The sequence below is a fragment of the Mesocricetus auratus genome, unplaced genomic scaffold (assembly GCF_017639785.1).
Source record: "Mesocricetus auratus isolate SY011 unplaced genomic scaffold, BCM_Maur_2.0 Super-Scaffold_100040, whole genome shotgun sequence".
Taxonomy (NCBI): domain Eukaryota; kingdom Metazoa; phylum Chordata; class Mammalia; order Rodentia; family Cricetidae; genus Mesocricetus; species Mesocricetus auratus.
Window position 1 is genome coordinate 6,001,497 of NW_024429217.1, and position 144,179 is coordinate 6,145,675.

General features: G+C 42.6%; 1 protein-coding gene and 4 long non-coding RNA genes across 7 annotated transcripts; 3 read left to right on the plus strand and 2 right to left on the minus strand.

Moving 5' to 3' along the window:
- The first annotated feature begins 8,227 nt into the window (after positions 1 to 8,227).
- Positions 8,228 to 98,072, plus strand: Trpc6 (transient receptor potential cation channel subfamily C member 6). 2 transcript variants are annotated; one of them, XM_005077323.4, is made up of 13 exons: positions 8,228 to 8,741; positions 62,165 to 62,939; positions 70,715 to 70,897; positions 73,529 to 73,693; positions 75,665 to 75,881; positions 81,789 to 82,022; positions 84,880 to 85,144; positions 86,536 to 86,731; positions 87,685 to 87,888; positions 89,454 to 89,528; positions 95,394 to 95,474; positions 96,927 to 97,002; positions 97,748 to 98,072. In XM_005077323.4, exons 1-13 carry the CDS (start codon positions 8,575 to 8,577, stop codon positions 97,897 to 97,899), a joined length of 2,790 nt encoding a protein of 929 aa, XP_005077380.2. In that variant the 5' UTR covers positions 8,228 to 8,574; the 3' UTR covers positions 97,900 to 98,072. The 2 variants fall into 2 exon arrangements, with proteins under 2 accessions (XP_005077380.2, XP_040590685.1); XM_040734751.1 differs by lacking the exon at positions 8,228 to 8,741 and adding an exon at positions 56,787 to 56,905.
- Positions 8,999 to 22,712, plus strand: LOC121135642. Its single transcript, XR_005872742.1, has 3 exons — positions 8,999 to 9,149; positions 11,139 to 11,325; positions 22,431 to 22,712. It is a non-coding gene; the product is annotated as an uncharacterized LOC121135642 (long non-coding RNA).
- On the minus strand, positions 53,633 to 56,815 carry LOC121135643. The gene is made up of 2 exons (XR_005872743.1): positions 56,682 to 56,815; positions 53,633 to 54,623 (listed from the first exon to the last, which is right to left on the minus strand). It is a non-coding gene; the product is annotated as an uncharacterized LOC121135643 (long non-coding RNA).
- An 11,579-nt stretch (positions 98,073 to 109,651) lies between the features above and the next one.
- On the minus strand, positions 109,652 to 112,013 carry LOC110342261. Its single transcript, XR_002384291.2, has 2 exons — positions 111,661 to 112,013; positions 109,652 to 109,848 (listed from the first exon to the last, which is right to left on the minus strand). It is a non-coding gene; the product is annotated as an uncharacterized LOC110342261 (long non-coding RNA).
- Positions 112,014 to 112,278: 265 nt separating this feature from the next.
- On the plus strand, positions 112,279 to 114,887 carry LOC110342256. Of its 2 annotated transcripts, none has more exons than XR_002384288.2 (5): positions 112,279 to 112,414; positions 112,680 to 112,848; positions 113,138 to 113,264; positions 113,571 to 113,637; positions 114,388 to 114,887. It is a non-coding gene; the product is annotated as an uncharacterized LOC110342256 (long non-coding RNA). The 2 variants fall into 2 exon arrangements; XR_002384289.2 differs by lacking the exon at positions 114,388 to 114,887 and adding an exon at positions 114,018 to 114,296.
- The last annotated feature ends 29,292 nt before the right edge of the window (positions 114,888 to 144,179 follow it).

The window sequence follows — 144,179 nt, forward strand, 5'->3', positions numbered from 1 at the left end:
GTACCTCCCACTTCCTCTTCTAAGACTTTCAGTGTGACTGGATTGATGTTGAGGTCTTTGATCCATTTAGACTTAAGTTTTGTGCATGGTGATAAATATGGATCTATCTGCAGTCTTCTACATGCTAATATCCAGTTATGCCAGCACCATTTGTTGAAGATGCTATCTTTTTTCCATTGTATAGTTTTAGCTTCTTTGTCGAAAATCAGCTGTTCATAGGTTTGTGGATTAATCTCAGAGTATTGAGTTCAATTCCATTGGTCTGCCTGTCTATTTTTATGCCAATACAAAAGTTGTTTTCAGGACTACAGCTCTATAATAGAGCTTGAAGTCAGGGATGGTGATGCCTCCAGATGTTGCTGTGTTGAGTAAGGCTGTTTTGGCTATCTGGGTCTTTTGTTTTGCCATATAATGTTGAGAATTGTTCTTTCAAGGTCTGTGAAGAATTGTGCTGGAATTTTTATGGGGATTGCGTTGAGTCTGTAGATTGCTTTTGGCAGGATTGGCATTTTTATTACATTGATCCTACCTATCCAAGAGCATGGCAGATCTTTCCATTTTCTGGTGTCTTCCTTAATTTCTTTCTTTAAAGACTCAAAGTCTTTGCAATACAGGTCTTGGTTCAGGCAAAATTACTAGTGGATGCTAAAACTAGAGGGAAAAATTTATATGTGGGGCATAGACTCAAAGTATCTTCTCATAAACTGCTTATCAGTCACAAAGATTGATGCCTTCAGAGTGCTCCATTTTAATCAAGTGACCAATGTAAATGCTACTAAACAGAGACAAACTGATATCCTGTGCTTTCTGACATGAGTTCTGTGATATCTCTATTTAGAATGCAAAACCTCAACCTAATGATGAAATATCAAACAAACTCAACTAAAGGGAAATACAACACAGTTGACTAGACCTTTCAAACCTTTCAAAAACACCAATGTTGCACTGAAATAAGATAGGAATCTCCCAGATCAAAGAGTCATGGAAGCTAAAGGCAATTTATGACATGGGTTGTCCTGGACCAAAGGTTAAGGTAATTGATAAGGACACTGTTAGAACATTTTGCAAAATAGGACTTGTATGTGCAGATGAGATAATACAGTATGCTGGCTTTGGTAGCTATACCTGATTATTACTTTTTAAAACTTTAATTTGTTTATTTTATTTATGCATGTGTTCTGTCTGCATGCATGTATGCGCACCACATGTGTGTCTGGTGTGCAAAGAGTTGAGAAGAGGCTGTAGAATCTCCTGAACTGGAATGGCAGACAGCTATGAACCTCCATGTGGGTGCTGGGAACCAAACTCAGATCCCCTAGAAGAGCAGCAAGTGCTCCTGATGTCAATCTATCTCCCCAGCCCAGTACTTCACTGTTCTTGTTTATTATAAAATGGGTTGGAAAATATTTACATATTTTTGTAGTGACGTAATATATAGTATTTGTGGTATACAATATAAGCAATTCGGAAGTGTAGATGAACAGTGTGAGTTACTTTTATCTTCTTGACATTTCTCTGCATTTTTCTTTGAAACTGTTTCAGAATGGAAATCGGGGAAAGAAATAACACATCAAACACCTCCTGGCCTGTCACAGCAGGGGGTCCTTTGAGAACCTGCCCACTTCTCAAAGACAGATCTACTTGTGATTTTTTTGATGAACTCATCCTAGTTGTATTTGAAACTAGAATAGCATAGTCGTCAAATTTAGGCATTTCAGGGTTGAAAGGCCGCTGCTCATCTTACTTAGCATGATGATGTCTTGTTCTACTCCTCTATCTGCAGACAATATAGCTTTGTTCTCCTTAAGGGCTAGCATCTCGGCCACTATGCCATCGCTGTAAAGAGAAACAATAATCAAGGCAACTTGCAAAAGAAATCACTTTATTTGGGGATCATGGCTCCACAGTGTTGTAGATTCTATGAACATCATGAAAGTAGGCAAGCAGACATGATAATGAAACAGTAACTGAGTGCTGATATGATGAGGCACTAACCGAGAGAGAGAGAGAGAGAGAGAGAGAGAGAGAGAGAGAGAGAGAGAGAGAGAGAGAGAGAGAGAACCAACTAGAATCTGGAATGGTGTGGGCTTTTAACAACCCCCCCCACATACACATCTCCTTCCAATAAGGCCACACCTCCTTGTCTTTCCCAAATATTTCTACCAATTAGGGAGCAAACATTCAAATATATGGTGTCCATTCTCATTCAAATCAACACAGCTAGATATATACATATTTATAAATACCACATTTCAAAAGTCCATTCATCCATAGGGGGTACTTAATTGATTTCATGACTTGGCTGGTGTAAAGAGTGCCACAATGCCGGGCGGTGGTGGCGCACGCCTTTAATCCTAGCACTCGGGAGGCAGAGGCAGGCGGATCTCTGTGAGTTCGAGGCCAGGCTGGACCGACAGCCTCCAAAACAATACAGAGAAACCCTGTCTCATAAAACAAAACAAAAAAAAAAGAGTGCCACAATGAACTGGGTGTGGATGAATCTCTAATGTATATGACTTTTGAGGCACCCAGGAGTTGTTATGGCTGGACTGAGTAGTAATTAAATTTTTAGTTTTTGAGAGACTTTCTTATTGATTTCCATGAATTAGCTTACATTGCCACTAACAGTGTATTGGGTTTTGGGGGGTCCCTTCCCCCTTTTCAACAACTGATGCTTGTTTTCTTGATGACAGTCTTTGCCCCTGCAATTTAACTGGACTTCAGTGTAATTCTGCTTTGTGTTTCCCTGATGGCTTAGGAAGTTACATGTTTTCCTTATGTACCTGTTGGCCATTGGCATTTCTGCATTTCAAAATTGTTCAGTTCAATTGCCTGTTCTTAATTGCATTAGTTGTTCTTTTGATGTTTATATTTCTGAGATTTTTATGTAGATGAATACTTGGAAAAGATTTTCTCATTCTGTAGACTGTCTCTTTGCCAATTATTACTATCATTTTTTTTGCTATTGGAGTCTATCCAGAAAGACATGTGCCTATATTGTGAAATATTTCTTTTATATTTTTCACTGTAGTTTCAGGTCTTACATTAAAGCCTTTGATCCCCTTTGAGATCAAATAGATTTTTTATGCAAATACTCTATTAACAACTTTTAGATAATTACTGTTACATTGGCACCTTCTATATCTGGGTTCTGTAATCAGAAATTAGTCTTTCATATACTGTTTGTATTTGGACTTATAAGAGCCTAAAATAATACGTAAGCATAACTATGTATGTTATTCTCTGATATCATGTAGGATAAGACACATTAAGAAAATAGTATACCATATATTAAATCAAACACAGAAGTAAAAAGATTGATCTATCATCTAACTATCCATCTATTTATCATCTATCTATCTATCTATCTAGCTGTCAGTCTGTTTTGGTATCTACCTCAACAATTGCTCAAATAATATAACATTGTACTTTGTTCCATATTTCAACTTGAAATATGACTTCTGTGTTATTGTATGTATATTAAGTCCAGGAGCTGGAGAGGACAGAAGAAGGCGATACTCTGGAGTTACAGTGATTGTGAGCTGACCCATGTAGGTTCTGGGAACCAACCTGGGATCCTCTGGAAGAGCAGCAAGCACTCTCCACCCCTAAGCCATCTCCCCACCCCTGTAATAACAATTTTTGCAACATTAGTCAAACAATGCAGATATGTTGTCAGAGGCAACGTAACACATTTATTCTCAAGGTGTAGCTCACATTCACCCTCATGTTTCAGAATTTACAACCTAAGTGCGCTAGATAAAGATACATGCTTGAGTGACAATGTCTAATTCTGATTACAACCTAAGTGTGCTAGATAAAGATACATGCTTGAGTGACAATGTCTAACTCTGATTACAACCTAAGTGCGCTAGATAAAGATACATGCTTGAGTGACAATGTCTAACTCTGAGGCCTGCATGTTCCTCTCTCATCAAACAATTTTTAATCTTGAAAGCTGTTTCTACTCCTGCCTTCCTTCTTCCAGATGTGCTCGGTATTCCACATGTGATTCAGAAGTGCATGGTGGGAAAGCCATCGTCTCTTGTTCTGTACTAGATTAACCAGGAAGCACTACTACATACATGACTATAGAACACAGGACATTAGAGACAGAGTTGCCTCAGTAATTACATCTCACAGATTAACATTGCGTGGCGCAGAGACATCCGTCAAATGGTATCTGATGGCACCCAGCTTAGTGAGGCTTAGTCATTTGCCGTGGTGTGCAGCTGTACTCCCAGAACGAAAGTGACTGTGGCAGGAATATTGTGAATTTGAAGCCTTTCTGAGCTGTCTAAATCCCCACCCCCACAAAAAGAGCAAATAAATTTAGGTTCTTGTAGTTTCTATCTGCTTGTCTGTGTCAGACTTTGTGTTGATGGAATGAAGTACTCAGACTAGTAAGGGGGAAGAAAGTTTTGCTTCCATCCATAGTGTTATTGGTTTCAATCCACTTGTCGTGGCTTATTCTGTTGTTTCCATTCCTATAATAAGGCAGAGCATCATGGTCATGAAAGCATGTGGCAGGGTTCGCTTATTTAATGGCACACCAAAAGACCAGGCAGACCAGAATGTGACTGGAAAACATATGACTATCCAAAGACTGACCTACTTCCTCCAACCCAGATTCTTTGACTTTTCACTTTCCCAATAATGCAAGCAGTTTGCATGCACTGAGGAATTAACCTGCTGAACAGGTCAGGGACTCTAGAATGCAGTCATGTTCCCCAAAGCTGACCACAAAGATGCCAACATATGAGCCTGTGGGGACATTTCATACCCAAACATCACATGGTCTTCTACTTCCTCGTATAAAACTTCAGAACCCTTGACTCATTGATATACCCCTCTCCTACCACAGAAAATTGCTTTTATTGGTCTAGTGCTGACTATACTTCAAATAAGAGGGGCAAATGATGTCTTGTTCTACCGATGACAGAAAGTCACAGTACAAGTGTAATAACTTTGCTCTGTGGAAGGTTGTCGTGTGAATGGAAACCAGTGTTGAGACAGGACGCAAACAGCTCAAGGACCGCAACAACAGAACACATTCCTTGGGAATTCTTTCAAAGCAAAACCTGACACTGCAACAACCAACAGGAATTCTCCAGCTTCATTTCAACTTACAGAATCTGAGTTGAGTAGAATATGTTTGAATGTTACATCAACAACTCCATTGTTTCCCATATAGGGGTTCCAATGAGATCACCTGGACATTGTTTAAATGAAACATTTATTTATTAATTTATTTCAGTTTCAAAGCTGTTGAGTACTTACAGATAACAGTGATCACTGTGTTGCTTAATTTTTGTCAATTGACCCAAGCTAGAGTCCCTTGGGCAGAAGAAACCTCAGGAGAAGAATTTTCTCCATCGGTAAGCATGTTTTTTTGGGGGGCATTTTCTTAATCAATGACCAATGTGGGAGAGCCCAGTCCACTGTGGGTGGTACCATTCCTGGGCAGGCAGTCCCAGGCTGTAGGAGAAACCAAGCTGAGCAAGCCATGCACACACACACACACACACACACACACACACGCATGCACACACACGAGCACATGCACACAGACACACATGCACACACATGTGACGCACATGCACACGCACATGCACACACTCACACTTGCACGCAACACACACACACTTACACACATGCATGCACACACACATGCTCACACGCACATGCACACGCACACACACACGTGCATGCTTCAGGTCCCTGCTAGAGCTCCCACCTGAGTTCCCTCAGAGACGGACTGACATGGAAACGTAAGTCAAGTTCTCCCCTCCCCAAGTTTCTTCTGATCACAACGTATATTACAGCAACAGAACGGACGAGAGTGTCCACAAACCAAGAAACTTCAGGTAGAATCTCTTTGCTGGGTATAATAGCCATGAAGCAGGAACATTTAAATCATGGTCTCCCATATTAACGGGAAGCAGCGTTAAGTTAGTTTCTCAGGGTAGACAAGGCCTTGGTGGGTCAGAACCTTCCATTTCCTTCATCCCCACCGTCCACCTGCTCATTGCGCCCCGTGGTGAGTAGGTCAGCTTTCTGTCACTGTAACAAAAATGCCAGTCTGTGCTTTGCTCCTTGTTTCTCAGCCTGCAGTGAAGAAAAGGCTGCTTGCTTCATGGCGGCCATGAAGAAGGAGCAGAGCAGGGAGACAAAGGAGGCGTGTCCCAGATACACCCTCAATGGCATGCCTCCCACACATCACTTCTTCCAACTTCCCTCCACCTGAAGTTTCCAGTACCTACCAGTTACCCTCTCAAATCACAAGTCCATCCGTGGACACACACACACACACACACATACACACACACACACACACATACACACAACCAGGCCAGAGACTCTTGAACCAATTGTATCCCACCTCTGAACACTGCATTGATTATCAAGCTTTGAAAAATGTCTATTTTATTTGTGTGTGTGTATTTTGTATACATGAATATATTTGTGCAGTGCCCACAGAAGGCAGAAGGCATTGAATCCCCTGGATCTAGAGTTAGAGGCAGTTATGAGCTGCCTAATGTGGTGCTGGGAACTGAACCCTGGTCCTCCAGAAGAGCATTATGTGTCCTTAACCCCTGAGTCATGTCTCCTACTCCAGGTACCAAGACCTCTAGCATGTGAGCCTTCTATGGAGTGACATCTTATATCATAAGGCAAACACAAAGCTAGGTCCTCAGGATCCGTTCCTTTTCTCTATCCCCCTTAGGGTTTGGCAAAGTCATCTTTTTAAATTTATAACCTCTTTGGGCCCCTCCGCCTTTCAACGTGATTGACATTGCTGTGTTCCCAGCACTCATTTCTTTGTCTACTTGTTTCTGGGACACAGAACTCTTTCTTCAACCCAGGTGCAATGCACATCTGCTGTTTCCATGGCTAGCTCCTTGCCATCTGTGTCTCAAATCAATTAACAGCTTCAATGTGTTATATATACATACACATTGAGGCAGAGTCTGACTCTATAGCCCAGGCTGGCTTGGAACTCATATATAGTCAAGGATAGACTTCAACCCTTTCCAATCTTCTCCCTTAGGCTTCCAAACACAGGCTTTAGAGGGTAAGCAGCACACTGCTTTTTTGACTGCCCTATTTCCTTCATGAGAATACTGTAGCGACACACAGGTGCTTTAACTGTCTGTTTGGCTCTGAATCCTGAAACAATGGTTATTACGACACACAGGTGCTTTAACTGTCTGTTTGGCTCTGAATCCTGAAACAATGGTTATTACACACTTGTTCTTCATTTAGTACTGATGAATAAATGGATTCTTAATTGACTTCTCTTAAATGAACTACTAAATATACTGGTGTGTGTGTGTGTGTGTGTGTGTGTGTGTGTGTGTGTGTGTGTGTGTAAGTAGGGTTCAGGCACAGGGAGGCTCTGAATGCCCATGTGGAGGTCAGAGGCCAATAAAGTTGTCTTTCTCTGGGAACTCTCCACTGGGCATTTTGAGGCACAACTAAGCCTGGGGCATGTTGTTTTGCTAGATTAGCTGTCCAGCCAGCCTCAGGGAGCCTTTTCTTTCCCGACAGCGTTGGAGTTAGAGATGTCCTTCACTAAGTCACAACGGAGAATTCTGGAGACCCCAATTCATGCCCCCATATGTTTGCAATGAGCACTTAAACTGCTGACAGAATTTCTATCCGTTCCTGTTGAGGTTATAGCTTGTCAAATGTATGCCAATTAATCAGATTTTGCAAGTCTTAAAATAGTTCGGATGTGGGAGAAAACACACCAGGCATTCGAATGATGGAGGGAGGATTTTCCCTAAAGCAAGCAGGCATCGTGGGGAAGTGCCCATTTTGTTGTTTGTTTGCTCAGGAAGTGAGGACTCAGAGGGTTGGTTCTTCATTTCAAAGTGAAGTCCAAATACTTCGCGGAGCTTGGGAACAGGAAAGCAGACATCCCAAAAAACGAAGGCGATGTGGAAGAAGGAGAGGATCCTGTCTTCTGAGTATTACTTAAAAGAAACTTCCTAGAAAGCCCTTCCTCGGCGTTACTTAATGAACCTACTTTGGGAGCAGTTAGCCCTCCCAACCCCAAATAAAGAGCGTGCCTGGCTCCGCCTAGTTTAGGTTAATTCTGGCTCTGCAAGCTGTGGCTTCTAGACAGGGGTCCGCGCGTTTCTGGGCGGTCCTTTCGATCCCTTTAAAGGTGGGGATCATGACGGAGGATGTGGGGGGAGAAGGCGGGAGGCGAGGGCTGGGGAGTTGCGGTTGACATAGTAACTCTTCAGCTGCTCTCCCTAGCGGCTGCCTCCGAGGCCCCGCCTGTGCGCTCTGCCTGGGAGCCCGGGCCGCCTGTCCGCTCGGTCCAGATGCTCTCAGGTCAAGGTTCCCTGGGCTGTTGCCCCCCAACCCCCTAAGTAGTTACTGCCACCCCGGCAGGCAGGGAAGCCACTGGCAAAGCCCAGCCAGCCAGGCGTCTGCATCCCTTCCCTCATCTTCCCCTCCAGGGCATCGCTTTGCTCTGGGCCAGTTCGGTGCCAGACGAGGCCCCTTCTCCCCAGGTTCCCAACTGCGGGAGCAGGGTGCAGGCCGGCCGGACACTGTGCCATGAGCCAGAGCCCCGGGTTCGCGGCCCGGAGGGGTGGCTCTCCGCTGTCTGCCCCTGGAGCCTGCACGCGGCGCAACGAGAGCCAGGACTATCTGCTGATGGACGAGCTGGGAGACGACAGCTGCCCGCAGCTCCCGCTGCCGCCTTATGGCTACTACCCCAGCTTGTAAGTGCGGGCACGGGCGGCATGGGCCGCAGGAGTGGGTTCCGCGCGCGCGTGTCCCACCAGCGATGTCTCTCCAGACATCCAGACAGCCAGGGGCGCCTGCGCGCGCGTGTGGGACTGGGCTGGCTGCTGCTGAGCACTCAAGGAGTGCGCTCACCCTCAGGATGAGCCTGCGAGGGGGTTCCCTGCTCCACCAAGTGTGGTGGGGTGCCAGGCCACCACAGGGGACCTGATGTCTTGTCATCACAGGAGACTCTTTGTTTGGTCAGTTTATACAGCCCCTGCCACCCTGCAGCGGTGTTCAACAGGCACGATCTGAACTCAGAATGGGTTCCAGTTCTCGCTCCAGGGATTCTGTCTGTGTGGCAGAGATCTGAACTCTCTCGGGGTCTTTGAAGGCACTTTGGGGTAGGAACCGCATACAAGTCTCTCCAGCTCAGTTCTTGTCCTCCAGTCTTGGGCAGGGATTCTTAGAGAGAAAGCAAGTGCGGACGTTCTGAGGCCAGACCTGTCCAGTACACCCTGGCCAGCCTCCTTCTCACGCTGGAGCTGAGATTAAGACTGGGAAAAAGACCCATTCAGGGGTTTGTACCCGTGGCAGGACCCTGGTGAGCCCGTTAGGGGACAGAAAAATAGGGATCAGCTTCTTTTACTAGTGGCCCCTTAATAACCAGGAGCCCTTATTTAAAAGCAACAATCAACAGCCTCCCTCCCAATTCCAGGCTGGTGACAGTGGTGGTGGGGAGGGACAGACAGCAGACAATAGAATGGTAAAACAAAGTCTCCATTCCTCTCTTGTCTTGTGCCCCTCCCCCCGCAGCGCTGTGACCACATGTGCAGCCAGCAGATAGTGTTTCTGGCTCTTTGCACCTTTGCTTAATCTTTGCCTGACTGAGTGCCCAGGTTTCCTGGCCTGTCACAGCCATCTCAGACTGTTTCCCAGGAAAGCCTTTCTCAGTCGGGTGGCCCCTTCTAGTGGAGAAGGGGTTCTAGCCCTTCCTGGGGGCTGGTAGACCCTCACCACAGACACTGGCTTTGGGGCAGTGACCAGGGCTGGATGAGTCAAAGCCTTCTGTCATTTACTTTCACGGTGAGAGCTCAGCCCCAGGAAATGGGGCATCTACATTTTTCTCCAGTATGATGACAAAAGTAGGCAGTGGTTCATTCACCTGAGCTATGCAAGCCAAAAGCATCTATGAAAACCTACCCTCTTTTCATTTCTGAAGTATTATGATATAATTCAGGCAACGTAAAATTCACCTCTCAAGTTGTACAGTACAGCATTGCACATGTAATAGTCGTATTTTGCAGCCACGGTCAATAGCTAATTTCAGGACATTTTTGTCAATATTGTATTTGCTGTCCGATTATAAATCTCCCTCTCTCTCTCCCCCTGCCCTTTCCCTACCCTCTCCCTTCCTCTGTGTGTACAGGGGTGGTATGTTGCTGTGTGCTTGTGTGTGTGTGTCTGTGTGTATGTGTGCACATGTGTGCGTGCGCACACTTTCCCATAGTTGGTACCTGGAGACCAGAGATGGACCTATGGCTTGCTCTCCATATCACTTTTTTGGGGGCAGGGTCCGTCACTGACTTTTTCCTTAGCCTGGCAGACATACTCCACTGAACGGAGTTTTACCTGGGTGCTGAGGCTTCTCAGACTTGTACAGTATTCCCCACTGAGCCATCTCCCAGTCTGGGAAGTTCCATCTCCTAAGACAGACAGACTTCTCACAGTTTGGTGGGCATATGACCGCCCAGAGGTTTTGCTAAGACTACAGTTCCTCAAGTCTTAGGCGAAACTGAAAAGTCTGCATTTCTAAGTCTCTGGTGATGCTATATTTGCTTGTTTACAGAGTACACACTAAAAGCAAGAAGATGCATGCCAAGATAACAAAGTTATAGAAAGTGCTGCCATTCTGAACATAGCTGTTCGCAAATTTGCTTTGAAGCCGGGTTAGGTGGTACACGTCTATGATCTTAGTTACTTCAAGGCTTCAAGTTTGAAGCCAGTCTGGGCAGCATAGGAAGATGCTGTTTCTCACTAAGTTCTAATGCTATTTAGTAACATTACCTGTTGGTTAAATTAAGTGATATGATAACTATATGCATCTTCAAAAAATTAGATGGTCTCATTAACTAAACATTTTTATTTTACAATCTCTATTTTAATTGATTTCTTTGTTTTAAGGGAAAGTGATTTGCTTTATATTTTATGGTTCTATTATCATCAGTGAGATTAAATAAAGTAAGAATTCCAAGTTGCTCAGACACTTTTCCAATGTGGTTTATTGTGCAAATCATGAAGTTCTTTAAATTGCCATTATATAGTAATTTATATGCAATTATATATTTAGCTAGAAATATGCTATTTAGATCAAAAGTTCTTTTCTTCTTCAGTTAGAAATCCCAATGAGGACAGGCAAAAGGCAGGATGCAGGGAAACATGGCAACTGGCTTCCGTTGATGACAACACCACTTGTTGAGTCACTCTGGGATGGACCACGCGCCAGAATTAAAGCTGACCTCCTGCAAGGCTACTATTTCCCAAAGACTTCGGGGTTATTTTCATCCAGTGTGTTCTCTGGTAAAGTTTTTAAATTTTACAGTTGTATAAAATGATGTAGGAGGAAATGCCAAGAGAAATGACCTCCCTTTGGTACAGAGTACAAATGATCACCTCATGAACTTGTGACGGGAGTGATTTTTTGTTTCCTTTTCCAGAGTGTAATGGGCAATGGTGTAATTGTGGCAGTCCCTGGTATGGTACAGGATGGGTATTTTCTCAAATCTCTGAGATTCCCCCTGGAAGTCCAGAGTTTTGTTAAGTGGCCGTTTCTGTGATATAAATTCACCCACTCTCACTAAGAAATTCTCTTTAAAAACTCTTCTTTAAAAGAATGTTTTTACATGGATTGTGGGAAATTATCTCATGGAAGTGAGATAATTATCTCAATCTCAGGTCTTGGTAAGTGTAAGTGTGGATATTTTAAGGTAATTCCTTTAGAAAGATTCACAATTTTATGTTTGTCTAACTTTCAATTAGAAAGCATATGCTATATTCTATTATAATCAATTTTGAATGATGGATAACAAGACAGTCCCATACCCTGCCAAACCCTGGGAATTCCTTTATTTACAGAATGTCTCTAGTCTGTGACTCTGAGCATGAGGGAGACTCTCAGACATGTACACACATTTTAAAGGTTTCCAAAGACATAGAGATTGGTTGATTTAGTTCCATTGATCATTGAGTAATAAACTATTGAATTGTTACTTATTACTATTCAGATTGTGAATAAGGGCATGGTTTGACAAACTAAAGCTACAGGCAACCTGACTAAGTGAGTCTAAAGCAACAGCAAAAACTTATGGTAGCACAGGGTAGGGAGGCTCAGTGAGTAAGGGCACTTGTCTCCAAGTTTGATGCCAGGATCCATGCTGTGTGTGTGTGTGGGGGGGGTGAAATGACTCAGAAAGATGTCCTCTGACTTCTGTATGTGTGATGTGGAGTACATGAACCCCCAAGAAATAAATGTAAAATTACCCTGTGGTAGGCAGCACAATAATACATTTTCAAATATCTGAAAAACATTACTAATGTGGTGGCTGGGGAATAGCTCCATGGTAAGATGCTCACCACCATGCCCAAGGTCCTGGATTTGTTCAAAAGTACCATGAGAGAAAGCAATAATACTGCTTAAATTGCTGAAAAATGAGAAGTGATTGCTATGAGTCAGGAACAAAGATGCTAGAGAGAATATAATGTGGGAAAAGTCTCACGTGCAAATGAGGCAGGGAACTAGAGTTGAGAAATATCTTGAACGAAACCAGAACTTGTCATAACACTGAGAAGTTAGGCTAAAAATGATGGCCACCAGCACAGAGCTGGGGCAATGCCAGGGAGAAGACAAGGCTCCCTAGGAATTTCAACTGAAGGCCTTACATGCCATGTGAGCTCTTACTTTTTGTATGCCAAGCTGACTCAGAGATCCTCAAGCCTTGGGCTCTTAATACAGCAAAACACTAAAGAATAAAGAAAGAAGCTTCCTGTTCATGTTGACTAGTCAGGAGATTCATCCAAGATCAAGCCTGCTAAAAATAGACTCACTGCAGCCAGTGACCAAGCACACAGGAAATAGTTAACTGGGAGAGAGTGAGCTAACAGCAGAATTCACTAAGCAGCAAACATGATGGCAGCCTGAGGTCCTTAGGAACTTAGAGTAGCAGCTTCATTAGGGGGAAGGTGTAAAATGGTATGTATAAAATGTCACAGTGAAAACCTTACGGAAAGAGAGAGGGAAAACCTTAAGGAAAGAGAGAGGGAAAACCTTACGGAAAGAGAGAGGCTCAAAAGAAGGGGGCAGGGGGTAAATGTGGTCGGAGACAGGGACAGGGACAGGACATTTACAAAACAGCCACAGACAGAACATGCAAAAAGGAAAGCAATGCAGTTACATTTTTAAAAGTTTTTAAAATAACAATTGTTGATTCATTTTGTGTATGCATATACACAAAATATACATATGGATATACCCATAAAAGAAAACAATGCAATTCTATTTCAGAAGTTAGTTACAATTTTTTTGTGAGTGTGTATATATGTGTGTGTATGTGTATATGTGTGTGTGAGTGTGTATGTGTGTGAGTGTATGTGTGTGAGTATGTATGTGTGTGTCAGTGTGTGTATGTATGTGAGTGCGTATGTGTGAGTGTGTGTGCATATGTGAGTGTGTGTATGTGTGAGTGTATATGTGTGTATATGTGTGCGTGTGTGTATGTGTGAGTGTGTATGTGTATGTGTGAATGAGTGTGTATGAGTGAGTGTGAATGTGTATTGTGAGTGTGTATGTGTGTGAATGAGTATGTGAGTGTGTGTATGTGAGTGTGTATGAATGAGTGTGAGTGTGTATGTGTGAGTATGTATGTGTGTATGTGTGTGTGAGTGAGTATGTGAGTGTGTGTATGAGTGAGTGTGAGTGTGTATGTGAGTGTGTTTGTATGAGTGTGTATGTGTATGTGTGAGTGTGTATGTGAGTGTATATGAGTGAGTGTGAGTGTGTATATGTGAGTGTGTGTGTGTGTGTGAGTGTGTATGGGGGTGGTCACAGGACAATTCCTTGGAGTGAGTTCTTACCTTCCACCATGTGGATCCCAGGGCTTGGACTCAAATTGTCAGGCTTGACAGCAGCTGCCTTAACCCACAGACCTACATTACTGCTCTTCCCAACCCCAATACTGTAACACTTGATGAAAAAATACTAAGTGGAAGGAATATAATGCAGATTGTCCATAACATAACTGATGCTAATATTCAAAATTTAGAGACACAACAGGCAGATATCTGTGATTTTGAGGACAGCCAGGACTACAGCCTGACTTTGAAAAAACAAACAAACAAGCAAACAAAAAAACAAAAAAGGAAAAAATTCAGAGACACAAATAAATAGGTAAAATAGAGATTTATTTTATGCATGTCAGTGTTTTGCCTGCATGTATGTCTGTGGGAGAGTGTTGGATCCCCTGGAACTGGGTTATAGACAGTTGTGACTTGCCACATGGGTGCTGGGAAGTGAGTCTGGGTGCTTGAGAAAAACATCTGGTTACTCAACCACTGAGCCGTGTCTCCAAACCCCTAAGTAGACTTTATTAGGACTCATAGAACAAGAGGGTAGGTGTTCCATCAGAAGAAAATAACAAGAACAAGGAAGGAACCACCAATATTCCAATACATAATGGGCAATGGTTTCCGGAGATGTCAAAATGGTCATGAAGTACAATATTAGCAAGGACACAAAGCAGACAAATAAAACTGTCCTTTCTATTGCAAAATGCCCATGACAGACAAAAGGAAATTAAACTTAAAAGCTAATGAAAATACTTGAAGTGAGTTTAAATTTTAAAATATTTACAATGGAAATTCTCCCACAATGTGTTTTGATTCCTAGGTGATGTGTGGCTTGTGAGAATCATGTTTTTGTTTTTGTTTTTTTCCACATAAAAGATATCATTTGCACTCCACTTGTGAACACAACATTTCATGCAGTTAGTGTTCAACGCTGACAGAATCTTTTAGAACATAATTATGTACAAAATATTTTTAAAGGGGTAACATCACTGATTCTCAACTTTAGGAAAAATCCCAAGAGATTCTGTGGTGTGTATGTGTGGGTGGTGTGTGTGTGTGTGTGTGGTATGTGTGTGTGGTGTGTGTGTGTGGTGTGTGTGGTGTGTGTGTGGTGTGGGTGGTGTGTGGGTGGTGTATGTGTGGGTGGTGTGTGTGTGCTGTGTGTGCTGTGTGTGTGGTGTGTGTGGTGTATGTGTGGTGGGTGTGGTGTGTGTGTATTATATGTGTGGTGTGTGTGTGGCATATGTGTCGTGAATGTGTGGTGTGTGTGGGGTATGTGTGGTGTATGCTGTGTGTGTTATGTGTGTGTTACGTGTGTGGTGTGTGTGTGTGGGGAGTGTATGTGTGGGTAGTGTATGCGTGGTGCCTGAGTGTGACTGCAGATTCACACGTGGTCCCTGTACCTGACTGCAGACTTGTCAAGGGTGCATGTGGAGGACAGAGCAGGGCCCTGAGTGTCTTTTTCTTACTGACTCTCACAGGCTGCTCTCTGACTCATATGCTTGTCTTTTAGTCAGCTGGCTAGTTAGTGAGCTCTTGGGATCAGCCTGTCTTCACCTCCTGATGTTGAGCTTACAGGTTCATGCAATCATACCTGGTTTGGTTTTTTTTTCCTTGGGTTCTGGGGATCTGAATTCAGAGCCTCATATTTGAAGAATAAGCACTATACTCACTGAGCCATCTCTGTAACCCCCAAAGAGATATTTACTTATATTTTCTATCTCCTATTAGGGAGAAAAATATAGGTAGTGTTTGAATTCAGTGAGAATCCTAATATCTGTTAAATCTTTTGAAATGACATCAGTAACACTAGAGTCAAATCCTGAACTTAAAAGCAGGCAAATTTAGATTATCTATCCATGAAAAATATAATTTCTTTTTTATTTCTGAGAGAGTTTTACTGGGTTGTCCAGGCTAACACTGAACTCACAATGTAGAGTAGGTTGAAATCTCTTCTTCGACCTGCTGAGTTCTGAAATTACAGTTGTGTACCACCATATCTGGCTGAAAAATATAATTCTTGAAGAAAAAACCCTAATGGAACAATTAAAAATGCAGTTTGTATTTAACCTGATAATACCCCAAATACAGATATAAAAATATTGATGAATATCAACCACTGTTTAATGGTGAAAGTATACTTTCGAAGCTGCGTCTCAAGGGAAAGCTGGTGTGGAAATCACTGCTGGTTTTGGTTTGCCAGACTCATTTAGAATCTCCACGCCCCAGCCATTACAGTACAGGTTGTCTCACTTTTGACCTCATCATAACAGACACACTTGTTTCAAAACTTCCCATTGCTTGAAGAAATCAGTAACCACTGGGAGACCTGATTGTTGTGAAACATGTCTTTGCGGTGCCAACACTGTGGGATGAATGATCCTCGGATGTGCTTAAAGGTTCACACTCATTCTGTTTAGAGTGTCGCTTACTTCTAAGAAGACAGTGCATCATTTTTCTCCACACAGATAACTTCCCTGAGTCATTAGAAGTAACTTCTCAGGGCAATTTCTTTTAGACACTAAAAATCATAAAAAGTTCATTTTTTTCTTCTGTTTCCTTAAGATGCTAGATATAATTGGATCCAGTGAGTTAAATTAACTCTTGTGATCACTCTTTGTTTAGCAGTGTTCTGTGGTTTCAGTGTAAGGCAGTATCTTCATCTATTCACCATATCTCAATTAAACTCTGGCTTGGCATGCTTCTCAAGACTCAATCCATTGCAGTCGGTCAAATCACATTCTTACACAAACAAGTGTCCCGGCTCTCCCGTACCTCATGATTGTGACACAACTGCCCTCTAATTTAGCTAACTGAGGCTCCAGGAAGGGGAGAAAAGATACTGAGAAGAATTATACACCATACAACATGTTTCTCTTCCTACAGACAGCTAATCCAAAATATTTACATACATCTGAGGATCTAACATTTTTGGGATACCTACTCTGTAGTAAGTATTTTTCTAGTTGTACAAATGCTTGTTTTATGAATAACGATGTCAAAATTTACAGATGTTAAGCCACTAGGAGGAAGTTACAAGGCTGTTAGGTTTTTATACAAACCCAACCCAGTACATCTCAAAAAGTACATCTGGACCACACGAGCAGAAGGGCTGGCAGCATCCTCTACCCTCTCAGCACCACACATAATCATCCTTGTACACATGTATGGGGCTCAACATACTATTATCCCTCCATTCTGCATCTTCCCTGGTGCCATAGATTTGGAGAGCCACATGCTGGCTCTGATACACTGAGCCAAGATCCCTGTGCTAGGCTTGTTATAACCAAGTCATACCAAGGTGAGAAGAAAAGACAGACAGAAGGGAAAGTGCCAGAAATCTGGACAGCACCGGACATCTTTGATTCTGCTTTCTCTTTCTATCGAGGTGTTCCTCATCTTTGAAGGTTAGGGCCAACCTGGATACTCCCATCCTTTAATGGATTTATGAATCTATCTAGTCATCTCTGTTGGCAAGATATGATCATGTCTAGTAAGGAGAATTTATTGTGGACTTTTTTTATGCTTCAGAGGTACTAAGTCATTCAAACTGAACAAAAGATGTGAGGTGTGAGCATTCAAAATTCTTATTTTACTGATAAGGAAAAAATACACAGATAAGAGGTTGATGGACGTGCCCAACATTACACAGCTTTCAGCTGGCAGAATGGGAACCTACTGGCCTCAAACTCACAGAGATCTGCCTGCCTCTGCATCCTGAGTGCTGGGATTAAAGGCAATGTTAGCATTCTTAAAACAGAAATTTGCTTTGTCTCTGGGCTGTGTGAGAACTCTTGTGCTTATATAGTGCTGAGGGAATACCTTCTCCAGGATCTGTTGCATTCGGGCTGGTCACTACTCCAAGATGAAAAAGTCTTTAATTTATCTCAATTGTTGTTTAAATTCTTTAGAATCATCAGGCAGTGTCTGTTACATAGGTTTTCTGTCCCGGCAGGTCCCACTACCTTTCTCTGCCCCAAAGAAGCACACAGACACTAAGCCATGTCTATTAATCCATGTATTTCCACGTGTTCTTGGCTTACGGGGAAATGCTGGAGTTGCAACTCCTTTGCCTGCTACATGATGACTGCTCAGTGTCTCTCCAGAGAAGAGAGCGATTTTCTGTCTGTTCCTGCTTATATCCCGATTCTGCCTAGCTACGTCACTTCCTACCCATCTGTACAGACCTCCAGACCTCAGTGGTTAGCTAATGTCAGTTTCTGCCCAGCTAAGTCACTTCCTGGGATCACATGATGACTCCTCTCTGCCTACACTTCCCAGAATCCTCCTTGTCTCCTAGTCCTATCTATCTTCCTGCCTGGCCAATCAGTGTTTTATTCATCAACCAGTAAGACAAACATATACACAGAAGAACATTCCCCGTCAACTGTCTTTGAAAGCCAGGACTACCACATCTCACTAACTCTCAACAGCTGCAATTTGTAGCCTTCCCTTCTATTTCATATATTTAAAAAAACAGTATATTAGATTTTTATTTCATATCTGCCAAAATGGCTTTTATACCTAAATTTATATGAATATGTCCTATTTATAATTTAGGAACACATGAAAAGAGTATACACATAAAATAATTTGTTACAGGATCATCAACACTTTACATCCAAAAGGTGACTCTCTTGAGTCCCATTTCAATTAAGAATCTTCCCTGGTGTACAAATGGATTCTGGGAGCCCACTCCCCATATAGGAAAACTTTCTCAGCCTAGACACATGGGGGAGGGCCTAGGCCCTGCCTCAAATGATGTGACAGACTTTGATGATCCCCCATGGAGGGCCTCACCCTTTCTATGGAGCAGAAGAGGGATGGGATGAGGGTTGGTGGGGGGCATGGGAGGATGGGAGGGAGAGGGAACTGGGATTGATATGTAAAATGTGATTGTTTCTAATTTAAAAAAAGAATCTTCAATGCCGTTGTTTTCCATACAGTGCTGCTCTAAATGAGAACAGAACATGGGTGTAAAACCATTTTAAGATGTACTTATTATTATTTTGTGTGTATATGTGCATGTACACACATACACACACACACACACACACACGCCAATGGAGACAGTGACAAGGTGTAGGATACCCCCTGCAGCTGGAGTTGCAGGCTGTTGGGAGCTGCTTGATGTGGCCACTGGGAACCAAACTGCAGTCCTCTATAAGAGCAGCAAGTACTCTTAAACACTGAGCCATCTCCCCAGCCCTAGAATAGGTTTTTTTTTATAAAGAATTCAAATAATGCAATTGATTGGTGCTACGCAATTAAACTGACTTCATAATTATGTGTTTCCAGAGTGCTGCTTAAGGAACCGGATTTACTGATGTTCCTTACGGACTCTCTACAGTCCCTGACACACACACACACACACACACACACACACACACACACACACACATGCACACACTTATTTATTATTTATGTCTGAAAAAGAATGCTTCACACTGTGTCTAGGATTTATTTCTGAACTACTGTCACCCACGCTGAACCTCTGGAGGCTATTGCCTTTAATGCCCGTGCATGCACTAGTGATTAAAAATATGCCATGGCAACGACTGACAGCCGACAGAGCCATAGCAAGAAGGCTTACAATATGCAGCTCTAGGGGTGCTAAACTAGGAGAAACAAGGAGCTCGTGCCTGGGAGAAGCCAGCTCTCTCAGCAGGCATCTGCTATCTGTAGACTCCAAGGAACATCCCCTCCACATTTGTGTGTCCAATGATATTGCCACCGTTTGGGTCTTGTTTATGTAGCCATTTCTAGGAGAGGCAGTTTCACAGCAAACTTCTTGGTAGTATGGCTCTCATAATCCCTTTGCCTGCTCTTCCATGATGGTCCCTGGACCACAGATGCAGGGGCCGTGACACAGATGCATCCATTGGGGTTGGACCGAGTTCAGGACCGAGTTCAGTAAGCAGCAGTCTGGACCTTGCGATCTGTTGGTCTTCGATTATGTCCAGCTGTGGCTTTTTTGTAATGGTCTCCACTTGCCATAAAGAGAGACTTCTTTGATGAGGGGTGAGAGCTACACTTGCCTGTGGGTGTGAAGAAAAGGATTCGAACGTAGTAAGGAATTATGCCTATCTAGCAAAATAGTGATCCTCCCTAAGGCCCATCACTGCACTTACTCCAGGAAGCTGACTAGCTTTCCAGTTCCAGGCATAACTTCCCTCCTGTTGAGTGGGTCTGAAGACCGGGATATGTGAGAGCTACTTTTGGCAGCTTTATGCATGTCCTGCCATACTGGTCACTGTGATTACAGGTGTTGCAGCTGAATGGAACTGGCCCCCTCCTTTAGCAGCTTGCAAAGTGTTTTTAGTACTGTGGAAGCTGGGCTGCAGGAAGGAGGCTTTCAGGTTAGAGTTTGTTCAAATCATGCAAGCCCTGTGACCTAAGTGTGTGGTCTTCAGCAATAGGGGCTTACCTCAGCCTCTGGGAACAAACCAAGGGCTATGTCAATAGTCTGTACTATTCCGAGTCCCCTGACCAGCCATTTGAAAGGAGATTTCTCATGCCTGTTGCTGGGGTTTTTGTTAGTCTGTGGTTCAATTGGGGACCATTGCCATAAGTGCATGTAGATAAATACATGTTTATACGTATTATGTATAATTTCTACTAAACCCAAAATGCTATGATTCCTTGAAACCTTATCAAATATTGATATTATTTGCTCCATTTCCTGCCTTCTCCTGCTGACTTCTCTCCTGTCCAGGAGCCTCTCTGCACTCTTCCATTTTCCATTTCATATCATCTGTATCTTGCTATTTTCCCCCCAAGATTCCCACCCTGCCCTCGCCCTGCCCTGTGGTTGCTTTATACTTTCCTGGTCTCTCCATGTTGCATGTGCATATCTAAAGATCTGGAAGTAGGGACTACAGATGAGAGAGAACATGTGGCATTTACCCGTGTCTGGGTTACTTGCTTAATATGATCTTTACTAGGTCCATCCATTCACCTGCAAATTTCATTATGTCACTTGTTTTTTGCAGCAGTATAATATTCCATTGTGTGTATGTACCTCAATACCACCATCCACTCATTGGGCCCTTTTAATGATTCTTCAGGGCAGTGGCCAGCTTTGAACCTGTATATAGCAACACAGCCTCAGCAGGATGGTTGAGTATATTTGTGCATTTATGTGTGTACGTGTGCATGTAACCGATAATCAAGATGAAGGAGGCTATCAGCTTGAGAGCTGTGGTACATAGGACGGGTGGGAGGGAGGGTACCCAGAAAGGATAGGATGGAGGAAAGGGGGAAAATAATGTAATTTTATTTTAATTAAAATGTATTTAAAGAGAAAAATTAGAAGAAATATATATATCTTGGAACTAATGCAATGTGATGACCCGTGTGTTAGAGGTATAAGGAGGAATGTTAAGATCACAGGGGAATACCTTCTTTTAGAGTCTGTACTAAATTTAAGGAGCTTGCACTTTGTATTTCTAGCTGACCTTAGAATATTGTTGGCTCTTTGCGTTATTTACATGAACTTCTTTGAACCTCACAGGAAACTCAGTTGGAAGCTTGTGGGAAGTGGGCATGTGATTTCCAAGTGTGGGGAGGAAGAGAAATTCAGAATAGTAAAAAATTTAGCTAGTCTTACTGCTTTTTGCACACAGTTTATTATCTCACATGTTTTTCTTTAAGGCTTCACAAAAATGACACACTTAAAATTTAAAATTTAAACTTAGATTTATTTGTTTTATTTTATGCACAGTGTTTTACTTGCATGTATGTATGTGTACCTCATGCATTCCTGGTACCTGTGGAGGTCAGAAGAGGGTGTCGGATCCCTTGGAACTGGACTTATAGATTGTTGTGAACCACATGTGGGTGCTGGAAATTGCACTCAGGTCCTCTGCAAGAGCAACAAGCGCTCCTAACCAATTGTTTTGACATGATTTACTATAATTAACAACGGTAACAGAAATAACTATAGCTGGCATTCTGCATATCTTATGTGCCTGGTACAGTTCTAAGCACTTTACATACATGAACTTATTCAATGCTCCAGCACCTCTCAAAGGGATTTATCACCACCTGCATTTTGAGATGAAGCCCTGATGCGTGTGGAAATTAAGAAACGTGTTAGAGATTCCAATTACAGACCTAATGCTGATCTTGGGCAGGGAGTATCTAACTGTTAAGACTGCTTTGATCAAAACCGCATATATTTGATCAATACTAGCTTATTCACTGTTTAATGATTGTTGGAAATGTGTCTTTTGAAAAGGTGGGTGAGAGACTTCTGCTGCCCTGGTTAAAGGCATCTCAGTTTGAGCTGAGACATTTGCTGCGTGAGAGACCTTTGTGCATTAGACGACATTGGATAGGGAGGACAGCAAGTTTCATAGAAGTGCCCGCAGTGAGATGGTGAGGGAGAGCCAGTGTGACAAGTTGATGAAAAGAACATCAGGAAAGAAATTTTAGTTTGAAAAATGTGGGTATTGTACCTCTTTCGCAGACTTCACCCCGCTCCCCAGCAAAAGTCTACACTGGGAGTAAAGACCATCATCTTGGGTGGGGCTTCTTAATGGTGTACTTTGATCATCCTTTAGGAACTTACTGGAAACCTTACTAACCAGTTCCTGTCCTGGATTCCTGAATCAGAAACTCCAAGAGATTTATGTGTCACCTGTTCCGGAGAGAATAGCAGATTTCTCGTCACAGCCCCATTCTCGTGCCTGTCTTGCTGGCCTTTGCTTCTCCATTTATGGTTATTGACAGTTGCTAACACAACATGTAATGGTGCCCCCTGCAATGATGGAAAAGTTCTGTATCTGCTCTGCCCAGTATGCCAGTCTTCTGTGCTATGGAGGACTTGAAAGATGACAGTAAAGCTGAGAAATTGAATTTTTGGCTTTATTTAATCTTCATTTCCGTTGTGTTATGTGGTTGAGGTTACCACCAGGGCCAGCATGCTGATTAGTCTCTTGAGGACCTGGAAGATGAAACATGACTAAAGGATGCATTGTGTACCAGGCAATAGTTTAAGCATTTTGTACATGCAAACTTTTTAATATCCCATAGCAGCCCTAGGAAGTAGGCTTATTGTTTATCTCCAGGCTATAGATGAGAAAAAGAAAGGCTAAACTTAGGAAGTAACCCCTCAAAAGGCATGTATTAAATCAGCAGAACTGGGATCCAAACCCCAGTAGTCTGATGCCAGGGTACATAGCCGCAATACTCTCTCCATACTCTTGGGTAAATAGATGAATTTTATATTACCTTCTAAACTCAGATCAATGGGGTCAGAAACAAGGGTAAAGGTCATTTTCTGTTTATGTTTTAATGGTATTCTAAAATTTGAAGTTTTACGGAAACAGGCATTTTCATATGGTGCAATATATGAAAAAAAATAAAGAGAGAAGAGAAAAAGATGACAGCATGGTTTGCAAAGAGATTTACCCTGGGAAAATTCTGGGATCCAGGGTAAGGTCATAGTTCTCTTGAAGGACGGAACTTCCCCAACTGAACACTAAGTACACAATTCTCATTTAGATTCTCAAAAGTCCTGTTAAACTGGGTGACTTCCTGTAGGTTCCTCCTTATCCTTTGCATATTTCTCTTTTTAGCTGCAGTCTTTATTTTTACTTGTTCTCTCTCTCTTTCTTTTATAGAGAATTAGAGGAAGAAGACACCCAAGCACTAGAAACAACCGAGATCAAAGTAGCTTTGAAGTTTTAGTATCTTTGGACACTCTTTTCCTCCACATACTTTTTGTTCTTTCAAGCAACCAACTCCATTCTTCTGTAACATGACAGGCCTCTGGCTTCTGGGGGTGTGTCCCAGGTGATATGCTAATAAGAATCTAATTTTAAATTAATTTTTATTTAAATTAAAAATAATATTATTCTATATACCAATCCCAGTTCCCTCTCCCTCCTCTCCTCACATTTCCCTACCACTCCCCCACCCCACCCTACATGAACTTCCCAGGGAGGGTGAGGCCTCCCATGGGGGATCATCAAAGTCCATCACATCATTTGGGGCAGGACCTAGACCCTATCCCATGGATATAATAATATGAACTGCATAAACTTAAAATATTGGTTTTCAAATAAGTTTTCATGGATATCCCTTAATATATTTCTATGCATGTATACATTGGAAGCACATATTCACATATATATGTACATAATATAATGTGCATATATACTTTCATATCTTTCTATTTATACATTATGCAGTTACACATGTTTTAAACAATGATGACAATCTTACTTATACTTTATTTTTTCCATTTAACATTATTATTATAAGTTTTAAGGTATTTAAATTTAGTCTTAGAACTCTCTGAAAATAATAGTCTTCTTATGTTGAGTAAGAAATTGATATATATATGCATACATATGTATATTATATCCCAGCTCATTTCATTTTCTATTTATGGCTAAAACCTTTTCTCCCTTTAGATTTTGGCCAGATCACATGTAGTATAAAAGGATTAAAAACAAGAATCACTCCTCTTGAATGTGGTATTTTTTAAATTTTTGTAGAAATATTTGTATAAATATTATTATTATTTTGTATAAATGAAAGTCTTGCAAGGAGCTCATGTATGGAATTTATAAGTGGTCATCTTAACCTAAGTCAGACTGTTTTTCTCTATTCTCACAAATTTTGTCCTGTACCAGAAACAACAAATGAGAAGAGACAGCCTTTAGGACTTCGTAATTTTCATTGCTATCAATTTCTCTAACGGGCTATGTAAAAGAGGAGCTACTCAAAAAGAGGTCATATTGTCAGAGGCAATGTCCCATAGCTGCCAAATCCACTTAAAATGTCGAAGTTTTGTTGGCAGCTGGGTATCATAATTGACATTTATAAAGGTATCCTGTAGTCATCAAAACAAACTTGATCATTGTGAGCATGATGTATCAAAGGGGAGATGTACATAATGAATTTAGAGAGGTTTTAAAATCTAATTCATTAAGTTAATAAAAAAGTTCATGCATTGAGACATGATAATAGAATAGAGCATTCCTTTCTGTGGATTGACTCATGGGCAACAATCATATCAATGAGATGCTCCGAGGGGAAACAGGTACAGTCTACCGGCTCCTGCCGACCGACTTAGTCTCCGACATCAGCTCTCCTCCCTTTTCCAGTTTTTGTGTTTTATCCCTTCTCTACCCTGAAACGGGCTATGCTTGCGTGGTTTCCATCAGGGTTTCTCCCAGCCCCCGAGATTTCCCTGAGCTCCACACTGATTATTCCTAGAGCTCCCATCATGCTCTGGAGAGACGCTGCAGTACAAGGGCTCTGTGTTTGAGATGGGTGCATACTGAGGGCAGGCTCTAGGGCTTGGTCCTATGGTCATGAGTTTCAGAACAATGTGATATCTAAAGCATGCTCGTTGCACGGGTAGGTGGTTGATCGAGTCAGTCTTGCCAACTCAAAGTTATATGCCAATAAAAAATAAGAAATCCAATGTACAGATAGGAAAGGCAGGGGCATACTGACATTGTGAAGCTGCCCTTCACGACAATGACAATCTCTATTTGGCCTTGTGTTCCTAAATTCTACCATAGTTAAATGAGATGCCAGAAATACGATTTAATATGGGGAATTGTCTGATTTGTCAAACACTGGGTGATCCAAAAGGACAATAGACCAGATCCAACTCCTAGCCTATAATTTTTAAAGACCTACAATGAGGTCTTTAATGCAGTTTCCATGAGGCTGCAATTCAAGGGTGAATAAATTCTGTTCTCTCAAAGGCTAACATAATGAAATCTGTGATTTCATCGATTGAAGAAAAGCAAAGTTACATTTCCCCATGTTCTACAGGTTTTATATCTGGTGCTGGGCAGGCAACTGTTCATTTTTCACAAGGTGGTAAGCCATCGCTTTAGAATGAACTGTTAAAAAAAAGTCAGATTGAATTAAATGTAGATAATTGTAAGTTTATGAAGAAGTGAATCTTAAAACATCACTTTGATAAAATCCTGTTCATATCACCAAGAAATTCTCTGAGTTCCCTGGAAAAACATCCAAGCAATGTCCCCAGCGGGTCATAATTATTAAGGCTAAAAGTCTATAGTCATAACTTCATGGGAAACCATTCCAGAGGACTCACTGAGGTAGAACAAGTTGAAGATTTACAAATGAAAATTTATTTATATACAATTCTTAATGCTTTATATCCCCTCACTGCAGAATAAAAATGACTTACTCTTGTAGAAATCTGGTACAGCCTGCTGTAAGCACAAATATTCCTTGATGTTTGTTTTATATTAAAAGTTTGCATCTGATCCCACAATGTTCCCATGCTAACTTCTCCCAGAGAGATGTGATGTGTTTATCTATAAGTTTGTGTGTCATTAGGGCTGTACCACAAGCTCAGGGGCATTCATTCTAAAACAGGGAAAAGCCCATGACTCACACTGACGGCTGTGAGCAGAAAATATCAGCTTAACTACTCTCCAGGCTCAGACCATGAGCAAACACGCAGCCCACAGGACCCCTTCCCAGACAAGAAAAGGAAGTTATGGGAGCCAAGAGGAAGCCTTTAAAAGACATGGAATGGTAGAGAGGGCCAGTGCTTGGTGAAAGAGTAGGATGCCGTGTCATGGAGATGCCATGTCATGGAGATGAAAAGGGAGATATTTTGGAACGGAATAAATAATACAGAGCCCCCATATGGTTCATGACCAGCTGACCCCGAGCCTAAAGCATCCTGCCTTTGAAGAATAGAGGGGAAAAAGGCTTATTTCACCAAAAGGGAGTTAGTACATAAGTCACGTAACAGAGAGTGAGCTCTAAAATCTGCAGCTCCTCTGTTATTGGCTAATGTTCCTGTGGCCTAGCACAGCGTGGGCTTGGAGTCACAGGCCTGACAGCGAGCACGGTTGCAGTCCAACCTGGATAGAACCCGAGCTGTGGAGTGGGGCCCTGATGGTTGTTTCCAGATTTTGAAATGGGGAAAAATGAGACAAGCTTAGGAAAGACAGGAAAGGAAGGAGTCAAAAGGGGGACTCACAAGTGCTTGGCAGGAGCGCAGATTAGGGTGGGGCAGAGGGCTGATGGGGGCGGGGCCTAACTGCAAGGCTATCCATTTCAGAGGCATTTCTCACTACCTTCTAGTTGATGTGCCGTGCTTCATCTTGTTCTTTGATTTCCTTCCTTGTTCTTCATGTGAGGGCTCTCTTTTGCCTCCTCTCCTTGCTTGATTCTGGGCAGCCACTACCTGAAAAAGGCCAGGGCTGGGAGGGGACTTTAGAGGTTACAGATGCCCCTTCCTGTTGCTAGGGAAGCCCACCCACCATATTCCCAGTCGTCATGGGTTTTACCCAGATTCCTGCAGGTCTGGGGAGTGGAAAGGAATGAAGCCCAGCCAGGCTGTTGGTCCTTCTGTAACAGGCTCGGTTTCGCTGTTGCTCAGCTTTGGAATAAAACAAGTGTCCAATGGACCCAACAAACCCAGCATCAACGCAAACCAAGGCTTTGTGAACAACAGTATGTAAATACAAAACTTTAAAATGCGGGCTCCGCTTCATTGCAACTCCCCCACTTAATGAAAAGGCGGAAGTAGAAGCAGGAGCCTTCCTCTTTCAGCTCTTCCTGGTGAAACCGCACAGGACACAGCCAGGGGTCTCACACATCCATTGCACAGCACACTCTGGCCTGTCTGTCTGCAATGATGACTTCTGCTTATTTATAGAATCTACTGTATTGGTCACGTGCAGTTTAGACCTCACCTACCCCTAAAGTCAGCTCAGACAGAAGCATTTCCAATTCTTCATGCCATGTACACTACACATACATACTTTTCCAACGTTTCCCTCTAAGTTATGAATACTTGCGACGGTGTCTGTTGACACGGCGTGCTGAGTCTCGTATGCGTGCTTGTGGAGTGAGTGACTCTTGAGGGTTCGGCTCTGATGCTAATTGTGGAGCCAAAAGGGGTGAACAGAGGCCTTTTAGACCGGTGCAGAATGCTGGGTAGTTTTTAGTGGTGTGGCAGATGAACTGGCTGAGGGCAAATACCCTGGAAACTTCTTTAAATGCTCTTTTATTGTCTCATACTTTTAAATATCTATGCAACAATTCTAGTCTTTTCAGTTGACATCTCCTCTCTCACTCCCTGTCCAATCGGAGTCCTTCTTTTCAACAAATCCCCATTCCCTGTTCTCATGTCTTATTTTGGTGTATTGCCCCTTGAGTTTAAATGGAATTTTTTGTCTAAGCATGAACAGGAGGCTGTCTACTAGAACACGAGTAGCTTACTAGGGACACCCCTACTCTAGCAATCATTAATTGCTAGTAGTTCCTAAGGCAAGGATAGGGCCTTTATGGGCCCCTCATTCATCCATGGTGGAATGTCGAGGGGCGTAATTTTGTTCAGCTAGCCGCAGGAAACTCTTAGGAGCATAGTGTAGGTGGACCCTAAAGTATTTTCCTGGAGGATAGTGTTCCTACCATGAGGTGGTATTACTGCTTTAGAGCAACACTGGTGTCAAAAGGGCGGAACTGATGGGTGGGCCGGGCACTAGGGTTTAGTGGGCATCTGTTTGCTTTAGTTCATCTAGTTTTAACTGGAATACTGGCAATGACAGAGGTTCAGAAGAAGGATGACAAAGTCAAATGCAGAAGAAACAAAGCCCACATTTAAAACAAATGTATTAGGGTCAGAATACAGGGTATAACTCGTGTCCCTTGTAGCCTGGAGCAACTGCGGCTATCCAGACCTGCTCAGGTCCATCATCCTGACTGTGCCAGGGCAGATGGATGGACACTATTTCTTTTTGGCTGCCCTTTTTTCCCATTGGAATCCGCTTCTGGAATTTCTGCAAGCCTAGACATAAAGGACGCTTCTCCTTTTACATGAGTAGAATAAAAACATTTTCCAGCATCTAATTTAAAACACACACACACACACACACACACACACACAAATGATTCCTTGGTTCTGATATTTTTATTTTATATCTGCCATTTGAAACAGAAAAGCCACTCTGAAAAAAATCCGATGATGTTCACCATTGCTCATCAAAAACGTATCCTGTCATGTTCACACATCTGTTATTCTCAGCCCCCAGAGTTAGACTGAATGCTGTCCACTGGGATAAAATGTCTTCTCCACACCAACAGAAAAGAGCAATGCAGAAGTTCTGAGTCAATACACAGAGTTTGAGACATTTACTGTTGTCATAAGATATAGATTTTATTAGATTACACAATTTAATAGAGCTGGAACTTCATTTCGTTTAGAATTTCTTATGGAGAATTAAATGATGTTTCCCCTTTCATCTGGACAAAGAACAAGCAAATATAAAAATGAGAAGAAAAATTGCCAGAGCAGAACTTGTTGTCTGACTTGGTGACTTAGTTTCTGTTCAGCATTAAGAATGTGCCGATGAGTCCTTTAATTGTTTGTACAAATCTTTCCCAGAACATTTTTCCTCTCTTGACACACAAACTACTGTGACAGAAGGTGATAAGCTTGCTGAGAGCCAAGTCATTCTGACAATTATAAAAGTTGGTTTCCTGTGGCTGTGATACAATTTTGTTCAATATAGGTCAACCTATAATTCAAACAGGGTAATGGTGATTTCCTTTTATATCCACCTTCTTTCTCATTTATTTCTGATGTCTAGAAGTGACACAGACTTTGACTTTGTTCATTTTGGTTTTATTTTTTTAAAGAAAATTGTAACCTTATGGATCCTGAAAATAATGAATGGATATAGGGAAAGTCTGCGATGTTAGTGGAGTCAGTCCTGATGCAGAGATACAGGCAAAGTCTGTGATGTTAGTGGTGTTAATCATGATGAATGGATATAGGTGAACTCTGCAATGTTAGGTGTCAATCATGATGAATGGGTGTAGCTAAAGACTGAAGTATTAGTGGTGTCAATAGTGATGGATGGCCTGGGATTTACAGTTGAATACCTACAAGATAACCTGTCATAGTTTTACAGATGCTGGGCAGAGACACTAAGTTACTTCATGTTATCAGGTAAAAAGGTTTCTATTATAGTGATGGAAGCAGTCAATGTGTTTTCACTTCTGGATTGATTCCCCATGCCCTGATTTCCTCAAGGAGACAAAAAAGGATGAGATGGTACCCTTTCCTCCAGAGACGAGTGTAATAGAAAAGTTTTGAGATGAATTTGCCTAATCCTACTTCAATGAGCAAGAATCTTGGCAAGTTTTCTGCTCAGAGGAGGGGCATTCTATCTTGCAACACTGCTTGCTGAAACATCCTTGAAAACACAGTTTGGGTAAAAGATATACCTTGCACCAACATGTGCAGAGACTCTTAGACACATCTATAGATAACTGAATCCTTGGGGAATCTCTTTGAGTTGCTAATTGGTAGGGTTGTTTTACTGGGAGAAGGAGCTGGGATTACTTGCATAATACTTGTGGAAGATCAAACCACACAAAATTCTAGTAGATTGTCTCCAGGCCCCACTCTGCTGAAACTATAGAATGGGTGTCCTTCCAGGTAGAGGCCTGGTGTATCCAGGAACGAAAGGAAACAAAGCAGGGTTTCTGGAGCATAGCAGAAGATGGTCAGGAATGAGCCATGTGTAATCAAGCTGTAAGCTACCTCTTCAGTTTTCCCCTCATAAACCTTGTAAAAGGATTTTTATACAAAATGATTAGAGGTTGTCTATGCTTTACCGAGGCAAATTTACAGACTCACTTTATATTTTGAGAAAAATAGAGTTCTGAATAGGGGATAAGGATAGACACTGGAGACCAGTTAGGGGACCTATTGCTGGAGAACATAGCAGCAGTGGTGCTAATAAGAACCCCAATTTTGTCTGATTAGATTCCAGATATATGCAGGACCACTGGGAAGCTTGTCGTATAGCTATTAGCTGTAGGGAAAAGGAAAAGAGATCAAGACTACTCCAAATCAGAATGTGGTGACCATCTGCCAGATTAAAGCAAGCTGGAGAATAGGGGACAATGGAATCTGAGTACCACTTTGGACATTTAAATTGCAAATGCTTCTTAGATTTCCATATAAACTCAGAGCAGAAGAGTCAGCAAGGCCTGGTGATATGGACTTTCTATTTGAAGTCGAATATTAAATGGATTTTGGAGTCATGAGTCAAAGTAGACTAGACAGGACATCCATCCTGGTACAACAATCCAAATAGTAATGAATAAACTGGCCATTGAATTTGCAGTATGAAAGTCAATAATAATTTTGATCAAGTGCTCAGTGGCATAAAACTTCCTTTATGATAAACTAACATGAAGAAAATTTGGATAGAGAGAATGGAGACAGTAGGACTGTTCAACAGTTTTAAATTTTTTTTGCTGTCTAGACTCTGCTTTCCTCTTTCGTCCAATATGGCCTGTTTAACACATGTGGTGGAGTATCTCCTAACAACGCCAGTAGGTAACAGCTAAACTGATGCTTTCTAACTATGAGCATTTGTATAAAACAGTTAAGCTGAAAGTGTTGATTGTAACAAACAATTATGCAAAATTATTGCTTAAAAATAAGTTCGTTAACTTACAACATAATTAAAACCACAATTTAAGATAGACTTACCAATGTTTTCATGTAATATCAGTATTTTTCCTTGGGTCTTCTGTAGATTTTGTATTAGCATACTAACTTTTTAAAGATCTGTTTCTCACCAACCACACTCAATTGCAACATCTTTGATTTACACAACCAATCTTTTGCTTGTGTAAGATTTTCAATTTTTTGATTGTGTAATAAGAAATTAAAAACTTCCCGAAAGCAGCTCAAGTGCAGGAATTTTCCAGATTTTGATTTTTCCATCTTTTACAGCTCTATCCATCTTAATCAAATACGTTTCATTGTAGCTCTTCCTTGCTATCTTCCTGAAATAAAAAGATGACTTCTCATCTAATCAATGACTCTCATTTTCTATTTATCCCCATATCTAATCAATGACTCTCATTTCCTATTTATCCCCATTAGTAAGTATACGCAGCCTAGAGTGAGAAGTACATAGCCACAGTAAAATGCCAGCGAGTGTGCTCTGTAAATAGGACACCGGCTAACTCAGAGTCACATTGGCAGGGTCACTTATGAGGACTTCTCATATTGATCCCATGGGCTGGGTCTTTAAATCGAGGAACTCAGATACAGAAAAGAAGATAAGGATTTAATTTCTACTGAAAATTTCTGGCTAACTTCTTAAGTTTACATCTTATACATTTGAAAGAAATATGATGTTAATTACCTAAACATAATGAATGCCTTAGAGTAATGATTAAATCTACATTTTTGTTTTCATTTTTTATTGTAAGACAGCACACTCATACATGAGTAAATAAACTATCTGATAGAGGGCTAATACCCAAAATATAAAGAACTCAGAAAAATAGATATCAAGAAAACAAATAATCCAATTAAAAATTAGGGTATAGATAGAATTTTTCAAAAGAGGAAACTCAAATGGCTAAGAAACACTTAAAGAAATGTTCAACACCCTTTGCTGTCAGGGAAGTAGAAATCAAAACTACTTTGAGATTTTGTCTAATTCTTGTCAGAATGGCTAAGATCAATAACAACAAGTGACAGCTCATGCTGACAAGGACATGGAATATGGGGAACACTCATCACTTGCTGGAGGGAGTTCAAACTTGTACAGCCTTTATGGAAATCAGCATGGTGGTTTCTCAGGAAGAGGGGAATAATCTACTTCAAGATTCAGCTATACCATTCTTGAGCTTTTACCCAAAGGACCCTTTATCCTACCACAAGGACATTTGCTCAGCCATGTTCATTGCTGCTGTAGTAATAATAGCCAGAAATTGGAAACAACTTAGATGTCCCTCAACAGTAGAATGGATAAAAAAAATGTGATGCACTTACACAATGGAATATTCCTCATCTTTTAAAAATGAAATCATGAAATATACAGGTAAATGTATAGAACTAGAAAGAAATCATCTTATGGGAGGTTTCCCAGACCCAGAAAGACAAATATGGTATGTGTTTGCTTATATGTGACTATTAGCTGTTAAACTGATAACCAAGCTACAATCCACAGAACCACAGAAGTTAGGTATAGAGTAAAGGATGAGGTGGGACAGATAGACCTAGGCAGGAAAGGGAAACAGAATAGACAGTTATGGATGGATTAGAGGCACTGGAATGTGAGGACCAAGTCAGGAGGGGGAGGGGAGGGGAGAAGAGGAAAGGGAAACAAAGGAGAGAATACAATGAAAGAGATAAAATTAAGGTCAACTTTAAGGATGGCATTGAAACCCAAATGCAGTAGAAACTTCCTAAAACATATTAATATATGAAGGCAATTGAAATGAAATTGTCAAATAATGGGGGAGTCAGAGCCCAGTTGGACATCTCTTCTCACCAAATGAAGTTTCCAGTACTGGGATTGAATTATTTCTAGTTGGGCTGTTGACCAAAGGGGCCCCGTGGGAATTCCCAGATAAACCAGGCTGTTGCAGAGACTATATGTCGCTCCCCACAAACTGATGACAAGTCCCCATCGCTGAAGACAATACCTACACATCTCACTGGACATGGAAAAGTCCAACTAGCGCCTACAGAGAGCCTTCACTCTGACATGCTAGCATCCTCGGTCACTCTGCATGCTACCTACAGAAAAATGTAAATGCCAGCACGTGTCATAAACCTTTGATCTATCCTGGTGTCCTGCCTGCAAATGCTAGTGCATTTGTGGGACAGACTTTATGGAGTAACTGGCGAATGCCTGACCTGAGTTAAGGACCACTCCATGAGATGGTACCTGTACCCAGCACCGTTACAATGACCAAGAACCCGAGGCTGGTTATCCCAGAAACCCAGGATAAAACCAAATGATACTGTTCTAGAAACAAATAAACAACAACAAAAGTAGCAATAAAATGGCTCCTGGTGGCAATGTGCTAAGACCGTAGATCAGTGCACTGCACACCATCCGAGAAGCCTCCTCCTACAGCAGATGAGGAGAAACACAGAGACCCAAGCCAGGCATGATGCAGACCTCAGCCCTAAGTGGGATGTCCTCTATCAACACCACCCCCAAACTCAGGGTATAGAGAACCTTGAAGAAGAGGAAGCAGATAGAATGTAAGAGACTGGGGGGATGGGGGACACCAAGTAAACAAGGCCCTCTAAACCAACATGATCAAAACTCATGTGAACTTACAGAGACTGGGGCATCATGTACAGGGCCTGCTCAGGTCTGCACTAGAATCTCTGTGTGTATATTACGGCCTTCAGTTCAGCGGTTCTATGAGAATGAGTGGGTCTCAGGTTCTTGTGACTTCTCTTGGGCTCTTTTCCTCCTGTTGGATTGTTTTGTCCAATTCTGATGTGTTAGCTTTTGTTTTATCTTATTATATTTATTATTATCCTCTAGAAGCCTGGTTTTTTTTAATGAAGGACAGAAAGGGAGTGAATTCAGCTGGGAGGGGAGATGGAGGGAACTAATAGGGCAAACCATAACCAGGATGCATTAAATGTACATTTACAGTTTAAATAAGTGACATCAAATAAAATCCAGGCAATATTCAAGAGCCTCTTCCTAACCTAACTTTTGTTGGGATCATTTCTTTGTTTTTGTTTACTGGTTACCACTGTGTGTTTATTCTGTGTTTGGACTTCCTGCAAATGCATTGGGCTTCTTGTGTTCTTCCATGCCTTGCTTTTTTTTATATATATATATCTTTTATTTATTTATTTATTTATTTTATTTTCCAGTTTAAATTTAGATAAGAAACAAGGTTGCTTCACAAGTCAGTTCCAGGTCCCTCTCCCTTTCCCTCTCCTCCTGCCGTGCCCTCCCCCCAACCCCTCCCCCCGTTATCCCCTCATTCCCCCAGGGAGGGTGAGGCCCTCCATGGGGGTGTCCATAGTCTGTCATTTCATATAGGGCAGGGCCTAGACCCTTCCCCAAGAGTTCAGGGTGAGAGTGCACCTCACATTATTCTATGGGAGTCCAAAGTCCGTGTGTATACTTGGGATGGGTACTGATCTGCTGCCCAAGGCTCAATAGATTACCTAGGCCTCCTCACTGACACCCAGATTCAGGGGGCCTTGATCAGTCCCATGCTGGATTCCCAGGCATCAGCCTGGGATTCAAGAGTTAACCTTTGTCTGGTCAGCTGTTTCTGGGGGGGTTAAACCAGCCCAGTCTTTATCCCTTTGATCATCAGTCCTCCCTCTCAGTTACTGGCTTTCTTGAGTTCAGCTCAGTACTTAACCAAGGGAGTCTGCCTCTTCTTCGATCAGCCACTAAATGAAGTTTCTGTTTCCCAGACTCTCTGGCCATAGGATTGTAGGCTGGCACTCCCCAGATCTATGTCTAAAATCCATATATGAGAGAGTACATGCCATGATTCTCTTTTTGTGACTGGGTTACCTCACTCAGGATGGTTTCTTCTGGTGTCATCCATTTGCCTGTGAATCTCATGATTCCATTATTTTTTTCTGCTGAATAGTACTCCATTGTGTAGATGTACCACATTTTCTCTATCCACTCTTCGGGTGAGGGACATCTAGGTTGCTTCCAAGTTCTGGCTATTACAAATAACGCTGCTATGAACATAGTGGAACAGACATCTTTGTTGTATGAATGGGAATCTTTTGGATATATGCCTAAGAGTGGAGTTGCTGGGTCTTGTGGTAGGTTTATTCCCATTTTTCTGAGGAATCTCCATACTGATTTCCAAAGTGTCTGAACCAGTTGAATGCCTTGCTTAATGCACTACCATGATAATTTTTGAGATTCACCAAATTTATGTGCTTATTCCTTTTAAAGAGTATGTAGTTTCCCACTGCATAAAGATACCATAATTGATTTATGTGTGTTATTATGATAGGTACTTGTGTTATTTCTAGATTTAGACTACTATAGTCAATTCTGCTGTGGACATTCTTATCTGTATGCCTTGGTGCATGCTATTTTTTAGGTATTATAAAGAACATTGCAAACTATTTAAATTTATTAGAAAGCCAGAGAGCCTGAAGATATAGCACAGTTAATAAAGTCTTTGTTTCATAAGTGTGGGCACTGAGTTTGATCTACAAAGCCCATGTTTAAAAAATGTCTTCTGTGGTGGCATGCTTTTAATTCCAGTGTGGGTAGGAAGAGGCGAGAGGATTCCCAGGCTAACTGTGTAGTCAGTCCTGCCTAACTGATGAGCTCCAGGTCAGTGAGTGACCATATCAAGGGAGAACAACATTCCTGAGGATGACACCAGAGAGTTTGTTGTTGTTGTTGTTTCTATATACATGTGCATAAATGTACATGCAATAAAAATTGATAAAAAATGGTGTTGGGGAGATTGCTCAGTCAGTAAACCACTTGCTTCAGAAGCTTGAAAACCTGAGCCTGATATTGAAACCTGGGTAAGATGCTGGGCACAGTGGTACACGCTTGTAATCCCAGCCATGGTGTGTTAGGAGGCAGAGATAGATAGATCTCTGGAAGCTTTCTGGCCATTTAGACCTATGAGGTGAAGTACCGGGCCTTAGAGAAGGTATCTGAGAAATGAAACCCAAAGTTGTCTTTTGACCTCTGCACAGTTGTGCAAAATGTTCACAGGTACATCTATATCTACCTATGTATTTCTCTCTCTCTCTCTCTCTGTCTCTCTCTCTCTCTCTCTCTCTCTCTCTCTCTCACACACACACACACACACACACACACACAGAGACACACACACACACATACACAAAGTTCATATAACCATGTTTCAAATACCTGAAGGCAATATTTGACTTGGATCTATTGCATGGGACAGAAATAATTAGTATAACCTTACCTTAAAAAGCTTTATTGCACATTCAGGCTACCAAGTGGATATCTAAGTTTGTCAGCTCCTGTACACAGATCTTCACCAGATAATGCTAAACTGAGTTTCAAAGCTGTTTTCCAGTTTATATTCTACCCAGCAGGACCAGACCATCTGCCTTGGCCAACTCCTGCATTAAGCCTGTCTTCTGCATGGTGCTGAAACAGGGCATCCCAAACTGGGTACCTTCGGCAATGGACCCCTCTTACCTTCCACTTCTGGGTGCTACAGATCCAATGCTGAGACATTAGCAGCCTTAGTTTCTCCTCCATGATGTCTTCCCTTTGTAGGTATCTCTAAACTCAAATTTCAATTTCTCTATCTTTTTTAGAGTACCTGCCCTGTTGGGTTAGTAATCTCACCTTCATTTGATGACTTCTCTTAGGATTCTGTTCCATGTAAGGTCATGTTTAGTGACACTGGTTTTACGACTTCAGTGTGTCAATTTTGGGGCTAAGGAACACAACTTGACCCATTATAAATATTTTTTTGTATGTCAATATTTTCAAATCTCACAGAAATATCATGCTATCAAATTGCAGTTTTAACTTTATTTATCAGAGTTTGAGCATGTTTCCTACATGCATGTCCATTTGATAACCTTTAAATAAAACAATGCAGAGCATTGGCAGGGATGGCAAGTTGAGCAGGTTAAGGGCGTTGACCACCTGACGACCTGAACTCTATCTGGGGCACCGAGTCTGGCAAGCTGTCTTTGACAGTCCCACAGGCTCTGTGACACACATGCAAACACAGACACAAATAAAATAATACATACACATACATATGCATGTGCATATAAAAATAAGAATGAAAAAGCTCTGGCTGATCTAACTTTTTACCCCCCCCCCCCAGTACCTGTCCCTGTGCCCCATCTCTGTCTCTGTCTCTGCTTGCTACTTTAATCCTGTCCTCTTTGAACCCTTTTTTTTACATTATGAACTTTGTTATTTGTGTTATGGTTATGGCCTCTAATCCATGTCTTCCTTACTTAAAAACATCCGAGTGTGAGCGTTCATGGGGCAGAGGTGAGGAGGCCTGTGAGTTCGAGGCCAGCCTGATGCAGAGCGAGAATTTTGAGGCAGCAGTGACAGAAAATAAAATACAAATAAGCTCTTAAATGTAGCCCACTGGGTTTCATGAACAGCTTTATGGCTGACTTATTTTGTATCTTGTTAAGTAACTCTTCCTTGCTCGGAGGTATGATTTATTTTCCCTATATTGTTTTGCAGAATCTTGGCGTTTTTTCTTTTCTCATTTAAGTAGTTTTTATTCCTTTTTTTTTTTGGTTTATTTTATGAGGTGTAAAAGTTTGTTTTTTTCAATAAAGAAAACCAATTTTCTTGGCAGTGTTTATTGAAGATTCTACTCTGTATCTGAAGGCCTGTAGCAATACCCTGGCTGTACATGAAATGTGCAGGAGATGCCTCACAGATCACTCTCCTCTGAGGCCTGCTTTGCTGTTCATCCTTCATCGTCCTGTCCCCCCAAAGCTCCATCCTACGTCTCACTGGCAGGAAGGGCCTGACTAACTTGGTCTTTTTATTTTAAGCTTCCCAGTTTCTATCGGCCCATTGGGTTTCCTAGTTTTTAATAGTTTGTTTTATCAGAACAAGTTCCTCTCTATTCCTGGATGGGAAATGACTTCTTTTTAAAGGGCCCCGTTAGAAACTGAATTGTATCAAAAGTTTTCCCACAGCCATCCTAAACTTTTTGTCAACATCTTCTGCTTCCCCAAGGGCACGGTGGGTGCTTTGCATATGCCAGTTTTACAAATGGGTGATATTATCTCCATCTTGTCAATCAAGAAGCTGTGAGTCAAAAAGGCTAAGGAGTAGGCCTAGATTTCCAGAAGCTAAGCGGAGAAGGTGGGATTCAAACTCAGGTCTCTGGGTTAATTAATAATCAATTACATTATATCTGGATTTACTTAATATATTGCTACTGAGAAATCTCTGTGGTCCATTGAAAATGAAAAATGAAAAAAAATTGAAGAGATGTCACAGCAAAAGGAGGAAAATAAAACCTCCATCATCTGCCTAGAACTCACTTTAAGCAGGGAGGCAAAGCTTCTGGTCACAATGTGCTAAGGTTGACTGACCTTTTTATACAATGATGTAGCTACTTCAGGAGATTCCATTGTATGGTTGGTAGAGCATTGTATTGAAAGTTAAAAGCTTCAAGCACATAAACAGATTCAAGAAATCTAGCTTAAAAGAGGTCTGCGTACCCCACAAACACATGCTTCACTTGTTTCGGCTATTATGGACATGTGCGTACATGCAAACACCAACGGGGAAGCTCATTCTGATTCTCTGACTTAAGGGAGTTTCATACTCGAATGTGGAGGTGGTCTTCACAATTGAATGCATTCCTGAGAGGCATTTCATAGAGCAGAATGGTTGAGTGGTGTTCCCAATGTGTCCCTGGAAGCATAGAGCAAACAGACAGACATAAAACCAACTAACATGTAGAGTTCTGAGCAAACATGCTTCATTTCACTTGGAGTAAGATTGACAGGTCAAAGGGTACATGTGCTTTTAACTTCGTAGGAAATTAAAAATGTACTTTCTAAAGTGGATAGACCATTTTGCATCCCACCAGCCTGTGTGAGACCCAGGTAGTCTGCAATCTCATCAGAGTGGCATAGCAAGGACTTTTAATTAACCTCTTCATGACTAATTATGTTGAGGTTCTTTCAATGTATGTGTGGGGTCATTTGAATATTTATTTATTTGTTTTGGGGGATTTATTTTTATTTATGTGTATGCGTGTTGGCCTGCACACAGGTTTGTGCACCACATGTGTGTTGTATGTCCGTGGACGCCAGCAGAGAGTGTCAGATCCCCTAGAACTGGAGACAGTTGCGACCCACCGTGTGCTGGGAATCAAACTTGGGTCCTCTGGAAGAGTCACCCCTGTGTATTTATCTTGAATCGTATCCTCTATATTATGCGAAGGAAGCTCATCACTGAGTAAATGCTTTGTATATATTTTCTCTGCGGTGGTTTGTTTAGCTGTTTTTGTTTTTCGTCCTTCATGTTTGTCAAAGAGCATAGGGGTCTAATATTGTTTTGATTCAGGGTCTCACTATAGCCCATGGTGTGCTTCAGCTGGCAGAGACTGGCCTCTCTCTGTCTCCTGAGTACTGGGACTCAAGAAGTACACCTCCACGCTTGGCTAGAAGGTTCTAATTTTAATGAACAAAACATCAGTTTTGAAAGGATTCATAGTTTTCAAATCTAATCAAAATCTTTGTTTAGCCAAAGATCACAAAATTATGTCATGGTTTCCTCCAAAGTTTTATTTCTTACGTTGAAGTCTCAAGATTTTTAACGTCTTCATGCTTACTTTTCATTTTTCTTTTTCATCATTTTTAATGGCTTAATATATAAAATTCATTAGCCATAAGAATAGTGTATATATGAACTTAAAGACATTTAAAATTTCTTACTTGTCCTTTACAGTGATAAAATTGGTTTGTCATCTTTAGTTAATGCTCTTTTACTTCTAGATTTCTTTTATGTGTCATCCAGGAATGCATCTCTTATTTTAGTTTCATAATACAGGCTTTCAGGTTTCAGATAATCTTCACTTATTTATTTATGATTACACATATTAATAATTATTCATGTTATTTCAATTTTCATTTTAGGAAAAGCATGACACCAGTTTATTTGCTTTCTGAGTATCATGTAGGTTTGGCTGCTGTCTTTAGCAGTGACCAGCAACCTGTGGAACTGATCAGTTACACAGGATAGGCATGAAAGCCACATCTGCACAAACAAGAAGTGTGTTTAGATTCCTTCAAGCGAACCACCATTGTCTTGTCACCTGAAGGTTTACATTCTCCTCCCTGGACCCAAGGAACCCAAAGATATACTCTGGTCTATGTCTAGCTGCTAAATTCTTGTTCTTGAATGAGATATGAGCAAGAGGGCTTCCTCTTGGATAGCTGCTAAATTCTTGTTCTTATGTGAGATACAAGCAAGACAGCTTCCTGATACCTTGCTGTCCTGGACTGAGTGCTTGTTTAGAAAATAATGATTAGGTCTGCACACAGCAATACCTGGAAAATGGACACGTTTTTAAAGTCTCTCCCCATTGTGAAGCAGCATTCTGTAATTCTGCAAAACAGCCTATATTCACACCAGTGGAGCAGAATTCTCTAGTTCTACAGAGCAGCCCCATTCACACTACTTTGCCTTGCTTTTGGATGAGCCTACATAAGAGAAATGATTTTAAAGCATCATGTGCATCGGGGGGCTGTGCTGATGGATAAAGATCACTCAGTGCACACTCAAGCTTTTATCCAGGCTACTTAATTCATTTAATAACACTATCGCATCTTTCAGTTCCCTTAGGAGAGTGCTCTGAGGGCAGGCCTCTCGTCACCAGGATGCTGCCTCGGCGTTTCAGACACTGCTTCCTCTATGTCTCCATCCTTCCTGGATAATAGAGGCTGTGCATGCATCATCCTGTGGTCATCTGCAGTAGTAAGTCTCAGGCAGAGGACTCCCTCAATCTCTTCTGTTCATCCTAAGCTCTTATTGCAGCCGGGGACCTTTTCCAGCCTTGGTCATGTCTAGTACTGAGAGTACATAAGTGCTCCATTCCTTAGAAAAGGTACTTGCTACTCCTTATTTTCAGCCAAGTTCAGCCCACTGTTAAAAGGAGGAAAGTGACACCCGTCCGTCGCTAGTACTCCTGCTGACAGAAATGACTGTGTACTCGTCATTGAATTTCCCAGAATACATTACTTCAGGGAATCATTAATATTTAATAATTCTAGATGCCAAGTGGTTTATAATGTCTTTTAAGAGAAATTATGTCTTTGTGTATATAAGAACTTTGTAGTCCGTAGGCTGGCAAGATGGCTCAGTAAGTTAAAACACTTGCTGCCAAGCCTGAAGACCTGAGTTCGATCCCCAGGATTTCCTTGGCACAAAGAGAAAACCAACTACCGCAAGATGTCCTCTGACCTCTACGTGAGTGCCACGAAACATGTGCACCCATTCACACACATGCATACACAATAAATAAAACCAATAATTAAAAATAGAACTCCACAGTTAGTCAAAATTGTATGAGTCAAAGAATATTTACTGGCATGATTAATTATGAGTTAATGATATAGCAATAATAAGAGGATATTTACACTTTGTCTGTTAAATGTGTGCCAAGAGTAAGACTAAATAGCAATAGTAGCTTCTAGAATATCTACATTTTAAAGATAAAATTTAACAAATATTTCATAGTAAGATTGTAAAGGGAAACCTTTTCCTTGCTAGCTGCTTTGGTTTATCCCCCGCCAGTCACCTGGGCTCTGCCGCTTTGTAGTCCCCAAATAAACACACAAGACGCTGTATTAATTATGAAGCTGTTGGCCTTGCTTGTCTCTTACTGGCTAGCTCTGCTTTAAGTAATTACCCCATAATTGTTAGTCTAAGTATGTCTCTTACCGGAGAGGTTTCCGGGCTTCCTACCCCAATGGCATTACATCTCGACTCTCTTGTGTTTCTCCTTCCCAGAGTCCTCCTGGACTCCTAGTCCCTCCTATCTAGATTCCCCATTGGCCAGACAGTACTTTATTGACAAATGCACAGGACTTCCCCAACATAAGATCATATGCCATTTAACAGTACTGAGGTTCCTTTTGCAGCCCACATGCAGTAGACATATTTCCATGTCAGTGTCTTTTATCCTTTCCATCACATGTACTTTAAGATAATAAAGAATATACAAATTTAAAACATTCATGCATAGGATTATCCATTGACTAAAGATACAGACAGACAGACAAATACATAATGAACTCTCTTACATTTCAGAAATTTGAATGAAACAAAAGAAAACATAACAGCAGCAATTATTTAATTATTTTGTTAAAATTCCTTTTGGAAAATAAATAATTCCATGTAGTTTATCAATGAATTAAAAAATGAATACATTGCTCTTTTAGCCCAAACAAAATGCCTGTGAAAAGAACTAAATCTATTATATCATCTCTTTTTTTTTCTGTTTTTATGAGACAGGGTTTCTCTGTATTGTTTTGGAGGCTGTTGGTCCAGCCTGGCCTCGAACTCACAGAGATCTGCCTGCCTCTGCCTCCTGAGTGCTGGGATTAAAGGCGTGCGCCACCACTGCCTGGCTAAATCATCTCTTGACATTCAGGATATTCTGGAAATTTGGGGACAGAACAATGGCTCATCTGCTAATTGTACATGCTGTTCTTGTGGAAGTCTTGGGTTTGATCCCCAGCTTCCTCAAGAGGCTTCTCACAACCACCTTTAACTCCAGCTCCAGAGGATGTAGCCCTCTCTTCTGTCCTGTGTGGGCACTTGCATTCATGTGCAAACACCCACACTTGGACACACACATACACATTGTTTGTTTTTTTTAATCCTAAAAGGGATATTCTGAAATTTATACAAAGAACAATATAACTTGAAAATAACACATCCCCCAAACTAGCTTGGTCAAAATGACTTTGCATTTTAATGGGGGAAAGAACAACTTTAACTCACTGAAGCTTACCTTTTTGAAAATCTAAAAATGTATATTGCATATGAGGTTCATGGGCAAAAATGATGTCATGTTTAGTTACTGTTCAATGTTCAAGGCAATTTCAGAGTTGCCCTGACTCCATGTGTGCGGCTGCCTTACTGCGGCCTGAAACACTTTGCCTGTAGTTGCCTACCACTTCTGTTTCTTAAAATCTAAAATTTCCTTATAGGTATTTATTGGATGTTGAACATATCTTCCTATTCCTCCAATTTTCTATTTTTCTCCCCTCTCTTTCACACTAATCCCCTTTGTTCTCATGAACAATTTCATTTCTATTTTCATTTAATACATAGATAGAGCCACTAGCTAGGAAAAAACATATGATGCTATTCTTCCTGAGAGTGGCTTAATTAGCTTAATATGATCTCCAGTTGCACTAATTTTTCCATAAATTACATAACTGAATTATTCCTTATGACCGTTTTCTATTATATTTATATGTATACATATATATGCAATATATATCCATCTATTTATATGTCACTTTCTTTATCTGTTCCTCTATATTTAGACCATATCTTAGCTGTTGTGATGTGAAAATATTTCTGTGGTGTGCTGACTTTAGAGCTCTTCAGATACCCCAGGAATGGGATAGATGGACGGTGTATCATTCTGTATCAAGAAAAATATTTTCTTTAAAAAGTAATGTAGGAAATTCATAACATAATGACAAAGGTGTGTGGACCTTATAATGCTGACATTTATAGTAACCATCTCACCCATCTTTCCTGTCACTTGTAGACAAATAATTATTAGTACCTCTATATACATGTGTATCATGTAGGTGGCCAGTATTTTGAAAAATGGACGATCTTGAAATAGCCAGCCTTGAAACTGAAGTTCCTGTAGAACTTTAGAATTGCGTTGTAGTGTTATGGTGTATTTCCATGTTGGCTTAGTGACCATAGGAGGCTTGACAGAGGATGAAGTTCCTGTCTTTCCTTAGCTTGGGAAATTCACCACGACAGTCCTGCAGTGACCAGTTGGTAACAGGGACACTATTGTGGGGATAGAGCATGAATGAGGGACCAAGAGTGCTGCTTAACCAAGCCGACATGGGCAAGCCCATTCCTGAGTAACCTCAAGTTCATTTTGTTGGGGACAGGGCTTTTCCTTTAAGATAAATGCTTCTCAAGTTGGCAGCGATTACAGTTACATAACCACAACAGATACAAGGCCAGAGGAGTAGCAGAGAGACATGCTTTGCCCAGTTGTTAGAGGAAGGAGTAGAACTTTTCACAGAATGACAATATCCATTCTTGATTAGTTTTGTGGTCATAGAAAAATTTAGTCATCTTTGTTTCCTACACGAACTTCCCTTAAGTGGTCATTATCAGTATAGCAGACTATGTGGGTGGCTTTTGGATACATTTTTACAGTCACTGAATTGCTTAATATTTGTGGTATCTTTCTATTCTGCTTCACCCAATAACAACCATCTGTGAAATAAATTGTTATCTAACTTAAGGGAAAATAGAGATTTTTTCTCTCTCTTTTAAAGCTCTCTGCTGAGGATAGATAGCTGTTGGGCTCACAAAGTTAGACTCCAGCTTCTAATAGAGTCTGCTGTTGGTTCTTTTTTTTAACTCTCACTGCAACTGATATAAAACATTTTACAAGAAAGACAGAAAGCATAGAAAGTTCTTGTAGCTGGTGATGGTGCTGTCTGCTTGGTTCATTATGCAATGCATTTTAGAAACGGTGCAGGAGAGAAACTCCAGGGGAGGGTGCTCGCTGCAGAACATGGAGACTGAGGGCGAGCACACTTCCCAGGAATTGTAATCCCATCCTTCTATCCAATCCCCATCTCACCCCTCCATCTCTCTGTCACCCTGCTGGCCTTTCTCTCCACTCTGACCAAGAAAAAAACATAAGGAACAAAGAAGAAAAAGCAAACACAAAAACCAACTGAGCATACTTGGTTCATATAAAATCACTTTCAGGGAGAATAGGTGATCCTAAGTTCGGAAAAGATTCTAACAGGTGCCCTGGTAGACTATCACATGAATTATAAAGAGGTAATTAAAAAGTGTGTATGATACAAGTGAGCCTTCTTCAAAAGGCATAGCACCTGGGTTAAAAAGGACATAGTGACTGTTTAAGTGCCCTTTTGCTTTTAGGCAGAGAAAGAACAAAGATGGGAAGGCGGCACAGGTGTCGTCCTGAAAAATGGCAGACAATTCATTCTGTGTCAGCTTGCCTGAGCTGCAGGGCTGCCAAGTGTCTGACTGAGTTCGTGGCTGAGTGGGGCTGTGAGGGCGTCTCTAGAGAACATTTTCACTGGTGGACTGAGGAATGAAGGTCTCCCCCAGGGTGAGCCTGCATCATCACACCGCCAGTGGAGAGTTCAAAACAGGAAGGCACACAGAGAGACACCCTGAAAACCCCACATTCTGCTTTCTGGGGCCTTTGGACTCAGACTTGAAGGACACTGTCAGTTTCTCTGTGCGCAGATTGTGGGCTTTCTCAGCCCACAAAAGTGACAGGTAATTTCTGTACAGTAAATCTGCTTGGTTCTGTTTCTCTGGGTCATTTTAACACATACGGCAGACAAACAAACAATGAGAAGGCATGCAAATGCCCCTTCCACCATTGGAACTGCTCAGAGGTCAAGGGAGCGCTTGGACTTTGCAGTATTGACAGAAGAGGGTGCCATTGAACTGGGAATCTTGCCCCTCGCAGAAAGGTGGCGGGGGAATGGGTACGGTTCCCAACTGCCCAGCCTTCGTCAAGCATGGTGCCATCATTCAATCATTCTTCTCACCTCTAGTCATCCAACGAGTCTGCAAAAGTTTTACTTTGTGTTTCTTAAAGGGCTGACGTGTGTTGTCCGTATGCACTTTGATGATAGATCGGCTCAATATATTCATTTTAAGTTGAGCTCTTCTGTGAGTGAGATGGCTCAACACATGGGAGAGTTAGCCATGCATATCTGCAATCCGTGGTCCATCCCTACAGCCCCATAAAGGCGGAAGAAGAGAAGCGACCCCGTTCTGTGATCTCGGCACGCATGCTCACTCCCACACCCATCATGCACACACACACACACACACACACACACACACACACACACCATACAAGCTGAAAACATTTAAATTGAATTCATTATTTTGCTAAGCTTTTCTTCTCTCCTTTCCTTTTTAATGGTGCTGGAGATTTAACACTGGGGCTTGAGTGTGGTAGACAAGGCCCCCTTGTCTTATATCCGTAGTCCCGTGGCACTTTAATTGAAGTCTTATTTTTGTGTTTTTGAGTCTTTTCTGTATTCTGTCTGTATGTCTTTCACCAGGTGTATTACTTGCATACATTTTCTCCCAGACCCTGGATTAGCTCCTGAATCTCTTAGTGTCTCTCACAAACCATGTCATCTATGTCTTGTCTAAAAACTCCTTGCTAGTACACATTATTAAATGCGTAGGGTTAAAGTGGTCCATAGTCTATTACAGTTTTCAACATATAGAGATTCTCTCTGTATTAACATTAACGCTCTCATTTTTGGTGTTTGGTGTAATTTGTGTTTTCTGGGGTTTTGTTTCTTTCTAATCATGCTAGAAGAAATGTACAAACGAATTTACCCTTTCAAAGAACTCTGTAAAAATTTTTACATTGAACCTGAACCTCATGTTTCCTTTTGGGCATCAATCCACATGACATTCATGCATGTGCTCACCCATTCAGCGGAACTGGTCATGAATATATCAGGTGTGGAGGTGTATTCCATGCAATGGGAATGTATTTTTAAGGGAGAGGACATGTTGCTTCAAAAACAGGAGACTGAAGAAGGAAAATGACCCTTCCTCCCTCCCTCCCTCCCTCCCTCCCTTCCTCCCTCCTTCACTCCCTCCGTCCCTTCCTCCCTTCTTTTCTTCCATCTATCCACCTATCCTCCTTTTTTGTTGAAATGGAAAGAAACATCTGGCTGACCTACTTGCCTAAGTGTTCCATAACATTCCAGGAGCAAAGGAAACAGCGTCTTCCAAATACAACAGGAGTGACGCACACATGAACTCACAGAGACCGTAACATCGTACACAAGATCAGCAAAGGTTCAAGCCAGACAACATTTGAGCACTGAGAAGAGGAGGTGGACACATTTCCCTAGTAACTAAGAAGCTATTTGCAATCAGTACCTGATGGGAAAGGGAAAGTCGGCTTTCTGCAAAGGAGTGACATTGGGTATATTAACCACACTTCAGACAGCCCATGCCCTAGAACAGTTGCTCATGGTCAGTGTGCGCGAGCATACGTGGGTGCGTGCGCACGTGTGTGTGTGTGTGTGTGTGTGTGTGTGTGTGTATGCGAGTGACATTGGGTATATCAACCACACTTCAGACAGCCCATGCCCCAGAACAGTTGGTCATGGTCAGTGTGTGCGAGCATGCGTGGGTGCGTGCGCACGTGTGTGTGTGTGTGTGTGTGTGTGTGTGTGTGTGTATGCGAGTGACATTGGGTATATCAACCACACTTCAGACAGCCCATGCCCCAGAACAGTTGGTCATGGTCAGTGTGTGCAAGCATGCGTGGGTGCGTGCGCACGTGTGTGTGTGTGTGTGTGTGTGTGTGTGTACTTTTTGTTTTTGTTTTTTGTCTTTTTTGTTGTTTATTTCTTTGGGGAGAGGGAGAGAGAGATGGATAGATATAAACAGACAGAAAGACAGAGGTAGAGACACACAGAGAGTAACAAAAACATGGAGGAGGAGCTGGGAGGAGATGGCAAGACCTGGGTGGGAGATTCTGATCAAAGTATGTTGTATGAATAAAAAGTAAATAAAAATTTAAAGCTAAGGAAAATTTGACAGGCCAACAAATCAACTAACAAAACCCATGCCTATCCTACTAGCAGGCATACTTGTGTTTTATGTCACTGTTTTAGCCTTAGCTTAAGGCTGAGGACCACCAGCTCAGCCAGCCTTGTGGCCTAAGACAACTCTGCTTTTATCTGACTGCAATGTAAGTGGAGGCCATTAATATTAACTAAAGGATTATCTGGGGAAATATGTTGTTCAGATTTGATATTTGACATAAGAAAATGCCTCCTAATATGGTGAGAAATGAATTTACTTTAAAAAATAAAACAGTTGCTTTTGGAGAGCGGCACTTCAAAATCTAGTAAGTCAGCAGCTCTGGGTCATAAGCATCGATTCCACACAGACATGCTACTTTGGGCCCCGGATTTCTCATGTGCAACTTTCCCTTCTAATTAAAGTTTCCCCTCTAGGAAAATGCAAGACAGATATTTGACAAGGTTGGAAACATTCAAGTCTCGTGCTGGCACTTAGGTCTGTGACTCCCCATGACCGTGACTCCATGTCCACAGGGCTCTTACGTGTCTGGTGGGTAAAGAAGTGATGTGGGGTGTTCTCATTGCATGCAAACACTGAGTGACTGGCACCGCGTGACCAGCGCCATTAATAAAGGATGCCAGAGAGGAAACAGGAACCTTCGGCAGAGTTCGGATTGACTATGCCTACCCCAGGCTTCTTTTTTTTCATCGTATGACCTCTTTGGTCTGTGTTGGTTTGTAAGTTTTATTTTTAACAGGTATGTGTAAATGTACGCCACATATGTGTGGGTGCTCTGGAGGCCAAAAGGGGGTGTTAGATCTCCTGAAACTGTAGTTACAGACAGTCGGGAGTCAGGCCATCCAGTGTGGGAGTTAGGAAGCTAACTCGCGTCCTCAATAAGAGCAGCAAATGCTCTTAACCCATGAGCCACCTCTCCAGCCCCTTGACTGTAATTTTTAAAGCCAGGTCTGCAAAACAAAACACTGACTTATGACGAAAGCTGTGTTAGTACAACCAGCCAATGGCTGCAAAGCAACCAGGTATGTTGCTAAGAATGAAATACAACATCTTCATTAATTCAACATTCAGGGGTCAAAGTGCTACTTAAAATGAGATTGGCAAGGTGACTCAATATGTATAGTTCTGAGACCTCTCTAAAGTAAAGGGGAAAGGGAAACACACCATTGAGCTAGCAAAGCCACAGCTTGGCGCAAGACAAAGACAAATACAGTTGACTACATCTTACATGCATAAACCAGTAATTGGGAGGGACTCGTACAAAACACTGCTTGTTGTTCATGAAGTGACTGTCTTCATTAAATCCATATTACGCTAGAGCTGTGAGTGAAATTTTCCAAATAAACACACACACTTCAGACATATCCCATCACTTCTATGAGAGGAACATTGTAGTTCTCATTTTCAGAAAGCCAGACAGTCAACAAATGGTAAAGTCTAACCAAATCCATGCCTGCTCACTCTAGCATCTGTGCTTCTAGTTGTCAGAGTTTGGAATGTTTGAGGAAAATATGAGCATAGAATGAGGAAATTAAAGCAAAGAATAAAAATTTCTTGCCCAACAGAGCTGCATCAGTTAGTAAAGTGCTTGTTGTGTGTGCTAGTCAGGATCCTACAGAGAAACAGAGCTTACAGGATGAATCATATATATATATATATATATATATATATTTGTATATGGGGAATTTCTTAGAAAAATCTACAGACTGCAGTTCAGATAATCCAAAATGTCTGGTGGTGAATGGAAAGCCCAAGAATCCAGTACTTTCTCAGTCCATGAGGCTGGATGTCTCAGTGGGTCTTCAGTGCATGCTGGGATCCTGAAGACATAGGCTGTAATGGCGCTGAAAGGACGGACTTGGTAACAAGGTGAGAGCAAGCTTCCTTCTTCCGGGTTTTTACATAGGCTTCCAGTACAAGATGTGGTCCAGATTAGAGGTGGATTTTCCCACTTCACACAATCCGGATTAAAGGTGTGTCTTCTGCCTCAAGATTCAGATAAAGGCATGTCTTTTCCCCAGTTCAAAAAATCCGGGTTAGCAGTGGCACTTCCTACTTCGACTTAAGCAAATATCCCTCCAGTTGGGGGTTTAGTTAATTCAGACGTAATCAAGTTGCCAACCAAGAACAGCCACCGCTGAGAAAGCATGAGGAGCAGACTCAGCTCTCCAGCTCCCACGTAAATGGAGGGCATGGGATCTAGAGGGTGGCAGAGAGAGCACAGAGGCTCATGGACCAGCCAGACTGGAAGAATCAGGGAGCTTCAGGCTCAGTGAGACACCTTGTTTCCAAAGAATCAGGTGAAGAAGTGACTGAACAAGACAGCTGCCACGAGTCTCTGGCCTCCACAGCCTCCATGGACCAGTATAGCGCCCACACATGTGCTTAGACATGCACACAACACACACACACACACACACACACGCACACACACGCACACACACACACATACACACACACATACACACAATGCCTTGAGTCTTACATCATGATATTAAGAATAGCATAAGGACAAATTCATAGACAATGGATTGATTTTGTAATCCCCTGGGGTTTATTTACTGTTCATAATGCTTTTTAAAACTCAACCTTCCATGTCTAGGACATTAGAGATGTGCATTACAGAAAGATCTTAGTTGTTTCAAGGAGGTGCATAAAGATTTGCACATTTAGTCTGTGACAAATGTAGAACTGGCATTCAAAGACCTGTGATCCAAAACCTAGTGTGTGCTCAATGAGGTTGCACCCTTCCGATGAGTGAAGTCTTAGGCGGGTAGTGATTTCGTGTGCAAGCAAGCAAACATGGCTGTAGTGTGCAGTAAGCCCTCTCCCTCCTCCTGTAACAAATGATCATCATGCAAAGATACCTGGAAGACTCAGTTTCTTGATAGTTCACAGCTTGTATCACTTAAAATGGAGTTCTCAAACAGCTGACCTGAACAAGGGGGAGCTCTTGGACCCCAGACTGATGGCTGAGAGGCCAGCATGGGACTGATCCAGACCCCCTGAATGTGGGTGTCAGTGCGGAGGCCTAGGCAATCTATGGGGCTTTGGGTAGTAGATCAGTATTTATCCCTGGCACACAAATAGTCTTTGGGTGCCCATTCCACAATGAGGGATGCTGTCTCAATCTGGACTCTTGCTGGAGGGCCTGGGCCCTCCCTGGAACGAAATGACAGACTCTAGAGATTCCCCATGAAGGGCCTTACCCTCCCTAGGGAATGGAATGGGGATTGGGTGGGGGGCTGGGACGGCCGGTGGGGGGGGGCAGGTGTGGAGGGGAGGGAGAGGGAGCTGGGACTGACATGGGAAGCAAGCTTGCTTCTAATTTAATTATATAATAAAATGTGTTTCAAAAAACAAAGGCGTAAGTAAGACAAATTCCTTAATCTAATCAAGTTTGCTGTTAGTTGTGCATTAGCAGTATAAAAGCTAATATATACTATATGGTCTTGCAACAGTTTTAAAGCCTCTGTATAACTGATAATAAAATGCATGACATTTTTGTTTTTAATAGATTTTTAAAATTATAATTTTAAGTTTAACACCTAGATCTTTGTACAGTTGACTTTTTGACATAGCAAGGCCAAAAATAACTTTCTGAAAACTTTTTCTTCTGTACAAGTGGAAAGGGCATTTTTCACATATAAGTGGGCTATTGTTTTCAAAAGAACTTTATCATTGTGCAATTAACAATAACTAACCCTTAATTATGGTGACAGTTCCTTATTAATGTGTGTGCAATTAATCTAACAGCTCTTACACTGTAACACAGTTGAATGATCCCCACACAGCCCATCATCCAGATCATTGATAGGTCTATTAACAATGAGACTGATAAAGTATTACTTGTTTTAAAAAATAAGATTATCTAAGGAAAAAAAACAGAAAATTATTTGGTGTGGCCATCTTACATGCTTATGTCTCATATAAAATGCTAATTCCCTTAGCAGTGGTATAATGCGAAGTTACATCCTACTGTTGGTGTATGTAAGCTCTGGTACACAGATGTTGTTTTGTTGTCCCAGCACTACAGTGAGATAAAGAAATAAAAACTTAAATTCATAAAAAATGGAGCTCTCTCAAGGAGCAGGATCACTATATCACAGTGGAGCTATGCTTGGCGTTGCGTTTTTTGTTTGTTTGTTTGTTTGTTTTTGAGAAATAATTACTAATTGCACCAGCAAACATGTTGTGTTTACTCTGCATCTCGCCACAGTCTTTTTCTTTTTAATTGTAAGTGTTCGGACTAGAGTGAGGCAAAGAATTCTAGTTGTGCTTTAGGTATGAATTTCTCTGATGCTGGTGATGCTAAGCATTTTCTTTAAGTATGTATTGCCTTCTTCGCAAATATCTGTTCACATTATTTGTCTGACACTGGACTTGAACAGTCACGATTAAGAGTCTTTGAAGTCAACAGTAGATGATGCAGAGTTCCTTTAGGCTGAATCCCACAAATCATCAACTTCATAGTAACCGTGAATGTAGGGCGAGCCCGCATCCCGTTTCTTGTGTTAAGTTACATGAGGCTCAGCGGCTGATTCAGTAAACTGAAGGGCCAGGATGCCATGCTCTCACTGCTGTTTTGCCTGACTCCTCCAAGTGGCACCAAGTGTAGATCCCAGAGAATGAGAGCTTGGTTAAAGTGAGTGCTTGAGTGGTTTCCAGCGTAGGAATCGGAATTTCAAAAGCCCCAAGTGACTCAGAGCTTGTGGGGCTGGATATTTAGTACCCGAGTTCTGAAACTCAGATTCCCCAAATCACAATCCTGAGCTTTCGGGGTAGCCAAACAGTCCCAATTCTACTTTAAAGTTTAAGTCGTAGGTGCTGAGCTGTGAGGGTCAACTGATGTTAGTCATCTAACCCAGGTCCCAAACCTGCAGTTAAACAGAGCCTGGAGTCAGATTTATTCTTGAAGCAGGGAACTCTGGTTCCTGAATGAAGGAAAAATGTCATATGGCAAGGGCTTTTCTGATATATTTATTTGTTTGTTTGTTTGTTTATTTATTTATTTTTGTTGTTGTTGTTGTTTTCTAGTGATCTGTCTGCCCTGCTAGCTCTCCTTCTTCCTTAGGTTCAGTAATATTTCCTCTAAGGTTTACCCTGACCCATGGGCTGTTCCCAAATCTGCCTGATCCCAGCTTACACAGTACATCATGCCCGTAGCATATGAGCCACCACATTTAATATTTTCTCTTTTCTATCTCATCCCCTCTTGCCTCACTTCCCATGTGCTGAGCATAGGAACTAGAACACTCTGATTATATATATTCAGCAAAAAGTGGAACAGTTAGATCAACAAAATGTCTCATGGAGTAAAGACACCTGCCACCATGCTTGTTAAACTCAGTTTGATACTCTGAACTCATATGTTTCTAGAAGCAAATTACTGACTCATGCAAGTTGTCTTCTGACTTCCACATGTGTGCGGTGGCACACACACACACACACACACACACACACACACACACACAAACACATCATGAAAGGAAAATATTTGAGCTGTTGAATAATGGAATCAATGTAATTTGTAACTCATGTTAAAACCGTACCTGATTAGTGACTAAACACATTCTGCAGTATTGGTTTCAATAAGTGGAACAATGTGCTATTCAACCTTTCCATTCTTTGTACCTGTATTTGCAGACACACAAAGATTCCTGTAGACAGAAGCTTTTACAGTAGCTCTGGTTTGTGGTAAAGGCTGAAAATTGGAGTCTAAGCAAATGACCACACAATCCCAAGTTCTTTTTCAAGGTCAAAAATATTACTTTTTCAGAAGGGTACATAGCCATGTTGAACAAAGCGGACAGGCATCCAGTATGTGCAGTGTGTATGCATGTGTGGGGTTCTGCTAGGCTTTATTCCCAATGCAAAGGAGTCCATGCTTCTCCTTGACTGGCTGGTTGGAGCTTCGGCTCACATCCTTGCAAGACTGCTGATCTAACTGATGCAACTGAGAAGCAGAACACATTTTTCTGTGTTAGCAGAGTATGCAACCTTGAGCACACATTTGGATTTCAAGAAGTCATGATCCTGGAGGAATTAGAATTTCTGCCAAGCACTTCTTCAGTCTTTTATTTAAAATTTTCTTATGTAACTCTTGATGGAAAGGACAGTAAATTTTGTTTAGGTGTCCCACAGGAGCATGCGCCAGATACGTCATTCATGACTGCTTTTGGGAACCAGCATCTTCAGCGTAGGCTCTTCACAGCCATTTACATCAAATCTGAGACACTAGGCCAGCTCTTACTCAAGTTTAGAATCTGGTTTGAGCATCCAAAGCCTCATGTGAACGTGAGTAGGAACTTAAAATTCAGAGGGATTAATCTTGTTTTGGAGCTTCACTTAATAAAAAAGATAATGGGCTTGGCTGGACTTGAATGTGGTGTCTTTCCTGACGGAGCTCAGAGAGGTGAGAAATGGTGGCACACAGGTGACTTGGAGTAAGACTTCCCTTGGCGTACTCCCTGCGCCTGTTCCCACCAGTCATTTCTGAGCTAAGTTAAGTTCACCGTGGAGCTTGGACTGCTGATGTTGGTTTGGTCCTCGTGTTCCTCTGAGCATCCTTGCACTCTGACCAGTGTTTAAGGGGCCATCAACGCAGACCTGTGAAGATTACAGCACTGGACTCATTTATTTCCTGGCACTGGCCGAATTCAGCCTATTGGAGGGACTTGTGGGTTACAGAGGGCAGAAGAGCGAAGTCAAGGTCTCTGACTCATTCCTCAAGGGTATGTTGCTCTCTCTCTCTCTCTCTCTCTCTCTCTCTCTCTCTCTCTCTCTCTCTCTCTCTCTCATGTGTGTCTGTGTCTGCACATGCACGCATGCTCATGCACTCAAACATGCACACACAGTTTCCTGAAGAATCCAAATTAGGGTGTCAGAACTCCAGAACCAGAGTTACAGGTGGTTGTGAGCCATCCAACAGGAGTAATAAGAACTGAACTTCTGTCCAGTGAAAGAGGGGTGAGCACTGTTATCTCTAGGCCCCCTCTGCATCTCACACTTGTGATAACTGCCAATCTCCTTATACCACTATACTTGCACCTTCATTGTCTTGGGGTAGGCATTGTGTTATGCTGTGCTGAATTCTCCACACTCCTAAAGGTTCCGTCATAAAACCCACTTTATCCAAGTGCACTGTCATTTTCTGTTCCGGGAACTGCCTTCTATAGATATTATTGTGGATTGGGAAAGGACCTACATGAAATGCATAGGACTCTGCAGTTGTTGATAATAGAAGCGAGGGTTAAACTTCTTTCTTTGATGATATAATTGGGGTCTAATTTGCTTATGTCGTACACAAGGGCTTTAATAGTTCCAAAAACACTCACCAAAACAGGTAAAGCTTAATGCTTGTCCCCAGAACTCTACCAGAGAGCATTTCAAAGAAGACATGACACATAAAATTAACTGAACTCAAATTGGAATCTGAAAGAGAGAGCAGCATATGCATATCGGATGTAGTTCTATAAAAGCCAAGTTTCTATAACTTCCAGGTGTTTTTTCCTCTGATAGTTTGGGATCCAACTGGTTTAAACAAGACAACAATTGATAGTTTAAACCAAAACATGCAACCCCAAATCAGTCTATGCACAGGATTTTTTTTTCAGTTACACTTTTGCTGCCTCTGAACTAAAAGTGACAAGCATCTCAGGCTTGGTTTTGTCCAGGGAGCATGTAGTCAGGCAGTCACAGAGTGTGGCTGATCAAGTAGAAAGTTAGGGTTTCATGACATGAAAGGAGTTCATGGGAAAGCAAAGCCTACTGAGTGGGAGCAGAATAAAGAAATGCTACCTAGAAAACTGATGGGCTTAGACAGGTCTGTCGATGCATTGTGAAGAGGGGTTGCCACGGGCTTTGTGCAATGCCCAGTTGACATGGGAAGAGCAGAGCACCTGCCAGGCTATTCCTTCTATCCTGAAGGGTAAAAGACGCTCAATGGGTGGAATTAAAAACTCCCAAGGGAGTTTGTTATTTCCCCGAAACGTACAGAGTATTATATTTGTACAGCAAGCCACATCGTGCCTTAGCCTCTATGTTTTGCCCTCTTTTTTTTTTGCTGTAGCATTGTACATTGTGAGTGTTTGCTGTGGGGTTAATGCAGAGTTAAGGGCTGTGATCTTGGTTCCCTTGACAGATAGGAGCCCCTTATTTGTCAGCCGTGTCCCGAGCAGCAGTCACAGAGCAGCACCCTCCAGAGTGTGTGACTGACTGATGAATGAAGTGAAATAGTTTCTGCTCCCACGGGACCAAGGCAAACATCACTCTATATTTAGTACTTCCTCAACCCCCATGCACAGAGAGATTAACTAGACATGCTCAAAACAGAGTTAGTATCCTGTGATCATAAAACAATAACTTCCAGCATTCATCCTGAACAATGATGACTGCAAACCCACTTCTTGTATTGGTCAACAATTTCCAAATAACCAAATCTAATGCTTCTGTGGAATACTGTACATGCAATAAAATATAGACTCCCAGATATTCTTTATTTCCATTTTCCTAGGCTGAATATGTGGAACCTTCTTTTGAGATTGCTAACTTTTGCTTTAGTAGATACATTTGTGCTTGAATTTATGAATTCACAAGGATTTTACAGAAAACAATACCCCCGAAAACAAACAACAACAACAAATGCAAGCTAAGCAAGGCACTTACGTGGGGCTTAGCTGTACATGAGCTCTTCCATTTGATAAAAGCACATTATCTTGGCACAGGAAGTAGAGAAAATGACCGCACATGCTCCGGCCCCAGCACACAGTCCATTCTGTTCAGCGGTTAATTCATGTTGCTGGCTTCTTCAGCAGAGATGGGTTATTCCATCGCTCACTATCTGGGGCAACAGGCACTATTTTGCCAGAGAAAAGAGTCGCGGAAATGAGGTATGTAAGAACCGCTTTTCATGACCTAATTGAAAGCTGAGACGGGAGAGGCAGTGGTTAGTTTGGATTATTTCCTAGAACTGTTACCGGCATATTGTGATATGCAAATATTTAGAATAGAGATGAAACCACAGATTATTAAACTTTTAACCATGCTGAATGGATAGAAAAATTATGTGTGAGAAGAAAATGTCTGAGTATGTGTGTTATTTGTACATATTTAAAACAGAAGAGATGATTTTTCAAAATTACCCTGTAGTTGAAGTGAAAATAACTCTTGTTGACACAGTGCTATGGATTGAGGAGTTGTTTTTCCAATAGGTGATTGTTCCAGGCTGTGTTTTTTTATTAAGATCAATTCTACAAGACAGCTCTGTAAACTCCATTTTCAGAGAGGTTATGTGGTCCATTAACGCCTTTTATGTTCCCTGAAAGAACTGAAATGCTCCCTATTCTAAAAGGTGCTTTCCCTACTTTGAATTTACAGTTGAAATTCAGGGATGAAGCAACCAGCACTTGTGACCAAAAATCAAACACAAAACCAAACCAAAGCAAACCAAAGGCCAGGTCTTCCCATTGCCTCATCACACGGTGGCTGGAGTGAGCAGGCAGAAGGAAGCAATGCGTATCCCCAGCACAGAGCAGCCTACAGTGCCCTACTGCCCCTCGACTTGGGGACTAGCTTCATCACGCATACGCTTGCTGTGGTTGTAAGGTCACAGAAAATACATTTGTAAACATTCTATACTCCATTTTTTTTTGTGCTGAAAAACAGGAGACAAAAAGAAAAGGCAGGTTTTAAAATGAAAATATATCAGAAATTAATGTCACCACGTTTCACATATATTTGTGGCACAGCCGTTAGGACAAGACAGAGTGACTTCTCCCTGGAAAACAGCTTTCCGTTCCCACGGGGATGCCTTTCTTCAGGAAGGAAGTCTGAGTGTGAAAGGAACAGCTAAAGGGGAAGAGGGCATGTCCCAGGACTCATAGTTTGCCAAGATAGAACTTGATGTTGCGTTTTCAAATCAATAACAAGATACATTGTTATGTTTCACTTTAGAGTAAGTGTGTCTGTACTATGGGTATTTAGTTCAATACAAACTTAAACACATTGTATGTGCAAATGCAACTGTGGGAACTGAGCTAATTCCGTGAGCTATAAATGAAGTTTTTGGTAAGATGTTTCCTTTCTTTAGAAAAGCAAACACCTCTTGTGTTAGCTACTGTCTTATTCTGAGCTTGGTGAGAATCCTTTATTTGAATAATGAGTGGAAAATGGGGAAGCCCAGGTGCCTTGGTCCTCCCAGTGCCTGTTTGTGAGGATATAGATGACTACTTTCCACATTCTTGGCTTTAACAGACTCTTAAAGTTGTACTATGAGACAAGCTGGAACTGTGGCTCGTTCCTATTTTAGTGGGGAAAGAACAGATCTGGGGGCTGCAGAGGCGGCTCAGTGGTTAAGAGGGCTTGCTGCTCTTCCAGAGGACCCAGCTCAATTGCAGCACCCGTATCAGGCGGCTCACAAGCACCCGTGACTGCAGCAACCCGGTATCTAATCCCCTCTTCTGATCTCCGTGAATACCTGCGCTCATGTGGTGTATGTGCACACAGGTATACACATAAGTAAAAATTAAAGATAAATATTTTAGCTGGGAGGTGGTGGCGCATGCCTTTAGTCCTAGTGCTTGGAAGGCAGAGGCAGGCGGATCTCTGTGAGCTCCAGGCCAGCCAGGGCTGCACAGAGAAACCCTGTCTCAAAAAACAAACAAACAAATATAAGAATAATTAAAGGGATAAACATTTTAATAATGAACTGAAAGAGGCTTGTCTCTTGATCATTTGGTACTCGGTTCTGTTTTATGTCTCCTTCCCATCCATGTTACTGTTTTACTGTTTCACGAGAGCTTTCCTTGCAGGCTTTCTCTTCTGTTTAAATCTCATTTCTCACTTACCTTTACATTTTCGTCTTTTTCAAACCGTACTGCACCCTCACCCGAAGCCTCTCTCTTCCCTCGTCTTCAAACTTCCTGTCTATAACAGAGATCATGGAAGACAGCAAATACAGAATGCAGGAAGTGAAAGCCCAAGGAGATTATCGGAGGTCAGAAAAAGGAGAGCACAGTGAGGGCTAGGAATTTCGGGGGGGGGAGGTGCTGCTGGGTGACCGTTCATATAACCTGGTTTGGTGGCTCGGTCTTCTCCCTTACCCAGCTTGTTAACGTGGAAATAAAGCCTTTCCCAGGAACTCCCATCCTACTCAGAAAAACAAATGTACACATGTTCCTAAATACATAACTACAACTTGCTCAGTCTAAGTAATACTACCCAAGTGTACATGACCTCGGGGCTGACTACTTGCTACTCCTCCTAGTCACTGTTCTATTGCTGTGAAGAGACTCCATGACCACTCAGCTCTTGCGAAAGAAAGCATTTAATTAGGGTTGCTTACAGCTCCAGAGGCTTAGTCCATCATCTTTATGGTGGCAGGGAGCATGGCAGCAGGCGGGTGAGCAGACAGGAAAGCATGGTGCTGGAGAAGTAGCCCTGGTTACATCCTGATCCACAGACAACAGGCAGAGAGGGGAGGGGCTGGGCCTGGCATGAGCTTTCAAACACTCAAAACTCACCCTGCTTGACGTATTTCCTTCAGCAAGCACACACCAACTCCAACATGACCACACCTCCCAATCCTTCCCAAACAATTTATCAACTGGGGACCAGTCATGAAAATATGTGAGCCTATTGGGCATTTTTCTCCAAACCACCACAGTGTTGGATAACCACCATGGGAAAAGCCCTTTCTGTGGGGGAAGAGCTCCCATCATTCTCCAGTTCTTTGTCCAGAGCTGAGACCTCACACAAGAGCTTTCCCACTCCCAAGTTAGCATGTCTGTTGGTATTGTCCTTGTCAGGTCTTGTGTAGGCAGGCATGTTGATGAGAACTCATGGTACAGTCTCTCTGACATATCTGAGAGACACCGTCTTACAACTTATCTCCCCCTGCTTAGTCTCTACAGTCTTTCTGACCCTTGTTTCACAACGATCCTTGAGCCATTCATCACTGGATGGACATCTAGGCTGTTTTCATTTCCTGGCTGCTTAGTTTGGCAGCAGTAACATGGGTGAGCAAGCATCTCTGTAGAAGAATGTACAGTCCTTCGGGGAATACACTGAGGAGTGGTACAGCTGGATCTTACTTGTAGCTTTTTTGAGGAACAACCATGCTTTTTTCAGAGTGGCTGCACCTGTTTGCACTCCCACTACCAGAGAGTGTTTGCCTTCCTCCACACACACACCAGAGAAAATCCTGCCTTGGCTAATGTCTACAATCTGGAATGTTTTCTTTTTCATAGAAATAAGATCTGTTTTGATAAGATATAATTTACCCCAACCAATCACACAGGTAAAGCATCTACCGCTTTACCTGGAAGCACTAACTAAGAAGTTGTTTCTTTAGCAAAACATAGTCTTGGTTTGAGTTGAAGGTGATGAATGGAAATGAAAGGTCATTGTGAACATGGCAGTGCACTCTGCAAGCTCCCTGATGAATCTTGGAGCTGATGAAGTTTCACTAAGTTCCACTCTATGGTGGCCTTTCACTACTACTGACAACACTGCCAGGAAAGCAGATAAGTTCTCAGAAGGAAAGGATATTACATTTTCTAGACATGGCTACATTCAGGGAAGGTGGCTTGTGAAGTCTATTGGTCCGCTGGTGCTCTCTTCATACTGAAGGGTCTGTAGGCAGTCTTCAGAGAGAGTATCCCATTGAACATTTATCACAAGGAAGCTACTCGTTTATCATCTCTGTTTCCTTCATTTAAGCCCCTCCCATAACCAGGTGCATCCTCAATTCTGCAACGACGTTCCTCTTTGGATTTCTAGGGGGTGATAATAAGGCTTGAACCTTTCAGCTGGGTGAAAGTCCTTCAACCTCAAGAATACCTTCTGACACAGGACACATTTCTTCTTACAGCATTTTGATGAGGACAAGGAATTATCTAAGTTGCTTATGACAAGCTAAAGGCCTCAATAGAGGCTAGCAGCCTCTTTGGCAAGTCTCCATCATGGAGGTTTCCTCTTTCTGGATTCTTGATCATGACTCCAAGTTTCCAGGGATGTTGCAGGTTGACAGAGTCCATGCATTAATTGTCTCAGTCAGTAAAGTTCTCCCTCAGCACATAACTGATTCCTCAGCTGAAGAAAGCTCCCACACACTCCCACCTCAAGCCCAAGCTTCCAAACACACCCTCATCTGATTCAGTCATGCTTCTATTTTTGTCATGCCATTCTCTCCCAGGAATTAGGCTAGATGGCCATATTATAGGCTCATCACAACAGCTAAGCAGCAGATAATGGGACAGTGTGCTGATTTCTGCTTTTAGATGATACGATTTAAAGAAATAAAAAGTGTATTTATATTACTATCAATTTTCTTGGAGCAATGTACTACTCTAAGTATAGCAATGACTCAGCAAATACTGAAGACGAGTGAATTTACTATTCTGTTCACCATTTTAAAATGTCTTCATGTTCTCTGCTCTAAATTCATTTATGTTGATGTCACAAATACCTTGGCCAAAAACAGCTTAGGGAATAGATGGTTTATCTGGCTTGTGAATACAGGTGTAGTCCATCATCAGAGGGCCGTCACTGGAGCAGGTTCTGGAAACAGCTGTTCACAGTACAGCCGCAGATGAGAGCAGAGAGAAACAAATGCACCCATGATGTCTACTTTCTTGTTCTGCTAGCTCTCACTACTCTCACACAGCCCAGGGCTCTAAGACAGGGGATGGTGCCCGCTCCAGTGAGTTGACTCACTTTATAAATAAGAAAATCCCTCACAGGCCAAGAGAATCTAGACAGTCCCTTAAGGCTCTCTTTCTAGGTGACTGTAGGTTGTAGCATGTTGACATTTAAAATTAACCATCACAGTAACCAATAGCCTTTCCCAAGTGTTTACCATCTGCAGCTCAGAAATACTAATACCTCTAAGAAGAAAAATGATGGCAATCGCCAAGGTCTCTGCCTCCAATTGGAAAGTTAAACTCTACAAAGTCCTTGCCTTTCTTAAATAAGAAGTTCTTAGAATTTATTAACAAATAAATTCATCTTCATTTTATCAGCTTGTAGGTCTAGAGATGCTGAGGCAACATCTAATATACTTGAGGATTGCATTAGATGAATGGCAGGTCATTTGGCACAAGAAAATGCTCTTAATATGATTTCTTCATCATCTTTCTGTCTTATTGCAGCCGGGGTAATGAAAACAGACTGACTCACCGGCGGCAGACAGTTCTTCGTGAGAAGGGAAGACGGTTGGCTAATCGAGGCCCAGCATACATGTTTAATGACCACTCGACAAGCCTGTCTATTGAGGAGGAACGCTTTCTTGATGCAGCCGAATATGGCAACATCCCGGTGGTGCGGAAGATGTTAGAGGAGTGTCTCTCCCTCAACGTCAACTGTGTGGATTACATGGGCCAGAATGCCCTGCAGTTGGCAGTGGCCAATGAGCACCTGGAAATTACAGAACTGTTGCTCAAAAAAGAAAACTTGTCTCGAGTCGGGGATGCTTTGCTCTTAGCTATCAGCAAAGGTTATGTACGGATAGTGGAGGCAATCCTCAACCATCCAGCTTTTGCTGAAGGCAAGAGGTTAGCCACAAGTCCCAGCCAGTCTGAACTCCAGCAAGATGACTTTTATGCCTATGACGAAGATGGGACTCGGTTCTCCCATGATGTGACACCAATCATTCTGGCCGCCCATTGCCAGGAATATGAAATTGTACACACACTCCTGAGAAAGGGTGCTCGGATTGAACGGCCTCATGATTACTTCTGCAAGTGTACAGAATGCAGCCAGAAACAAAAGCATGACTCATTCAGTCACTCCAGATCCAGGATCAATGCCTACAAAGGCCTGGCAAGTCCAGCGTACCTGTCACTTTCCAGTGAAGATCCAGTCATGACAGCTTTAGAACTCAGCAATGAGTTGGCAGTGCTTGCTAACATTGAGAAAGAGTTCAAGGTAGGTCGCTGACAGCAGCAACATCACCAAGTTCAAGAGATCTGCAAGCAGTGTGCTGCGCAGTACTAGAGGGAGGCATATCTAATTCCTCCCAGGGTTCAGCAAAGTTCTGTAGAAGCTGCCCTTTCAGCTATATGTAGAAGAATGAACCAGAATTTAGAAGACTCAGAATGAGAGGAATTATGATACTGGCTATGTCAGGGAAAAGGCGTGTTTCCATGATAGAATTACTGTGCACATTGGGCTTTTATGGAGATGTGTGTGTGTGTGTGTGTGTGCGTGCATGTGTTCATGTGAACTTGTGCAAACGTGAGCATGCATACATGTGTGTGGAGGCCAACAACTAACATTGGCTGTCTTCCTTGATCATTCTCTATCCTTTATTTTTGAGACAAGATCTCTCACTGAACCTGGGGTTCCGTGATTCCACCTGGGGTTACAGACATGTGTCAGTTGCACAGTTTGTTTGCTTGTTTAGCAACATGTTCTGGGAATCTCAATTAAAGTCCTAATTTCTGAAACAGGGACTTTATTGACTGAGCTCTTTCCTCATCCCCAATTTATATTTCATTCAGTAAGTGCATTATAATAGTTGTAATCATCTACTTTCTACTAGATGTTTTGTATTTGCCATGGCCCCAAACAGATATATTTTTCTATTCTATTTGAGAACTGGGGGATAAGAAGGGTTGGTACCACCTAACTTCAACCACTGGTGAATGGCAGAGCTGGGATCAGAGGACAGTTTTCCTCTAATTTCCGCTTCTCTTAAAACATGCTGTGCCTGCGTGCAGGATACAGTGACAGATGCCATTGGGTTAGAAGGACAAACAACTCTGCTTTGAGAGGCAGTACATATATGAATACACATGAATAAAATAAAGCATGACTGTGAGGTCGAGCTTTGACCATTGTGCTGTAGCAGCCAAGGAAAAAGACTAAGTTCCTACTAGGCTTCAGCCAACTCTCACGAACGCGGTACTGTGTGTGGAAGAGCGAGTGGGATTTTGGACGGCTGAGAACGAGAAAAGAAGCAGAACAGTCTTGTACACGTGAATGAAGCAGGCACATTGAACTTTGAGCAGATTCTCCCTAGAGGTGGCTGGGGAAAGATGTGGGATCAGATCCCGCCATTCTCTGCGTGGTCCCTGCCACATTTGGAGAGGATGGAAGCTCAGATTCCAAGCCAAGAGCATCTGCACGCTGCTGAACTTCCTCACGGGTTACCCAGTCTGACTGCGCTCATCTGCTTTTGTATTGAGTTGTTGTGGTCATTTGTGTGTATGGTTGTGTGTGTGTGTGTATGTGTGTGTGTGTGTGTGTGTGCATGTGTGTGTGCGTGCACGTGCACTCATGTGCGTGCATGAGAGAGAGAGAGAGAGAGAGAGAGAGAGAGAGAGAGAGAGCGTACCATGGCATATGTATGGAGGCCAGTGGCTAACTTGTGATAGTCAATTTTTTCCCTCTATTATACATGTCCTGGCGATTGAATGTAAGTCATAAGGTTTGGTGACAAGGCCCTTTACCTGCTGAGTGTCTCATTGCCCTAGACCTTCGGTTTTGAGACAGGATCTCTCACTGTACCTAGAGCTCCTTATGTCTAGACTAGCTGGTGAGAGAACCCCCAGGATTTGCCTCTTTCCCCTCTGCCACTGGGATTAGAGGCATGCACATCCAGGCCTGGCCTTTTCACGTTGATGGTGTGGTTGAACTCAGATCTTCAAGCCCGTGCAGCAAACGCTCTACAGACTGAGCTGTCTCCCCAACACTAGCTCGTCACTGTTCACTTTAGTACACCATATGGAGCTTTGAATCAACTCATTTTATCAAACTCAGTATTTTATATGAGCACATGATAACTCATTTCATGTGCCTTGAGAAGATAGTCTCTGTACTGTACACCTTGGAGACTGCAGTCCAGTCTCTCCTGGGTAGCTCCTTAGTGTCATTATTGTTGAACACAGGACACAGGGATGGTAAAACTGCAGGGACGAAAGAATTCATCACACTACCAGGATATACACACAATTTAAAACTTGGAAATTTCCATTTCTAGAATTGTCCATTCATTTATTATTTTCTGACCGCTATTGACCATGAGAATCTGAAACTTCAGAAGATAAAAGCCATGGATGAGGAAGGGCTACTGCATTCAGTAGTCCTTGTTGATGCCTTACACACCTCACTCCAGCTGGCCTCTTACTCAAGAAAGGTGTGTTCCTTGGCAGCGGTGGAGAACGATCCCGATTCCCACAGCTATACTTGAGCACACACGTGAACTGTAGTCTTGAACAGCAGTCTACATGCATCTCTACCACCAAGCCTTCTCCTCAGCAGCTGGTGGAATGTGGGGAGACACAGAATACCCCCCAGGGCTTACAGAAATGGATTAATTATTAGATGAAGATATCCTATTACTTCATATTTTATTTTGTCAAGGAATGAAATAACTTAAGAAAATAGACCTTAAAGAGTAATGTGAAATCTTGACTACTTTAAGCTTAAAAATCAGAGTTAAGCCTTGGTGGCAGACACAAAATCAGTAAACCAACCAACAAGCAAGCAAAGAAACAAAAACCAAAATGGGAACCCAGAAATTTTGTTTCAATACTAGAGAAGAACCAACTTTCCTGGACCAAGTCAAAGCTCAAACCAGGGGTGAGAGAGTTCAAAGGGGGAGATCAGGACAGGAGGGCCGTGTCAACAAACACATGTCCCCAGTGTTCTTATCTCCCTTTGGTACTCCACATGTTTCTATGAGCCATGTCTCTAAACTCCCTTGTGAACCTCTTAGGTTGCTTGTAGTGATACAGCAATCCGTTTAATGCCCCTCAGCTCCTCATTCATTTCCTTTAAGCAGCAAGATCTGAGCATCCCTGTATTGTGAAGAGAAAGTTCTTCTGCAGATTTTCCAGCTCCATTGTTTCTCCCTAGGGGACTGTGCAGTGACACACATGGCCCTCCAGATGCCTCTGCAGCAGAAGGGGGAATGAAAAGGCAGAGACACTACTGTGACGTCTATTTTTAAATTATTGCTGTGTTCTGCTGTATAATGTTTAAAATTGTCAGGCCACTTGCCTGCTTGAAAAGATAAGTGTCTTCCAAGAAAGTGGCTGGGTTTAAAAGTAGTATTTGTTAGTATTAAGGTTGTATAGCTACTATCAGACCTTATAGGGGAACAAAGGGCACCACTTTCTTGAGATACACCCTGCAAGGCAGAGTCACATCCCCAGGAACATAGAGGTGAAGTCCAGACTAAAGAGGAAGGAGTAAATGTACTCTTGTTGAGATTTATGAATTATTTTCAGTGATTCTCACTCTAAATTCCTGATATAATAGCACTCACTAGACCTGACAATGAGCTTCTGTATCCTATGCATCTATCTATAGGAGACCAGACAATGAGCCACTGTGTCCTCTCTCATGTATCTGTAGGAGCTCAGACAATGAGTTACTGTGTTCTACCTCACATGTCCATTAACACTAAGCAGGAATTCAAATACAGTTATGCTTTACATACTTTCATGTTCCTTTCTTTATATCCACCAGCAAAGCATGCTGGTTGTGTATTGTACGCCTCTTACTATGCCAGCTTGGGCAGACTGAAGAGAGAAGTAAGGCGCAGCACTTGTCTGGAAAGGTACTCAAATCATCTCACAGAAAAGTGGCCTTTCTGTGTACACCAATGGAAAGCGTTGCTGAGAAGTGGGTGGTTCCCACACTCCCACTCATAACAGTCTCAGAACACATCTCTAGGAGCAAACCCAATCAAGGGGTCAAAGACTTCTACGGAGAAAGCTTGAACTGTCTGAAGAAAGAGACTGAGGGAGCTGCTTGAAAAGGAAACCATTCACGCTCCTGGATTGGGAGAATCAATATGGGGAAATGACGGTTCTACCAAAGCAGCTCACAGATTAACAACCGTGGAGAGACGGTTCGGGAATGAGCCCCCCTTGGTTGGTTATGCAATAAAACTTCTTTAACCCTAGAAACATTCTTGCAGGCAACACATAGCTGATCCACCAGGCTGTAATTACGTTTTCATTCTTTTAGTACAGGTAACAACAGTGGTTAATGTCCCCATGAATTTGGGAGAGAAGGAGAAGGGTAAACAAGAGGTTGAGAAATTACATAATTTACATAACTATATCTTTTTTTCTTTATTTTTAAATTTAAATTAGAAACAAGGTTGCTTCACAAGTCAGTTCCAGGTCCCTCTCTGTTTCCCTCCTCTCCTCCTGTGCCCTATCCCCAACCCCCCCAATATCCCCTCATTTCCCCAGGGAGGGTGAGGCCCTCCATGGGGGTGTCCATAGTCTGTCATTTCATCCAGGGCAGGGCCTAGACCCTCCCCCAAGAGTTCAGGGTGAGAGTGCATCTCACATTGTTGGATGGGAGTCCAAAGTCCATTTGTATACCCAGGATAAATATTGATCTACTGCCCAAGGCTCAATAGATTACCTAGGCCACCTCACTGACACCCACATTCAGGGGGGTCTTGATCAGTTCCATGCTGGACTCCCAGGCATCAGCCTGGGATTCAAGAGATAACCCTTGTCAGGTCAGCTGTTTCTGGGGGTTAAACCAGCCCAGTCTTAATGCCTTTGGTCATCAGTCCTCCCTCTATGTCACTGGCTTTCTTGAGTTCAGCTAAGCACTGAGCTGAACTACATAACTATATCTTAATTAGATAAAATGGGAAAATATGTGAGTCTGTTGAAGAGAGACAGAAGTGTAAAGGAAAAACTCAGGAAAATTCTCCCTGTGTCTCATTTGTGTGGATGACAATGTGTTTTCCTTTTGTACTTCCTGCTGAAGTGTGAAACGATTGGATAGAGAAAATCTCCCTCTTTCCAACAGATTTTAGGCCCATGATAGTTCACAGTTGGAGAAAGTAGTTTGCCGGGACAATCTGCCTCAGAAGGTTTGTTGCACCAGGGATCGTGTGTGTGCGCGTGCGCGCACGCGTGTGTGTGTGTGTGTGTGCGTGCGCGCACGTGTGTGTGTGTGTGTGTGCGCGTGCGCGCACGTGTGTGTGTGTGTGTGTGTGCGTGCACCTGCACATGTCCTTCCTTGTTCCTTCAGCTTTGTAGCTGCAGTGGGACCCTAAAGAATAAACCCCGGTCATCAAAGGCTACATCAAGTGAAACGGGGCCATTTCCGAGGCTGAACACAGCAGCAAAGTCTAGCAGCATCTGGGAGGTGTCTTCCTTGGTTCTTACTTGAGATTGTACATAATTTACTTTTACATTTCCCATAGGCTAGTATCCATTTATCTTTTGTCCTCATATCAGCTGTGATCGGTGTGCCTTTTAGTGACTATTATTGAAAAGGTCAGGGGGAGTCCCAGTCTGAAGCTTAATCCCATAGCAGCATGTCAGGCACCTGTCGTCATCTGGAGGACAATACTCTGCCCGGATCCTGGTCTTCAGGTGATTCCCCCTTTGAAGTCCCCTAGCTCAGCAGGACTGTGGCATCCAGCCTGGCCCTGGTATGCAGAATGTTTTCCTTCTCACTCTGCTGCAGTTGGTCACAGAAGGCCAATTTCATGGTCCCTGAGAGGTCTTGAGGGTCACTTGGTGCATATTGCAAAGCTGTTTTGCATGAATCACTTACAAAGCTGTGCTCCAGAGCAGCATTGCTAAAATACGAGCTTGTCGACTGGCACCCAGAATCACAAGGTTTCTTCAGGGTTTTCCTCAGTGACCTTCTAAAGGACCTTTCAGCTGACAGCAAGTGAGAGTTTTAGGATGGAGAAATAACTGATTAAATCTGCTTTGCTGGTAAGACTGTGTAACTGGGAAACAGGGTTTGTTTTTTATTTTCCTGCCCTAGTTGGGAATGGAATCTGCTCTGTTTGCCTGTCATCTTAAAGTTCAAAATAAGAGAGCTTTTGTGACGAAGAGATGACGTGATGTCCTCAAAGGCAATGAATGAGTTTGGGCCCACAAAGATTCATGCCAAGGTCGGATGTCAGTAGTTACTGAGTGAATGCTTCGGGATACATTACGTACTTTCAGCAAATTATATGGCAGTTAAATGACATTATATCTACCTGCTACACAGCAGCTTTTGATAACAGGTGTCTTAATTAGGGGTTCTATTGCTGAGAAGAGACACCATGATCATGACAGTTCTCATAAGGAAACATTTAATTGGAACTAAATTCCAGTTCAGAGCTTTAGTCTGTTATCACTGTGGTATGAAGCATGAGGCACTCGGGCAGACATGGTGCTTTAGGAGGAGCAGAGAGTTCCACATCTGGATCTGCAGGCCCGAGGAAGAGAGAGTGACGCTGGGCTTGGCTTGAGAGTTTGAAAACTCCAAGCCCAGTCCCAGTGACACACTTCCTCCAACAAGGCCACATCTACTCAAGCAAGGTCACGCCTCCCAATAGCGTCACTCCGTATGGGCCTATGAGGGCCATTTTCACTGAAACCACAACAGGCTTTCTTGGTTGCCATTTAGTGGTATGTGTATGACTCTATTTCAGGGTAAGAAAATAAGGAGGGAGGAAGCTGAGGAGGAGGCCACTGGAGATGTGAAGGGATGCTGTATGGAAGGGTGGTGGGCAGCTTATGGTCATGCAAACATGACCTGCATTCTAACTCCTTCCCTAAGAATGCTAACTCAAAAAGCGCAAGAGCACAGTAAAAGCTTCTCCACTAAGCATGCTTTGGTTTTGATGCTGTCTCACTGTGAAGCCTACACTGGCCTGGAACTCACCACCCCTCTGCTTCTGCCTCTCAAGGGCTGGGATTACAGGCACCCCACCCTCACACACACACACACACACACACACACACACACACACCTGTCTAAACTTTCTCAAGAATCTGTTTTCAGAATCTAGACACAGATCTTATATTTTGACCCTGTGCTTGAGTCCTAATGTAAGAAATAACAATTCATTGAGAAGATAGTTGATAATCCGTATTCCCAACACCTGAGAGGAGGAGGCAAAAGGAAAGGGTTCAAGGTCATCTTGAGGTACTTCAGAATCAGTCTAAAAAAAAAGAAAAGGAAAAAGGAAGGGGACGAAAGAAGGGAGGGAGGGAAGAATGGAGGGAGGGAGGGAGGGAGGGAAGAATGGAGGGAGGGAGGGAGGAAGGAAGGTGCAGGTAATTGACACGTGCTTGCTTTCCATGGTGTCTTTCTAAATTCTGGGGGTCTCAGGGTTGTCAACCCAGCACACAGTCTGCCAATGTTCCATCAAGTGCATATTTTATATATAAGTTAATGGTGAAATTCAACCATATAGTGCAGGATCTATGCAAAGCACTGTAGTCATGTTGTGGAGAAAGCTGGTCATGTTTTATTTCTCACAGATCTGTTGGCGAGTTTGGTACAACAAAGCCTTTCAAAATAACTTTGGTGGTTCTTTGGGCAAATATTATTAATTTAGAGTCTTGGGGAGAAAATCTCCATGGTGATAAAATACCTCGGGGGCAGACAGCTAAAACAGACTGAAATGTATTTAAAATAAAATACGGTGAAACTAAGCTGGGCATGGCCGTGTGTCCTAACCACAGCACCTGGGAAACTAAAGGGGAAGGATCGCTGTAAATTTGGAAGCAGTAAGTTTCATGTGGCCTAGCTACAGTGTGAGACCCTCTCTCAAAGCAAAACCAAAACCAAAACAAATCAGGTGTTGCAAACCTAAAATCTGATTTTTCCTCTTGGGATGTACAGTCCCTCGATTTTCTGAAAAATTCTCCCAAGCATGGCAAAGCGAGCCAGTTTGTCCTTGTTTTGACTGCGCCTGTCTCCCCTAGAATGACTACAGGAAGCTGTCCATGCAGTGCAAAGATTTTGTGGTCGGTCTCCTGGATCTCTGCAGGAACACGGAAGAAGTGGAGGCCATCCTGAACGGGGACGCAGAGACTCGCCAGCCCGGGGACCTAGGCCGTCCGAATCTCAGCCGATTAAAACTTGCCATTAAATATGAAGTAAAGAAAGTAAGGTCGGGTGTGGGGCCCTTCTTTACTTCAGTTAGTCTGGGTGGATGTGCAAATAAGCACGAAGGTTTGGCGGGGCTGGATAGAGCTGGGGTCTTCTAGCTGGCAGGTGCAGTAGGAGGCATCTAAGGAAACGGAGACATCCAGTGAGGCTGGTCAGCCATTAAAACCCAGGGAAACCCTGTCTCGAAAACCAAAAGACCAAAATCCAATCTACCCACTTTGACGCTTCACTCGAGTAATAACAATGACTCCATACATGGAAACCCTAAGGCATTTACCGTATGAAGGGAACAAACTTAGTTACAGTATTTCAGATACTTCCGTTTTCCTGTCAGTTGCCGGTTTCCAATTTAGCACAGTGGCTTCAATTCCTTTTTTAGTTTGAATCCTTCCACAGTCTTTGTAGAATACTTCTTGGATTCTTTTTTAGACATTGATCTCTAATCCTCTGACCACTTTCCTAAGGCATGAAGATTTTTAAGTGTGTGTATGTATGTATGTATGTACATATGTATATACTCTGTATGTATGTATGTACTTAGTGTGTTTATGTATTATGAACATACATATCTACATATGTATGTACTCTCTGTGTGAGTGTACGTATGTATGTACTCTCTGTGTCTATGTATGCATATATGTATGTACTCTGTGTGTATGTATGTACATATGTATGTACTCTGTGTGTGTATGTTTGCATGTACATGTTATGTATGTACTCTGTGTGTGTACGTATGTATATACTTCGTGTGTATTTACATATATATGTACTCTTATTTAGTGTGTGTGTGTGTGTGTGTGTGTGTGTGTTTGTGTTTGTATGCTTGATGAAACCAGAAGAGAGTGTTGGATTCTCCAGGGCTGAAGTTTTGGGTGCCGGAACTGAACTCTGTTCTTCTGAAAGAGCTGCAAGTGATTTTATACACAGAAGCATCTCTCCAGCCACTAAAAGGTTAAAAAGTCTTTATAAATAAAGCAATATGTGTTTGTGGTACTTATTCAGTATGATCAGCTACCTCTTAGCCTGTCCGGTTAAACGCAGATAGTAATTAGCCACTGCTGTTTCCTTCCACAAGCTCTTCTCTGGAGCTTCTTCTCACACCAGTCAACAAAGCCACATTTCATTGTTTCCATGGCTGCGCTGCATTGGTCTGCTCATGTGATCACTTTACTGTGCAGTGATCTTAGCCATTAAGACACTTTGACTGTTTTTATACAGTAGACATATTTAAATGGCTTACTTGTTTTATATCTGCAAATAATACTTGGATGGGAAATTAATATGCTAGAATTTTACTTTATACAATTTTTTATTATATTTTAGAATATTTTGTTACTTTTCCTCTGAAACGATGCATTCAGTACCCAGGTCCAACAGTGTGTGGAGAGTGGGCTCACTCCTCCCCACAGTGTGCAGAGGGAGCGCTCACCCCTCTCCACAGTGGCTGTTCTTAGACTTTGCCATTCTGAACAGATAGAGGAACTATAGCCATTGCTTTCATTGTCTTTGGGGTGAACCATTCTTAAGACTCAGCTGAAGTTTTTTGTTTGTTTGTTTATGTTTTACATAGCCTGATTTTTTCTTTATAAAATTTTATTTTAGAACATTGTGTTTTTATATACTGACTAGAGTTAACCACTCTTATATAACCATAGATAAATATAAGGAAAACACATTATTCAAATTAAACATGTGAGAGTAAGGAATTCTAGAAAAAGGTTGTAATTGAGAGATTAAAGGAGATAGCAGGGGCCTCTCAGTGGAGTTGGATGGGAAGAGCTGGCACAGGTGCAGAGTGCTACCTCTGTGGGAATCAGCCATTGCTGAGCAGCGAAGGGAAGGTGTGGTTTGCTTTGAACGGTAATTTGGGGCTGGAGAGATGGCTCAGCGTTCAGATGTCTAATGAACTGCCTGCAACTCAGCTTCTAGGGCCTCTGATGATCTCCTTCTTCTGGCGTCTGAATGCATTCGGACTCATCGATGCACACATGCACGTGTGTGCAGGCACACTCACATACATGCACACAAGCATGCATGCACACACACCCTCATACATGCACACATGTATGCACACTCTCACATACAGGCACACACGCATGCATGCACACACTCACATGCATGCACACAGGCATGCATACACACTCTCATATACATGCACACTCACATGTGTGCACAGACGCATGCATGCACACATGAATGCATGCACACATGCATGCATGTACACATTTAAGCACAAATCTTTATAAGTTAACAGTATTTCCACATCTAAGTTAGGATGACCTTAAACTTGATCTTTCTTGATTAAAAAAGTTATGTAAAATTCATAAAAACATTTGTGCAAAAATACTTGAGAATTTTTCTATAGTATTAAGAACCCAAGCATTTTCTGTGCTTTGGAAGGGAGCCCAGTAGTCACAGGGGAGAGCTGATCAACAGGAATATCTGAATACTATAGAAGAGATTTAGAGATGCTCTGATTGATGCCTTTAGTTAGGTATCATGCTTGTTCTTTAATCCTAATCACATTTCCATGGGAAAGCATGGAAAGAAGTATTAGGCTCTAGAGAATAGTCTATGCTTGGTCTGTCTTTAATCAAACTGCTTGTTGTGTGCTGTCTCACTGCCAGTTTGTAGCTCATCCGAACTGCCAGCAACAGCTCCTCTCCATCTGGTACGAGAATCTCTCTGGTTTACGGCAGCAGACCATGGCAGTCAAGTTTCTTGTGGTCCTTGCGGTTGCCATTGGACTGCCCTTCCTGGCTCTCATATACTGGTGTGCTCCATGCAGCAAGGTATGTCTGCGAGGCCTGCTACCCATCTGCAGTTGAAATTCTGGCTGGCTGGCAAAGTCCTAGTTCCAAAACTAAAACCTTATTGAAGTACACAGGTTTAACTAATCTTTCTGTTTGTTTGAGAATTTCATACATGCATATAATGTATTTTGAACAAATCCACTTCCATTCCTTCCTATATACACCACCACTCTGCCATACCTGTTTCATGTGTTCCTGTAAAAACCCACATAATTCATTTAGAGCTGTCAGTATATGCACACGTGTAGACTGTCTACTGGAGCATGAGTGTAAGCTGTCTACTGGAGCATGGGTGTAGGCTGTCTACTGGAGCACGGATAGACAGTTACACTAAGCCTGAGCAACACTAGCTTATCAATTTGCTAAGAGGCTTGTAAGTTCAGAGGCTGCATTGCTAGCAAATTTTTCTTTGTATTTTTGAAGTCACTTTTCTTGTTCTGTGTAAGTTACAAATCTGAGAGGCTAACTGAGATAATTCAATGATGAATGTATTATGGGCCATCTATTTTGTGTGCTGGGTAGACACATCAGGGGACAAGCGCAGTTCCTCGACACAGGCTGGACCTGTGTCTGGTAGGTTACTGTCAGTGTTTTCTTCTGGCAGTTTTAGTGTTTCACATTTCAAAGTGAGGTCTTTGATACACTTGGGTCTAATTTTTTTTGCACCATGATAGACATAGCTCTAAGCAAACCCTGGCCAACAGCCTGGCTAGTTAAGGAAACTAACAAAGCCAGTCAAGGATCAGCTAGTGGGTCCCTCTGTCTCTAACGGTACTTGCTGAGCAGAGGTGGTCTAGGGCTGCCCCATAAACAGCCCCACCTTCAGGCTCTTTCCTGTCACCCTTGCAAACCTCACAACTGCTGCTTGTTGTTGTCTGTGAATGATAACCCTGCCATAGCTTGTAGCCTATTGCCAAACTAACAAACAAAAAAGAAGCAGCAACTATTTTTTATAATAACTCCTTAATTCTTAAAGTGCATTGAGACATACCCAAGTCTCCACAGTTTAAAGAGAGATACATGCAAGTGTGGTGGCACATGCCCATGTGTGTCTAACAGTCAATGGCAGAGGCTGCAGGATCCCAACTCAAGGCTAACTAGCCAGAGTCTGTTCAGCTTTCTGTAATAAATAAGGATATGAGGATTCAAATATACTGCTCCAACTTCCTGGAAACTCACTTTTTTTTTGCTTTCATCTGTCTGCTTGCTTTAAAAATCACCAAAGTTTTTAATTTTTCAATGTAGAAAAATGTGGGTTTCATCATATTTTTATGGGTGCACCATTGGATACTATATATGTTGATCCCTGATTTGGATAGGTTTCATTTATCATTTTGAGGATGTCCAGAGCCTTGAGGTATAATATAGCTTCTCACTCTGCTCAGGCCCACTTCAGACAGAAATTAACCCAATAGTGTAGAGGCAGACACCCACAGATAAACACTGAACTGAAATAGAATCCAGTGTCAGAAAGGGATAACTGATGGGCAAAGGAGTTAAGACTGTGCTGGTTTAAGCCACAGAAACAGTTGACCTGAACAAGGGGGAGCTCTTGGACTCCAGATTGATGGCTATGTGGAAAGCATGGGACTGACCCAGACCCCCTGAATGTGGGTGTCAGTGAGGAGGCCTAGGTAATCTATGGGGCCTTGGGTAGTATTTACCCCTGGCGTACAAATAGACCACAATATGGGAGGCTCTCTCAGCCTGGACTCTTGTGGGAGGGCCTAGGCTCTGCCCTGGATGAAATGACAGTTACTGGAGATCCACCATGGAGGGCCTCACCCTCTTTGGTAATCGGACTGGAGATTGGGTGAGGGACTGGGGGACCTGGTGGGGAGGGTGGAGGAGTAGAGGAGGGAGAGGAAGCTGGGATTGGCATGTGAAACAAGATTGTTTCTAACCTAAATAAATAAGAAGATTTTTTTCTGTTGATGTGTGTTGTGGCAGATGGGGAAGATAATGCGTGGACCATTCATGAAGTTTGTAGCACACGCAGCCTCCTTCACCATTTTCCTGGGGCTGCTCGTCATGAATGCAGCTGACAGATTTGAAGGCACCAAGCTCCTCCCCAATGAAACCAGCACAGATAATGCGAGACAGCTGTTCAGGATGAAAACATCCTGCTTCTCATGGATGGAGATGCTCATTATATCCTGGGTAATAGGTAAAGACTGATTTTCTGTCTTGTTCCTTTTTGCAGCCTTAGTGATTGGCCTGAATCATGCTGATTCTTCCACACAATCAGTTGTACAAGTGTGTGCAGCAGGGAAGAGTGCTTCATACACCGTGACTTTCTTTGTGATCTTACACAGTTGCTATGGTGTCCTTATTACCAATGCCAGTCTCTTCACATGTCCCCTGATGATTGCATTCCCCCCCAAAGGAAGAAAACCAGCAGGGTACTATTAATCAAACCCACCACCAATAAGTGAAACCTCCCATGTGCAGTTTGGGATAGCTTTGATTTCAAGCTTGAAAACCACGTTATTTTATGTTGGGATTTAATAGAAACTAAAGCTGGTAGCCACTCATTTTTATTGAAAATTTGTTATGTACCAGAATTGTTCAAAGCCCTTGACATACATCAGGCCACACAGTGTCTCAGGTTTCCAATCTGATATGTACGTACGTATGTATGTATGTATGTATGTATGTATGTATGTATGTATGTAAATTATGTGAGCATTAAGTGGCTCACTTCCTGAGGTGGCTTGTGAAAGATGAGGAATTCAGTTTGAAGTACTACAAGGTTTGATTTGTCTTTAGAAACCACTTACACCTACGAATTGTCACTAAATACAAATCATGTGGGGGAAACAATGTCTCACTTGGATATTTGTGAATAAACACATTCAACAACCATCGAGCTGCCATTGGGATGCTGTCTTTCCATTCAAGGAAGTAGTCTGAGAAACAAACAAGAAAGTCAGTAGTTAAATATCATTCATGAAAAACGCTGCAGTTGGGGACTTGCTAAGACGCTACAGAAGTACAGACTGTACCTTGAAGTATTAGTGAGGTAAGATGCAGAAGGAGGAGGGAAGGCTTTGAGGATAAAGACAAGCTAACCAGACAAAGCATCTGGGGCATAAGGACACAGAAGGCGTGTGAGCATCAGATGTTGAGATATGGAACTATGTAAAACAGGACTGGACCACTTGAAATATTATGAGCTTGTTCTAGCTGGGGCCTGGGGGGTTTCATGGATGTGGGTGGTTAAATGGCCAGAGGGTGATTTCCTGTGGCTGGTGATGGGTTCAGAGCATGTTTCAGAAATGTCTCCGTGGTTCTGAGGTACAGGGAAGCTTGAAGGAGGGTGAGCCCAGGCTGAGTCCAACTGCGGTGACCTCTAATGACAAGAGTCACCTGAGTTCAGCTTGTGTGGGGGAGGACTTGAGAGAGGCTTGATGGCTAAACTGGGAACAACTTGGTGATAGCTGTGTGTCTACAGGGAGGGTTGTGGATTAGAAGGCGGTTACTGTCCTGTAGTGGGTGGGGATAAAGAATGTCCATGCTTAGGATGGGGGGCATGACAAACTGCTCCTTAAATGTATGGTTAACTCTGAGATGTCCTAGTGTTTCCAGGGATAAATGGCAACCGAGTTATGGGAAGAATGGTCCTGGAATAAGGCTGGTCATAGATAAATTTCCAGAAATTCTTCATTCTCACGTGACCCTTAAGGCCTTGACTGCACAGAATTCCCTGAGTGAAGCTACATGGAGTATAAAAATCCCTGAGTCGAACCATGTGGGATGTAAGAATCCCTGAGTGAGTGGAACCACATGGAATATAAAATGCCCTGGGTAGAACCACGTGGAATATATAATGCCCTGGGTAGAACCACATGGGGCTCAAAGAGGAGACTCACAGGCTCTTCATACAGCGCTTCCCACAGTCTGTAAGGTCTACTCTGTCAGCTGTCTATCTTAGTCACCCAAAGAAACACCTGCAGCCAATTTCTTGTCACTTCCAGGGCAACCATGTCTTCTCGGCATCTTTATAATTGAGCCCAGTGGATGATCAATTGAAATATTATAAAGTAGTATCACAACTACAGTGGGACGTGTTTTTTAACTCTGTGAAGTAATTCAACAACTACTGATTTACTCAAAACTTTAAGCCGCTTCATTTCACAGACAAGTTTCAAGGGAATTTCCCTTGGTTTGACTAAAATAATGGGGATCTCAGACGCATGGCAGGACTCGACTTTTCTTTAACTCTTTCTTTTCTAACTTAATTAACAAAACTGGAAGAGTTAGATTTTATCTCTGTTTTATGACTTAAAAGTAGATACTATTTTATAACCTCTGTCTTATTACACTAGAAGCCATGAGGGCTTTTAGTATATTACTGTAAGAAAAATGTGCAATACAGGAATTGAAGCACAGGAGAGGCTCAAATAGTCTCAGATAATTATACTAACAATTAAACTTTTCACTAGGTATTGTCTGTTTCACATATACAGTAAGCATTTCCTATTAGACGAGAGGTGTCTCTTCAAACATAAGACATAGTTTTAAAAGGACAATAAATTTTATTGGTAGTATTAGAGATAAGGCATGCTCAGTTGATTCTTTACCAAAATTCTTTTTCCTGTATATACGTTTTAGGATAGACTTAGATAATTTTTCAGTGAGAAACCAAAACTGAGAATATGAAATTAATCTTTAATGTTATTAAGAAAAGCATTTTCTGTGGAAGAACCGCCCTGCTAACCTTTGTGTTTTACTTCAGGAATTATGTTTTACTTCAGAAAACAAAAATAAAATCAGAAGAGACAGCTGTGTACTTGTAGAATATGTGAGGTTCCTGGCTCAGTTTCTGACACTAGTATTTATTTTCTTGTATTTTTGTTCTTGCAAGAAAGTTGTGAGGCTTCTAGAAATATTAATGAGATACAGGCTAGGGAGGTCACAGACTGGATGTGTTACAGTGCTGGTGGAAGAGACTCATGTTCTTTGTTTTTGTGATTTCTATTTGATGAAAATTTGAAAGCCAAACAGTAGAACTGATATTACGAGACATAGTAGCGAGACAGAATCACCGCAGACCAATGTTGGTGTGAGTTCTAGCAGGAGCACAGCGGGGGCTATGCTCCAGAGTGATTCATGTTCAGAAGTCCAAGGGTTGCACGCCATTTCTCACCGAGTGTTTCATGTTCAGAAGTCCAAGGGTTGCACGCCATTTCTCACCGAGTGTTTCATGTTCAGAAGTCCAAGGGTTGCACGCCATTTCTCACCGAGTGTTTCATGTTCAGAAGTCCAAGGGTTGCACGCCATTTCTCACCCACTGCAAGCTGCTGACAGAGCTCAAGCAATTCTGGGTTGACTCAAATAGGGTGAGAGCATAGTCAGGTCTGTCACTGCTCTGATGCGGAGACCAGGACTGCGAGACTGGCAAACGAGGGTGTTTGCCTGTCTGCCACAGCCGCTGTAGAGGGAGTGGTCCATAGAGTTGAGTTGTCCTCAGAGGATTTGGGGGAGTTTACTCCTCATCAATGAAGGTGATCGAAAGAAGGGGATTCAATATTGTAGCTTCAGGCTCATTCCATTGGTGGGGAGGGATTCATTTAGAGGAAAATATGACATAACCCGGAAGGAGGTGGAGGCAAGCAGGACACATCGAAGCTCGAACTGCCTCAGTTTCATGGGCGGGCCATGGCTCTGCCAAAGAAAATTGAACTCAGTGAGCACATGAGTGGGTTGCTCTCTAGAGAAACCCAAATGTAGAGAGAGCTGACACAGTCTACATTGCTCTAGAGTACAGGAATAGAACGAGCGTGTCCTCTTTGAGGAGACAGTTTTCACAATCTGGCGACACAGAAAGCCTCCCTCAGAAGTAGTAAGTTTTGCATTCTAGTGCTGTCCAAGCAGTGTGGTCCCCAAGGAGAATTCTCCTTCATGAGGGAGGAGCCAGACTAGATGTGGGCAATTTCAAGGGCCCTTAAGCTACAACTCAGTGGGTGCTCTTCCTTCAGGTTGAATAGCTCTGAGTGTGAGCTGTAGTTTGTCAGCTCCAACAGTACACAATTTGTACCACTAGAAAGGTGGAGCAACAGAATGAGGATGAAGGGAACACTTTGAAAATGCCTGGATTGTGTGAGTTCTACTGTCCCTCTCGGTCCCTGTGCGTTACTCAGAATCATCGTAGTCTGTGTTAAGGTTGGGGAAACCTGAGGATCACACCAAAAACATTGATGCCTTTAGGTTTTCCACCATGTTCATTGTTTTGGTGTGAATGTGAGTCTTGAACTATTTCTGTTATAAATTTATAAGAGTTCAGCAACTCCACTCTTAGGCATATATCCAAAAGATTCACATTCATACAACAAGGACATCTGTTCCACTATGTTCATAGCAGCATTATTTGTAATATCCAGAACCTGGAAGAAACCTAGATGCCCCTCAACCGAAGAGTGGATAGAGAAAATGTGGTACATTACACAAGGGAGTACCCTCCCTGGGGAAATGAAGGGATATTGGAGGGGTTGGTGGGAGAGCATGGGAGGAGGGGAGGGAAGGGGAGATGGGCAACTTTGTTTCTAATTTAAATTTAAATTTAAAAATAAAAATTAAAAAAAGAAAAAAATTATAAGAGCTCATAGAAAGTCAGTGCTAATACCCCCTTAACCTAAAGTTACCTAAGGAGAGTATTGAAATTGTCTACCTGCAAGACCACATTCTCTGTGCTGTACCGAGAAAAGCATATGATGTGTGCATGGATAGCAAAGACCGTGGCATGAGATGGATGTGGGAGCTGGGCCAGGGCATGCTGAAGGTTAGGGGAGAAGCCTGTTTCTAAGTCAGGGTAGGAAGTTCCTTGTGAGAGAAGAGTTGGAGCTGCTGGATTGTATTTCCTCATGGGGCTCTAGGAGGAGATGGAGTGTCAGACAGGACAGCAGTTTTAACTTCTTTTTAATCAAGTGCTATCCTTCAAGTTAAGAAAGAGCATGTGTGAAAATTGTAAGTCAAAGAAACAAGTGCTCAGAGTGTTTTTTCACAGTGCTCTACATTTTACACATACTACTCTATTTTTACATTGTGGTCTTGGAAAGCCAGTACACACTGCAAGCTACATTCTAGAAAGTCTTAACACCTTGCCAATGACTCTGCAGTCGATTACTGAATGAGTAAAATCTCACAACCAATGCTCCTAAACGTTGAATGAAAGTTTTGGAAAACCATGGAATATTGTTCATAATTTCATCAAAAAATCAACTACTGTTAGTGCTACAACTGGCTACTGTAATTTCCTCTTGCCTTTCAAGATGCTAGCTTTAACTTTGTTCACAGACTGCGTGCCATTTAATCTTTAAGTCTAACTTCATGGCGTGTGCTCTGCTTCCCCAAGATACATGTGCGAAGATGAAACACACGATATTTACACTGAAAGAAGTGAGATTTTCTGAAAGTTTTCTTGTGAGAAGAAACGTGAAAAGAGGCGAGGCAGGGGGTAAGGGCTGTCACACCGGGGGCGTGTCATGCCGTGAGTGTTGGAGTGGAAAGGAGGCATCTTCGGTTAGATGTACCCAGAATTCAATCCACACAAAGAGAAGTATGGCAAGACCATCAGCCTTTGAATCAAAGTCCCCATCAGAGGAGTCCTATGTGTTCCTCGGTCTTTGTCTGGGAGGGGCACACAGTGGGAAAAGTGTGAGCGGTTTTCAGAAGGCAGTAGCTGAGGTTCATGGTCAGGAAAGGTGCCGTAGTCGGAGGTCGGCAGGTAGTTCCCATGACCACAGTAATGTATAAGGTGTCATATCACGGAAGTGTGAGCACTTCCATTTTGAGTGTTGGGTATGCTGTGTTTGGGTTAGTATAATGAACATCTTACGCATTTGTGTTTTTTACTTGAAATTCTTGATCCATTTTACTTGATTGCTTTCAAGTAACATGCTGATATTGTTGGGCTGGGTTTCTGGGGGTGGGAAAATTGTGGCTGGAGAGGAAGGCCAGGGGGAAATTTACAGAGCTGTGAATATCAGGTGAGACCTTTCTAATTTTTTTTCTTTATGGAAGAGTGAAAGTGAGAATGAAATTGAGCTGAAATGTTAATCTTTTACTGATGCAGGCATGATATGGGCTGAATGTAAAGAAATTTGGACTCAAGGCCCCAAAGAGTACTTATTTGAGTTATGGAATATGCTTGATTTTGGGATGTTGGCGATCTTTGCAGCATCATTCATTGCAAGATTTATGGCATTCTGGCATGCATCCAAAGCTCAGAGCATCATTGATGCAAATGATACTTTGAAGGATTTGACAAAAGTGACCCTGGGAGACAACGTCAAATACTACAATCTGGGTGAGTTTATGTTACCGTGTGAACACTGAAGATGAAGCACTTTCTTGTGAAGGAGATATAAGTATTAGTAACTTTTTTCCCAGTTCACACAAAATTATTTATTGATGACATCTATATTTGGAGAATAACATCATTACCTGGTTTCTGCCTTTGCATTTGGTTTATTACTGCCTGCAAACCTTTATTAACCACAAAACTCATATCTCATGACTTCTTGGCTCAACTGGATAGCTGTCAAATCCATTGGGAATCCTTGTATCATACCTTATAATTGTGTATTTTTATGTTTCCTTCTTTTTGATGAGTCATTATGTGTATTTTCCGTATAATACCGAGTGCTCACAGAGTCCAGAAGAAGTTGCTAGATCCACTGAAGCTGGAGTTCCATCAGGTGATTGTGAGGTATTCGACATGGGTGCTGGGAAACAGAACTTGTGTTCTTTGTAAGAGCAGCAAGCATTCTTAACCACTGAACCCTCTCTCTGGCCTCGGATCTTTTCCTTGTCTATTAAGAGAGTTCACATGAGACAGTGATCCACAAAATGCCAGTATAAGATATCTGTAGTCCATCCACCATGTCTTTCATGTTGTGGAGGAATCTTCTTCCTTCTAGAGCCCCCAGTAAAGCCTCTTATTTTGGCTGCACTTCTGTCTGTAACGGTGTTAGAAAGCAGAGCTCATATTGTGCCCCCCCATCTACTTGAGTAACCTGTTGATTCCTTTGCTTTTAAAATTCATGTGTGTGCTTTCTTGATGCACAGTCCTGGACAAGCTCCATTTGTGGTGCTTCTGTAAGAGCAGCTCTGAGTGGTGATGGCTTCCTAACGCAGGCTGTGTCCAAGCATTTCACAGATCACATGTTGATGGCCGACATTTGTTTAACTGAACATGTTCAACAGCTGGGAGATGTTGAAAGAGAAAGAGGGAAGTTCACATGTGAGCTATAAACACATGATGAAATGACACTTGGCTTTAAAGAGGATGATTATTTGGAAAATACGATGAACATCATACTACATGAAGGAAAACTGCCATGGAAAAAATCTCACGTTCTCACTTACATGTGTCTCATAGAAGTAGAGCATAATGGTGGTTGGCAGGGTTGGAGACGTGTAGGTCAGAGAGAAGAAAATACTGTAGTTAGACACAAACCACAATGTTGGTGTTCTGCTGTACAACATGGTGGCTGTAGTTAACCACAGGGAAAATTGCAGAAACAGTAAATTGTAAATGTTCTTACCACACTGAAAAAGTATGTGAAGGTAATTGATATGTTAATCATATTAATTTAATTAGCATGACATGTGACTTTGAACCCACATACACATGAATTTTAAAAGTTTGTATTTGGATGTTTTTCCTTTTAAGACATATAAACTGTATCAAAGTGAATGAATTTTTGAAGTCTCCAGGAGGGCTCTCTGGCATTGAAAGAGTTGAGAGATAAAACAAACATATGAATTTATAGAGTGGAATCACAGTCATCACCTGTAAACCCAATAAAAGGGCAGATGACATGAATCAGAGCCAGACAGATCCCTGAGATGGAGTCTCAGAATTCCTAAGAACTACCGTCCAGTTTTCGGCTAGCAGCGGGCCATGGCTGCTGCATTCTCAACGAGGGGTGGCATGGTGGTGGCTGTAAGTAGTTATTCTTGAGGGATGGCTCTGTAGGGACAAGAGAAGTCCCACAAGAAAAAGGGAAGTGCCAACCTCATGATCATAGTAGACATGTTTAGCAACCCAGGTTAACGAGCTAGGTGAGCTATTTATTTCCCTGAGGGAAAACAAAGGAATGGAAAGAAAGAAAGAAAGAAAGGAAGGAAGGAAGAAAGAAAGGAAGGAAGGAAGGAAGAAAGAAAGAAAGGAAGAAAGAAAGAAAGAAAGAAAGAAAGAAAGAAAGAAAGAAAGAAAGAGATGAAGCTCAAGGAAAATCATCCCTCCCAAAGAAACTTGACTTAGGAAAAATGCATCTATTAACGTTCAACTGGCAACTTATAGTGTAATGCCTGTATCACTAAAGTCTCTTCATTATGGATTTTAGTATTTATCTCAATCACAAGTTTTTACTTATGAAGTTTAAAATATACACAATGGTAACTATTTATAGGTAATACTCAACGCAGTGTAAAAGAAACCATATTCATAAGTTTTGTGCTATATCCTTTCCTAATCCCACTTCTCTGGAAATAACAAATGCAAATTTGTAATCATATTTTCCTTTCTTACACACTGTTTTGCATATTTCTTCATAATGGTTTCTTAAGTGGTTTTTGATGGCTTAATGTAATAATGCCAGAAGAAATTATTAATGAATTATAGAAAAATTTGTTGCAAAAAATAGACTTGCTTTGCTGACCAATAAAAGCTATTTCTAGTAAATTTAAGTAACAAGAAGCATACAAGCGTCAAATGACATTATTTTGTAGTCATAGTTCAAGATTAAATGATAAATGCTATAATTTAGCAAGCGCCAGATGTTTTTAAGCACTGTCCATATGTGAATTTATTGAATTTTCAAGGGCAGATGAGAGCCACGGGAGCAGTACTATCTCATTGTTAGAGAGGAAGTAATAAACCTAAGATGGGTTATTTGTCCAAGTTCTTTCAGTTGGAGACATAGCTATCAATAGGGACAGCTGGTCTAACAGGGAGTTTTACAGGTTAGGAAGTATATCCTATTGAGAATTCCTAGCAAACCACCTCAATAAAATCAGAAGCTATGGCAGACCTTCGAGAGGCTCTTCAGAATAGAGTCTGTCACTTGATCATACACTGGTTAGTCCCAGAAAAGAATTTACCTAAATAAGCAACCCCTAGGAATAACTGTAATCCTTGTCTCTGATTTTTTTTCTAGCCAGGATAAAGTGGGACCCTTCTGATCCTCAGATCATCTCTGAAGGTCTTTATGCCATTGCTGTGGTTTTAAGTTTCTCCAGAATAGCTTACATTTTACCAGCAAATGAAAGCTTTGGACCTCTGCAGATTTCACTTGGAAGAACAGTAAAAGATATCTTCAAGTTCATGGTCATATTCATCATGGTGTTTGTCGCCTTTATGATTGGAATGTTCAACCTCTACTCTTACTACATTGGTGCAAAACAGAATGAAGCCTTCACAACGTATGTGGTGCTAGGTATTCTGGTGGTAGAGTTCGCAGACCATAGGGAGATTTTCTCAGTAGCACTCATGTTCATAGGTCCATGCTTTGATGCAGACACCCTCTCTAAGTCTTTCAGAGAGATGAAAAAGTTTTAGAGTGACTTGTAAGAAGATCAACATAACAGGAACCTTCCTAATATAAAGTCAAGTAACATTTTTAGAGCCATATTATATGGTAAATTCCTCCTACACATACGATTATTATTGACAGTGTACAAAGAGAAATTCACAAAGCTAAACAATGCTCTGGATGTTGCGTAAGTGCTGACATTGTTTGCTAAGTAGCATCAACTGACCTGAATCCTGTGCCTTCCTCTTTTGTGGGGACTGCTGGGGCACTGGAAATGAAGAAAGCTCTTCTCCTACTTCAGTTTCTCAGAACTTACCATTGAGCAGATTATAGGCAGCAACAGTGACAAGATTATGATTTACATATGCTACATACACATACAATTTGAATAAAATGTACTGGAATAGACATTTTAAATGTCAGAGCATCTATGTCATGCAGCAAGTGGCATCTGAAGAGGAACCTACTATTTTTCATATTCTTCTAAACTGTATTTTTTCAAGAAAAAATTAAACCGACTGGATTAAACATATGGGCTTAACTCTGGACACATAATTATGCCTAAAGCATCACAATTCTTCCTAGGGCATGCCAAGAATTTTGATGCCAGTGTCTGTGGTTATATTGTCATGTTTCCTGATATATATATATATATATGCATATACACACACATATATATATATATATATAATTATTTTCTACTTGTTTTGTATTACTGTAAGTACAAATGTACCAAAGACTAAAATGACTCTAACAAGTTGCATTTTGGTGGTGAGGTTTCAAGACAGGATTTCTCTGTAGCTTTGGAGGTTCTCCTGGAACTTGATTAGTAGACCAGGATGGCCTCAAACTCACAGAGATCTGCCTGCCTCTGCCTCCCAAGTGCTGGGACTAAAGGCATGTGCCACCACCACCCAGCAACAAGTTGTATTTTTGCTATTAAGTAATTCATTCAACTTTCCCATCATCAGATCCATCAATCATTTAAATATCAAAGTCTATAGCTATGAATTTATCCCATAGCCTTTAATGAGTGTCTATTCAGTGCTAAATCTTAAGTTATGTGCTTCATATACACAATGGCGCATCTTCGCAATGAACCTAGAACTGCTATTTTGCCCATTTTACAGACAGGAAATTGAAAATTCAGTCAAGTAAATAATTTCCCCATGAATATCTAGTAGTTTACAAGGATACTGAAGCCACTCAGGTTTACAATAATGCTACTGTCACATAGTCCTACTTTTTCTCATATGCCTCTTTCTGTTATTTTCCCCCCAGAGTTGAGGAAAGTTTTAAGACACTGTTCTGGGCTATATTTGGGCTTTCTGAAGTGAAGTCGGTGGTCATCAACTACAATCACAAGTTCATTGAAAACATTGGCTATGTTCTGTATGGTGTCTATAATGTCACCATGGTTATTGTTTTGCTAAATATGTTAATTGCGATGATCAACAGTTCCTTCCAGGAAATTGAGGTACGAAATCCACGTGTTCTTAAGTCCATAGTTGCATTTCAATGAAGCGTACTCTTCCTGCTTTGCTGTTTCTCCACTTTCCATGCTTGCTTGATCAGTGTTGGTCTAGGAATGCAGAAAAGCTTAACTTTGCTTTTAAACATAGTGTTAATGGGGTATGCTGAGTCAGCAAAGTGTAAGGGCCAGAAAGGTCTAATTTATTACTGTATCTTAAAAACCTGAAATACTATATCAAGATAAATATTTATGTTTGCTTTGTTTAGTTTTTTTTTGAAAGATAGCATCTCATGTAGTTCAAGCTAGCCTAGAGCTTGCTACCGAGAGAAGGATGGCCTTGGGCTCCTGATCCTCCAGCCTCTACCTACCAAGTATATGTACCGCTGTATCTCGTGATGAATTCACATTTTAGTCAACAGTTATTGCTATCATCCAGGTGTGGTGACCTAATCCTGTAATCCCAACATTTGTGAGGCTCAGGCAGACGAATTGACATAAGTTTCAGACCTGCCTGGATTAATTGTAAGACTCTGCTTCAAAATAACAACAAAATAGCAAAAGTTATCGTTTACAAATAATATCCTGTCTGAATCATTTTTTTTAGTTATATTCAGAATTAATCCTTTCTCAAGTTGGTGATGACTGTGTTTGTATTCCAGAAGTATTGATTCCAGAAATCTTCTGAATGAATGATTGAATGAAGACTACATTTTCACATGTTCTAGAAAACACACTTGATGTCTTGCATAGTATTTATAAGCAGGTGTGAGTTTTGAGACCAGTAGTCAGGAAGCTTAGTAAAATCTGAAGCAGGCTTCAGAAAGAGCATGTGGACTGAGTGTACTGTGGGGCCTTCAGTCTTGGGAATCAGGGTGTTTCTAGCCATTGCCTCTGCTGTCTATCTGCCCAGTCTTAGAAGAACCTGACACTCTCTATTCCTGTGTCTATTTGTACAGGATGATGCTGATGTGGAATGGAAATTTGCAAGGGCCAAATTGTGGTTCTCCTATTTTGAGGAGGGAAGAACACTTCCGGTACCCTTCAATCTTGTGCCAAGTCCAAAGTCCTTGCTTTATCTCCTGTTGAAATTTAAGAAATGGATGTCTGAACTGTTCCAGGGTCATAAGAAAGGCTTCCATGAAGATGCAGAGATGAACAAGGTGACTAGCTTGATCACTGTGGTCATGATGGGTCATAATGCTTTCATCACTGTAATCACTCAGCCCATAGCCTTTCAAAGAGGCTTTCTGTGGATAAGTCATGCCCTTCCATTCTCATTCCTAGTAACAGCATGTGCAGTGGTCCTTGGTCTGGTGACAGTTTAAAAACGGCACACTGGGCATTTCCTACCTAAAAGAATGTAAGAAAAATGAAATGTAACTCAATTAATGCATTGTCTGGCATAGACACTGAAAGCCAGAGCATTTGGGACCCTGCTGTGCTGCTGGTGCCTCAAGTTTCTCACATCACCATTGGGGAAGTGTCAGCAGTTATCAACAGCTGATAGGACATCTGCTTTGCAAAGTGCGGGACTATGGCTCATACTCCTCGGGAGGCCAGGGTCTGCAGCAAGGTGCTGGATGAAGGAAGGTCTAAGATTACTGACTGGGAGTGACAATCTCAGCAGGCAAAGTGATCTCAAGAAAGCAGCCATGAGGAGTAGTGCTCAGATGATGGGGTTGGAGGCTTTCAGTGTGCTCAGATAGATTTCAAACACATACAAGGCTGTGTAGGCATGGATTGGAGACTGGAATTCCCACACAAGGCTTTTGCCAAGTATCAACCAAGGAGGAGGGTTAAGTTACTAGCTACTTCTAATGGATATGGTCAGGGTGGGGACAGGTATGCATAGAGTGTATTTGAATAATTAATGGAGCTGTCGGTTTCTTCTGAAAAGGGAATTTGAAGAGAACAAGAATCTTTTTAGAACATTCACTTTTGGTTAAAGATTGCAGGCTTATTTTGTCTCTTCAAACACGAGAAGAAAGTCAATGAGCAGAAGTTATAAATAGTTCAATTTTAGTTTTAGGAAAGAACAAATTCACAATGATGAGATCTACCCAGCCAAGCAGTGGATAATCTTAGGAAGCAAGGCCCCCCTGGAATGACAGTCCGTCAGTACAACTATGAATGTCTGACATTAAAAACTCAAAGCTGTTTCTCCCTAGACTGTCTGGGCCATTGGACTGATCAGTCTGAGATTGCTTGAAGTGTTAAGATCCTGTGATTGGATGGAAGGAAACTGCGTTTCAATTAGTGCTGTCTTTGGCACCAACGATGAAGTCAGGAACAAGCTACTTGGGTTCTAGTGTCCTCACCAGCAACAGGAATCAAAATTACACCTGTGTTGCAGAGATTAAATAAAATAAATATTAAAAGTGCTTTGAGATTTCTAAGTCATTGAGCATAGAAATTTGGGGGAAGCAGCATCTGTGGCCTTCCTCCAGATAGCTAATTTACAGGAGTCAGTAGGTTAAGTAGAAGACTGTTTCCTTTTTTCAATACAATTAAATGTACAGTTGTCAGGTTTGATTAGAATTGTAACCTGGGAAAATTTAGTGTTTGAATAAATGTTAAAGAACTTGCCAAAAGGAAAACTCAAAAAGAATATGTTTCTCTCATTAAAATTTGCTAGGGAATTAGAGCAGGGTAGCTTTGGGAATATGGAATAAAGATGGAAAATTTTCCATGCTACTGGACTAATTGTAATACTTATCTTTAAAAGAGAAATGAAGAAAAGAAATTTGGAATTTTGGGAAGTCATGAAGACCTTTCAAAATTTCCACTTGACAAAAATCAGGTAAGATAACACTGGAAAATAGAAAGCATGCTTGGATTGCCCAGGATTGGAGTTATCCTGTCAGAGAAAAAAGCAGTGTTTGCAAACAACATTAAGGGATGAGGGGCAGAGCTGCAGAGATGACTCAGTGGTTAAGAGCATGGGCTGCTCTCACAGAGGACCCAGGTTCAATTCTCAGCACCCACATGGTGGCTCACAAACTTCTGTAACTCCCAGGGAATCTAATGCCCTCTTCTGGCCTCCACAGGCATGAGTTTGCACAGATATGCGTTCAGGCAAACCACCAATGCACATTTTCAAAAGTAAAAAAAGAAGTAGGTAATAGACACGTTCATGCTATTAACAACTGTCGTACCAACTTTCAAAGACTGTAATTGAAACAGCACTTGTGTCCATTTGCAAAAGGAAATTAGTGTACGTGTAAGCTGTGCGTTAACCTTGGATTTGTGGGTACTGATGGGAACTGGTGTACAAGGCTAGTGAGTGGAGGAAGGCACTGGGCTGGAGGGCGTGTCTGCTGGGCTGGAGGGCATGCTCACTGGGCCTGAGGGCGTGACCACTGGGCCCGAGCTCAGGTGCAGAGCACAGAGCCAGCAACATCTGTCAGGGCTCACGGGGTTTGCAAAGGCACGGTGAGGATTCAATAGATGGATGCTGTAGCCAGTATAGTTCGTAATGAGATAGGTATCTGAAGATACACCAGCTTCCTAATTTGGAGACACAAAATCCTCAGTGATAGGATATTTACTCCCTTCCCTGTCAGTTATAAGTCACAGGGTTTCAACAGACAGCAAACAGAACTCGACAAAATGAATGCGGAGAGCAGTTTGTCAGGAAGGGACCGTGTTCAGGTGCGCATAATAAAAGCCCTAGATCTTGATGGCCCAGCAGCTGTTTTTGTGTTCTTCCTCGCATCTGCCCTGCCCCCGAGAGACAGTGTGTGGTGCTTGTTAAGGGTGAGTGGCTGAGATTCGCCTGGAGACTTCTTTTCATGACAGTTTTACTTCTTGCTGTTACACTCCCTGCTAATGTCTAAAAGAGGAATGCGCACAAAGAGGCCTGGCCTGCTGGCCGAATCCCAGAAGTGTCTCCATAGCTTCTGCTACTCTAGCTGCCCAGAAATGCATTCATGAGCGGCCACCCCAGGAAGCACATGCCAAGAGGAGACCACTGAGCTCTGTTTTTAATTGCATATTTTATGTCCATACTAGAGCGCATGTGTTCTTAAGGTCTATGTGACCTTGGTCCCCAGACTCACAGGTTTCTTCCTTGCCATTTCAGTCACAAGTCTGTCAACCTTTTCCCACTTTAAATCAGAACCTGATGGAGAAGTCTAGACTAAGACACCGTGATTAGTAATTTCGTGTGGAAGGATTTTCACAGAACAGGATCCCAAGCAGGAAGAATGGTAGTGGGAAGGAGGGGTGTGTGTGTGTGTGTGTGTGTGTGTGTGTGTGTGTGTGTGTGTGTGTGGTGTGACACACCCAGGAACCCATGAGGCCTGCTGCAACTTTGGCCTTTGGTTGTAGCAATGGGGCCTGGGAGTGAAATAGTAAAAGGTGTAATGAATTAACCTGTAGCCCCCAAGGCAGTCACCCTGAAGGGCTGTGGGGAAGTGGCAGAGTCTTGCTATTCAAATCATTGTTTCTGTTGCCACTGAGACACCAGGCATTTTAAATGGTATAGGTAGGGGAAATCTCTCTCTCTCTCTCTCTCTCTCTCTCTCTCTCTCTCTCTCTCTCTCTCTGTCTGTCTCTCTCTCTCTCTCTCTGTCTCTCTGTCTCTGTCTCTCTCTGTCTCTGTCTCTCTCTTTCTCTCTCTCTCTCTCACACACACACACACACAAACACACACACCATCACCACCACCACCACCACCACCACCGTATTGATTTTCCTACTACACCCCAGCTGAGAATTGGCACAGATTGTGTGAGTTTCTCGGGTTGGTTCTTTATAGTTACTGCAGTCTCAAGGGATGACTAATAGGAATGCAACAAACTGCATGTCAAGGCGCATGGTGGGAAGTATGTTTTGTCACTTCTGTGTCGGTGTCTTCCTCTCATTCCTTTGTCTTGGTGAAATCGTACTGGTCCTGGCCTGGCAACCCATCCCAGGGCCAAGAAGAGGGTGTGGCGTCTGGGCAGCACAGGTTGTACCTTAGTTGATACAGTTGTGGGGTCTGGGGTGAGATGTTGATTCTGATGTCCATTTAACAGCTGGAAGACCTTTTCATGGGGTTGTCTACTGTGGCAGCCACAGAGATGTGGCATTCCTATCTGTCTTCATGGCAGAGTCTGGTCATCTTGTGTTCATCTCTTAGCCGTAGAATCTTTGTGATCCTGTCACTCCTTTGCTATGACAGTGTTCTGTAGGTCCTAGGTACTTCTGTCCCACAGTGACCTCCCACCCCATGAAGTCCAGACACTGGAATTGGGCTGGACTCCATTGGGCTGGCTGTCTCTTCTGGACAATCTCCATGCATTTCCCTCTCTTACAGACCAGCCAACCCTCAGTGTCAGGAGAGCCATGTGTGGAGGGAGAGAGAGAGGGCAATGAGGGGCAGTAAGGATAAAGTTACACTCAGCCCTTTGTGCCTCTATTGTGGCTGCATCTCTAAGTTTCAAATGTTCTTCAGATTGCCAATTGAATTTCCTTGTATGAGCTGAAGGGCAAACATGGCTGTCCCAGCTCTAGATTTTCAGCTGGCTGTGCAGCTGGCCATGAGGTCAGATGATAAATTAGGATTTTGTGCCACCAAGTGGTGACAATTCTTCTTTGCACTTTGGGTACATTTCCTCTTACACATTATTTCATTGCCTTAATTCAAAAAAAAAAAAAAAACAAAATGTTTGTTGAGTTGCTATGGAGTATTGGAAAAAATAGCAATATTATTTTTCTGAAATAACATATTTATGTTCCAATCCTGATACTTCAAAGGAGAATAGCCACAAAACAATTGGCATGAGTTAATATCTGCCTACTCACAAACTATTAGTCTATTAGTTGGTTCCTAGTCAGGAATGATTTTGCTGTTAACCCTCCACAAGGATGCATTTGATTCGGAGATGTTTGGGCTTGTTACACAAGGGTAAGGGTTGCTATCACCATCTAGGGCTTATGAACCAGGCATGATGCTAAATATTGTACAATACATAGGGCATTGCCACACTGAAGACTTTTCCAGGCAATGATATTGATTTTGATATTGCCGTGCTGAGAAATCAAGATTCTGTCCCCCTGGTGTGCACTTAGAGGAAATGTGGGAACATGCCACAGTTTGGGTTCCCCAGGTCTTAAGATCAGCACCTTAGAAAGCCACGTCTGTGCTTTTCCACACAAATCCAGTAGTTCTTCCTTCTCTGTTACCATCTCTGTGTAACCAGTATATTACAGTCTTCAAGATGTCTGCTTATGCCTTAAAATAATTCCCTGTGTTTCAAACACATGTTTACCATGAAGCTAAGCTACCACTCCCTGGCTAAGCTCTCATATTGGACATGCATAACCTAACAAAATCTCCACAACCCCAGTGTGTCCGATTGGTGACAAAAAGTGCACCCACCATCTCATGCTTTACACAAGTCAGCAATGTTTGAGCACCTGCTATGTGCCAGTACTGGCACAGGGGAGCCTGGAATAAACTTCCGCCAAGACCAGACACATCCAGAAGATAACGACCAATCCAGTGTGAGACTTGTGGCTGGTCCTGACAGCACTACAAAGAAACAAAAGGTCTGGCCAAGGATCTGCGTTCTCATGAGGTGGGCAGGGAAAACTTTTCTAGAGAATTTAGGCTCTGAGTTAAAATCTCAGGGATATGACTAGCAATTCTGCTAACACAAGGAAGGAAGTATTTTAGGCACCGGGAAGGCAAACACAATGGCCAATGATTTGGAGAAAGTGTGAAAATGACCCATTTGACTCACAAAACATTGGGTTAAAAGGAAAGATCACCTCTTTGGCCTGCCTTCGAGGAGAGCATTGACACGTCAGAGTCTGCAGGACCACGGATTCTCATACTCAAAATTTCCAATCCACACAAGTTTCCACTTTGCTATCTCATTTCCACCTCCCTGCTTGCTGTACTGGGGTGTTCAAGACAAGAAAGATCATGACACTAAGCCCCCTGAGCCGTAAATAAACCAAAGGCAGAAATCAGAAGGGTTCCTTCTGTCTAGGTTCTTCCCTTGGATGGTGAGCCTTCCCTGGCCCTCTATGCTGTCTTGTAACTTAGGTGGTAGAGGGATGGATGCTGGCTGGAACCTGAGCTCCCCATGCCATTCTGACTTCAGAAACAAAATGTACTTTAAAAGCCAGGTTTCCTCTTGTGTCCTAAAATGCTACAGATGCTCTGTTGAAGCTTCCTGACATTTTTGGGACTTCCTAAGTTAGGGAGGGACAGTGGACATCACATAGACCACATCCTTCATTGTCAAGGGATGCTAGCAAGGCTCAGTGTCCTGTCTAGGCTCCGTAGGAAATTGGGGGATGAGCAAGCCACATGAGTCCCTGCCTCCTGACTGCTAGCAGGTCTGCCTTTCAGTTACCCTTACTGCATATTCTTGCTCAATTTGGTAAATTATAGCACAGTATCCTAATGATTTCAAAAGTCAACGAGAGTTAGTGCATGGATATTTTGCTGAAACTTTCAAAGGGGAACCTTAAAAAAAGAGAAAGTAGTGCTTTCAAATTGTACCTGGTCTCTGTGATTCTCACCAGTGTCGCTATGTTCATCTGCCTGTTGATGGCATTTTGCTGGGCCAAGGTGATTTATGCTGTTCTTTCAATATCTGGAGTCTGACATTGAAAGACCCTTGCTGCATGTTTGATACAAAGATACATGTGTGGGCATGCTATTTAACAGGAGATGTGAGTGAAAATGGCAACCTTCTGTACAGATACACTCACATTCAGTACATATTAGGCCACATATGTAACTAGTAATCTCACACATTATTTACAACGCAACTTAGGTAAGAATTTCTCTGCTGTTTTTAAATAGCATATTGGTATGAGAGAACCATTACATGGATGTTAAAGCAAGTAGCTTTGCTATAGGCACCGAAATGTCACCAGGGAATGTAAGCCAGGAATGACTTCCCAAACATTTGGAGAGCTTTTATTCCATTGGAGACTTTATCCCTCTGATATACAGACTTAGAAGAATTCTGTTTTGCACAAGTCCTCAGGTTTATTTGTAAAAATCAGTTTTTCTTCTAGAAACAGCGCATTAAAGGGTTCTCAGTCAGCCTCTTAGTATGCTACTGTTGTTGGCTATGACATTTATTGCACATTACCTAAATTCATTGTCTTTCTTAAAAAGCAATGCTTCAACGGCACTTTAGCAGAGTACAACTGAGAGCAGACACTCTCCAGATCCCCAAGTTGAAATGGATTAATCAGAGCTTCTGTGGCACCTGTATTCTGGTGTTCTGGTGAGACTCGAGGGCAGGGGTGAGTGTGGCAGTCAGACAGTGATTAATGGATTAATCAGAGCTTCCGTGGCACCTGTATTCTGGTGTTCTGGTGAGACTCAAGGGCAGGGGTGAGTGTGGCAGTCAGACAGTGGCTGGGTTCTCACCAGCAGACTGTTGACACCAGCACCATGAATTCCCCAGCACATTTGCTTCTCTTTTCACAACACATCTACCCGTTGGAAGGCCGAAACATGACCCCCCCCCCCCCGCAGGACCACTTCTTGTATCTCATAAGATGGAAGGTTAAGCAATTAAGACAAATGGCTCTATACATACAGATGTGCTCACTTGAAGGCACCAGACTATTAGTTCATCCATGTGACTAATAATCTCTCACACATTGCTTGCAATGGGAACTTCATGAGGATTTCTAATTCCTTTTGTAGCTGGCACAAAAACAGTCAAGTATAAGGAGCTCAGAAGACTTCCATTTAAATAGTTTCAGTAGCCCTCCAAGACAATACCAGGTAAGCACAAGCTTCAAGCTACAAGGATAGCCATTTCCTGTGCTTAGGATCTCAAGCTCTGTACTTCATTAAATTAAAATAAAAATCAGGCTATGTTTTGAACATCAGAAGGGTGTATCCACTTAACACGTGCTTATGGTGTAGCTGTCTTATGTATGGTACTTGCTAAGTGCGGAATATGTAAGTAGATAATCATATAGCTTAGAGCCTGGGCTCTTTGTAAAAGCCTAACCTTACAAAACAAGAAGAAAGGGCTGGAGAAATATCTCAACTTAGGAGCACACACTGCTCTAACAGGGGACCCAGGTCTGGTTCCTATCACCCCCATGGCGGCTCTTAACTGCCTGTAACTCCAGCTCCAGGACATCTGACTCCCACTGTTGACCTCCAAGGGCACCTACATTCTTGTGTATATACCTGCATACAGATATTAATGTATATGCATTATTAAAACTAAAGATAAATCTGTAAAAATAAAACTGAAAAGCACACAGTCTCCCACTGTGAAATGAAGATGGCTTACTTGTGAATATTATATCTGTTGGTAGTATCCGTATATGCATGTATATGACTTTATATGTGCTAATATTCTGTAATATGTGTGGCATATTACACAAAAGAATAAATAGTAAGATGTATAATAGCTCTATAGTGTATGCTTTCACTCTGCAACATATATACCTATGACTATCAATGGATGTATCTTTTTATAGAAATAAATGGTAATTTATTAAAATAATTCACCATTGATAGACATTTAAGGTTTCCTTTCTGGCTTTTATAAGTAACACTACTTAAAACATACACATCTACACACCAAACTAGATTCTGATGTGAATTTCTTTACCAGAAGTCTATTGATCAACTTTTAATTTGGGTTTTATGTAGTAAGATTTGGTTTAGTAATGTATATATTTCCCACTCAATTGCTGCATCTCTTAAATTGCATTTAACATATATTTATAGTTATACACAAAAAAGAAGTAGGGAAAGTTTATTACATTGAAACTTTATTACATTGAAAGTTTATTACATTCTCAAAGCAACCGTACAATATAAAGGGGCTGCAATTCTTGTAGGGTGGGAGACATAAACAACTGGACATTGTTTAATTCCTTACTTCCTCAAAGAACTCCACACAGATATCTGACCTATCTGGCAGGAAGTCCATGCTCTGCTTTCAGATAATACTAGAAGAGGCACAAAGTATTTGATGTTTACCCTCTGGTCTTCCTCTTTTTGAGAATTAACTTTTGACTCATTAGCTTAAGTAACGTCACAGGTGCTTTCATCAGAAAAAGTAAAACATGGGGATGTATACTCCGTGTGTGCTAAATCTAACCTGGAGCTTGATAACCGTCCCTTCTAAAGATAGGTAGACCAGAAGCCTATTCCAAATGAGATGTTTGCATGAGCATAACGCTGAAATGGATTTCTCCCTTTTCTGTCTAGAAAATCATGAAAAGACTCATTAAAAGATACGTGCTGCAGGCCCAAATCGACAAGGAGAGTGATGAAGTGAATGAAGGTGAGTTCGTTGAGCATAAGGACACAGTTTTCCCCGTGTGTGCTGGGGTGGTGCCCTGGTGTAGAGCGAGAGAGAACGGGGCGTGGTGGATGATCCTCAGGAGGCCATATAGGACAAACTCTCTCCATCTGTATTTGTAACTTTTCCCACTGCAGTGGCAACCTGCTTGACAAAGCAAGCTAAGGAATGGAGGGTTTATTCTGGCTCACTCTTTGAGGGGCCAGTCCACCTTTTCGGAGAAGGGCAGTTTGAGGGGCCAGTCCCCCATGCTGGTGAAGGAGTGGTATGGCAGGAACGGGAGGGAGCAGAAAGAGAGTGCTCAGCCCACTCTCTCCCTTCTATTCTGCTGGGACTCCTGCCGGGGAATGGTGCTGCCCACAGTTTCGGTGCATCTTCCCACACCAGTTACCCACGCCCTAACAGGTTACTCCGTGCTGGTCCAGATGCTAGCCAGTCTCCAAGGTGGTTCTAGATAGTGTCCAGTTGACATTAGCCCTCGTCGCAGCCACCAAGGCCACAGAATGCCAGGGAACGAGTGGCAAGACTAGATAAAACATTCTTATTTTTATGGGGTCCTTGGTGAAGTTGCTCTCCCCACCTGAGACAACAGCGGCCTTCTGTGATCAGGAAGTGTTTTCCCTTGGAGAGATTCGGGATGCAGTCTGAGCTCTCCCTATCTCACCCTGGAATCACAGGTTTGCTTTTGTAGTTATGGTTGACTTCTCTCCTCTCTTCCTCTGCACAGGGGAGCTGAAGGAAATCAAGCAGGACATCTCAAGTCTCCGTTACGAGCTCCTGGAAGAAAAGTCTCAGAACACCGAAGATCTAGCAGAACTTATTCGAAAACTCGGGGAGAGATTGTCCTTAGGGCCAAAAGAGGAAGAAAGCCACAGATAATTGGAAACCCCTCAAAATTGCATATTTATTTCTCCACTTGAAGCCATATTATTTTCTGATTTATTTTTTTAAGTGCCAATGATAAAAAGTATGTTAATGATAACTTGGATCATCTAGAGTCCTACTATCAACGTTTTTTGGTGATTAAACTGCACTGTTGAGGCTAAAGATTACAGACAGTGTTGAGAAGTCTGCTCAGTTCCTTGGAGCTTGTTTTCTGGATAGCTTTCTTGCAGTGGTGGTAGCGGGGAGTAACTCTTGTGCTGGTGTGAATGTCTTGTTGTGTCTGTTTGGGGATAGGCCTCGGTGGGGGGAAGGTTTATGTTGCTCCCTGTGTGGCTTCCTCGACAGAGTGAATTCAGGCATCTTTTTTCCTGTTGGAGACGTCCAGCCTGGAAAATGGAGGAAAACGGTCTATTTAAAGAGTGCTGTAACTACCATCAAGCTACTTAAATATAATTGATACTGCCTGTCCACAAGAGTTTAGAGCCCTGTATGGTGGTGAACACCTGTTATACCAGCACTTGGCAGGTAGAGGAAGATTTAGAATTCAAGGTCAGCCTTGGTTATACAGTGAGATTCCATGGGCTACATGAGGCCATGTCTAAAACTCAAAACAAAATAAGCTTATGCCTGTGTTCAATTTTCTGCTCATCTGTTTCAAACATTACACTTAACAGTAGAAACATGTTTTCTCTGCTAATGCCGAAGACATAGTCCAGTTCTCTCTCTCTCTCTCTCTCTCTCTCTCTCTCTCTCTCTCTCTCTCTCTCTCTCTCTCTCTCTCTCTCTCTGTGTGTGTGTGTGTCTCTCTCTCTCTCTGTCTCTCTCTCTTTCTCTGTGTGTGGGTGTGCACACATGAACATGTATATGAAATTGTGTGTGTGTACACATACACATTGCTTTCTTTTGTAAGCTAATATGAACATGCTCTTTTAAGTTGCAACCAAAAGTTACTATTCAATAAGAACTTTTTTATTACAATAGTGGCAAAGCCCCAAACATTGTAATTCATTGGTTCAGTGACAGCACAATTCTGTGCCAGTTCTGAGGTCAATTACAGACAAACCTGATAGTCAGCTTTTGAGTATAAGCGGCCATGTGGGAATTTTCAAACACCCACTTGTTATCCCCAGTGTGATCTACTCTTTTCCCCAAATATGTGAACAAAGTTTCTGTGTTTATTTCCATTCACTAAATGGTTGTTGTGAATTTACCGATGCTATGATCCAGCATCTTTAACTAACAAACACCAAGGAAGAATTATCATGGTACCACCAAAGACTCAATATTCAGGTGGTGCCTGCCCTTAACCACATGCTGCTTTGAATTCAGCAGAAGGACGTCTCTGACTTCCCTTAAAGGTGGAAAGGACAGAAAATCTGCTCAGCACCAAGTGTGGCTGAATCAAAGACATCAGTGGAAGCAGCTCAGAGCACGCAGTTGAAAATTTGTATTCAGCGCTTTTGATATTTGTGGTTGTTTCCTATTGATAAATTACACTGATAAAGCAGAGGTCCAACTTCAAATGGTGTGTGGCAATATTTAATTAGCAATTGTGAAAAACAACCCCCCCAAACAACCTCATGCCAAACTGCTATATCTTCAAGTTAAAATAATGCAACATCCATAGACTTTGTGTGTTAAGCTGTTGGAGAGATTGGCTTCTAAGCCAAGACCTGTGGAACAAAGACTAGGCTAGACTGCAGAGAAGAGATGTTCAGATTCCTGTGTCTCCAAGTAGATTGATTTGAAAAGGCACTTTGGAGAAGGACAGTATGGCTGTGGGTTCCCAGTGAAAGTCATCTCTGTAAGCATTTCCTGCTGTATGATTCAGAATGAATGTCTCAAGGTTAGCAGTTTTCTCAGAGGGCAGCTGGATAGGAACCTGTTCTAGTTTCCCTTCAGCTGGAACATTAAAAAAAAGACACCGAAGTACATGACAAGTTTTAAAATTCCAACCACAGCATATTGGTAAAGACTGACCCTCAACATGGCAAAAATCTCAGGATCACTGGTTTTTATGAACACTAATCATCGAAGACCATGATTCATGTCACAGACACGCTCATTGGCTATAATAAAGTAGCAATGCGTCTATCCCAGTTGCTCTTTCCTCTTGGAGACGTGGGTACCACCTCGGGGAGTGATGAGTGAAGTTTGACATAACCAGCGGTTGTTCCCTCCTGCCTAGCCCTGCCTCCTCCTCGTGTCTTACCAGAGGCTTTACTGCCCTGCCTGTGAGCAGATCAAAAGCCGTTGCTTATTCGTGCATGAGTTTGGCCTCTCACTTCATGGCTGACTCTGAGAAATGGCACACAGTTAGTATGATTTAACTAGATGTTGTGGTTTGAATGTGAACTCTCCCACACAGGCTTGTTGGTTTGAGCACTTGGTCACTAAAGCCCTGTGCTATCCAGGGGCTTGTGGAACCTTGCTGGAGGAAGTGAGTCATTGGAAGACAAGACATAAAGTTTATAGGTCTGCCCTTATTAGCGTTCTCTGCTTCTCATTCCCCTCAGATGTGACATGAAGGGTCCAGCCACATGCTGCAGCTGGCGAGAAGCCACCCTCCAGCATGAGACCTGCCATGATGGAATTAGACTCCCTCAAGCCATGAGCTGAAATAAATCCTTCCTCCATGACATTACATCTTGTCAGTGGTTTAGTCACAGCAACAAGAAACTAGCTCATGCAGTAGGCATGGGGAACAACTCACCAGAATCTACCACTCATGACCTTAAATGGAGAACTGTGATGTCACACAATTAGAGAAATGTTTACTGAGCACGTGCCTTATGCTAGGCTCTAACACATGGTATCTATCTTAGTTTTACCTCTGTTGCTGTGACAAAAACATCCTGACAGAAAGCATTTTCTGGGAGATGGGATTTACCTTAGTGCACAATTCCAACTCACAGTTCATCACAGCAGAAATCCGGTGATGCAGGTCATACCACATCTGTAGTCAAGAGCAGAAGAAAAGAATGCACACACACTTCTCACTCAGCTTCCTCTCTCTAACCTGCAGTCCAGAACCACACCTAGGGAATGGTTCCACCCCCAGTAGTCTGGTTCTTCCCACATTAATATACATAATTAAGATAACCTCTCACAGACATGCCCATAGGCTAGTTTGATCTAGGCAATTCCTCACTGAGACTCTCTTTCAAGATGATCCAAGACTGTAAATTTGACAGCTAGCGTCACCACATCATTATCTAATTCACTCAAACTTCATCCTTATAAAAACCATATAGGTATTTTGGAAATGAGAAAAAGTCCAGATGTTCTTAGAAGTATAAATAACTTGGAAATAGAAGTGATAGGGTCAGGAGTGAAACACACATGTCCCTCACCTTTATAGGTTATCTCCGTTGACTGGAGGTGTGATCTCATATCGTTTAATCTCTTGAAAGGGAATTGTCAGCTGCACCCCACACCTGAGGCCCCCTTCAGGTCAGAAGCAGACAATGGCCTCTGATAAACAGACAGCCATGAAGGAACACAGATGGTTAAAGAGGGTCATAGCCCGAGTTCTTATTTTCAGTTGTAGTCTGCTCAGTTCACACACCAGGAACTCTGAAATGTATCGTGTGTGTGTGTGTGTGTGTGTTGTATGAGTATATGCATGTGTGTTTGTGTGTGTGTGTATGTGCATGTGCATGTGTGTGTATGGTGAGTGCATATGTATGTGAAATCATTCACATGAATGCTTGACTTTTCTCATTATTCCATATTTGTATCTGTAGAACTTTCCAGAGATCATTTTTCCATTTTTCAAATCCTTCAAGCTTTTAAATGCACTGATTTTTTGGATGGATTTTTGATCTTGTTACAAACTGCCATGTCCATGGGCTACACATAGTATTCAAAAGCAGTAAGTTGGTTGCTCCATCCAACTTCATCCTCTTCAAGTACACATTCTATTTAAACCTTTTTCGTTCCAGATCCCAGCGGAACCAATCTTGAAGAACCACATACACATCCTCAGAATGAAGCTGGTCATAATAACTATAAAAACGTCTCCCAAGTTTTGTAATCAACTTTTATTGTGTATAACTAAGTTTATGCTATCCAACAGTGTGGTCATTCTTCTTAAATACCATGCCGTTCTATAGATAATTACTGTGAGTGGATAACCAGTGGGTGATTCCTATTTTGCAAATTCTTTTGAAGATGACATGTTGGAGGTCATCTTGTTTGATAGCAAGGGGAAGAGGTCAACTGTTTATATTAAAATAATGCATCAGAAGGAATTATAATGTTACATGAGATATGTCTTACTCTGTTTGGGCTGCTGTTAAATGATATCATTAAGATGATGAGTTTGTGAACAGCAGATGCATCTTCCACACTCTGGAGAGGAGTAGTTGCACTGTCAGGGAGAGTTCACTTCCTGTTTCATGAATGGCCCCTGTTCACAGTGTGCTCACATGGTGGATGGGGCCATGCTATCCTCTAGGGTCCCTTTCACAAGATTGTTAGCTGCATTCCTGAGACACCAACCTTTGCACCAGTACTTCCCAAAGGCTCTGTTTTCATGTCATCTGCAGTCAGGAAGCAGAGGGAGATGAATGCCAGCTGCTCAGTTTACTTTGTTCCATGTTTAGTGTAAGATCCCAGTCTTTTTGACTCAGTTAGCCCAGTCTTCAGACTCCAACATAGGTGTTCCTGGAGTTGTGTCTTAGGTGATTCTAGATTTAGTCAAGTTGATAATCCACACAGACCCCCACAATTGCCTCCACAGACACCTTTGCCTTGTGGTTGGGATTTTGGCATGTGAATTTGGGAGGCAGACACAATAGGGTATGTACAGAGTCTCTCCATTTTTTCGTGTACCCCTGGGAGCAAAGGCTATCCTTATCTCTTAATAAACCGTAGGGAGAGTGTACAGGAGTGGGTGGACGGACATGCCCTTTAGGAAACACAGGAACATCATGGCTGTTTGTCTAAATCTCTAGAGAAAGCCTTGATGTTGACATTCAGGAAGTGAGTCTTGAACTTCACTAACTGGCATTTGATTCTAATTTTGTCCATGAAAATACTCTCATGTTGCCATAAGAACAACTTTTAATCAGAATAAATTAAGTTCCTTATTACCATGTGTTGGTCTAAAGCAGTGTGGAGATCTTTTGCTATGCCTTAACCTTTTCAGTAGTCTTTGATTTGCTGTCTGACATTTACCCTCCTCTTTTCTTAAGGAGGTGGACTTTGACTAGAATAATTGGAAAAGGTCAACTTTTAGAGTGTTTCCTTGTATCTTAAAAAAGGCTCACTTGTGTCCACTTTGTTGCTATAATTGGCTAACATGTGGAAGATTATACAAACACATATCCATATAATTTGCCATATGTAATAAATAATAGTACTACCTACCTATGCATACATGTGTATGTGCACAAAGACATTTGCAATCAAGCTGTCTGTGACATTATATGTATTTTCTTTCTCTTCACACTTGTCCCTTTCCTTTGGTTTTTATTAATTCAATAATTTACTCCCTTCTTTAGTCTCTATTATCTCCTCTCTTAAGATCATGATGGTCTACCAGTTCATAATATAGATCCAAAGCCAGAATATGTGGGTTCAAATCCTCACTCTGGCAACTTTTAGCTGTGCATTTTTTGCCATTTTCCTAATTTTTCTGGTCCACAGCATCCCACGTGTATAGATGGAGAACGAATGTCATCCCCTGCACGGAGTTATGTGGAAGACAAATTTGGGTGCTTTAGATTCAGACTGTAGTACTTTGGACATAGTAAGTCTTTAGTTAGTGGCAGCAATTCTACGAAAATGATGTGGCTCAAAACATTATTTTTCTAGGTCTGGGGGTGGCTCTGTTGGCAGACTGCTCACCTAATGTGCATGAGGCTCTGGGTCTGAACATCGGCATCACATAACTGGGTGTCATGGCACATGGCTGTGATCTCAGAATTGAGAAGCAGAAGATGGAGGGTCAGAAGTTAAAGGTCTTCCTTGGCTATACAGTAAGTTCCAAGCTAACCCGAACTACATGAGACCCTGCCTCAAAAAAGGAATACAGGATGAACAAACTCCCCTTTCCATTCTTTCTTAGCCTGTTCCACCTGAAGCCTCATAAAACCAAGTGCCACTCAGGGTTTTTGACTTAGCATTTTTCTCATTAACTCCTATATTCGTGCCAGGAGCTCTGAGTTAAGAAGGAACCTGAGGCCCCAGCTGGAATTAAGAGAGAAGAATGACAGAGGACTTAGGTCTGTTGAGTACAAGACTGGCCTTCAGGCCACGTGCCTGTCATACTTCAAAAACAGATTTGGGGGAAATTTCAAGGTGCGTTTGTTGTTTTTCATCCTAATAATGTATAATGGCATCTGAAGGTTGTTTGGAATGAGGACTATGTTATGTCCTGTCCATAAAACTTTTATTGGGAGCTTGTGACATTTTGGGGAATGTTCTGGGTGTGGCTGTCAGTAGCAGAGACGAAGTGGAAGCAGTTTCTCTGTAATGGACGTAGGGGCAGCCAGTGAGGTGCAGGGCTGCTGTTCCCCAAGAAAGCCTTGAGTGCTCCTGGCGAAGACTCCCCTTCTCCACTGATCTGGACGGCTTCTGTTAAGTTTCCGTTTCCTGCAATAGTCCATGGTTCCTTCTTTCTTAGAAGACACACTGTACATTGTTCAGGTGACAGAGGGCTGACTCCTGCGTGTTTTCAAGTCCCCCATGGAGTATGATCATTTAATTTCTTCACTTTGTCCTCCTGTTCAATCAGAAAGCCATCCCTCAACTCCAGAGAGCAGTAACTCACCAACACCTGCCATGTGTTTGTTGTTAACTCACAGACTGCTGTCGACCTGGTTGCTCCAGGAACCAGTCTCCATTGTTATCACCAATGGGAAGGGCCTCACCTTGGCTCTACTCATTTTTTTTGTCTTGTCTTCACACATTGCATCTCAGCATGCTACTTCTCCTGGGTGGTGTCTATTCCAGGACTTCATTCTGTTTCTTACACATCTCCAGTAAGTCAGGTGTGACCATGCAGTATATTTAAGTTTTTTCCGTTGATACCTTGACATCTTCCTGATGGTTTAGGAGCCCAATGAAGCTCCATAGTGAAGTCTGTATGTGAATCTTCCAGGACCCCAGAGACTTTTGAATATTCCTCAGTCTGGATGAATCAATATTAATGGTGACGCATAAAAGTATCTCCTGCATAAAAAGATCCAATGTTTGGTTTTGGTGTAAAAACCCAAACTCTTGAGTGTTCAGCTCTGAAGTTGTAGCACTATGTGGTTGTGCCAATTTCCTAGAGAGATTAATTCATGCTGGGATTTAGAATTTACACTTGAACATTAATCTGTCATTGCAGCCTGTGACCGGTAACACAATCTGAATCCTTCTGGATTCCTCCTTCTCTAGTCCTGCACCAGGACTACATCCTCTGAGTATTTTACAACATGTAGGGAGGATCACAAAACTATCCATCAGACATGCATGATCAGATCACTTCACTGCGGTAGCAATGTCCTCACAGTGTCTTGGCCTGTGCTTTGCAAGACCGGTGTCTGATGTTTGCTTCCTTTCTAGGCTTATCAAAGCTCCTAATTAAACTGATGCAAGGAATTCATGGCTTATTCGGTCATTTCATTTCAAATCATGGCAATAATTAAGATGGTTCGTGTGCTACTAGAATTCTGAGAGATGCAGCTTATTAAACACCGTGAGCCCCTCAGGAGGAGCCCTATGTATATGCTTGAGGGTGAGGGGAAGAGCTGGTGATATCCAGTGGGTTAAGGTGCTGCTGGAGAGGATTCTGCTCCGACTGCACACAGTTACTTGTATTCCTTTGGTTGATAGCGTCTGAGCGTACTCTATGGTCAGCTTGGTACTCTCATTTGGGCACTCTGCATTTTCTTTCCATTTTAAGGGATTATAACTCAATGGCTTACTAACACTGGCTCAGAATGAGTCATGTGAACCTTTGAAGAACAAGATCTAGGTGTAGGAACTACTGAGGGTAAGTGTAAGGAAAGGAGTAGAATGTGGGGTCATTTTGTTTTGGCCACTTAATAATGAAATCACCGCAGTGTCTGACCTGAAGGGTAGGAGGGAGGCATTGGAAAGCCTAAGGGAATGCAAGAGCCTGTGTTCACTTCTTACAGTGTAGCAAGAAGCACCCTTAGGGGGTCTTGGGTTCTGAATTCGTATTCTCAGGGGGACCACAAAATCATTACATAACCCCAAGAGACCTATGACCCGTGGAGTTATTTCACAGGCACTTTCAGAGGTCTCAGCAAATCCCAGCAGACACAAAGATTGTTTAACGAGTGGATGTGTTTATTGAATGAATGGTCTGGTGCAACTTGTCACCCCAGTAGGGCTGGGAGGAGAAAAGAGGGGCAGGTCCCAGTCAGAGAAAGACTCCAGAGGGGATCAAGCCAAGACTTGCTGCCCAAATACTTTGACAGGGGCATCTCGGAAAACCCTCAGGCTTCATGGGCACCGAGACCTCACAAAGGGCAAGCGCATCCGATGCTCTGGCAGCTGCCAGATGTGGGCCGTTTCCTTTGTATGTGGTTGTTGGGCAGACCACATCGCTTCCTATCCAGATGTGGGTGAGGTCACAGTGACACAGGTCAAACAGGCTGTGACAAGGCCTTGGAGGAACAGACAGGAAGCCGTTGGGCCTGCTATTTCTGTGATGCTGTAGTTCAGAGAAAAGGAGAGAGAAAGATCTGGAGGAAACCCCCTGTGCTGCCACTAATATCCTGCTGGGAATTCAGGGGAACTGGTGAACCTCCCTGAGGCCCTGCGTCCTCTGAAGCTGGAGTGAGGATTAAATAATGCCTATGTGAAGACCTGTCTCAGAGAGCTGCACGCCCGAGCATCACTTCTGGGAAACAGGCCTCATCTGTTTCTGCATGTCATCTCCCCAAGACACCCCAAGTGAATTTGGAGATGCTATATACATCTTATTAAACAACCCAGGGCGGTACTCTAGGCATATGTCTATATACATCTTATTAAACAATCCCAGGGCTAGACTCAAGGCATATGTCTATATACATCTTATTAAACAACCCAGACTCGAAGCATATGTCTATGTACATCTTATTAAACAACCCAGGGCGGGACTCTAGGCATATGTCTATGCACATCTTATTAAACAACCCAGAGCAAGACTCAAGACATAAGTCTATGTACATCTTATTAAACAAACAACCCCAGGGCGAGACTCGAGGCCTATGTCTGGGTTACTAGATGCAGGGGTGAGACGCCTGCCGATCACTCTCTGGAAGGTATCGAGGAGACAGACACAAGGCAGGGGGCAGAGCCACAAGAAGGCAGCACATCCATCCCTGTGAGTAGTCACTGTCTCCAAAGTCCGCGGTGGTCTCACATAGCACATCTAACTGCTCTTTTTGGTGGGGATCCGTTTCTATCCTGGGCTGTATCTCTGACATTTCTGGAGTCTTGATGACAGCTTAGTCATCACTCCTTCTGCAACCATATGACTATTTGCAAAAGTCAACTAAGTTACTGTGAATGCTGAATTCACACTGCCGCCAGGCTGCGGTTCCTGTCTACCTTGGTGCCCTGTGTAATTCTTCTGGCTTGGGTCTTAAGGCTCCCTGGAGCATGAGTCCCCACTGGAGACATGGGCTGTGAGTGGCAACTGCCTGACTCAGTTGTGGTCCCATAAATACGCCCGAGGGCTATGTGTGCCAGATGCTGCCCCGAGTGAGACCCACAGCAAGGAAAACCTCTGCCCTCCCATGGACCAGAAAGACAGGAAGCTGAAGACCCACCATAAGTAAACTGTGCACTTTTTACTGCAAGGAAGAATGGAGAAGGGCCAGTGAGTTCCGGTTTTAGGAAGAGAAGTATCTGAGGGCGGCAGAGAAACGAAGGAAGCAGAGTGGGGAGGTTCCACGAGGGGAAAGCCCCAGCAAAGTCTCCCAGGCAAGGGCGCAGACGTGCTGGGCTTGGAACTGGAGAGCCATGGGTGGAGGGCTGCGTGCGGTCCGCCGGGCACGATGGAGGTGGGGGAGGCCACAGAAGGCTGTGGTTTCCTCTAGGATGCACAGCACGATGCTGATGTCAGAGCATCTCTGCTGCCCAGTGCCTGCTGGTCCTCACCCTGCTGTCTGGAGGCTCAGCCCTCCTTGCCTGATCTCACGCAGGCATTCCCACCCCAGTGCAACTCGGTGTGACACAGGGAGAGCCAGCTTGCCCGATCTCCCACTCACAGGAGGGTCCTTTGCGGACCTCCTACCTGCGTCCCCCAAGGATTTTTATCACACTCTGTGATCTCATCTCCCTTTCTTTTTTTCTTTTATTTTTTCAGATCTTTGTTTTTTAATTTATATATATATTTATTTAAATTTAAATTAGAAACAACCTTGTTTTGCATATCAATCCCAGTTCCCTCTGCATCCTCTCCTCCCCTGCCCCCTACCAACCAGAAAGGACATTGGGTGCCCACTCCACATAGAGGGATACTCTCTCAGCCTAGACACACGGGGGAGGCCTAGGCCCTGCTCCAAATGATGTGACAGACTCTGAAGATCCTCCATGGAAGGCCTCATTCCCTTTCATAGTTCCTAATGACTGGCTGGGTCTGCTGCCCTCTCCCCTGTATTTCCTTTGACATGGGCTCTTTGGCCACGAGCCGGCCATGAGATTGGACCTAACGGAGGGATTGATGTTCTGATTAACTATTAGAAAGCATCACCTGAGCAGTTAGGGGACAGCCTGGTGCTGAATGAGAAACCTCCGTGCCCCATCGTCCTGCTTGCTCTGTCAGAGAATGAAACCAGCAAAGAACCCACCCTCTGTCAATGAGAAAACCGATTCAGTTCTTATGACATTAGTTCGTTTACTGAATCTGTGCCACAGTATGTGGACGGTCAGAGGACAAAGTTGGTTCGCTTCTTCCATATGTGGGAATCCAGGTATTGAAATTAGGTTGCCAGGCTTGCTGGCAAGGACATTTACTCACTGAGTCATTACGTCAGGCCCAGAAAATGTTTTTGTTTTGTTTTTATGAAATAACGATGAAAATATCTTCAGTTTGCTTACAGAAACTGGCATAAGTCAACATTTCAGGGCATACAGCTCTGGTTGAATTGGTGAGAGTCCACTACAGTGATAGGCTGCATTCCGATTTGCTCTCTAGCACCACCGTGTGGTAATGCATGGGTGATGACTGCAGCCTTCCATTTAGCTGGCCGGGCTGGGCAATTGAGCAGCAATGTGTGCCCTGGTACAGCCTGTCAAGCAGCTCAGGGCATTGTGACACAGACTGGCTCTACGGCTGTCTGAGGTCACCCTCAGGTTTTCAGTGCTCGTAATCCCGGGGTTTGAGATGGGCCCCTGACAACTGTGTGAACAGCAAATACAGTTAAGGACTGACTTGCATAATGGCCATCCGCCCATCATTTCTTCATGTTGCTTTTTTTCACCAGTGGGTTGGATGGCACCAAGGTGTGTGTGTGTGTGTGTGTGCTATAGATGTACAGGGGCATTCCCCAGTGTGCAGGCATTGAGAGGACAGAGGGGGACACCAGACTGCAGATGTCCTGCTCAGTCACTCTCACTGATCCTGGAGTTGAGCTGGCACTCTGTCAGCCCCAGCGATCCTCTCTCTGCCTTCCGCAGCACTGAGGCTACAGGTACACACATGGCCACACCCAGATTTCTCTACCTGTGTGTCTGGGATTCAGACTTGGGGTTTTTACACTTACATAACAGTACTCTTACTCTACAGACCTCGTGTCTTTAGCTAGTTTATTTTAATCACTTAATTGGTGCCATTAAGATGTTGTTTTAGGTTGCATAATATTTAGAAATAATAACAATCATTGTCATCTGTTAAGCACAGGGAACAGGCAGAGTCTGTGGTAGGTCTTTCTCCATCTGCATTATTTATTCAAGTCTTCATGAAAACTCCATCATGTGGATGTTATTTTTCTAGAAGAGATGACAGCATTCAAGCTCGATCAGATCAAAGCCACACAGAGGATATGTGGTAACTGGCATTGAAATGCAGGTCCCATTGAGAAGAGCAGAGAGAGAGAGCAAATGTGGGAATTATCAATGCTGCTCCCACATGGCTGCGGCTGCCTTTCTTGCTGGAGAAGGGCGAGCACATGTTCAATGGTGTTGAGGGAGGTCTGTTGCGGCGCTGCAAAACTACTATTTTATTCTCAGCTCCTGCCCGGGTAAGAAAAACAGCACATCCCTTACACACACTTTTGCAGCCCCAGGAGAAAACCAGTAGCTTGGAGGGGCTGTGACATCCCGAAGCCATGGAAACATGAGTCCCAGAGAGAAACCTGGTTTAGTATCACTGTGCCCAGTTCTAAATAGACAATGTTTATTATTATTGGACGTAAACGCCTAAAACATAATGCTGATATACAAAGAACAGCCTGGCCTCCTTCCCTGAGAGATGCCTTAGGCTGAGGCTGGTCTATAATGGGGACTTAGAGACCAAGGCTTACCACTGACCACAGAACTTGGGGATCATAGCCTGCAACCCAAGCCAGTTTCAACTCCCATCCTCAGCAGCCAAATAAGGACAAATCAATGATGGAAAGCAGAAAAGGGTTTATCCAGTGAGGTGACACTGGGAAAAACAAAGAGATTCAGTGACCCCCCCCAATTCCTCATGGGTCCATCTTTTGGGTTCTGAAGTGGGACTGGAGCTTACATAGAGGGCCAAGGATATGCACTTGGAGCAGTCCTGGACAAGGTGTGGCCACACCCACCACTGACCCATTATTGTCTGGTCCAGTTACAAACACAGAGAATCTGATAAATGTGCAAAGTAAATGTTCAGCTTTCCTTGACAAGCTTTCGACTCAATACGAAGAAGAATTATTAAAGTCACAGTGCCCCACTCACCACCTGTGTCCTATTTGACTATTAAATCGTCCCTTTATCTAGAGCAAGGAACAAAAGACTGGGCTGTCCCCGAATTCCCATCCACTGGGTCCTGTTTTCTCTGATGTGCCATTCTGCTTCATACACAGTGCCACTTCATTCTCCACATGGAGGCCGAGAGAAAAGAAGGCGAACCTTTGTTCTTAAAACCAGACTGAAAGCCCGGCTCATTTAAAGCAAAGACTAGTACTTTCTGAATGCCAGCATGTAATGGCAGAAGAAGAGACTCTCTAAATGGGAGAGTGTTGAAGTCATCCTCAGACTCAGGTCAAGTTGCTCCTGTCCATCTGCAGTGAAGTTAGGAAAAGAACAAATTGTCTTTCCTTCTGCCTAGCAAGGACAGGAACAAACAGCACCGTGACAAAGCAAGTCACTAGAGGGCGCCATTGTCCATCCTTGCAGGTGCAGTCCCTGCCCAGGATGTCAGCTTATGGGCCCTGAAGACAGACAGGTGCTAGGTCCCAGAGTCCCAAGACCATAAAGCTCTGCATGGAATTTAGGACATCAGTAGGAAAATTTTCCTGCAGGCTACAGGCTTCACTACAGACACTTGGTTATCTTTAAGTGTGCAGGGTTTTATTTTGTTTTGCTTTTGTAAAGTCTCTAGAAAGTAAGTTACTGGAAGAATGCTGCAAAGGGACACGAGAGCAAAACCAATAGCTCAAGACACTGACCTTGGAAAAGATTTCATCTGCTAATCTAGGAAGGGAATATTAGCCTGTGGGAAATCAGATTTGCCCAGTTCTGCTGCAAGAATGGAGACTCGCTGATCTAGAATGATCTCTGATCCCATTCTCATCCCCCTCCCCCATCTAAACTCCAATCCAAAGACCTTACTGGACATGGACGTGAAGCGGCGGACCATAGAGGAGCACTGAGGCACGGGAGCACTTAGTAGACAGTGTGTAAATGACTAGGCAGGCCGTGCTCCTACTCCACAGCTGCAAGGGGCTCTCCGGAACCACCTCAGTCTTTTGCGGTGATCTTCAACTTCTCTGCGCCTAGGAAACAGGAAGGGATGGGCACAGTGAAGAAGAGGCATGGGCGATGTTTGATCCTGCTATAATTTTAAGGAAAGTGGCTCGAGAGAAGACGCCATGCAGCAGGGTTCACGCAGAGGGGTTTTTAGTTAGGTAAATGGATCATACACAGGGACTAGGAAAGGAGACAGATCTGCAGAGACGGTAGCAGCAGGAGAGAGGAGAGAGGGGACAGAGAGGAAGAGAGAGGGGGGAAAGGGGAACAGACAGAGGAAGAGAAAGAAACTGAGAGAGAAGGATGGGAGGTGGGCAGGGCTCTTTTAAAAGGGAGCGTGGTGAGTATGCACAGGTGGTGCTCTTAGCGGCTGCAGCTGAAGGCGTAATGGTCAGAACCCAAAGGCAGTCCAGTATGGATGTCTGAGTTCTAACCCTTCCCCCTTCCTTGCCGTGGCTACAGGTACAGCCTCATCCTTGCCGTGGCTGCTTCAGCAATATCTGGTGAATAAAGCAAGTAGGAGCTGGCCCTAATTAGGGATTATAGGTGAAGCTGAGCTATGGAAAACTGAGGATGGACTGGTTTTGAGAAGACGTTAATGGCAAGATCTGCTCAAGTGAGTCATTGTCTCCCATCAGCCGCCGTGTCTGTCCTCTGCCATAATTAGCTTAGAAAAAGAACTAGCTAGGCTTAGAGATCTTCCTGCAGAAACAGGGTGAGGGGGAAACAGACAGAAGACTCAACAGGGACTCCCTAATGGCCTTTCCATATCTAGGTTGATTGTCTGTTAAGCAAAGGAGGAACAGCTTGTACGATTCTCGGTAGCACTAGCTATAATTTGTGACAGCTATAGGTCATGTATCTATCTTTCTGTCTGACAGGGACAAGGAGCAGTTGGTGACTGGTACAAACCCAGAGCGGCTCATTCAAGCTGTGATGACCAGGACGGAGCCTTGGTTTTCCTGTGTCAGCTGTAAGGAGCCCATGTGTGTGGCTAACATTTTCACGTCTCTGCAAACGTAACTGGCGTTAGCAGCTCTCTGACTGCAGGTGGGAAAATGAAGGTTAATGACTGTGAGAACACAGGTCTGAAGTTTCTTCAAAGGCTAGAGAAAGGAAAACACGGAGGGGGGGGGTTGGAACCTTTCTCACTCTCTCCACTCTCCCTGTGGACACCTTTAATTCAATTACATGAAAGCGATATCCCAAGAGCTCTTACCGAGTGTCCAGCTTTGTGCTTGGCACTGAGGCCTGAGTGGAATGTGACATGCTGTCTGCCCCTCTGCAATCAGCTAACGACAGAAAATAGATGGTTGATTAAGGTGGGTGCTAATTACAGATCTACACACAAGGCTGCGGCATGGAGTCTACGAGTGGGATTTGCTCTCCAGCTGATGGATCAGGCACATTACAACTGAAGGAGATAATGCCTTAGTGAGGAATGGAAGTGGATTCTCAGCAAATAGGTGCAATTTCTCCCACCTGTGCACCAATTTTAACAGTACTGATGGGTAAGACGTATGCCTCACATGCCTTGAATCTCTGGAACCAGGAGGTAGGCCTGCCTGCTTGGTGGGTCTCCCCAGGAGCTGTCACACTCTCAAGGACTCTCCCAGCCTCACTGTGACATTAGGGTTTGCACGTACAACTTTATTTCACTTTACTGCTGCTGTTATTTAAGCTTGTAAGGTTTTCTATAGTTTATAACATTTCCTTTGAGTAGGAAGATAGCCTAGGAAATGTAATAAGCTAGAATGCCCTTGTCTCTGCAGGCCGGGAAAGCCAATGTCTCTGTTGGGGAAGGGGACACGGAAGAGTGTTGAGCAGCCAGGTGACGAGGTAAATGGGTGTGGATGGAGTGGATACTTAAGAAAGTCCCGGGATGTCATCTTTCTGACATATTCCAGTTCTTAGCACGCTTGTTCAGCCAGTCTTTGTTTTCCAGGAATCTTTTCTTTTTAAATATACTTATTTGGTTTGTATTTCACGTATATGAGTATTTGCCTGCATGTGTGTGCACATGTACACTCCTGCTGCTGGCAGAGGCCAGAAGAGGGCATTAGATCTCCCTAGAACTAGAGTTAAAGAAAGTTGTGAGCCACCTGATGGGTGCTGGGGACTGAACCTAGGTCCTCTATAAAAGCTGTAAGAGCTCTTAGACCCAGAGCCGTCTCTCCAACCCATGAGTATCTCCTTAACTTCGACTTACGTCTGCACAGGCCCTTCCACAGGCCCTTCCTTGGCTCCCTGTCACACCCTAACCAGCCACTCTGCAAGCTGTGCTCGCAAAGCTGCAAAGGAAGACAGGCTTGAGGAGTCTGCAGAATCACCACACACTCCAGTTAGGGGCACACACAGACAATGAGCGACATATGTAGAGAAAATAAGCCCCGTCGTCCCTGAGACACCGCATGCTCAGGGCCTCAGGTCCTAAGTAGAGGGAAGTGAGTGATAAATACATAAATACAACTAAATACAGAGGCAAAACTGCAATGGCCCATGAATAAAGTGAGCAGAAACTTTTAAGAGAAACTTTATGCAACAAATAAATATTCTGTAGCATGACGACAATTCCCTTCATGTTCCCAGACAACCTCTTGTGGTCAGTCTTATGGAACTGACTTGGACTATGGAAAAGCAAGGTTATTGAATTACATACAACCGTCACGCGGAGCCTCAAGACTGCGGGAAAACCACCAACAAGAGTCACCTCTAAAGCCTTGATCTCCGGATTAGTGCCATCAACCAAGCACTGAAATCTTTTCAATTTGATTTAGGCCATTTTCCCTACTTGGGTTTATTATGTCCATCGATGTGGAAATGAGACCCAAACTCCGGAGAGCAATCGGGAAGATGTCTCCTGTGTCTCCAGCTCTCTGTCCCTGTCATTCTGGGTTCTGCTTAGCGGTCAGCACATATCAGGAGGCTTGCTGCACACTGGATGATGATATGCAACAGATTTGAAGGTAAACCACCACTCACGAGGCCTTCACACAGGAGGGCCATGTGGACTCAGGGCTGGTGGTGTGTCAGACAAACAGGAACACTGAGCAAGAGCTTGCAAGTGTTAGCCTTAGCAGAGGAGACACCGTGGATGTGACCAAACCTTTTCCTTGCGAAATGAATTCAATCTGCGACCTGCTTTTCACAACCACCGTGAACTCAGTATCTGATGAGTTACAACTTATGTGGGAGGAGGGAGGATGAAAACAGTGAGCTGCACCCACAGTCGGGGTCCGTGAACTGCACCCACAGTCGGGGTCCGTGAACTGCACCCACAGTAGGGGTCCGTGAACTGCACCCACAGTCGGGGTCTGTGAACTGCACCCACAGTCGGGGTCTGTGAACTGCACCCACAGTCGGGGTCCGTGAACTGCACCCACAGTAGGGGTCTGTGAACTGCACCCACAGTAGGGGTCTGTGAACTGCACCCACAGTCAGGGTCTGTGAACTGCACCCACAGTCAGGGTCTGTGAACTGCACCCACAGTCGGGGTCTGTGAACTGCACCCACAGTCGGGGTCTGTGAACTGCACCCACAATCAGGGTCTGTGAACTGCACCCACAGTCGGGGTCCGTGAACTGCACCCACAGTAGGGGTCCGTGAACTGCACCCACAGTCGGGGTCTGTGAACTGCACCCACAGTCAGGGTCCGTGAACTGCACCCACAGTAGGGGTCTGTGAACTGCACCCACAGTAGGGGTCTATGAACTGCACCCACAGTCAGGGTCTGTGAACTGCACCCACAGTCAGGGTCTGTGAACTGCACCCACAGTCAGGGTCTGTGAACTGCACCCACAGTCGGGGTCCATCAACTGCACCCACAGTAGGGGTCCGTGAACTGCACCCACAGTTGGAGTCTGGCAATGTTGGCCTGGAAGCAGGAGCTAAAGGTAAACACTCTAGTGTAGCCATGGAAGCTGGGGGCCAGAGTGAGACGTCCTTACACAGCCATAGAAGGAGTGGGTGATTTTAAATTCAAACCATCTCCAGTCTTGAGGGCTCTGGCAGCAGAACACTCCATGGAGGGGACCAGAGGTCACTCTGCGGCAGGGAGGGGCCTCTCGGCCAGTCCTCCCCATCAGTCTTAGGCTGTGTGAGCTCATCCCTGAGGCATGACTAGGGGATCAGTTTCTAGCAGGGATAGTATGGACCCCATACATTTTGACATAAGAAACTCGTGTATGTTTTGGGCACCACAGCCCTCTCTCTAGGAGACCCCAAGACGTTCTAATGTCAAAACATTTTTAGTGTTCTGTCTACTTCCATACACATTTTTAGTCTACTTCTTCATGTATTGAACCATGGACATAACTGAAGCCTCAAGACACCAACTTCCATGATCGACATTTTGGGAAAGGTTTTGTATTGATGCCATCATAACTATCCTAGGTAAGGAGGGGAAATGCAGGACATGTAGAGGGGTGCCTGGTATAGGACTGGAGGTTAGTTCAGTTGTTGGAGCGCTTACCCGGCATGCAAAAGGTCCTAGGTTCTGTCCACCGCACTCAGGAAGTAGACACAGGAAGGCCAGAAGACAAAGGTTATCCCTGGCTCACAGGGAGCTAGAGGCCAGCCTGAACTGGAAACAAAACGTGATCTCGATGGTACGGGACCCTCAGTGGCTACCACGCTCAGTGCCGGCTGGGTGGGTCAAGTGAAGTTTGACTTTTGTGTATGTGCTTCGTAGCATCACACAGGATAAACACACGTGCCTTCACCTGCCAATTGTAAATAAATAAATGGAACTGAGAAAACAAACCCCGATTATGTCTTACTTAAAAGTGAGAGGTTTTTTTTTTTTTTTTTACTAAAACAGGTATCTAACTGTAGCTCACACAGAAAGTAGTTAGCACTGTGGGACTCTCATTTACAGGTATTTCCATCCAGCCCCAAACATCTCTTCCTGTTAAATCGCAAAGCCAAGGGGACCAGGGCAGTGATCTTAAAACCTTGTTAAGACCACACAGACCGGTCTGGGGTAGGCTGTATTTGGGAACAGGCCTTCCAACTCCCTCATGGGTCATTTCCAACACTATTAAGATTGAAACTAATGGGAGGGAGGGACACAGTTTTGTGCACAGAGAGACCACACAGAACCATGGTCTGAGAGCTACCCTTTGCTTTCCTGGTTGCCAGTTGATTTTGAAGCTGATTTTGGGTGGGAACCCTGATGGTAGAGTCTATTCTTGCAGGCTTATTGTCCTGTGGGTGAGAAGAGCCTCAGGAGATAGAATTCTACATCTAAAGATTCAGGGAGAGCAGGAGAAGGAGAACTCATTTCTTGAAGTTATTTACTAGAGAGCTGGATATAAATTCCAGGAAAACCAGGACTTGTAGGGTATGGAGATACGTGGTTAGTATCTCAACACTCAGAAGGCTGAAGCAAAAGTTCAAGGGTAGCCTGAGTTCATACAGAGTTCCAGGTCAGCTTGGAATACAGAAGGAGGAGGAGACTCTGTCAGAAAGAGAGGGAGAAGAACTGGGGAGAGAACAGGATGGGAGGGGACAGGGGGAGAGGGGAGGAGAGCAGACCAGACCAAGTCCTTAATGGCATTTATAGAATATTCCCCAGTGTTAGTTTGGAATCACCAACAGCAGAAACCAAAGTGAGTTTTCATGTACAAGAAATGTATTGGGGGGCCATCTGTAAGGATGAAAGAGAGGGGAATAAGATGGTTGATAGAGATAGGATCCTGTGGGAGCTGTGAGGGGACTCATGGCCGTAACCCACCATGCACTTCTTTCTATCTGTACCACCTTATGTGAGCCCATAGAGAACATTGGAGGACCAGTCAGGAAGCTAGCTGGGCATAGACAAAGGGTGATGGTGACCTTGGCTAAGGCAGTGGTTGGCAGCTTAGAAAGACGCACATGCTCCAAAGTGTTGAACAGAATCATCTGAATGGAAGGGAGGGAGGGAGGGAGGGAGGGGGGGTCTCTCTCCTTTGTCTTCAAGGATTCTGTACCAGGCCCGACCCCTATTAGCAGATATTTTGTGAACTGTTTCATCATGGAGTGATCCTGAAGAAATATGTGTGTACTTCCCGAGTGTTGCTATTTAGAAAATAAAGGTTACATAACTTATATAGGTGGAGAAATTCCTCAGGGAATGAAGAAATTTTAATAAACTGTGATCTTTATTTTCATCAAAATGGGATATAGCAGTTTATCACCAGAGTTTTCAGAATTCACATAGTATGGGTGACACAGGAGTGGACATTTTCCTTAGGAAAAAAAGCCATTAAGTCAAACTTTTGACCCTAGACTCAAGGACTGCAGAGACTACCCAATTTGCTCATGTTTGATAAAAGCATATGCTCATGTGAATGAATGTGAAATGAATTCTAGGATCATAAGAGCATATTTGAAAATAATGTCATCCCTTAAGCACATTAGAAATCTGGTGGACTGGGATTCTACAAGAATACCATACATCTGAAACTGTAGTCACACTTCCTAAATATTCAAAATGTTCTACTTATTTATTCTTTGTCATGGAAGCCTCCTCTGACTGACCCAGCTGGTCTCTTGACCCACTCTGGGAGTCTGTTGTAACACTTACACATTGCACAAAAATGACTGGGCTTCTGCCCAGACTCCCCCTCTCTGGGTTTGTACTTCCTCTGGGTAGCTTCCATGTCCTTTATTTTATGTCTGCATCGACGATACCTGGCACACACTAACGTTTTAAAAAAATATTTAAGGAGTGGAAATATATACTCAATGTTAGAGAAAAACATGCTCTTAAATTATAAGAACAACATGGTCCCCTGTATAAGGATCACATTGGTTGTGGATGGGGAAAACTATACATGGCCCCATCCCTAGATGAAGAGTTTCTGAACCAATGGTTATGGCAGGATGGACAAACACCATTAGGTTATCTGATCCTAAGTGATTAACCCTAAACATGTACATACACACACACACACACACACACACACACACACACACACACTAAAATAAGTATAAGAGGCCATGAATTCAAGAATGGATAAGAGAGGACATGAGAGGAGTTAGGAGTATAAATGACGTAAATGCATTGTACTTGTGTCCAAAATTCTAAAAACAAATCAAACTGACATGTAGTTGAAATAAGCCTTGTTTTATATTCTTTTGGGTGCAATTGACTTAAGACATTTTCTCATGGTTAACAACCATGGTTTTAAATTCATTATTTCTCAGTTCCACCACTGGTAACATTTAGGGTCTATAGTTACTAGCCTGGGGCCTTTTGAGTGCACTGTACATTGTTTAGAAGAATCCTAGTGTCTACCTGCTGACTCCTGGGAAAATCCCCTTTATTGTCGCAACAAAAATACACTTAGACACTGCCAAAGTGTCCTTGAAAGTGTGAAAAATCTTCCTTTATTTAGAACTACCCTCAGATGTGGCCAGAGGATGTGTAGAGAGGGATAGGAGGGTGAGATGAAATCTTGGCCTATGACAAATTAGTTGGTGGGAAATGATATGATTTAGTATTAGAAAGCCAAGCCCCAATTCCGCATATATCACGATAGTATAGAGCCTGTTATAAACATTGATGGGAGGAATTTCAAACTGTAAACTTGTCAGCATTGTTGACATGTTTCTTAGCACGTACTAGGACATTGTTCAATTTGGTGCTGGTGATGGATGACTTTGGGAAGATGTATCATTTAGCAGAACTAGCTGGTGACATGAGACACAGGGGATTTGCTTCAGCATGTCAGGCTGATTTTTTGTTATATCTCATGCTTCATTTTCCTGGGTCCATGCTTGGCCTCACTTGACTCCAGATGTAGCTATAACCCACGTATGTACTTGGCTGCTCTTCTTTCTGTGACCTGATACCTAATGTATCAGGTTTGATCAAGAATGGCCTCCATAGGCTCACATATATTAACACTTGGTCCCTAGTTGGTGGAACTGTATGGGAAGGATTAGGAGGTGTGGCTTTGTTGGAGGAGGTGTGTCACTAGGAGTGGGCTTTGGGGTTTCCAGAGCCCCACCAGTCCCAATTAGCTCTGTCTCATCTGTCTCTCTGTCTCTATCTCTGTCTCTGTCCCTCTCTTTCTATGTCTCTGTCTCTGTGTTAACCTGCCTTCTTCTTGTTGTCTCAAAACTAAGTTTTGGCTACTCCTCCAGCACCAGGCCTGTCTGCCTTCCACCATGAGAGCCACAGGCTTACCCTCTGAAACTGTAAAGCAAGCCCCCAATTAAACGTCTTCTTTTATAAGTTGCCTTGGCCATGGTGTCTCTTCACAGTAATAGAAAAGTAATCAAAACACCTGACAACTTGAGGGGGAAGGGTTGATTTTGGCTCACAATTTGAAGGTGTGTTTCTTTATAGTGGAGTGAATGGCAGTGGGACTGTAAGACTGCTTCTCACATGTTTGTAGAGCAGGCAGCAGAGATGGGGAAGGGAGTGCGGCTAGGTTATGAGCCCCAAAGACCAACTCCAGGTGAACTACTTACTCCTTAATGCTCCAAAACCTCCCCACTAGCACCATGTGCCGGAGACCAGGTATGAACTGTGGGGAAGTTTCACTTCTAAACCACAGCTGGTAGAGCATGGAGGCCAAAGCTTCTCAGTGTCACGAGAATGAGATTCTTCAATGGCGGGAGTATTTCACTGTAATTTATAGTGCCTGCGACCATTCATTGATATTTGAATCATATCTTTAATCCAATAGATAATGTAAGATCACAATAATATTTTCTCTCTTTGGGATGCTTTCAAAATGGAGGGTTTCACTATTTACATTGACCTAAGACTCCAGATGGTGCAGAACATGGAGGCTGAGCTGGAGACATCATTCTCGGTGTTGCCTCTCTTCACGTTTTGTCTTGTGTCTCCTCTGACAAGAAGCAGCCATGGATCCTTGCTGATGTTAAACTGACTTCCATTCTGCGGTTCACACATTTGCTTGGGCATGTCCTGACATTCACCTTGACAACAGCAAGAGTGATCTTACACATGGTAAATCTAGAATGTGCTAACCGCCTTTAGCTGGAGTTTGATATGAAAAATGGGTTTTGAGAAAGGTAACAAATGTGAATCTACACTTTTGAGAAGTCACTGAAGAACATACTAACTTATTTCACAAAGTGACACTGTTCCTCAGATTTCATCATTTAGAGAGTTTGCTCTCAGTGAATGTTTGTGTTACTCAAATTTTAAACAAGAAGACAAATTAAGAAATAAATACAAGAGCAATGCCTGGCATTTCCCTCAAAATCTGAATGCAAAACTACTTTACAAACTATGAGAAAGCTAAGCAGCAGATTTTGCCCCATTCCTTGGCTGGGACTGGAATGTGAAGGGGTCATAGTGTCCCAGAAAACAGGTCTTCATGGCCTTGGGCATGCTTTCATTTCACGGTGAAAGAATAAAGGATTATTCTCTCCGCCCTTGGGACAGGGCAGTTCATCCCTTGGCAAGACTGAAGCATTCTGCCTGGCTTTGGAAGCAGTCCACACAGAGCACTGGCAATCTCACCATCCCTGGATTTATCTGCTGGGCCGAGCAACTTTTAAGATCGCATTTGAGACAGGAGCTGCATGCATATCACAAGGCAGATACCCACTCCTAAGTCCCCTGCCTCGTGAAGGGCCTGCAATGCCATGCATGACAGAGATAGAAAATGTACATATCTTCAATATGCCAACCTCCCTGCTCCTGGTGATGCCAGTAGCAGGCAGATTCTGCATGGCAGAGCTTTTGGAGACTAGTTAGGTCATGAGAGCAACACCTTTACAAATGGGATCCGGATAATAGAAGAAGCCACAACAAGCTGGTGTCTATGAACTGGCTCACCAGCCTTCACCAGAGGCTTAGTCTGCCTGCATCTTAAACTGTAACTCTTCCCAGTGTAAGAGGTGAATTTTTGTTGTTTATGTGTTTCATTGTAGCATCCTGACTGCACTTAGACTTTTTACCACCATCCTAGTCACCATCTTAGTCTCTCCTTTCTCAAGCCTTCAAGCTTTTTATGGTATCCCTCACCGTGATGCAGATACTTTAAAAATAGCTCATTTGGTCACCCTCAGGGCTGCCTGGACTCCTTCCACAACTTTCTCTTGCTAGACTTACCATTGTGCCAGACAAATCTAGTCCCTGCTGTCTGCTGTCTGCCGGCATCACCACCATGGCTACCTTTATCAAGAAGCCTAGTTTCCTTTTCTTTGTACACCTGACCCACAGTTGTCTGTGGCCGAAGACTTCCTCCTTTGGGAGAGGGTGTTTATAAGAACTTTGTATTTAAAAGTTAGTCACTAAGTCTGGTTAGTGCAGCCCATATGTGCAAAAAAAAATGGAGGCATCCACTGGAGCACAGGATACCTACCAGTGGGAACACCCTCAAAAAAGAATAATGTTCCCTCCCCTAGTAGCTATGAACTGATGAGCTATTAACAGGTCATAGCTACTAGGGGAAACAACCAACTACAATAGACAATGTACAAGAATGATAGTTCATATTGGCTCACAGATTTGGGGTTCTCATTGCTCTTGAGCTTCTACTGTGGAGTGGGAGTCCCTGTTAAGGCACCCTGTGCTTCAGTCAGGGCCACGACCATCTTGAAATCAAAGCAGATGGACTGTATGAGACACTCACAAGATCTGGCCTATTGATACTCTGCCCCACAGAGAAAGAGGATGGACAGGGTCTCTACAATTTTTGGGAGGTGATTGACAGGAGATGTCCTTCTGTATATATGTTTCTCTTATTGGTTGATGAATAAAACACTGATTGGCCAGGCAGGAAGTATAGGAGATGAGGAGAATTCTGAGAAATGTAGGCAGACTGAGTCGCCATGTAGGCAGCCAAAGGAGTTATAGGTCCAAACCCTTCTCCAATAAGATAAGACCATGTGGAAATACTTAGATTAATAGGAATGGGTTAGGCTGGAGAGATGGCTCAGAGGTTAAGAACACCTACTGCTCTCTCAGAGGTCCTGAGTTCAATTCCCAACAACCACATGGTGGCTCACAACCATCTGTAATGAGATCTGGTGCCCTTTTCTGGTCTTCAGGCATGCATGTAGGCAGAACACTGTATACATAATAAATAAATAAATCTTTAAAAACTGGAAATGGGTTAATAAGACAGAGCTAGCCAATAAGAAACTCTAGCCACCGGCCAACATTTTTATATTAATATAGCGTCTTTGTGTTTGTTTGGAGCTCAAGGGCTGCAGGACCAGCCGGGACAAAGAAAATCGCCAGCAATAGGTCATCATCCATACTTGGGTGGTGTTTTCTGTGATGCAGCTACTTTGTGGGTCTCCCTCACTACTCTATGTATCCTCTCAATCACACTTCTATAAGTAAGACCAGTAAGATCATTGGCAGTCTATTTGTACTTAGTAAATTCAGAGGAAATACTCTATTATCTATCTTATCTTAGTGATTCTAAAGTTTTGTACCTAATTTACTTTCTATGATAACTAAGGAAGACTGCGACTATACCTACCTAGTCTTCAACTACATTAAAGGCCTAAGAAGGATATAATATTACCTAAGTAAGCAGGAAGTACTTTGCAAGCAACTTCCAAAATTCTAGAAATGGCAGTTATCTTTGACTATCTGAATAGTGACTCAAAGTTCCTCCATAATGTTGGACTATCCATCTTCAGTTTATAGGCCTAGAGTACGTGGCAGACTTTTCAGTGAAGCAGGAAATTTGAAGGACTCTCCTGCCTTGAGTTGGAATAGTTTGTCAGTCACTTTCATCTGTGTCCTACAGAGTGTCTGACAGACTCTTCCATGAAGCGGGAAACTCAAAGGAATACCCTGCCTTGTTTTGGCAAAATTCAACAGTCTTTTTCCTGTGGGTCCTGCATGTACAGTTTATACAACATATTATCAAACAGTCAGATCATTCTACCTCAGTTATGGAAGGCCAGTGTCCTGCACTGTGGCAGGTGTATTTTACTTCAGTTTTGTTGCTGTTTGATGTGAAAAATTCTGTTTAAGTGCTCTGCTGTACAGCAGGGTTTCTTAAAGGAGCCATCTCTCTCTGTCTCTCTCTGTCTCTTTCTCTCCTCTCTGTCTCTCTGTCTCTGTCTCTGTCTCTCTCTGTCTCTCTCTATCTCTCTTTCCTCTCTGTCTCTCTCTCTGTCTCTGTCTCTCTCTCTGTCTCTCTGTCTCTCTCTCTCTCTCCAGCTTTCTTGGGCTCTAAATGGATATGTTGGTATGCCAAAATGTAGTTGGTTGTTTCTACTCTTTTTACTCTTTACTCTTTGTCTACTATCCAGCTCCCAAATAAATACATCCATGGAGTCCTATTCTTACTTATGAATGCCCTGCCTTATCTTGGCTTGTTTCTTGGCAGCTTCTCTTAGCTCAAACTGTCCTTCTGTCTTTTGCCTCTGGGCTTTTACCTTTCTCTATTTCTGAATATCTTCCTCTACTTGCTCCATGGCAGGCTGGGCGGCTGGGCGACTGGCCCTTTAGTCCTCCTCTCCTTCTCCTTTCCTTGCTCCTCTGTATCATCCCAGATTTCTCCTCCTATTTAGTCCCTCTGCCTGCCAGTCACACTTATCCTTTCTCCTGCCTTGCTATTGGCTGCTCAGCTCTTCAGTAGACCAACCAGCTTCACAGAGTTAAACGAATGCAGCATAAAAGGATGCAGCAATCTTTGCATCATTAAATAAATACTCCACAGATTAAAAAAATGTAACACATCTTTAACTAATATTCCACAACAGTCTGTCTCAAGTATTTGTTCTACATCAACACAAAACTAAACAAGAAAACAGAAAATGTCTTTCTTAGTCTTCAGGTAATTCTTCAAATGGGTATAACAAAAATTTTATCTTTTCAACCCAAGCATAGAACAGCCTAGGAACTTGCCAACTGTCAGATAAGTAATAGAAATCAAATCTTGATTTAAATATAATTCTGTGTGTGACCCCAATATAGATTCTCTACTGCTTGGGTTTCTTGTTACATTTCCATCAGGGAAATCCAGTTCTGTTAGTTAGCTAAGCCTATCCTTGCATTGTTTTACTTCACTCATGGGCTGTGGGGTTTGTTAAGAGAATATATCTAATTAATTTCTCTGTGCCTCTGTCTGTCTGTCTCTGTTTCTGTCCCTCTCTCTGTCTCTGTCTCTCTCTCTTCCTGTGTGTGTGTGTCTCCAGTGGGACATCACTAGTAACAAGAAAGGACTTAGGTTTAATCCACAGTATTTCAAGCTAAATAAAAATTTAAAAATTTGATAAGATGATGAGAGAACAAACAAAAAATTACATGCCTTTTAAAATAGCTCATTAGTAGTTCTTGCTATTGATTGGATTTAGCTAAGTTTAATACACGTAAAGTCAAGTTAAGCATTCGTAGAGGTCTGCCCTCAGAGAATGGTGATTTGAGAGCTATTGTCCATCCTCTAGACACAGAAGTGTGTTTAACAGACAAAAATAGAGTATCAAGTGTATATACTTTGGCACGCTCACTTTAATTGAGTATATCCTTAATCTAAACCCAAATAACCATTACCTAAATATCTTTTCCTTTTCATTTTAAGAAAAAGATTTGATAGTAATGAAACCAGAAGGGACAGATTATTACAGGTTATCGAAAATTTCCCTGAAATTGGATGCACAGCAGAGAATTGTCAGTTATGGAGGAAAGGAAGACAGTTCGGTCACACAAAAACATTGAGAAAGGGAAAAATTCAAGAGATACAGCTTGGTGTCCTTGAGAATTGTCCTTGATACCATTATTATGAGAAATTAGACTCCAGCTTTCGTCTTCAGTCATCCTGGAGAATAGCTGCCTGGCATTAAAACATTCTCATGTCATCCTTCATCCCCCTAGGCTATGTGTCTGATGTAGCAAAGCCCCAGAGACATGAACAAACAGTAGGAGACCCTCAAAGGGTCAGAGCCATAAAAGACAAGGTTGCATTATTCCCCCCAAAGTGGACTTTCTCAGGGAGCTGAAGATAAGCTCAAGACAGCTTGTCTAAGTTACTTGCCCTCTGGAATTTTCTGGGGGAACTGACACCACAGGCGAGACCACAGCTTTCCTCGCAGAAATCCAGCGTCAACAAAACGAAATGCCCTGATATGGGATTATTGAGAAGCTGTCTGTCCAAGAAAATGGCCAGGGCTCCGTGAGAACCTTTCTCTTCTCCAGGTCCCATTTTCAAACTTCCTCTCAGTTGTCCTTTCTGAATGGCTCTCCCTACAGTTGCTCACAATTCCTTTGACTTCTAAATTCTGTGGCATGTGTGTGTGTGTGTGTGTGTGTGTGTGTGTATGTGTGTGTGTGTGTGTTGGCCATGCCTATGAGTTCCTGTGTCAAAGAGTGGACCCATACAGACCATGGTGTGCATATGAAAGTCAGAGAGTAATCAGATGAAGGTCATTGTCACCATTTTGTCTGAGATGTCTCTTGTTTGCTTCTGCATGCACCAGGCCATCTGGCTTTCAGGTTTCCATAAACTTTGCTGTTTCTACCTCTTATATAACCAAAATCATTCTGGAATCACAGATGCATGTTGTGTGTTGGGAGTTACTGGTTCTGAAACTCAAACCCTCACACTTGTGAGACTGGCATTTTACCACTGGTCTACATCTCCCTACCAGCCTATGACTTGTCTTTTGAGGATGAAATATACTATCCTGTTATAAAAATATCTTCCCTGTTGTTCTTGTTTTGAGGCATCCGTTTTGTTTCTCTGCCCCAGTATTTGCAGAATCTTTTACTGAGGGCTCCAGCATTTTTCAATTATGTTATTGTAACAACCTTATTCAGCCCTAAAAATCTATAAATAAAAAGACTTCTTTTTCCATGTATTTTTATTTAACTTTTTATGCATGTCACTTTCCGTTCCCTCTCCCTCCCCTCCTCCCCCCCTCCCAATCCTCCCAACCCTTCACCCCCACTCCAGCTTCCTCCACTCCCCAGGGAGGGCAAGGGACTCCATGAGGGATTTTCAGGGTCTGTCACATCATCCTGGGAAGGGCCCAGGTTCTTCCTCATGTGTCCAGGCTGAGAGAGCATCCCTCCATGTGGTATGGGTTCCCAGAGTCCTTCTGTATGACAGGAATAAATACTGCTCCACTCTCCCAGGTCCCAGATTGCCAAGGCCTCCTCTCTGTCACCCAGGTTCGGTGGAAGGGTATCTGGATCAGTCCCATGTTGGCCCCTCAGTCATCAGTCTGGGGTCCATGTGTTCCCCCCTTGTTTAGGTCATCTGCCTCTGTGGGTTTCGCCAGCCCGATCTTTATTCTTTTGGCCATCACTCTTCTTTGCAACTGGGTTCCAGGAGTTCAATTTGGTTCACAGCTGTGGGTGTCTGCCTCTGCCTCCATCAGTTACTGGATGAGAGTTCTAGGATGGCATATAAGGTAGTCATCATTCTCATTATCATGGGAGGGCATTTAAGGTAGCCTTAATGCCAGTTGTTGTCATTCTTGTAGATCTGTGAAGAGCTCACTAGTGCCAGATCTCTCCTCCGATTTATACTGGCTCCCTCTTTTCTGATATCTTCCATCCTTTTCTCATCCATTCTTACCCTGGCTCAACCTTCCTGCTCTCCCATGTCCTCCTCTCCCCTCCTCTTTTCTCTCCCTCTTTCTCCCATCTCCTTCTAACCTCCTCTTCTCCCCCCAATCCAATTAGGAGATCACATCCCCTAACCCTTCTCTGGGTTACCATGCATATCTCTCAGGGTCCTCCCTGCACCCCAGACTCTCTAGCAGGGAGTGGTGGGCTGTCAATGCCCAGCTCTATGTCTAAAATCCATATATGAGTGAGTACATACCATGCTTGTCTTTTTGTGACTGGGTTACCTCACTCAGGATGGTTTCTTCCAGTGCCATCCATTTGCCTGTAAATTTCAAGATTCCATTTTTTTCTGCTGAATAGTACACCATTGTGTAAATGTACCACGTTTTCTTTATCCACTCTTCAGTTGAGGGGCATTTAGGTTTTTTCTAGGTTCTGGCATTTACAAATAATGCTTCTATGAACATAGTTGCGCAAATGTCCTTATTGTATGAGGGTACATCTTTTGGGTGTATGCCTAACAGTGGAATTGCTGGATCTTGTGGTAGGCTGATTCCCATTTTCCTGAGGAATCTCCATACCAATCTCCAAAGTGGCTGCACTAGTTGGAATTCCCACCAGCAGTGGAGGAGTGTACCCCTTTCTCCACATCCTCTCCAGCATAAACTGTCGTTAGTATTTTTGATTTTAGCCATTCTGACAGAAGTGAGATGGTATCTCAGAGTTGTTTTGATTTGCATTTCCCAGATGGCTAAAGATGTTGAGCACTTTCTCAAGTGTCTCTTGGCCATTTTGTACTCCTCTATTGAGAATTCTCTATTTAGTCTGTACCCCACTTTTTAATTGGATCCTTTAGTGTTCTAGAGTCTTGCTTCTTGAGTTTTTTGTAAATTTTGGAGATCAGCCCTCTGTCAGATGTGGAGTTTGTGAATATCTTTTCTCATTCTGTGGACTGCCTTTTTGTTTTGTTGTCTGTGCCTGTACTCACACATGAATTAGTACACACACTCCATGTGCACACATAGGCATGCATGCACTCACACATGAATTAGTGCACACACACACTCTATGTGCATACATATGCATGTGTGCGCTCACACAAGAATTAGTACACACAGTGCAGATGTACACACATAGGTGTGCATGCACTCCCATATGAATACATTAGTATACATGCACATGATATGAAAAATCCATGCGCATCTATTTAAGGGGTATCAAGGACTTAAGATATTAAAGGAGAGAAATACACTCATGAGTACAGAATATGATAAATTCAGTTGCAGAGTCCTTGGAAAGCTGGGGAGTGATCACACACTACTTCACACCACCTGACCTTCTTCACTACCCAAGAAAGCATGACCCCCTCTCTGTTTCCTTACGCGTGGTCACAAGAGGCACTGCATCAATCTGGTCAGGTAGCCCAAGGTCATGGGCAGAACAAATACCCACTTCCCCATTTTTTGTGTGTAATGATGAGGTTCTAAACCTAATACAAAACTATATAAAATAGCAATAATTATCAAGCATTGTCCAGGAGAAAGGAAGGGTAATAACATAAATAAAAATGGAACTGCAGCCAACAAGGACAACATCAACACACACTAAACTGTCCAGATCATAGGTAAATGTCAAATAACAGAGATCACTCCAATAGCTGTACTATCCTGTAGAATCTGAGTCTAGCACCTGATGTGCTCTTTGTAAAGATAAGAGAGGATAGTAATTACTATAACTATCTAGTCTTCAACACTATCAAAGACCCGAGAAGGAAAATATTATTACTTGAGTAAACAGGAAGTACAAGCAAGCAACTTCTGAAAAATGCAAGAAGTTACAGAGGCCGCTGGCTGCCTGGACAGTCACCCAATGTTTCTCAGCAACGATGGGGCACCCACTTTTGGCTACAGGCCTAGAGTATCATTTTCAGGAGCAGGGAATTTTGAAAGGCTGTCCTATTCTGTCTTGGCAAGGTTCAGCAGTTGCTTTTCCTTGCGTCCTGCTCGTCCAGAATGGACACTGTGCTTACTGTCAGCAGCAGAGGTAGGGGTAGTTTTTGCCCAGTAAGCCATTATGCCAAGAAGACAAATTCCATATGGATTATCCTTGATGCCCAATATCCTCTCAGGAGTAGATTGGTGCTGCCAAGAGTGACCATGTCTCAGGTCAACACACACACACACACACTACCATGCTGCATGTACACAGGAAAGTAGACAAGAAGTTTGTGTAGCCTTGTGAAATGGGAGCTGTAGAGCTTTATCTCGGTAGAGCGTTGTGATACGTAGCTGAATTTGAACACACAGGAGGCTGAGGCAAGGGGATGATGAGTTGCAGGCCTAACCAGGCAACATAGCAAGGCCACCACTCAAAAGAGAAAACACAAATCATTATATAAGGACTGTAATTTCTTTAAAAGTAAGGGGCTCTGATGCTCATGTCTATAAAATGAAGTCTTATAAAAGCAAATAAAATGACTCATTGCAATAAGTACTGGCCAGCAAGGAGAGGTGGCAGGAACACCCACAGCATCAGGGGGAAAGAGGAAGACTTGGTTAAGTCTGCATGTGACTAATATGGCTGTCACTAAGGAGATGGGCATTCTAGATCCCTTCTCCCCACTATTCTGCTCTGGTGCTGAAACTGAACTGTCATAAGGAAGGTGGGGGTGGTGGTGCACCCTGTTTCTCTTTACAGCAAGTCAATGTGAACAAACGCTCTCAGGTGAGGGTTACAGCAACTGTGTACAGTGTAGTTATTCTCATTCTTCTGAGGAATGAACTGAGGTCAGAGTGCTCATGCAATATGCTGACAAGCAGGAATTTGGCAAGGCTGTCCTTTAAAATGAAGTCAGGAATGTTCAACATAGAAACATATTCTATTTTCATCCCAGGACATTTGTCTAGAAAATGACCAGAGAAATTAAACCAATCACTCTCATGCCCATGCAACTCTGGGGTTCCGTGGCAGTAGGACTTTACTTTTTAAGGGTAAATGCAGAGAAAAAGATGGATAATTACATGAAGCAAGGGGTCTGTAATGGAAGAATCCAAAATCTAGTAATTAGTGGGAAATGTTAGGAGTGGGGTCCTGTGCCTGTAACAATGGCATTGCACTGACATGATCTTCACAGGGGTGTCCATATTTACCTCTGATGACCTTATCATTTCCATGGCCTCCTTCATTTCCAGTACCTAGTAGGCTCTGCAGAATCCTAGCAACATTCATAATGCATCCGGATTCATTTCTGGAAAGGCTATTAAACAGCATTAGTTTTGATTCTCTCTGCAGGTACAGACCTTGATTAAAGTCCTGGTTGTTTTTACTATATAATTATCCTGATGTTGCCCCAACCTCTACTGCCTTCTCTTTGAGGACCAGCCTGACCAGGTGACTGTTAGTCCAGGATAGTGAGGCCCAGGTCAAGGTGTTTTGTTCAAAATATCATTTTGTGACAGATTCCAGAGATGACTTTCTAAAGAGAGTAAGGCCTGGAGGTGTAGATGTTTATGAAAGGCATCTCTTGGAGCCACCCACAGTATTAAAATAAACCTCTGTATGCACTCCATCCTCTCAAAGCCATGACAGATCCTAAGCTCCGAATATCACCTTCACATTCATCACGTCTTTCATTTCTGTAATGGTCCCCTGAGCCAGGCATCCCCGTGTTATCTTTTAATTTTATTTTCCAACATTTATTCACAGTTGGCAAATAAAAGTTCCAGGTATTTAAGGTACCCCAGTCCTGAACTGATCTCCTAGCTCAAAAGAAATACTAAAACATTCACTTGGTTTAGTAAAAAAGAAGTTAATAAAGTAGGGTTATGCTTTAAGCTAAACATGCCCAGCTTTCTACTAGTAGATTAATGGGCACATTTGTATGACCAGCATCAATTACATTTGGGAAAAGTCCTTTGTCTTAGTCATCTTAGAAGATGTAGGCCACTGGTTCACTTTTTGTATTGCTGTGCTGACTGAACTATCAACCCAACCTGGAGAATACTATTTTGGAAAGAAAACCAGGAATAGATGATAAAATAATAAAATTTTGTATCAAATGTATGCTTTCTAATTCTTGTCCATGTTCTTTTTGTTTGAAAGCTAAAACAGTTGCAGATTTCTTCAGCTCTTCTAGTAACTGTTAAAGATCCACTCAGTGGGCTTGGGGTAGAGGCAATACAGCACAATGTGCATGGCCAAGCAGCAGCAGGGCTCAGAGGAAAATACTAAGTGAATTGGAGGATTTTATAGAGTTGATTCAGCAGCATGACCCAGGACTCAAATTGAGTCATGGTTTTGAGCAGATTAGATTTCTGGTGGCAGTGTAAAGGAAGACTGGTCATGATTATGGAGGCATGAAGCATGATCTTTAAACCCACAAGCCTCCCTCTTTCTTTCAAGCAGCTCACCAGACACCTTCATCCCAAATTACCTGCTCAGGAAATTTTGCCTCATTTTGATTTGTAGTTCAATTGCACCCATTCTTGCCATACTCATCATCTAGCCTATTTCCTAAGTAGCTATCCAGGGATCTATGCATCTCTATTTACTCCCAAGAAAGTATTGTTAATTTTCATCTTCAAGTCTCTGCCTGAAGATTGAGGTTTCTGTCCTACCTAGTCCCTCAGCTGCTTTGCCCCAAATAAACACACGCATGCCGTATTAATCACAAAATTGTTGGCTGATGGCTAGGGCTTCTTATTGGCTACCTCTGTCTTAACTATTAACCCATATCTACTAATCTATGTGTTTCTACATGGCATTATCTTCCCAGTCTCTACATGGTGTCTCTTCCTGATGGCCTCCCTCTCCTTCCAGTTTACCCAGCATTCTCTTTGCCTCCTAGCCCTGCCTATCTTCCTGCCTCTACTGGACAATTAGTGCTTTATTCATCAACCAATAAGAGAAACAAACACACAAAAGGACATCCTCCATCATCTGCCTTCACATCTTTTCCAGTCTTACAGTTTGCTTTTCCATTTATTCTAAGGGAAACTGCATTCTATTTGCACCAAGATATCACATCTTCCTACATCTAAAGGCAAGAATCTAAGCATGTCTGAGCATTTGGGATGTTAATCACTTTAAAAGAGCCAGGTTCCTAAAATTTACCCTGTCAGTGAAAGAGGCAAAAACCAAAACCAAAACAAGAAAAGTAATCATCCATCCCTTTAAGTGTTTGCTAATTTCTCCTATGTGAAGCTTTGGGGCTGTTTCTCCCTTTGATAATTCTATACTGCATCGAAACAGGACACACACCATTTCTAGTGTGTGTCCTGAACTCTGTTACAGCCATGGATGTTCTACCACCTTACAAGACCCAACTGTCTATTAGCTTTAATTCAGCTCTGGTCTCTCAGCTTTAGTCTCAATTACTCCAACTTTTTTTAAGGTCTTGATGAAGTAATGCTGCTTCCAATGGGAGAACTTTCTTAACTCTTCGGTCCATAGTTCAAACAAATCTTAAGATTTTTGTCCAAGAAGTTTTATCCAAACTGGAAAAACAATAAACGAACATATGTCAAATCCCAAGAAATCCAGGCAGATTATGAACTCCAGGTGTATTACTGTCTCCTCAGTCATGCGTTGAAGGACCCAGGCTCTTTTGCCTTTCTGTCTCCAGAACCTTTCCTTCTGCTCTCACAGCAATGGCAAGCAGGATACATCTGAAGAAGAGAAATGTTTCATCTACATACAACTGCCTGTAGGGTTAGGGTTGACTGGTTACAGTGATGTGGACATTTGACAATCAAAACAAATGTCTGCTTCAGCTTCTAGATCTTTCCATGCAGTAAAGAACTCACACTTAAAATATCACACATCCATGATGTCATACATCCATGATGTCATACATCCATGATGTCACAGTGCTATTAGTGGACATTATTAGATTCTCGGTTCTAAAGAGGCAGGATAAAAATGAATGAATGAGGCACTAAGTCTATGCACATTCCACTCAAAATTCAACAATGCAGATTCATAGCTGCTTAGAGGGTTGTTGCTCTCCTTCTAGACATGATTCCTAAAGCCTCTGACGTAGTTAAGATTTATCTTTGTGCTAACATATGTCTGGACATATCCCAGGTGAAGAGGAATCCTTGGTCTTCTCTGAATTTTCTTGTTTTTTAATCAATGTGACCTAGGACCATATCTAAATCCTTTTGCAATAAAAGGAATCTGTTATGTCTCCTTGAGGAGGCTATGAGCTTTTCAAGGGAAAGGGCAGCATTTAATTTATACTGGTTATCTCTGCATTTAGCATGGTGCCTGTTACTCAAATAGCACTTGATGAAATGCTCTCTTTAATTAATTTATTTTATATTTTGTCAATTCCAGGAGAAATTCCATTGTGATTATTAGTTTTGATTTTTACAAGACTTCCACACATTCCTCTTAAAAATGGAGATGAAAAATTAAGTTTTGAATGTGCATATGTGTGTATGTATGTATGTATGTATGTATGGTTGAGGTATGTCTATGACTATGTGTATCCATATGAGTGTGTGTGTATATGAGTGTGTAATTGTGGAATCCTGTGCATATTCATGGGGTCCAGAGGATGGAACCAGGTGTCCTATTTTATCACTCTTTTCTGTGTTTATTTGAGACAGGATCTCATTGTGAACCAGGAGCTAGGTTGCATCCAGAAAAACCTAGTAAGCCTTTTGACTACATCCTTAGCAGTGCTGGGGTTACAGGCAGGCATGCAGCAATATCCAGATTTTTATGCAGGTGCTGGGATCTGAACACAAGTACTCATGCTTGCAAAACAAATTCTCTTATCTAATAAGTCTTTCCAGTTCCACTAAAAAAATTATAACTGATTTGTGTATGCTTTTATTGTTTCCCACTTCTCATTTTACTTCAATGGGAGAATGCTGTAATAACTTCCTTTTAATTTATAACAAATGGGGAAAAAGCCACTCATTCCTTTGGAAAAGAAGTCAGTCTGCCATCAATGTGGCAATTTAATGAAAGTCCTTTGTGTTCTTGTCTAGTACACTTCATGCTGGGGCAGGCTAAGATGTCTGACGGTTATTTTGTATTGAATAAGTGCACGGAAGAAACCAGGATGTCAGAGAACTGCACTGTATCAATGAAAGTGACAATTTCATTTTTTTTTGAGTCTGGGAAGCCAAGTGAGCATTGTCACAGACACATTTAGATTCAACATGCAGAAGGAGAGTCACACAGATGTACTTTTTTATGCTCTTGCATCCTCCTCAAATTACAATGCAAAATTAACTACCACAGACAACATTTTGGAAAGATAATACATTAATTAAGAAAATAGGAAACCATGGTCCAATACATATAGGGGACTTGTAAGCTTGGTTTTTTTTTGCAGAATATATTTTCTTTTTCACAATAGAGCCAACAAATTCAATAAACTGAAGATATACATTAGACGGTTATTGGGATTTTTTGCTTTTTAAAATGCAGGGTAGGTAGACCAGTTGACTGCTTGCTCTTCGTGACTTGAGCTGAGTGATGAGTAACAGCATCACTGAGTAAACGGTAACCAATCCTCCTTGCGGGTGCTGAGATGGCCACACAGAGATAGCAGGAAGGTGCTATCTCTCAGAGAGATAAAGACCTCATATTGCTAGGAATCACATCAGGACATATGTCTGCATTGGAAGATCTATACCTTGCCACATCCAAAAAACAGCACCCAGAACATGGGAGTGAGCAATTCTTAAATTCAGAGGGAACTGACAACCAGTTGAACAAAGCGTTTGGAGACCTGATAGCAGAGAAGTCAAGGGACGGTGAAGCATAAGATGGCACTGGGCATTATGGAAATAGACTTTCCTGAGCTCTGAAAGCCAGATCGATGTATGAGTTTTAGCTGAAGAGAAACAGAAATCCATTAGTGTTTCAGCTTTGAGAAAAAGACAAAGTAAAAACAAAAACAAGAATATGATAGCATTGTCAGTAAGAATAATAGTACAGAGTGGATCTCCCTTCTGTTACAGTGGATTTAGTAACAAAACAACTGTTCTCACTTAAAATAAGAACCACAGCAACAACTCTGAATGTGCAATAAAAGTGTAAAAGCCACCAATCAAATAAAGGCTGTGGGAACCCTGGCAGCAAAAGCCGCACGAGTGCCAGATACAAACACCAGAAACCAGCTTTTGGACCAAACTCAGCGAAATACACTAAACATAAAATTTGTTCCTTATGCTTTATGGACAAAATAAGACAGGATGTGGTGGCAACCAAAGTACAGAAAGAAAAAAATACCTAGTGGACCTCACCTTCCCACAGCTTGACCTCAGATGTCACACTGTGCAAATCCATAACAATCTAATGACTCACTTATTTAACACTCTTTTCTAGGATATTTGAGTTTCTGTTTCCTTCATTGTTATTGAAACCTGCTATTTGTTACTTTAAATATGGTGACCATAATCTATACTACATTGTCTACAGAGATGATTCACTTTCTCATTGTATCTATTAGATTGTACTCATGATTTCTTGTTTTCAGCTCATGATATATATGTATCTATTTATTTATATACTAAGTTATAGTCTTACTGTGTGGCCCAAAGTGGTTTCAAATTCACAGTCTTATTGCCTTAGCCCTACAGTGTGTGATTTTTAGGTGTGTGTCTCCCTACCTGGCTAGCGGATTTATTTTTAACATATCTTTAGTATAGAATGCTTATTTTCCTTGTAGTTAATTTGTGGGAGTTTGTTAAGGTCTGGGGGAAAGGGAATTTACTTCCATATGAATGTGCATTACCTTTCTGCCAGCAAGAAGCACTCACTACCTGGGTGGATCACTTCCATCAAAATGTGAATGTATGAGCTGTGACTCCTTGAACATGCCCTTCCAGATCATATTTCAAATGTATTTACCACTGTTGATCAGCTGAAAATATGAAGGGGGTGGAGTGCTGATAGGCTAGAACAAGAAAGTCTGACATCTGTCAATCTAGATTCCAGAAGCAATGATCATGAAGAATTACTCTGGTCTCATGAAAGATGCCAATTCATAAACAAAAAAATGTTAAATAATTTCCGAGTTGAGTGATGCTTTATTCAGGCACCCAAAATGAAAGTATGTACCATAAGGGAGTTATAAAAGCTTAAGGCGATGAATATGTTGGACTTTGATTGGGTCACTATGCTATACTCATGAATCAAAACTTCACATTAGAGGTCATAAGCACATAGAGATATGTGCTGATCAAAAAGTACCCTAAATTTTAACAGAGACCAGTGCTTACTGTGATGGGATGGAATTCATTTTACATGTGAGAAGGACATGAATGTTTGAGAAGGTCAGGGCTAGTAATGCTAGAATTTGCGTGTGCCTCCTTTAAAATCTGGGTATGGCTAGCGAGGTGGTGTTAAGTTGAGCCTTTTAGTGAAAACAGTTCAAGGGAAGAAAGATTTGTTTCGGCAGTCCTTTCAGAAGCCCCCTCTGGTTCCATTTCTGTGACCATAATGAAGAAGAACATGATGCAAGAGCTGGAGGCAGAGCTAAGCTGCTCACCTGTGTGGCGGCCAGGAAGCTGAGACAAGCATAAGAAAGGGATAGCCACCGTGGACCCACTAAAGGTGCACTCACCAGCCACCTCTCACATCGTCCCTTAGGCCATGCCTGGGGCTCCATTCAAAAATCATGCTTAAGGGGACTGGAGAGGTGACTTGAGGGTCAGTACTGCTTTCTCTTCCACAGGACCTGGGCTCAACTCCTAGTGCCCACATAGTGGCTCACAACCCTCACAGTCCCAGCCCCAGGAGAAGATCCAAAGGCACCAGCCTCATGGGTGATACAGAGCCATACATGTAGACAAAACATCTGTGCACATATTACACATAATTAAACATAATTCAATCTATAAAACTTAAAAAAGCAATGGTATAGGGAGATTCAAGGTGAAATGACAAAATGTTTGAACTTAGCCCAAAGAAAACTTGAAGTTATGAGAGATAAAATGGATTTGGGACCAAAGGCATTAAAACAATGAAGGAACTTCATAAAAAGTACAAGTTTAATTCACTGTTTAAAAATGTAGTACCTTCCACAGTAGATGGTTTTCTCACACAAGTGACTCTAGCCATCTTGGACCTTACATAGTAGACAGTTGTCCCACACACATGACTCCAGCCATCCTGGACCTTACACAGCACATAGTTGTTCCACACACGTGACTCCAGCTGTCCTGGAACCTTTGTTTTCTCCTTGTGGCTGATGTGAGCGTGTCTGCTGGAGGAACTAGCAGATTCAGCACATACAGTCTAATTTGCTGTCTTGTCGCATCCTAAGGACACTGGAGAGTGGGGAAGTTGGCTTTGTTTCTGTTTTCAGTACCTGATTGGCTGGCTGGCTTCACGGCTCTGGTTCTGAGGTGAGGGAGCACATACCAGCAGATAGGAGAGTGGCCTGAGTGTTTTGTGCCAGCTAGGAAGCAGCAAGAGAAAAGAAATGGCCAGAGACAACACAGGGGACAAAGCTGGAATTTCCTAGAGGCTCACATCTTCCAATGAGACTTCATTTCTTAAATAGTACCACAAGCTGGAAACCAACCCTTCAACACATGGCCCTATAGGGGACATTCCATGTTCAGACTGTAATACCCAGGTAAAATAAATGAGCTACAAAAGATTTGAATGAACCAATAAACAAGGGGTAATCGACAAGACCTATAAAACACTGACTCCCATAACAATTAGCATGATTATACATTGGGTTTTTCTAGTCTATACACAACAGTTACAAAACTAGTTTGCAAATCAGAACAGAGAAAGTCATATTTTAAAGAAAACAGATCATCAAAACATCACAATAAAATGATGACCAAAGATATAAATTATGCCTGAAAACTAAGAACCTGAACAATGTAAGAATATTTAGAACTCTGTATTTGCTACATATCAAAATTTGTGGAATGTAATAAAAGGAATTACAATAATTTTTCAGCTTTAAAAGTTTATATTGGCAAGATCTCCTGAGCAGATTGGCAGCATGGGGGAGTGGGGAGAGGGAGCCAGGAAAAAGAGAGGGGAAGAAGAGGAGGGGAGAGGAGGACATGGGGGAGCAGGAAAGTTGAGTTGCTGGAAGAATAGAGGAGAGCAGGATGAGAGATACCATAATAGAGGGAGTCATTCTAGGTTTGAGGGGAGATCTGGCACTAGTGAGATTTCCAGAGATCTACAAGGATGACACCAACTGGAAAACTACACAGTAGTGGGAAGACTACCTTAAATGCCCCTCCCGGATAATGATTTTGACCACTATCTTATCCTAGAACCTCTATCCAGTGACAGACAGAAGCAGAGGCAGACACCCAGAGCTAAACACTGAACTGAACTCCTGGAACCCAGTCACAGAAAGGAAGGAGTGATGAGCAAAGGGGTCAAGACTGGGCTAGTGAAACCCAGCTGACCTGAACAATGGGGAGATCTTGGACTGCAGACTGATGGCTGATAGGCCAGCATGGGACTGATCCAGACCCCGTGGATGTGGGTGTCAGTGAGGCTGCCTAGGCAATCTATGGGGCTTTCAGTAGTCAATCAGTACATATCTCTGGAACACAAATGGACTCTGAGTGCCCATCCCACAATGAGGGATGCTCTCTCAATCTGTACACTTGGGGGAGGGCCTGCGCCCTCCCCGGAACGAAATGACAGACTCTAGAGATCCCCCATGGAGGGTTATACTCTCCCTGGAGAACAAAGTGGGGATTGGGTGGGGGGAGTGGGGGATTGGTGTGGGGTGCGGATGTGGAGGGGAGGGAGAGGGAGCTGGGACTGACATGGGAAGCAAGCTTGTTTCTAATTTAAATATATAATAAAATATAAAATAAAGTTTATACTGGGGCAAGGAGTCTGGAGAGATGGCTCAGTGGTTAAGAGCATGGACTGTTCTTGTAGACGATAGAAGTTTGGTTCCGAGGGTCTAGGCTGAACAGCTCCCAACTGCTCCCAGTTCCAGCTCCAGACAATCTGGTACCCTCTTATGAACTCTGTGGGTACCTGCATTTATACCAGCACATATTCTCCCTACCCCCTACCATATATACCCCAAACACACACACACACACACACACACACACACACACACAATTAAATATAAGTCTTTTTTTTTAAAGAAAGTTTGTATCAAGGCAGGTAATGTAGTATACACTTGTAATCCCAGAACTTTGGAGATGCAGGCAGAGACCGGAAGTTCAAGGCTAGCTTGCACTACATAGTAGGCCCTTATCTCTAACAAAAACAAAACAGAAGTTTATATTGCAAGATAAAAATGACTGATGTTTACTGAGCAAAGCATCTGCCTTTAGAAGTTAGAAAAATAAGGTCAAGTAACTCAGTAAACTCTTAAGCAGGGAGATGATCTGTGTTGACCGTGGGTGTGGCAGGACTAGTTAAGGGCGAGTTAAATGTTCAGTTTGGAGAGGCTCCCGGGTGATGTTGGCAATGGAGTGAGATGGTTAATTCTAGGAATACCAGAAGGCAGGAGAGCAGGCCTCTATGAGTCAATTGGTACAGGAAGGTGACGGGAAGGGCTATCCCCGGTCCAGAGTTAAATAGAATGCTTCCTCACTAGGAGATGGTGCTCAGCTTGGCCACAGACAGAAACTGCAAGTAATGGCTGTGATGTCTTGCAAGGATATGTATCATTTCCAGAATAATCACTGTATCACTGCTCCAGGCAAAGCATTTTATTAATCCTCACAACGACTGTTTGAGTCTTACCTTGTCAACATTCTTGTTCAAGTCCAGGCTGCAAATCTGTTGACTAGTCTACTTATATATTATGAATTTTAACTTTGGTCTTGAATTTAAAATTTTATGTATTTTCTAACTTTTGTTTCATATTTTTGGGTTCTCAGAAAACACCAAAAGTCTTGGTAAAATGCTGTCCAAAAAGAGGCAGACTTGTCTAAACAGACTTGTCACCTATGTATGTATGGAATCATTATAAGAAGGCAGGCAGAAGGCAGGAACCTGGAAAATATTGTTTTTACAGTTCATAAACCCTTGTCTCAGTGTGGTCAACTTCTTGCTTCATGAATCACATGTACAGTTGATTACAACTTCATGGACGCTGACTTCCATTAATCAGATTCTAAGCCAAGGTCCTCAGATGTCTCCCAAGCCAGAGCAATCTGGCAATCTTTGGATCAATAAATTAATGCTTCATTGGAGGTAACACAGGATCAACAAAATAATCTCTATTCACTTAACAAATGAATGTTGAAATAAAAACCTTATCGGAAATATAAAACAGAAATTGTTTGGGAGGGTTCTGTGGATAAAAGCTTTACACGAATAATTGTGTTTTTTTTTCCAGAAGGCTTTTCATGCCTGCCTAATCACATACAATGAGGAAATCAGTCAACAAAAACGCATTATTCTGCCATGCCTATTTTGAACTGCAGACTTACTCGCTGTATCAAGAAGAATCTTTGTCCACACACAGGTGCTTCCTCCTGGCAAAGCCAAGGTTGTTTTAGTAACAGCTCTCACCCACATGATACCTTGATCATCAGAATATGTCGATGAGACTAGATATCATAACGGACTCTGTGTTCTGCATTTACTCATTAATATTTTTTGCATTATAGAATGATTCCTGTCTTTCCTTGTTTTAAAATTATTTTGTAAGTAATGTGACCAGGACTAGTTTGAGCTCAATTTTGTGAACTAAAAGTCTCTTGAATGTTTTGTGTCATGTTAGTTTTTCTTACCTCACGGATGGGTGGCAGGGAAAAAAGAAGCTATTTATTCAAAGGCATAAGACGGACAATGCTGGCGTAAGTTCTGCAACCCCGCCAACTGAGTCTCAAAATGCAGAAAGCCATTTGCACCATTCTGCCAAACAAAAAGAGCACAGCGGAGACATAAAATCCTTTTGTGCTCGGATTTTCTTCATGAAAATTGCTTCCGTGTTCCCACATTGAAAGATACTTCTTGTGAGGTAGTTTTTTTCAGGTTATTATGACTGCTGGTGGCCAATCCAACATCTCCTCGATTGTCTTTGTTTCTAACTAGTACTTGGATTTTTCTGTCTGCCCTCTAAAGTGATTTCAGTTAAAGAATTTAGTTCCAAAATTGAAAAATAGTCTATATAAAACGGAGAGCTGCTTTCTTCTGTTGAGATGGAAGGTAGAAAACAAAATCAATAGGCTCCTTTTTGATAACATTCACGGAGGCGTGTCTAGGAATGTCCCTTAAATGCTGGGCCAAAAGGGCATTTGGAGGCACGAGTGACAAAAAGACCAGTGACAAAGCTTAGTTATTCTCTGCTCCCTCACGTTGTCCTTTAAGGACACACAGGACCACAAAAGCCACCGTCTGAGACTCACAGGCCTGGAGTTCACCATCAAATCCATCACTCACCAAGAGTGTGAAAGTCATAAGTCTTTTGACCACTCTGAGCCTCAGGGCCATCGTATCAGAAACGAGAGGGTCAACCATGTGATCACGTAAGGCAGCGTTCATTCTGAATGCCACCTCATTCCTTACCCACGACAAATGCACACATCCTAGTGTTTTGTACACAGGGAAACTCATAGGGCTGGATAAACTGAAGTTTTGAAAAGAAAATAATAGTCCTCCTCTTGAAGAGAAAGTGCTTGTGTCGTGGTAAAAGGCTGGGAAAACACGTCATCAGGTAATATCCCAACCTCTGTGAGTGCTCACTTTGTTCATCTGGCGTACTGAGTGCTCCCCTGCTCTTTGCTCTTCTCTGCTAGGCCCCTCTGCTCCCCTTCACAATTATGCTTCTATTTACGTGTCATAAAATAGCCACAGTGATTTTGAGACAAACCAGTTGGTACCACATGGCTTCAAATCCACTCCTTTGACCTTTGCTGAGAGCCTTTATCCACTTGAGGGTGTTCAACTACAGTTCAGGCTTCCTCGTGGTTTCCAAAAGACAGACCACAGGCAACAGAAGCTAGGCCATAGGTAGGAGAGCCATTTCTGACCAGATACCCTCACCAAAGGCCGCCTGTTTTACTCATACATGAAGTTCCTAGTGCACTGCAATGACACCTTTGATATTCAGGAATGTATGGGCATCGATGTTCTGTCAATTAGGGTAACCACTTATTAATACTGTTTTTACAAACATTTGCCTAGCAAATCTAGATTTTGTAAGCTTTTCTGAGTTATTGTTGTTGCTGTTAAACCCTGAAGCTTATATACAGATGAGACTTAGACTTGTACAATTCCGTCTCTATTAATATCACCAAAGGATCTGATATCATGAAGCTGGTTTATTTTTCTCTTAATGGATGAATGTATTTTAAAAATTGAAAATGCCACTGGGCTCTACACCTGCCTGAAAGCCAGGGCTCCTGAAGCCACACCTCTGTTCCTGGCTGGTGGCCGCAGAGCTTTGTGTATATCCCTTGGGTCGCCTGGGTTTTACACACAGAAGAGACAGAACATGGCTACAGCAGCTGACACTTGTTTTCAGGCTGGAGCACTCTGCTGCTGCCTTCACACATTTTTTTTTGCCTGAATCTAAAGAAAATAACTTTCCAACGAGAGAGTGTGGCGGGACACCGCTAGTCTAGAGACCTGACCTGCAAATCTGGCAGAGCTGAGCAAAGCTAACTGAATTTGATGGCATTGGCTTTATTTGTAGGGTACCGAGTCTGGTGTTTGCACTAGTTGCTCCTCTCGTTGTCATGACGTTAATATCTGACAAGCAGTCACTTAAGGAAGAACCGTTCTGGCTCCTAGCTTGAGAGGACGCATTCCATCACAGTGGGGAAAGCATGGTCAAAGGACCAGGATGCTAGCTGCTCACAATGACCCGCAGTCAGGAAGCAGAGAGTGAACAGCACGTGGGAACTGTCTATAAAGTACCAAGCCCTGATCCCAGAGGCTGACCTTCTCTAGCAAGGCTCCCCTGTAAGGGATCTGCAAACATCTCAAACAGCACGCTACCTGCAGAGCATGTGTCTAAGGACATGGGCTCGCAAGGGACGCTTTCCATTGGTACCACAGCAGGGATGGGCACCCGAGACTGAGTCAGGCATGGGGTTGTGATTTCTTCTTCAGCATAAAAAGTCTCACAGTTTTTGTGAGAAGTATTATTTATGGTCTTCCTCTTTGCTAGATTCCTAGGGTCATACACATGTTCAGTCTTTAAATTTGGTGAGAATATTCCTTTGGAGTTTAAATTATTTTGGCCATTAGTACTTTATAAATAAACCAACTCTAAAAGCAGGAAGAGGGGCTCTGCACAGCAGCAATCTACAGACAGCCTATTCCATAGGTTGGTCTTGTGAGAATGTGTATTTATTTTTAAATATATATTATAAGTATATCTATGTTACATTATATTTAGTTTTTAAGCTTATACCTAAAAACATAAAATTACACATTTTGAAGATTCCCACATGATATTTGGAGATACAGATATATTATATTCTATACATTTTTGGAGATTTATTACTATTCTTTAAGTGTTAATCTACATGAGTGACAGTGCAGCTACCCCCAGAGTCCAGAAGAAGGCATCAGATTTCTTGGAGCTGGAGTTACAGAGAGAGATGAGATGTGCGTGTCCAGATTTCTTGGAGCTGGAGTTACAGAGAGAGGTAAGATGTGAGACTCAAGTCCTCTGGAAGTAGAGCTATGCCTTTATCTGCTGAGCTGCCTGCTCAGGCCACATTGTTTAATTTTAAATCAGGTTAACCATACCTATCTCCTCTCACATTTAGTATTTCCAACTTTTTGAAACATACAGTGTGGTGATATGTTGTTTATGAACTAATAAAGCTTGCTGGAGATCAGAACGCAAAGCTAGCCACAGCCATAGAATCTGGGCAGTGGTGGCACACACCTTTAATCCCAGGACTCAGGAGACAGAGGCAGGTGGATCTCTGTGAGT

Bases quoted from the DNA above. Each gene is read 5' to 3' on its own strand.
- Trpc6 (XM_005077323.4), top strand. From the start codon at position 8,575: ATGAGCCAGAGCCCCGGGTTCGCGGCCCGGAGGGGTGGCTCTCCGCTG. The intron at 73,694-75,664 runs GTATGTCTGCGA...GTGTTGTGGCAG, and splicing joins GGTGTGCTCCATGCAGCAAG to ATGGGGAAGATAATGCGTGG. The intron at 82,023-84,879 runs GTGAGTTTATGT...TTTTTTTTCTAG, and splicing joins CGTCAAATACTACAATCTGG to CCAGGATAAAGTGGGACCCT.